This window comes from Amphibalanus amphitrite, unplaced genomic scaffold (genome assembly GCF_019059575.1).
Source record: "Amphibalanus amphitrite isolate SeventyFive unplaced genomic scaffold, NRLGWU_Aamphi_draft 000050F_arrow, whole genome shotgun sequence".
Lineage (NCBI taxonomy): Eukaryota > Metazoa > Arthropoda > Thecostraca > Balanomorpha > Balanidae > Amphibalanus > Amphibalanus amphitrite.
The window spans coordinates 89,088-233,266 of record NW_024881546.1 but is presented as its reverse complement, the minus strand read 5'-3'; the positions used below and the strand labels follow the sequence as shown (position 1 = coordinate 233,266).

General features: G+C 47.5%; 3 protein-coding genes across 3 annotated transcripts; all 3 read left to right on the top strand.

Annotated features, from left to right (window-relative positions):
* The first annotated feature begins 51,382 nt into the window (after positions 1-51,382).
* Positions 51,383-56,285, top strand: LOC122377755 (homeobox protein Hox-B4a-like). The gene is made up of 2 exons (XM_043358144.1): positions 51,383-52,413; positions 54,147-56,285. Exons 1-2 carry the CDS (start codon positions 51,960-51,962, stop codon positions 54,623-54,625), a joined length of 933 nt encoding a protein of 310 aa, XP_043214079.1. The 5' UTR covers positions 51,383-51,959; the 3' UTR covers positions 54,626-56,285.
* Positions 56,286-96,310: 40,025 nt separating this feature from the next.
* LOC122377784 lies at positions 96,311-123,151 on the top strand. The gene is made up of 3 exons (XM_043358201.1): positions 96,311-96,547; positions 96,861-97,130; positions 123,126-123,151. The coding sequence occupies exons 1-3, from the start codon at positions 96,343-96,345 to the stop codon at positions 123,149-123,151; spliced, it is 501 nt and encodes a 166-aa protein (XP_043214136.1). The 5' UTR covers positions 96,311-96,342.
* A 10,119-nt stretch (positions 123,152-133,270) lies between these two features.
* Positions 133,271-140,959, top strand: LOC122377752. Its single transcript, XM_043358142.1, has 4 exons — positions 133,271-133,971; positions 134,570-134,784; positions 138,041-139,464; positions 139,873-140,959. The coding sequence occupies exons 1-3, from the start codon at positions 133,791-133,793 to the stop codon at positions 139,445-139,447; spliced, it is 1,803 nt and encodes a 600-aa protein (XP_043214077.1). The 5' UTR covers positions 133,271-133,790; the 3' UTR covers positions 139,448-139,464; positions 139,873-140,959.
* Positions 140,960-144,179: the final 3,220 nt, after the last annotated feature.

The window sequence follows — 144,179 nt, the reverse complement described above, 5'->3', positions numbered from 1 at the left end:
GATTTCGATTCCTTGCGCACTGCTGTGCAGTGTGATTAACCAACATTTCCTCAGAAAAGTTGTGAAGTTTTCTTTGATTCTCGAAAAGCGATTTCGGGCGCTGCCAATGTGGGGGAAGACATTTGCCCCAAATGCCTTCCCCTGGATCCGCCAGTGGGTTGCCCCACTCCGAGCTTGACTAAAACCATTTTCAAACCCCACCAGAAACCGATGGTAAGGTGAATTTAAATCCAATAACTCATCTCTGTCTGCCCGCCTAAATATGTATACAACACATGGTACGGCACCCGGCCCTGTCTGAGCTATGAGCCGATCGCGATATTTTCGGCTTTCCCCAACCCAAGCTCGATTAGGAACGTTCTCCTTCCCCACCCGATTGCTGATGTCAATTCAAGTTCAATACCTCATCTCTGTCGGCCCGACCATAACCCATTCATTGCACACCGTTCAGCGCCCCGCCCCGCCAGAAGTATCCTAGCGCGCTGAGCAGTTGCCTCCAGCCGCGTCATCGCGAGGCCCCGCGCGGCCCATAAATTAATACATTGCGCGAATAGCCGTGTCGCCCCCCTGCACTGCACAGCAAATGATGGCTATTACAGCCTCTTGCCAGATCTTACAAACATGTAAAAGGGAATGTCATACATAGACATATCCAAGCACAAATTCGAGTGACCACACACACACACACACATATACGCACACACTTGCATCAATACATGCCCGGACACGTTCATCAGTCTGGAGGTTATAAATGGATAAGATGACGCTTCAGGCGGCGACCGAGCAGCGGCACGAACATCTTATTTTTAATAGGTCACGCGGCAGCTTGTAGTAGGGAGACCGAGGAAAAGCGGCCACCCTAACGCTTCTTACGATGCCGACGCTTGATTTTTAAGCTTAGAAAGATTATTTCTATACTAATGTGATTCCTATCAAATTGCCTATTTCAAGTTCGTTTCAATTCTAAAGGCGTTCACACAAAGGATATATTTGCAAAACTTTTAACCTATGTATTTTGCCACAGACCCCATGGGGCAAAGCGGACAACGGTGACTTCCGCTCCCCAATATGAGAAACAGGATAGTTGTCACATGTACGAATTAGTCGAGCAGATAATGATGTTACCGAAAGTCTCATCAACTCAACTATGTAGATCAAAAAGAGCAAATATGTAAATATGTAATAGACGATGTGACGCTGTCTTTTACCAAAGGCGATCTGTAAAAAAAAATACAATATGGAGCAACGAATCATAAAATGACTCTTTTACTCCTGCCGCAAAACAATAAGCTGAAATACAGGCAACTTGTCCATAAATAACAAAATTATGACGCCATTTCACGAAAGATCTTGAAGTGCCACGTTCTGGTATTCACTTTGTGCAGATACACAGGCCCCTGCAATGTGAGTACATCATTGACCATTCCAAGCATGTGTTAAGAAATTCACGAGATATCACCCATTGGCAAATAAGCCGGTCAAGTCCGGCTATAGTTATCATGTTTGAGAAATTCATGAAACGCTGAATAAGCAATCAACAAATACGCTTCGCTTCATATTCACTAAGCAGCACTTCTATGGCTAACACAAGCGCATATCGCGTGTTTCAATGCATACTTTTGTAGCAACCGATTCTGAAGCTCATACGGTAAGAAAACATTGGCAGACTGTAGGATGCCGTATGCCTACAAGGTGTAGACTGCAGGCAATGCAGCGCATTACTCGATACCAAGCGACTCGGTAAATATGTCCAGGTCATTGCAAAACCAGTGAGGTACCACGTTGTTTTACATTCCAGCCGCCTGTGACAAGGTGTCTCGCAACGTTTAAGAAAGAACTCTTCACACGCGTCTGGGCTGAGGCTGTCAGGCATTTTCGCCACGATAGAGGGGGGAGGAAGTATGCTGTATACTGTATAGGTCACCCTATATGCACCCACCATGAAAAAAAAAACATATAATGGGACTGAAAAAAATGTTGAAATATAGTATTTTCTGTGTTTTTATCAGGTAAATATTGAGTTAAACTGGAACTTGGAAAGAATCACAGAACAACTACAGAGAAAGAAAATATTTGCTTTGGAAGGATTTGTCGTTAACTGAAAAAAATACGTTAGGCGGCACGGGCGGACATCGATAGCAGCGCCTCTATCGGTCACTAGGGAAAGCTGGGCTGTAGGCGACGATATACCGGCTGAGTTGTCACACGTTGAATAGGTTAATAGCCATCCGTCTTGTGAAAAAGTTGAACTTTTGCCTTTAATATTTCTACAGGCAATTTCAGAAGTGTCTTCACATGGATTACAAAACCGCTTAGATTATTGTATTCGCTTCAAGCCTTCCCTATTGTTCTTGATGATGCGGGAACTATTTCTAATTAGTGTTTCTAGCTTATTAAAAGAACATACTGTGCAAACAATTAAAAAAGCATAAATGGAAGATTTTAAATGCAATTTTCTCTAACAATTAATGGTAAATTCTCTACATATCAAGGAAAAGGTGCATGCTATTTGATAATTTAAAGTTCTTGGGGCCAGTTGTTTTCTTCTTTTCTTACGTCGCCCCAATGGCCGCGAATACACTTGTGATAACCCCTATCGATAGCTGTAGGCACGGCTAAAAAGTAGCCGTAACTTGATGGCTCATTGATATTCCGTATTTTATACCAGCTTTGGACTAGGATACGTTTTTTTTTGCACATGTTCATCGCTCGTCAATTTAACTCACTATGCGACTGGCCGGGCCTATTGGTTTTCTGCATACGCCTCGGTTGATGGAGGAGGGCGAACACGACTCCTCTCGTCGCTTCGATGCTATATGAGCTGGTCGCTTCGATGCTATATGAGCTGGTCGCTTCGATGCTATATGAGCTGGAACTTAGGGAGAAAAGAGCGTGTGGACTGTGGGCTGTTGCGAGTCTCAGAGAATAGCTTATGAAATTGTGTCAGTTTATGAAATATTACAACAAAAAAAAAACATGACGGTCTGCGGACGCCAGGTCGTCAACCTACCTGGTAAAGAACGACGTTTTTAGGTTTCCGCCATGAACTGCAGGATTTTTATGAAAAAAAAATCACCGACATGTTACAAATCTGATCATGTCATCGCTCCGTGATTTGGAATAGCCCAATCTGCAATCATCTTCACGCACGATGCGAAACGGAAGCCCCGAAGTCCTGGAAGGTTAAATTTAAAGGGACCCTCCCACCTTCGAAAAAGTTTATGAATTGGCGTGAAAGTGATGTCGCTCGGTTCAGAAAGAGCGAAAACGAATATCTACCAAATTTCACCGAAAAATATTCACCGGTTTTCAAGATATTAGACTTTTACTTTTGTTTACTTTTTTGGGATCTCCGCTGTTTCTAGCGACTTTATTTTAGAAGTGCGGCGTTTGCGGCAGATGTTGCGCGCAAATAGCATATACCACCGCGTGCTACAAAACGTTTTAGTCAAACATTAAAAAATCGTTAGATATTTGCGCTGACGTCACACATTCAGAGGGGTATTCCTAAGCATTCCTAAGCATTCCTAAGCCCCTCTGAATCAAAATGCTGCAATTTTGAAATTCAATATTTCCGATTTAAGGCATTTCTCGATGTTGTGAGTGCCGAAACCGGTAATTGTGAGCCAGGGACCCCATTTTGGCTATCTCAACTCAAATCTAATGTTAAGGTGGGAGGGTCCCTTTAATGCGACGCATGTCTCGTCATTCATCATAAGAACTTCCAGAGAGCACTGCATTGCCCCCATGACAGCGCGATGCTGTAAACATGGTCCTTCCTCAACGGTATGATAGATCATAAAGCCGGTAGAACAGTTTGCTTCAGCCACATAAATAAACCTCTTTTTCATGTTATTTTGATTTAGTTGCACACGGAAAACATGAGTCACGACTCACGAATAAGATGGGGCAAAGGGAAGCTGATTTTAGCCGATACACATGCACATTTAAAATAATGTTTTCGTTAAAAGCCAAAACGGGTGGCGTTGATTTATAGCCTATCAAACGAGTTCCAGCGTTTATAAAATGCCGCTGAGCCCCATGTGTCTCTGTCGCTGTCACATAGTTTGACCAAAGAGGTATCTTCAGCTCAACCTGCAACGATTCCCGTCGAAACTCGAAAATGGCCGAAGCTCTGACCTTTTCCGTTGACATTATTAACCGATGACGTCGGCACGATCAAAGACTCACTCCTATCAACACCTGCATTCCTCGCACCGACAAGTTAATCCCGCCAGCCGGTCACTCCTTTGTTTTGATCGACGGGCAGAGATGGCGAGCGGAGCGGACTTTTTATTGCCGGCCGCCCCTCCCATTGGCGGCTCGGACCGGCGGAGGTGCGTCAACACACAGAGGAGCCGCCGCTGGTCCTCTATCACCTAAGTGCCACACCGCCCCTCTGACCCACCCTCAACCCTTCGTCGGTCCGTCCCTCCCTGCCTCCGCGGAGACTGGCACCTGCCCTCGGGTCGGAGCAGTGGCGGGGTAACCCTCTGAAGTGACCGACGCGACGGAAGGCAGAGAAAACGACGGTCAACGTTGATGCTGGATGTATTTCATCGCCTTTATTTTCATTCATCATCGCCTAATAACACTAGCAAAGGATTGTGAAATTTAATTCATTTCTTGAACTGACGTAACGATTCTAACTAGCGATCACAAACCACTGATAGTTCAAAGAAAAAAAAAACACCATCCTTGACATCAACTCTTTTGTCTTATTTGAAACATGATGAAACGTCCTACACCCTGACGACGCTCTTACTGGCATCATCAATATCTGTTGCGTCTCATGGCTGAACACATGCTCATCCTAGACAAACAATGTAGCCAGGTGTTCAACCCCACCCATTACCGCTCGGTGGACCCGAATTCGGACCATTCCAAACAGTATATCGTTTACGGTGCAGACACTACCGCGGGGGCGGTGCGGGGGCCGGGGACGGGGGACGGGGGAGGGGCGGGGGGACGGCCCAGATTCGACAGTTTACCTCCGCCGTCGACATGGCTCGGCTACCGGCGAATTAAAGCCTATCAAATGGACGAGCTCCCGAGGCGTGAGAACATTCATCAGAGTGTCATCCATCAAGAACAGGCTAATTGATTTCCGACGATAATTAATAATGGCCCGAGGTGAGAAACAGCGACAGGCTGAGGCCGAGCCCAGCGAGTGAGCGGACAGGACAGCGGACAGCGGACAGCGGACTGGAACAATGGTGGCAACAGGGTGGTGGTGTCAGGGAGCTGGTTTTTGATGAGGTGATCACGGTCAGGGAGGTGTTTAAAAGGATATCAAATGTGGATTCGTTGCAGCTTAGACTAAATCACTCACATTACAATGCGTTGGGGATGTCACCATTTCCCTACCAAAAACTTTCTATATACACTGCCATCGATATCACTTTTGCCAAACGGCTAGCTGTCATTTCCTGTGACCTAGCGTGCTTCTCTGTCCTTATCTAAAGAATCGCATGTTTTTTTCCGGCTAGATTAACATCACAAATAATCGACCATGTAGTGGATAAACCTTTATTTTCTTACAAGAACACGGCGTTTACATAAGCAGTGAAGAAGATAAGTGAAGCTTCTTCAGCAATCTCCTGGCTCCTAGCGCAGCATCGAGTGATTTACTCACAACAGTCATTTGGCTGCTGAGATGAATAATTAATTTATATGATGAATGCTACGTTTGACCTTTACGATCAACGAAAGCTCTTGACGCTGAAGTATGGATAGCAATTATGTTCCAAAGCGTGGCTCCACTTTGAGAAGACATGGCGTTTCTGGAACTCTGTTATCCCTCCTAACGATATGCAACTGAAGTGCTGCTGATGTTCGGATTGTTGGGGTTGGAAGGTTATGAAGCACCTTCGGCGACTGTTGAAAGAGGGTAGTTATGGATACTGAATCTAGGATTTAGCAAACATTTTGGAAAGATAAAATTGACTAATTCACGACATAACGTAACCTTTGAAGCAATGGTAGTCTTGTCGGTAAGGATAATTTCGCTTGTGAATCAAAACCACATGGACATAGCCATGTTTATGAGTTTTAACTATGCTCATTAGCTGTGTTCCTTATCGCCATCGTTTTAAAATGTGACACGGCGCCGGAAAATCTAAACATAGTTCTTACTTCTTATTCTTGTTTACTTTGTGATAAAGCACATTTTACCTGCGCATAAAGGCAGTGGCAGTGACCGTGACTGTAACGCTGGCGTTGGCCGTGACAGTGGCAGTGACGGGTAGGTAGGGGAGAGTGGGGTAAGATGCCCAGGGTGGGAAAGACGCCCCACCCCCTCTAGCGGGGAAACAAAGAATCGAACCTGGAAATTAATGTTCTTAGCGTAAAGCGGAAGCCTGCCTTGTTAACTGCACAAAAATTTGCGAAGCTCAGTTGGGCAACGGCTGGCTGGTGATTGCATGTTTTTTATTTGCTGCTTTCAAAAAATATTTTGGCGTCAAAACATTGTAAATATCAAAGAAGGTAGATAATTTTTGCATCCCTTGCTATAGTCGTGATACATTAACATACGTGTACTGTGTCCCAAACAGTTTGTTTCAGGGTGTAGTTGTATGGCTAACAAATTGTGCTGATTTAATGTTACTTCGGTACCTTGGGGTAAGATGCCCCCTGTCCTGATGGGGAAAGACGCCCCTCTAAATCCGTAGGCTGTCCTTCAAGCAGCCCGTCAAATCATTTATTACATACTTGTGATGAGAGGCAAAAGCCGATCTGGGACTATTGAGAGTCCGGTACGGTCGGTAGGGTGGCACTTAAAAATCAATTTTTGATTTTAAATGCGTGCGGGTGGTTTTACAGTTCCTTTCCCGTAAAAAATAAGGGAGGCAAATTTTTATGGGAAAATATTGATGTTTAGAGGTCGCGAATCAAGGTCAAAGTTCGGATTTTGGTGGCAGATTTCAATATCATTAAAATCGTTTCGGACTTTCCTATTACGCTGTAATCGGATGATAATGAAGCATTTCTTAGTCATTTTCATATTGTTTTTTGATATTTCATGCAGCGCAGCTTCGGTCACACCAGAACGCTGGTCTATGTACTCCACTACTCAAGTGCCTCCTCTTTAGTAGATTATTGGCGCCTCATTGGAGGGAGGGGTATCATGGGCAACGGGCACCCAGATCACTTTGTTTATAGCCTGGTTAGCAATTGCAGTCGATCTTCGGGTGTCAGGTTAGCGTTTTCTGTGATCTTTTCAACGGCATGGAGGAAGAACTGGCGCTAATCTTTGTCTTTCATGAGTGCCAGTCCTACGCGCCTGGTGAAGTCATTCACCAACCGCAGCTCCCGGACTACACGAGCTGCGGTTTGGTAGCTGCTGTCCTCCCAGTGGCCTTGGTCATTGGTGATGAGCCCCGCGTCCAGGTCGTGGATCCTTGAGAGCTTTTTGAACGACGATGTGAGGAAGCTCACCAAGGTCTCGGTCGCGAGAGCGGCGTTCATAGTGTCCACTAAGGACTTATGGGGAGGGTCCTCCCTCTCCTACAAGTCTATTGCCCGCACCCAAGGCCCTAAAACATAAGGTTGGACGAAGTTTTCTACCAAAAATGTACTAGAATAGCGCACGAGTCAAAGCTATTTCCGCTGTTTCTTTACAAATATGTCGCAAACAAGCTTTTTCTGTAATAAATCATTATTTCGAAGCTAAGCGACCAGTTGCTATAAATTCAATAAGCAAATACTTATTTTTTATATAAAAGCCTAGCTTATATAGTCCAACTCTAGTTGAATAATCAAGTAGCTACTAAATTTTCCAGATGTGACACATATTGCGCACTTCAGACAAATGCGTTGCTAGGGCGTTGCTAAGGACTCTTTCGCATGTTTTGCTGGGTTTTTGTTATGAAGTGAGCGAAGTGAGATGGACCAAGCTTTTTGATTTTTTTTTCTGGTGTTCTAGGACCGTCTTAATCATTTAACTTGACATACTTTTCTTGCTTTTTATCCAAGGCCTTTTTAATAATTGGTAGATTCTAGCGTGGAAATAAAAGGGCGAGCAGGCCACAGGGGTAAATGCAAGTCGACTGATAGTGAAATAAAAGGTAAAAGTGTCTGTTCCATTAGATCAGAAATGTAATGTGATGTGATGGAACATGAAGCAACAGGATCAGACGCAAGAATTCCACCAATAAAGAACCCAGAACCAGCAAGCGCCATGCAATCAAGAGCAGCCATGGTAACGTTTGATTAACTTTCAGAAAACCCTGGAAGACGCCAGACGGTGAGCAATCAAGAGATCTTACAAGACCAGTAGTTACTTGAAAATGAGAACCGCCAGGAAAATCAGTAGATTCTTCAATTGCAACACATTTCAACATCTATCTAGCAATGATTTGCAGTATGCACCAGCGAGGTGCTATCATTGTGTTTTGTGTCTGTATCCCTAAAAACTGCTCAAAAATATTTGTCAATAAATAAACAAACAAACAATAATGCGTCTATTTCTACTGAAAGTAAGTCCTCCAAGTGGCAGGGGATGAATAATAGAAGGTACCTACCTAATTTATTGTCCTCTATTCATTCAATTCATAGGCAATTCAGGGCATCGATCGGCAGCGCCCTTACTGCATGGTACTGCGGATCGTCAATGGGTTTCTTGATGACTCCGACCCTGACTCAGACTTTCAAAAATCAACTGACTTTGATTTCAAATATCGGCTCTGACTGACTCCGACTCCACACTTCACAGCCCTAGCAGGTCTGCGGAGGCAATGGATTTTTGGTGACTCAGACCCCGACTCTGGCTTTCAAAATCGACTCTGACTCTGACTCTGGTCAGAACTGTCGACTCCGATCGACTACAACTCCGACTACGGAACCCTGAAAGGTCTGCGGAGGAGATCGAATTTCGGTGACTGACTCAGACTCCAGCTTTTAAAATCGACTCTGACTCTGACTCGACGACTCAGGTCAGAACTATCGACTCCGACAGACTACAACTCCGACTACGGAACCCTGAAAGGTCTGCGGAGGGGATCGAATTTCGGTGACTGACTCAGATTCCAGCTTTTAAAATCGACTCTGACTCTGACTCGACGACTCAGGTCAGAACTGTCAATTCCGACCGACTTCATGACTCCGACTCCGGAGCCCTACTGGCAGCTATCACGCCAGGAAGCTGCAAATCGTATGTTCCGTGGCGGTTTATGGCATTAAAGTCGATAATGCGGATGAATCGCACTATGAAACACCCTTATTGGCTGCAAGAACCACGAATGATAGCGCATCACCACTGGAAAACGTGACAAGTTATCCATTAATTGGCCCTGGATTTGGATTAATAACATGTTGATGATCATATTAGCACACATTTACATTATCATCTATCTCAGGGTTGCCCTTCAGGCGGCTCTAAACTTTGGCATTTTCCCTATCTTCAACATGTAAATTAGAGATGCCACTTTTGAACCCGCGAACCCGCTTTCTGCGGGTTTTCAAAACCCGCAGGGTTTTTGGCGGGTTTGAGAAGCAAAACTTGTCGTGTGGCGGGTATTTGGCGGTCAGACTTAAGAACCTATATTTTTTTTTTTTTTAGATGCAAAACACAATGCCAAGTGCATTTGCTCAGGTTAGCAATACAATATTCATCAAAACAGCTTTTAAAACAGAACCAAATATAGAAATATATCAAGGAAGCACATTTCAAATGCAAAACTGAAAACAACCAGCAATAGCATCCACAGTCTAGCAATGACCAAACCAAGGTATAAGCAACAAACTACAAAGCATAAATAATTGCTGATGAAAGCATTCCATAAAACATAAAAGAACCTGAAAGCAAACTTATAGGAAGCTGAACTGAAGTCTATGTGCAGTGTGCACTAGATATACATTATGGAAGAACCCAGAATCAGAGCAAATGCCACATGCTACTTTATTTGCGTCTGGTCGGCATAAAAGAGAGCTATCAACTAAACAAAATTTGATGCAAATTCATTGATTACCTATCCTATGTTCTGTTCCACCCTATATTACGAAAATAACTCACCAATTACCCTTACAAAAAATCAAAATATTGACTGGGCGGCCCAAATATAACGCAATACAATACTGGCGCACTTCCGACATTCTGACAAGGATTGGCATTTGACTGCGTCAATTTTGGTCTCTGAGGCAAAGGAAAGCTGTCATTGATGACGCAATAATTTTACAATCAATTTTTCTGTCTTGGTTTTTGAATACCTCAAAATAGCAGTTATACATGTTACATACAAAACCACGTAGCTGGTCGCATTTATTTCTTTTGTCTTTTTACGTGCTTATCATTTGTATGACGAGAGAGCCGGAGAACATTACCAAGACCATGTATGAAATTATTACATTTAATTTAGTATTTACTGTCTCTTTATTTCTTAACCGGTTATTAACCTCTAAATGGTAAAACTTTAGCTGTTGTGTAAAATAACTTTATCAGAATGGCACATGAATATGCATTATACATCGGTGTTTTCGCAACAAGTTCGCACTAACTACGGCCGCAATAATTTAGTCGCTGTTACATTCTTTGCAATCAGCTGTTGGTGACGCTTCTGACGCATGTTTCCAGAAACGCGTGGTTCATTGGTGGTTAGTTGGTTTTTGCTGGGATTTTGCATGATTTGTTTTATGTGTAGATCGACTGGATACTTATTATTCACCGTGTCACTATTTATTTTTAACTGGAAATCGCATATCTTTTATATCAACATTCATTTTGATAACAATATCATTGCAGAAGCCTAACATTGAGAGGGAGCCAGAGTAAAATTTTGATCCTCAGCCAATGCTGAAGGGTAAGGTGAGAGAAAGATTTTACTGAACTCTTTTCAGAAAGGAATTTCAAATGTATTGATGCATTATTCGTTTTCCACTATCCAGTGTGCACTTCCTGAGGACTTAGCATAGCAATTTCAAGTCCTTACTATTTGTTTGGCTGTCTTTTTCTGCACAGCAATGAAGCAAGTAAGGTTTATATAGCTCTAGCATTGACCCAGCTGTATTTTTTTCTTGCAAAAGCAGGTTTTCAAAATTGCGGGTTTTTTGCGGGTTCGGCTCAGCCAAAATCAGCTTGCGGGTAGTTGTGGTTGGGCAAGGGGTAGCTGCGGGGCGGGGCGGGTAATGAAATTGCAAATTTGTGGCATCTCTAATGTAAATGCCCTCGGGCGTCCTCGTGGTGACGTAGGCATGGGAGTGCCAGGTTGGTAGGAACTAGACTTCGACGCCCCCTGCCCGCACCATGTCTTGATTGAGCCCGAGGGTCGGGGTCTAAAAGCTCCAGAGTCACCAGGCAGCCGATCACTCAAGTACTACAGGTGACGGCCGAAGACCAGGACTGTCGCCTTCGACAGCTCCTTGTCGGGGTAGGTGCAGAACGAGTTCACGAAGGTCAGGTCCAGAGCCGGCGCAGTGGCAATAGAGTCCCAAACCAGGCGGCGGCGGCGGCGGCAAACTTGCAGGCAACGGACAGCGCACAGCGTTTGATGACCTGGGCCTCGGCCGCCGTCAGCCGGAGCCGCTCCCTGAAGAGGAAGGCATCCACAGTGCAGATGGTCTTTGCCATCCACCTAACTCAATGGAGTACTCTGAGGCGGAGAAACGGATGCCGTGCTTGGAACTCCGCCGAGAGCAATTACGCAGAGCTTCAGAAGTTTTTGGTAGTCTTCCCGGAGCTAGGCATAGTCCAGCGATGGAAGCGACGGAAGCTGACCAGCAGCTCGTCCCACTCCAGAACGTCGTCGACGGCGAACGCCACCGGTGTGATCCTGTCAATGAAGTATGAACTCCCACCCGCCTTTGAAACTCTTAAACAGCCGGATGTAGAGGCCGCTCGAGATTCTAGGGCAGGTGGAGAAGGCCTTCTCTAGGCCCAGCTCTTACACGTGGTGCCGGCAGGCCAGCTGAAGGACGGGCCGATCTAGCTTCTGCTCGATAAGGGCTAAAGTACCGTTCACCACCATGCTGTTCGCCGTCGTGGCGTCGAAGCAAAAGGCCACAGTTCCGCTTCTCCAGTTCTTAGTCCCCCAGAGCTGTGAGCATGGCCTCCTGTGCTTGGATGGAAGGGAGGTTGGGAACGGCGAGGAGCTTGGCCACCCCAATCCCTCCCCCCCCCCCCATCACCAGGACCTAGAATCGGTCGACGCTCCTTCTCTCGCGGTTCAGGATTCGCGGTTCAGCCGGAGTCGTATCCTAAGTTCCATGCCGCAGTTGATAACAGGCTCACGTGTTCTTCACACATTACGGTTGGGCAGTTTGGCCCGGTCGAGGCCAGTTCACTGTTAGAGACGTCCGCTCGCCCGCATGCGCTTGGGAGTGTGCGTCGACGTTTCTCTCTCATGGTAGCCATAGTCAAAGACGTTCCCTCCGTGTGTGCGCCGCAACGGCCGGCTAAGTCTGTTGCTGGCACTGACACTAGAGTCGGAAGAAGCGCCCACGGAAGAACATCCCGAAAGCACAATAAACCAGTGCAGCTCAATGCACACTCTCGCCTCTGCTTTCGCCCGCCGACGATAGGCTGACTCCAACTTCTTCACATTCTCTTCGACAGAAAAGGAGCATGTCTCAAGAACCGATAGAACCGTGGGGCTCGTCCTCCCTTTGGAACAAGGGAGACCGGTCACTCCTCACACTAATCAGAGGAGTGACCTTCTGAACACGACACCGTATTCAGAAGGCGATAAACCACTGTGCACAGGTCGTCATGGGGGTCCGACGCTCGGCTCATGTGACGCCTCTGTTGGCAGAGCTATGCTGGCCCCATATAGACAGGCTGGTGGCGGAGAATGACTGCAGTACTGTGCATTACTTGTTGAATAATGTTCATGCACCGAAGTGCCTCTCTGAGCGGTTTGTACAACGCAGCGACGTGTCGAGCAGACAGACTCGAGCCACTGAGAATATGCAGCTCGAACTGCCGAGGGTCCGCACCGAACATGCTCGCAAGTTCTTGTATTACCGCGCCTGTGACGTTTGGAACTCGCTGCCAGCAGACATTCGGTCGTCACGCACGTCGGCCACTTGTCGCAGGCGTTGTCGACGATTACTCAATGGTGACTAGTCACTGTGCGCGTAGCTTTCGGTCATTTGTACCGATATGCATTTTACTTTTTAAGTCCCATGCTTTTCATGGTGTTTACTTTTAGCTTTAGTGTTTATTTTAGCTTTATATATGTGCCTACCTATTTACTGTATGACACTTGGACTGAAAAGCCGTGAGTGCATGGAGCTTCCAAACGAAATAAATGATGATGATGATGATGATATGACCATCAGATATGATATGACTAATCAGAGGATGGATAATCAGAGGATATATGGAGGATATGACCTCCACTGTGAGAAGGCACCGGTCGCAGGCCAAAACAGGCCTGACATGGGTAAAGCAGCCCAGATCAGACCTGTCTTGGCCTGACCTAGACTGGCTACGATCGGCCGGAAGTGATGGGATAAACAATTGTTATACAAATAAAGGTCAAAATACGTCGGAAATGACGCTTAATGACCACATATGTCATTCCAAATAGGTTTAAAGCAGTTTCCAAAAAGTTGATTTTTCCCGAAAAAATGTCAACTTTGACCTCAATTCGCGACCCCTAAATATCAATATTTTTCAAAATCATTTTGCACACATTATTTTTTACGGGAATGGAACCAGAAAACTACCCGCACGCCTAAAAATCGGAAAACATAAAATTCACCCCATTGCTAAGTGCCACCCGACCGTCGGGTGCTCCCCATGCCGGTCTCTCGGCCCACACAGCGACTTTTTGGGCGGCATCTGACTCTGAGAGCCCTCACGACGGCCTCTGTGGGCCCCATTATTGGTTCCAGGGCCCCTCACGACATCCTTTGAGGGCTCCCACGTTGGCTCCACGGGCCGCGCTGGCATCTGAGGTCCCCACGATGGGCTCGAGGGCCCTCAAGCATCATGAAGACCTATAAGGGCCCCACAGTGGTCTCCGAACGCCACCACGGAGGCTTGTTTGGCCACGCTGGACTATGATGGCCCTAACGATGACCTCTTAAGCCCCTTACGACTACTTTTGAGGGCCCTTACAATGATGTTTGGTGTCTACTGCAGGCTCGAAGGGACTACTGATTCGTTCAGGCGATTCACGTGCCTATTTATGTCACTTATAGTGCAGGGGGCATCTTACCCAACGCCAGGGGGCGTCTTTCCCACCCTGTGGGGTAAGATGCCCCTTTTCACTTCTTCAGGAAAATGCTTAATAGCAAAAAAAGTTGTCATATTTCAGGCACGAAAGTGATATTTTTGGAGAAAAATGATGTTGGCTTCCGTTGAAACACCAAGTTTTGGCTTTCCGATCGTCATTTTCGAATAATATATGACATAGTCAAACCCTGGGCATCTTTCCCCACTCTCCCCTACTAGGTAGGCAGGAAGCCGGGATACCAGAGGAAGCACAGACACAGAGGAAGCTGAAGTAGCGGAGGCAACAGATGCAGCGGAGGCGGCGGAGGCATCAGAGGCAGCGGAGGCGGCGGAGGCAGCCCCATATCCCGGCCACCTAATGACTAATGATCCGACGTCACCAATGAAAAGAGAGCCACCAAATAAATGGCACCCCGGAAAAGAAATGAAAGAATTAATGGTTTTGTATGTGAAAGATGGGTGTCAAAGGGAAATCGACAGAAATACTATCGAACCTTTTACATAAAGCAGGCCATTGTTGGTTTTTCGTTTTGGGCGACTTGAACAGAATGTGCAACGCGCAAATCGAAATAAAGGAAACCATTTGGTAGAACTGTAACTTCAGAGAGGAAGCACTGGCCTTAGATTAATGATCGTAGAAGATTGAATGATCGTCACTAGGCTACGTTAGGGGGCGTTGTAAGATTAAATGATTGTGGAAGTTGTGCTTAATGCTGTTTTAATTGTCCATGATGAGCGAAGCCGGTTCATCGGTTGCTTTATGCACATCAGTATGACATACGCGTGGGTGTGATTTGCATCTAACCAATTTTAATGATATACTCCATATATAGACCAATGACTTCTCTTCGTTCTTACTTTGCCAGTGCTAAATAAACAGTTTTTTATATGATAATCGAAATTATTATATAAACGGTGTTCCGTAGTCCCGCATAGAAACTGCCAGTAGGTGCCCAAAAATGCCGATTCAAATGGCTGATCAATGATTATGTGTGTTCGACTACTTCTCTACGCGTCAGTTCAGCTCCTTAATGTCTCTTTTCTTACTTTTTTTTCTCTCTCTCGCTCTTCCCTCTCTCCCATCTGCTTTACTTCATTGCTTTTACTCTTATCCCTTCCACAATACATTCCAGACATTTAGACTTCAGAGCCAGACATGAGACCATGAGATCAGTCTTTAAATTTTCATCAACCGCCTGTTCCAGTTGTCCGAAGCCAAGTCGTACCACCGTCCCCAACACCACCCGGGGTCACGACCCTCAGACCACGTGACCTGACGTCACCAGCTCGCCGACTCGGTGTCGCCGGCCTAATTTACATGGCACCTTTCCCACGGACATCGTAAACAAATTTCGGTCCCGGCACGCCGCGCCCGGCAGTCCCGTGCCGCATGGTTTATGGCCGTCCCTGTGTGGACCTCCGGGTGGGGCGGTCACATGGACAGTCACATGGAGAAGCACATGGTGACCACCTGGCCATATGACTAGTCACGTGACCATTCGACCACCCCCGGAGCGGCGATCATCACGGCTTGATCGTTGGCAAGAATAACGGTCGCGCGAGCGTGAATAGCCTTTATGGGGCGTCACCGAATTGCTCGTGTTGTATTTATGCCACAATGTGTTTGGGGTCGTTTGTGGTGCGACGATGGTTAACCTGGCGTGTCGCCGCGGACGTGATAAAAATCACCCCATCAGACCGGGCGTTTTTTGGCAGAATGGAAACGTGACCACCCCGGCCGATTCGTGTTGAACGGTAGCCCGTGGCGAATGCTCTCTCTTGTCGTTGTGATAGTGGCGACAACCCAAAGCATCGTTGGCTGGCAATGGGCCGCGATTGTGGCCGAAAACGATTCTCCACTTCAACAACAAAGGGGCGCCGCTGGCGTCCGATCTCGAGTAGAAAGTCGGCGGTTCTGCACCGCTGTCACTGTCCAGGTCAGGTGAGCCCCGAATCCAGCAGCGCTCTCAAATATGGCGGCGGTGGCCGTGCCGCGGATCAGCATTCCCCCAGTGAGTCCCACTCCCCCTAATCCGACTGTCCAGCGGTCGGTAGTCGGCCGGCCGCCACCGGGCTCCTCCTACCCGGCCATATTCATAAACGGCGCATCGGTAATCCATCATCATCCATCCACGTCACGGCAGAATGTGACCAATCAGAGGGCGCGGGTGGCGGGTCGGTCCGGGCCACGGCGGTCCGCCGCCCGGCAGCGGGACCCTCCTCCCCCCCTGCCCTCCCCGCCGGCCGGCCACGGGACCCTCCTCCCCCACTGCCATCCCCGCCGCCCCCGCGTCAGATAGGGTGCTGTGTGTGCCAGGTGTCCTGCGCTACCCCTGCCTTCGGTACGCTTCTTGATCTTTTGATAGATCAATCGAATTCTCCACTTTTTCCTGGTGTTTTGGTATCATCGTTGCGCATAGAGGAAAGCTTGGCCGGTGGGATAAATTCGCCACCCCCCAACGCCGGGCGACAGCTGACAAATGATCATGAAATGACTCCAGTCTGTAATCATCTGTCTAAAGCATGGTCACAATGAGGTACAAACCTACAAACCTCTCACCTTGTAATTTCCTAAAAACCAATAAAACATGAGCTTGCACAAAATGGGAATTTTTGCTTTCAATTGAAAACTTATAAAGCAGGAACTGAGGTGGCTGTGAACAAAATTTGACGTGGTTCCATGCGCTGCTGGGTTTGGCATCCACAATAAAAAAATTGTCCTTGACCCGCGAGTTGCTGGGGGGCGGTTAAACGCCCCCACTTTTTTCATCACTATTCATTCTATAGCGCCAAATTTTGGTTACCTATAGGGAATTGAGCAAAGTTCGTTGTGACAAAATTAAAAAAAAACAATAGGATTTTTTTTAGATATCGATGGTTTAGTGACGTCATGACTTCTGAGTTTTCGACCAAACACGGCATATGTTCGAAAAAAATCATATAAAATCACAAAACAGATGTAAAGACATGCCATAAACGCCAATGCTATAGACTGCTTATACCATGAATACCTAATCAAATGACTATCTTCGATTTTTGATCATCGTTACACATTTTTCAAAATCTTTGACTGAATCTTGGCAATTTCGCGTGACTACTTCACGACCATGATGCAAGTATTTCTTAAATTGATCTTTTTCGACCAAACACGTACTCGCATGATTAAATGAATGTCACCATCGTGTTCTACGCCTAAAAGTACCCAGAAAACATGTGCCATATTCCGCGACTGCCAATTTTAATTCTCGGGGATATGTTCTTATCGGATTGACCTGACCTCGACCTCGACCAACGCTTGACTGACCCCTACATGAATCGGACACTCGTGTAGCACTTATATGAAGGATTGTGCACAGTCTTGACGGAGTTTACGACGAGAGACTTCCCAGTACGAGATTCTAAAAAGCATGGTAATGGAAGCCCAATTTCAGTTGTTTGACCTGATCTTGCCCCGAGCTGTGACGGCCAAATTCCACTTTGAAGTACTCATTCGAAGCGTCTCGTCACGCTCTTTTGTTCGCCGTCTTGAGTGTTGCGCTGCAACTATTGGTTCTCGAGTTATGAGCTGGGGCATTTAACGCCCCTCCCCAGGGGGCATTCCACGATAGATCGTACCAGGCCCGTCACCCTCATCTCTCAGATTTGAATGAAAATTGGTACAAGGGGTAATCATAGGCTCCAGAAACACCTGTCAAAATATCAGACTTCTCAGATCAAAACTTTTTGAGTTACATTGCATAATATTTTCTAAACTTCAGATTGTAAGGGTGAGTTTGATGCGCTATAACTCAAAAACGAGCTAAGCAAGCAACAAACGGTAAACAGCTTTGAACTAACGATGAATCAAAGATTAATACAGGATTTTTAAAATTGGAAAGAAAAGCTTAACATATTGAAAAAGTCGTAGTATTTTTTTAAATTGTCTATAATGGCCCTTGGGACCAAAATTTTTGCCATTTTTATTTTTTCAAAATAAAGCTTAGGTCCTTTAAAATCGACATGCAAAAAATTAGAAAGGTGTTCTTTCTCGAAGTTCTGCATTTAAATGTATACAAAATGAGTTTCCGGGGGTCGGTACGACCCCAGCTCGCCGTTTCGCCTCTAATGGAGCTAGAAACTTGCGGAAAAAACGAGCGTGTGCGCCGTTACAAGATGCATCGAATGATACCACATTTTAAGGTCTCGGGTTCATTGGTGACCCCTGAGGTCATTTCAAGTGACCCAAATTACGGGTCCGGTTTTTGATAGATAACTTCGCAACAAATGGTCGCAGAGCCGCGATTTTAGCATCTTTGTGTTTGCCTAGCTCCGGCGCGTCGAATGGTATACTGTTTGTTCTGGTGAAGTCAGCTTAAGTCGCTGACCTCGGGTCAGCACACTGCCGTGTATTTGGCTCCGCGCCTCGACCGCGCGGCCCAGCCGGCAGCCAGCCCCCGGGCATCACGTGACCGCTCGAGTCCGCGGCAAAGCCAACCAGCGCGGCGCTGAGGGCTGTTCACGGGCCCTGTGTGCGGTCGGACCGCACACAGCCTCCAAGCTCCGCCTACTGCGTCCCTACGTCAGCATTCCGTCACCGCACACAGCGATCGCTGTGGCCGGTCGGGACTGGCCACAGCGGACCGTCCACCGCACGCAGCCGTGACGTCAGAGCCGCCTACCCATCCCCTACCCCCACGCCTGCTGGACGCTCCGCACACACCGCACGCAGCAGTGTGCGGTGCCCGTGAACACCCCTCTGGACAAACAGCGCCGCCACAGAGATGGTTAACAGTCGGGTCAGGCCACGAAGCTGGGTGAATGAGATCATATTGCACATCATTCGATTCGCAATGTCTTTCCGAGTCCATTGGTAGCTTTCCCGTCTCTCTAGCTCAATTCGATCGAGAGTTATTGACGAAAAACTCTTATGACCCTAGTGACGTACGAATGACGTCACGAAAGATCAACAATGCAAAAGTGAGGCGAAAATGACTTCAACTGAACTTTCAGTAACCAGTGATGTCACTAGGCAGCTTTACCACACCATTTGTAGGCTCTTTTCCGAAATCACAATTCGAGACCATTACGGTGACGCAAAATAAGTACATTTATAGAAAGAACACCTTCCTAATTTTTTGCATACTACTTAAAAATGATCCAAAAATGTTTTTAAGAAAATAAAAATTCAAAAAAATTTGGTCCCAAAGCTTTGTCTTTGGCATAAAAATGCAAATTAAAGGAAACTCGAGGTGTTATATATCAAAAATAGTATATATTTCAAAATTTTGAAAATGTATATTTTTCTTTGTTTCAATGCACGTTTGATGCCGTATAGCATTTGGCATTTGGATTATCCGTCTTAGAGTTACAGCCCCCCAAACTTGGGGCTGCAACGCAAGATCCAAAACATGTTATACACTATAACTCAAAAACCACTCATCTGATAAGCTTGAAATTGTTACAGGAGGATTCAGAGCCCCTGATTACCCCTTAGACCAATTATCGTTAAAATCCGAGAGATGAGGGTGTCAAATTCGAAAAAAGTGGTACGATCTATCGTGGAATGCCCCCCTAGCAACTAGCGGGTGGTGAAATACCCCAGCAACTACCGAGCTAAAAAGAGGTGTATACTTTATCCAGAATTGGAGGACCAATTTATAGACATCACCTTTGAGGAAGGAAGGTCCCATTCGTCCCTTAAGTCCCATTCAAACATATATCTGATGTATTAAACGTCTAGCAAAATATGATCCGACAAACGCTCCATTGATAATACAGCCAACATATTGGAAGCATTTACGGATTTACATTATGGATGACTTATTGTGTGTTACCTACCTTGCACTAAAGACAAAGCTGCCTTCCTGCGTTTGCTGTATTCGATAACTCCAGACCACACTAGTTTGCTGTGTTTAATAGACACTCATGCTCCTCCTTCCAGCTTTGAATCGCTTTTCAGCGCGCTGGCTGGCACATAATGTGCTGCTCCACGGCTCGAATCTTCCCATTTTACTAACACATGAAGGACGCCTCCAAGGTATCTTGGTATCTCCGTTTGCTATATCATTTTTGTTAGGCTTGCGTTTGCGCATATTCAAGCACGCTTAAGGGAACAACGCACCTGTCACAACTTGAGCACGAACGTTACGCGGAAGTGGTTAGTTTACATTAAGCTGAGACACAAACCAGCTCGTGCTAAGCACTAAGCGCCGTATGTTCCTCCTCTCAGGAAAACTGCAAACCAAGAAAGCCGTATGTGCACACATACGGCTCTCCTGCATGGCTTTGAACGGTCCATTGCTTCATGCGTCCCGGCTCGCAAATCCTGGCGCACATACGGCTGTTTTTGTTTGCTCTTCGTTGATTCCACGCATGTACTAGCGTCTTTAAAAAAGATAAATGGATATATTTTGTAAACCGATCTATATTTTCAAATACCCTTTTCCCAGTTTACGTAGTTCATTGCTCTCTATCCAATGACACCAAAATATCAAAATCGAAAATTTGAGACTTACTGCTTTCTTACTTTGTACGGCAGATCTAAAGCTATTGTAAAAAAAAAACTGTTGGACAAGTCCCATGACCTTACGTTACCTCAGCGGCATACACACAGGTGTAATTTCCCGACTCAGTGTGTCATGGTTACCCGTATCTCAATGTTTAACCCTATTCCTGGCGGGCTCCGCCGGGACAAGAAACTGGCGGGGGGCCGATTCGGCCCCCCTTCAGATCTCAAAAACTACACATCGCAGCGACAAACGGCGAACGGCGTTTGATAGGTCGTTTAAAGATCTACAACTATTACATAAAACATTTTCAGGTCAGGTCAATATTGAGGTCACCAGAGGTCATCAACGATATAATGTTTTGGAATTAGTTACCTATATAACTTTTAAACTAAGAAACAAAGACACATAAAACCAATACATTTTTTGTTGCTCTCGCCGAGGCGATGCGAAATAAGTATGTGATCACCTTCACAGGTCAATTTGAAATTTGACCTGAGGTCGAGGTCAGGTCATTCATCAATGAGGTTGTGGGGTATGGTCATGCTGCATACCAAACGACGCGCCTTGACCAGGCGAGCAGTTTGGTACATCACCGATGAGATAATCTTCCATAATACTGAAAGAATTGGGTGGTTTTGACTTGTTTACACGAAGCAGGAGGCGTTTCAATATTTTCCCATAGGCTTGTAATGTAAAGGTAACGAGTCTGGCCTGACCTCAGGTCACAGATATGAAAATTCTGAGATATGCAAATTGCACATACTGGTATCCTAACTAAAGCCTGAAGAGAAGAAATTGATCGGTCAAAAACTCTAGCTCTGGCGTGATTGCAAACTTTTCTGAGGTAGGGTCACCAAACCGCCTCTGGTGACCTGACCTGAGGTCAGATCAACTCAAAATTTTCAGAAATGTTGCGTAAAAGCCTTTAGGAAAAGTCAGAAAATTTTAGCTTCCTAGCTCAAAGCGTTTGGGAGAAATAACAAAAAACCTCAGGGCCAAAAAACCTCAGGGCGGGGGCTCCTGAGGCCCCCCCCCCCGCCAGGAATAGGGTTAAGGATGTTTCCGTTCAAAAGAAAAGCATCTTAATTTTCCCCCACCGACTTAACCTTCCAGGCGGTGGGGGGGGGGGGTATTTCCCCCTTTAGTTTTTTCGATATATCTCGAGAACCGCTGCGCCGATCGTCACCGAACTTTCAGTACCCTCCCGGGAGTAGCTAGCGCCCATGGTGACCAAAAATTTTTTTTCCAAAGGCTATGATAGATTAGCCGCTAATGACGTCACGTCAGAGTGACGTCATTTCTGCCATTTTCGACCCAAAAAAAGGCTTTGCGGGAAGAGCTGTCAGGCCTACAGCTTTAGAGATACAGAAAAAAAATTGGACATAAAAGGTGCGGAATCAAAAGGGCTACAAAACTGCTGTTTCGGTTTTTCGATTTTTTTTTATTTTGACCCCTTAAAATCAAAAAATATATTTTTTTGAATATAATAGCCGAAAAATCCAAAAAGTTTTTTGAACCTGACCTGTGACGTCATCGGTGACCCCGAGGTCAATGAAATTTGGTTTCCCCCGACAAATTTGACAGGGCTATCGAACACCGTTTGAATTTTCCGGATCCGTCCAGTAGTTTCGGAGATACGGGGGGGGGCAAAAAAATGCCCCCCTCCCCACCACGCGGAAGGTGGCCGGGAGGCCCACCGCCTGCCGGGTTTAGGGAGACCAGGGCAAAGCGGCCATCATAACGGCTTTTTCGATGCCAACGCTTTATTTTCAAACTTTGAAAGATTCTTTCAATGTCAAATTGATCCTTATTAAATTGCCTTTCAGTTCAACTTTGTTTCATTTCTTAAGACGTTCACATATAGGAGATATTGGCAAAACTTTCAGTCTATGCAATTCGACCACTTTTCCTCAGGCCAAACCACGAGGCAAAGCGGACACCGGCGACTACTGTGCCCCTACATGAGAAGCAAGGTAGTTGTCTCATATATGACTAGTTTTATGGTAACGAGGTTTGGCACGATAAAAACTATAAAAATAAAACAATAAAACTATTCATTAAAACTACATTAACAACAGCTTATACACCTCTTGATACAATATGAATGATAGGAGCATATATCGTCAATATGGGCGAAAAGTTCGACACGGGTCACCAAATAATGATGGTGATTGGTAATAACGCCTAAGGCTTTCAAGGGAGCTTAATCTTCACACGGTGCGTAGTGCATGCCTTGACTCATTCACTATTCATTACATTTAAAGGGACTGTCCCACCTTTGCATTAGTTCTGAGTTGAGATAGCCAAGTTGGCGGCCAGGTTCAGAAACCACTATACTCGTATATCCTGGTCGCAATATCCTCAGTTTCGTGGTGTTAAAGAAATTCGTTCCCTTCATTTGAAAAGTGGGCCTTAGCAGGCCCTATCTCTTAACTATTAACGGCCATTTGATGACGTCATTACTCATTTGCCTTTTGAACGCCTGTCACACATTCAAGTGAAGTATCACTTGATTTACGAATAAGCCAATCAGAGACACTCTTGTTATTGCATGAGCCGCGTCATATTTGAGGGCAAATATATTTGCTGCCAAATTTCCCCTCACATTGACATGAAGCAAATCCTTCATTACGTCACAGATTCGATATAAATGACGTCACGATGAAATATGAAAGTCGCAATATCTCAAAAAGTATACGATGAAAACGCGTAAAAACTTGCAGAATTCGCCAAAATATCATGAGTAACATTTCAGTCCCACGCACAAGGGGGAAAAGCTCAAAAAATTGAGCGCTCAAAAAATTGAGCGGGCCCCATTATGAAGGAATAGGCGAAACGATGGTATTTTACAATGCCCTTAGCGTCACACTACGGCAAATATCGTATCCAAATAAGGTATCAATGGCAAGAGAGAGCAACAAGGTTTCTTCTCGAACACTCGCCGTGATAATTTATATCGGTGTTTTTGGAAAGAAAATGCCCTAAAGACGCTCAACTTTTTGAGCGCCACTTGTCGTTCGGGACCGCGATACTCAATAAATTGAGCGCCACGACAGACGACAGTCAGCTGGCGCTCAAAAAATTGAGTGCCGGCCAGCATCTACACTCAATTTTTTGAGCGTTCTCCGTGACAGGTGAAGCCGGTACTGGCTGCCATTTTTGATGTTATGTTCGTTGAAATACGTTAAACTGAGTTGAAACAGAAATGCAGGAAGTTGAATGCTACGTGGTACCTAAACTTTTCACAAACCCATGGCATCATGTCACATTTTCCGCTAGTAGTTTTATCGGTCTTTCGGATTCGGCACACCTCAAATAATTATACAAGGCTTGAATAATCCGTATGAATACTGTAATTGATATTCTCTGACTGTACTGGGAGAAGGGAATACGTGAATACAAAGATATCCACCCACCCTTGAATATTGGAGAATTATAGCAGGAAAAACTGTATTGCCACGGTTACAACTTACAAGGCCATCGGCCGCAAACAAACAAAAATACTATACAATGTGGGTTAGATTCACAAACATCATCAAGTGTGGAACACAGAGACGAGCAAAACAACATCACATTATCGCATGCCAGCCCGACCACATTGGAACCGGGTCCGGGTGACCTGCGACCGGAACCTGCTTCTTGCCAGCATACATCACAAAAGCAGGAGGCAGTGTCGTACTGCTTTGATCCAAAATATGCCATATAACAAATGATATAAACGACCTAAGCTCGGACTAAGCTTATCATTATCAAATCCTTAACATGTAAAAGACGAATGGAAACATCGAGTCTCAGACCAGCAGTAGCAACGATCACAGTAGCAACATCACAAAGAACACGCGGCATTATCATACAGCCGTTTTGTTATCGGGCTACAGGCGGCGACGGCGTGGTTGCAGACCAGCTGCGAGGTAGCGGCGTGCGGGCAAAAGGCGCGGGCACACCTCCATGTGGCCGTGCGGACAGTGCGCGGTCGGCGTCGCATAGTGGGCGGCATCGGGCTGTCCCGGGCCGTCGAAGCCGCACAGGTTGTCGGCGCATGTGGGCGCGCGCGGTCACCACGGCCAGCTGCTCACCGCGAGCACAGACTGCGCAGCGTCGCCGCTCCGCCGGCCAGAACACGCAGACAACCCTTCTTGCAGTCGCACAACACGTCGCCAAACTCATTCACCTGCTCCACCATGTTGTTGATGTCACCGAGTCGTTCGAGTTGTGGCTCGTGCCGTCGAGCATGACCTGCCCGATCGGACACGGGTCAGCGGCTTCTGCTCCAGCGAAGTCTTCATCTTAGTGACGTCTTGCTGATCTCCACAAAGGCTGAGCAGATGACCTTACCCACAGAGACGGCCGACGTCCTCGCCAGCGACCGCTTGGTTGTGCAGACCTGCCAGAAAAAGAAAAGCTGTTTGGTGATCTCAAACGATTTTTTATTCATGCAGTGGAACAAAACGGAAAATATGTCATACAACAGGAACTAAAAAAAGATGCAGCCTAGGTTGGCTAAGAAATGGGTGCAACATTGATAAAATTCTTCATTGAATGAATTCTGCAAATGCTTTTGATAAAATGTGTGGTGATTATAAGGAGACCACTTTACTATAAAATTGCTCAGGATTCCCTATCTGGACCTGTCAAAAAATACTGACTGCACACCAACAATGAGCATTAAATCCAAAACCTCTACCAGGTACCTAGGGATAATTAAATTCTGATTCAGGAAAATATTTCACATCATACAAATAAAAACCTTTACTATATTGAAACTGAAAATGTGATACAGTGACCTAAGGGTCTCAAAGTATAATAATGAATTAATCGATTATAAATTTGGTGGTGACTGCCGACTGGCGTCTGGCGGCCTAGACCTTGAGGCTTGAAAGTGGCCTTCCTTTTCCGTGGACTCTGATCCTCCAGATGGAAATGATATAAAGGATCATTTTTATCTTATTTCATATGAGCGAGCCAGTCAGCAAAGTGGCTATCCTGTTTCAGCATTCACCCACACAATAGTTGACTGTCAGTCTGTCATGCTGTCAGTGTTGTGAAGTAATGAAGGAGTTGAGTTTTGTTGATTATAAATTGTGATGTTATGTAAAGGACTGGAAAATGAATGTGAAAACTATGGAAACATATTGGCAGAGTATTGTCACTCACTATCAGGACATATGGATAGAGAATACATTCAAATTAATAAGAAATGCCAAATATCAAGGTACTCAATCACTGATAGCAGTGGACTATCATATGTTTTAATGTCAATTATATGAAAGTTAAGACTGAAACTACCTTTTACCTCATCATAACTAATGAAAAATTGTGTGAAGAAAACATTCACAGCCTCTTTGAAGCACTTAGACCACTAAAAAACAAAAATTTTCACGTAAATATGTTGTGTCTCCTTCCTTCAAAACATCATATCGGATGGCGCCACTTTCGTCGACAGTTACTTATCTGCACGCAAATCGAGGAAAACGTGAATTGATTGACGTTTACGTGTTTCCAAATTTAAAATCACAGCATATTCAAACTTTTCAGTGTACCTTTTAACATCTAAGTACAACTAAAACGATAAAAACTTACCCTCAACATGACGACGACGACAACCACGCGACCGGAGACGTCGCGACGAAATAAACAAACGGCGCCGCCAAGTGAAAAATATTCTCCGATATGGGTAATGTGAAATTGAATCGCAATCATTTTGGGTAGTATGAAAAATGCTCTTTCCAACAGGACCCTAGTAAAAAACGTGAATGGACAAAAAATAACTTTTATTTCGACATAAATATTGGCCTGTTTTTAAGTCATCCTGGTATGCCGTAAGATTTCGACCTATAAATTGGTGTTCCCCCAATCATTGAAGCTTGAGCAGTGAAAAATATGAAAGCCTAATCTGTTTTGCATCATTAGTGATTCTCCTAGGGTGTTGCCATTTCTCCCTAGGTGTTGCGAGTTGCTTTTGCAAAACGTGTTCCTGAAACGGCTCAATTTTTTGAGCCCTCAGCATTACGCCTATGGGAGCCTCTGACGTCACACGCTCAATATTTTGAGCGCTCAATAATTTGAGCTTTTCCCCCTTGTGCGTGGGACTGATTTCCGAATCATAAACGGTACTTTTTTAAAGGTGGGATAGTCCCTTTAATTTCAATTAGACGTTCTCAAATTGCCGGCAAGTCCCCAATGACAGGCAAAGTAAAGAAAATGCTTGTGAAATGCTTGTGAAACCACCACAAAAGCGTTCACGACGTCACCGACGTCACCATTCCTTGTTGTTTGCTGGTGGAGCTCTAGGTGAGGAATTCCGAGCGTCTGTCACCTCCTCGAAATAGCGCACACACATGGGGATGGCTCTCCCCTTCTCCGACTTCAATGCGGTAGCCAGCGCTCAGTTAACATTGGCTTACCGACTAACGACGCATAAAGCCTCACAGACGGGACCGCGACCTACGCAACTCGAGGTCCGCTCAGCGCCCCAAACTGTCGACCATTAGCCTAATCACAGGGCTTACGACCATTCTCCGTCCCGGGCTGGCTTGTCTCGGCACCCTTTACAGGTGTAAGGCACGTGCACGGCCGCTCAGCGCCCGTTTATAGGCCCGGTCAGTGATTTACTGTCGGTGTCTCTGCGCTTCTGCCCGAACTCAGACCGAACCCGACCCGGCCTGACCCGGGCCGACCCACTGCAAAAAGAGCAAACGCATGACAGGGGCCGCGGGTCAGTCAGGTGAGCCGCGGAGCACGCCTTTCGGCAGTTATCTCCGCACAGTTGGATAACATTGCGACCCCGCGTCGGCTATCAAAGAGACCGCGCCGCCGCTCCGAACTGGAAGACGCCTCCTGAGGTTTGGAGGCGGAGCCGCGCAGAGCTAGGTCCAGGTGCTAATCAGAGGGATTAACGGGGATTCAGAGTAATGATATTGGCGGAAAACTGAATCCAAAGACGTGTGCCGTCAATGACATGACTCGACAGAGTTAACTGTACTTTCAAGACAAAAATAAAACAAGATAGGTGATCGCTTTTAATCTAACAAAATACGACACAACAGGACAATACTTCTGTTTTATGACGTCGTACGACTGCTTGGTTTGTGTCCATCGGAGTTATTTACACAAAGCATGCTACCTTCTCATAAAATTTGCTTCAAAAAGGTGCTGGCAATTTTTGTATTGTACATCTATTGCGACTTATTTGAAAATGGTAGTGCGTAGCCAGTCGATGTTTTCAACCGATTGCAGACGGCCGTTTTTCCGTTTATCGTAAAAACGGCCGCAGCTTTCAACCGTCCGTTATTTTGCAATGCCCTGCAATGATCAGAAACAGATAGTCACTGTTGTCACTATTGTTACCGCTTTCACAGGCTGGCTGACCATGAGTCGGCCTTTCCTCTCCTCCCCTCTCTCTCTCCCCTCCGCACTCTGCCGGGACATCCCGCCGTTTCGCGCGGGGCGTGGGGCGCGTTGGGGCAGGGACGTCAGACATTACCGCCCGTCCCGAGGCCCGGCCCGGCATCAAAAACAGCTAATTGAAAAGCGGGGGTGTTACAGGCCGTTAAACCGTACCCCGACAGTCAGAGAGCGGCTGCAGCTCGCTGTGGACGGTTTCCGCGGCCTTGCGGCTGTGCAGCAGAGCAGGACATGAGCTGCGGGAAGCGCCGTGCCGCCAGCGACGGCGGCGCTCAATGATGGATGCGAGTGTAGCGTTTGGCGGCCGTCGGGAGGCGTCGCGGTCGCGCCCGGGCCCAGGTGCTGTTGTTACTGGCTGCCCGCGGTGCGCCGGATAGACGAGTCATTAATCCTGCCCTATAGATAGGGTTAGATTGTGTAGTGACAGGCTAAAGGTTAAATTGCGCCAAGGGGACAAATATTTGGAGCCTAGGTGAAAAGAGTACAATAAACATGCATTCCGGCAGTTACCCGTGATGTGAGGGTGAGATTAGCCGCTCGGGCGGACCGGGGAGGGAGGATTTTCGACCGTCCTGGCGGCTCCTTTGATCGTGTTTCGAATCACGAGGGATCAGCCGCGCATTCCTGGATAAGCACCATCTGGGCAACAGACGTCCTGGATATTCGTCATAGCATACCAACATGGGGTCGGCAATATTGCAGTGCATAATGAAGACGTCAACTAAACCTAAGACAGCAGTTAAATGAATTGCTTTAGATTTTCCGCGTATCCTTCTTACGATATCGGTGAACGTTTTTGAAGTCTCCGCATGCCCCAGCGCTGATTTTTATTGGTCTTTGGACCACCGGGTCCGTTTTAAGCGCCAATATTTCAATAGCTTACATAAGATTCTATGCATGCATGCCTCGTACTCATTAAATGGCTCATTTCGACATCCAACGGGCTGTGGCAGAGAGAAAAACTCTAAGCCTCATAAAGACATGTCTGCGTCATTGATGTCATAATTTAGGAGATGCATGACTGGCTTGCTGCAATACTGCATTCATGCCCAACTTTCAATAGAAATTTATTCACCAAACTGCGCATCACTCTCGAACCTTCATCATTTTCCGTCATCAAATCCCCGCTACACCGCCACCCAACGTCATCCGCCGCCGTCATCCGCCGCAACGATCAAATTACATCAGTAGCCGACAGACTAGCCGTCACAAGTCGTCTCCCGAAGGCACCCACCGTCATTTAACACCGCCATCCACCAGCTAGCGTCATCTGCTGTCATCAGCTCCCGTCATTCGCGCTACCCCCCCCCCCCCCCCACACCCTTTCTGTCCAAATCCCCAACCGCCATCCCCCCCCCCCCCGCCGTCATCCTCCTCCAAACCCAGCCGGCGGCAGCGGCATCCGTGTCACCAAGGTCCGTCTCGCCGCGCCATCATTTTTACCCGCCACCGGACCGGACCGGGTCGTGCCGCCGCTCCGTGCACGTGCAGAGGTGCACGGGCGGCCGCGGCGGCGGCGAGGAGGGGCCAGCCGGCGGTCGTGTCACCCTCTGATCGATCACCGACAGACCATTGGACGGGCGGCCGGCGAGCGGCGAGCGGCCGGCCCCCGAACCGCCGACAATGGTCCCGGGCTCCCGGCCGGCCGGCCGGCCCGGCGCGGGGAGTGGCCGCCGCCTGTTGGGAGGCCGAAGGAGCGCGCAGCGCGCGGCGCCGTATGGCAGGCCGGCTGGCCGCGCGGGCCGTGGCGCGGGAGGATGGGACGAGAGGGAGTGGGAGGGATAGGAAAGGATATGGGAGGGTGGGATGGGTATAAAGGAGCTTTGGAAGGGCATGCGAGGCTTCAAGGATGAAGGACGGAATAGGTAGGGGCAAGACATGATGGAAAATGAGTCGTGGCAATATGCGAAGGAATCTATGGAACAGGGAAAGAAAGAGGGCTGACGCAAAGAATGAGAAACGATTACTCACTATAAAAAAATTCACTTTCGTGCTTATCCGGCAGCTTCATTCAATTAATTTAAAATAATGCAAAAAATGAACAAAGAAGAAGCATTCTATTGATATTTAAAAATATTACAATTCATAAATGATTTCTACTTAATGCATACATTTGCACTAAAAAAAATCGTTAGGTACTAATAAAATGTCAAGAAATAGCTCAGCCCACCGATTCAGTGTGTAAGATAAACAAAACTTGACACCACCGTGATATCTCCTGTTCCGGTCCCAGCAAACATTGCATCTCCTCGTCATCCCAAGCAATAAATCAGCCGCTGACCATTTTTCCTCTTCGCAGCCCCTCTGTCGGCTGAGGACCGCTGTTCATCCGTCGAACACGACGCCGGGCCGGGCCGGGTCGGCAGCGGCTGTGGCCGGCGACCCACCGCAGTCGACCCCGCCTCGTTCATCACCCGCTGACGGATCTGAAGTGACTGTAGGCCGCGCCGCTGTCCTCCCGTGTCGGGACAAAGATAAACCGACCGGATAAATGACGGACCACCGCCAGCACAGGCGATTAATGTTTCATTAATGTTTCATGCAGATAGTAATTGTAGACATGCGGCAAAAATGGTTCTGCAATCAAACAGTGATTTATTTTTGATTAATTGCTCTGTTCGGCTTGTTTTGTTTGAGTGATTGCATTGTTGTGTTCGTGGCAGTTTAAACCGTTGCACGTCAAAAATGTGATTTTCGTGATTTTCTTTCAATCCTAGTCAGGTTCTTGGTTTCGAGCGCTATTATTTGATTTTCTTTCATAACTTATTTGCCAAACTAGTTTTCATAAATGTTGTGTGCCCCCCAAAAAAGATAATACTTACTTCAGTCAACCCTAAAAATTAGCATTTCAATATATTGCTTAATTGCTTTGTGTTTCACGAAAATAGGCATGTTTCTCCCGGGTATCAATCGAATGCAATGGATTCAATGCATCCTTCTCTCTCCCTCACCTCTCCTCTCTCTCCTCTCCCTCTCTCTCTCTCTCTCTCTCTCTCTCTCTCTCTCTCTCTCTCTCTCTCTCTCTCCTTTCCCTTTCCACCTCCCCTCCCCACTGAACTACTCCCCATCACCCGCCATTATTAATGGCCCGGCGGCCCAACGCTCTGATGCCGATCAACCCCGGTGGCGGCTGGTCCGCAATGCCTCCGCGTCGCCGCGGCCACTCCGAGGCCAGCTTTTTGCTGTGGACACCTGGATGACCAGCTGGATGGAGCGACAGCTGGACGCTGACCACCCACGTCAGTAGCAAGCTCGAGTTGTTGGTAACGGTCTCCGGTGGCCGCAGGTGGAGCTGGGGAGGTGCATTGTTGCACGCTTGCGTTCACTTTCTATGAGGATGGCATGGGTGTAGTTGCATGTGAGGTAGTGACAATAACATTGAGGTAACACAGGTAAGACACCAGTAGCAAGTTCTCCACCCATGACCCCGGTGAGTAAGGGTGAGGACGGATGAAGTCGGCCGAAGTTAGAAATGTTCAGACGGAGTTAGTGAGTTAGGCAAGGTCAGATAAAGATCATGTGAGGACAGTTAATGTAGTATGATCCCAGACATGCTCTCACCCTCGCTTACTGCTTACTAACTACTTACTTACTTAGCAGAGGCGGCCTCTACCCCAACCCCACCCTTTCCCGGTGTTTTGACGTGTTTTGGCATCAGCCGCCGATGGTCCGGTGACCGGCAGCTCAGCGTAATGGCAGTTTGGTGTTTTTACTCTAACAGAGCTCTGCATCTGGCGCAGGTGACGAATGGTGACGCGCCAGCGACGAATGATGGCGCGGCGGCGACGATCACGAGCTGAAGGAACGCGCCACTTATCGCCGAAGCCGATGGAACGCTGACCCCATCGCGTGCGGGAGGAACGCAGCACCCTTCTGGAAGGGTCAGTATAGATAGCGGAGGCCGAAGCATGAGCTCGGCTCGGCGGGTGAGCTGGGCGGTTATGATTGTGAACTATACGTAATTATCAATGCGCTGGGTGTAACATGCACCTAAGCCTTCGCTCTTCATCATGTCATATTTTCAGTATAATAAAAAGCATAAGAAGTGTTTTGTCATAAGTTATGTTATAAGTTTGTCATAAGTTAAGTTGCATAAATTATGAAAAGAAAAATACATGGTGCGCTATCATTTGTAAGTTAACCCTCGCCGGCCGAGGGGGGGGGGGGGCGGGTGCCGCCCCCCCCATAGGGTTTTTTCGCGATAGCTCCGAACACGCTGGCGATAGAGAGCTGAAACTTGGCATACCTGACCTTTGATCCAAGCCGCATCTTTTGACACCAACCGCATTTTTGGGTCAGGTCAGGTCACTGACCTATGACGTCATAAGTGAACCTCTGCACGGTCTTCAGATGTCGCAACTTCGCAACGCCCTCACTGCCAGAGGAGATGTCACAGGGAAATGAAACTTGCAGGATCTAGTATCCATTATGAGTCCCACAACTTGTATATCTCGGATTTTTCCTAAAGGTCATATGAGGTCAGGTCATTTTCGTGACCTCACCATTATAAGTCAATGGGGAAAAATGAAAACTGCTATTCTGGCGCCGGGAACGATCTCCAACTATCTCAAGCACACAGAATCGTGATTTTATGCACTCCTTGCAAGGTTAGATGCGTCACTTTTGCAATGTTGACCTTGCGTGACGTCATTTATGACGTCATCAAAGTCATATTCGTTTTTCGTCAATAACTCTTGATCAAATTGAGCTAGCGAGTCGGGAAAGCCACCAATGGACTCAGGAAGACCTGCCGAATCGAATGATATGCGACATGACCTCTTTTGACCAACTTCGTGACCTGGGGGTGCTGACCTGACCTTGACCTGAGGTCAACACCCCAAGTTGACCTGACCCGGACAAAAAGTATATCATTCGACGCGCCTGAGCGAGACGAACACGATGCTGCCAAAATCGGCGCTCTGCGGCCGTTTTTTGCGAAGTTATTCACCAAAAACTGAACCGTACCTTGGGGCACTTGACCTGACCTCAGAGGTCACCGGTTGACCTAGGACTTTAAAATCGGGTACCAATCTCTGCGTCTCGTAACGGCGCACACGCTCGTTTTTTCCGCGACGCGCTAGCTCCACTAGGGGCGAAACGGCGAGGGGGGGTCGTACCCGCCCCCCCCCCCTCGGCCGGCGCGTATGTAGAAAACCAATAGGTCCGGCGAGGGTTAAGGCAGGGCAATGCAAGGAAATGATTTGCTTTTATGGTTCCAAGCTGCTTGAACAAAAAAAAAGTAATGGAAAAGCCGCCATTCGTAGTATGATAAGTAAAAAAATTATTCAAAAATATTACTGAAGTGCCTTTTACCACATTAACGTTATTCTCTAATTAGTTTTTTCGCTCATCACAACACGAAAATAATGAAACACATGCTTGATTTAATTCATATTTGTTTTACAACCGCAAACATCATGCATTTCTACACTGTTTGGATGATTCGTCAAGTTCATAACGCGTTGTCGCTACATTACTCATCATAACAATAAAACTTAATGAGTGCCATGAAGAACAAGCTCATTTTCATATCTACAGCTCGTATAACAATTCGTCAGCACTTAAGTACGATTATCCGAAACGCAAACAAGACAAATTACATGCAACCTTGCAATGTCATTAACCGCGCATAGGTTTGCATCTCATAATATAATGCATCCTCAAACCGAATGAACTGATCATATTTAACTGCGCACATAAATGCCCTAAGTAATATGTTCTGCATCCAGATATCTCGTTGTACCGTGTGTGGTAACCAATGTAAAAAACAACCGTTTTCTTGTATTCAATATGCACACTAAGCGGGACCACCTTGTTAGACCGAGGAATTTGCATCGCAGCTTAAGACTAAGCCTCCCAAAACAGAAATACGATATCGAGCGTTTACCTAATTCGCGATTATGCTATGCCCCGGCCCATCCTTATGGGGCCGTCTGGTCTAGCCGTTAAGCATGCTAAGTGAGTCAGCGATACTATCGCACTGCAGCATAACTTAGCCAATTCAGGAGCGCTGTTCGGCTTCTGTTCGCCTGTCGGACGGACAGAGTTCCCGCGAACTGCGATGTTAACATGATTTACTGGGATGATGACAATATCACCCTCCGCCAGCATGCATGCTAAGCCGGCCCCGCTGCATCGAACAAGTCGGCCGTGCCAGGTTCACGTTGCCCCTTGTTCGTGGTGCAGGAGTACGTGCCCATAACACGAACACATGCAAATCTATCACACCGTGCCTGATTATGCTGCCGTTTGTCGCGAGAGCTACGTCACTTTCTCTCCTCCTTGTTCCTGTTCTCTCCTGTTCTGCTCTCGTTCTCTCCCTGCCGGCCTTGCTGAATTATCGAGCCGTCCTGGAAACTTCATTACGCCCCCTCCCACGTCCCCCTGTGTCCCCCTGGGGTCCCTGAGGACCTCCCCCTGTCAGCTGCCCCGCTGTGCACGCTCAATGCGCGCCGCACAGCAGCCGTCCATCCGGCCGGCCGCCTGTTCCAGCGGCCAGCGCCGCCGAGCCATCATTAATATTCGCCGCATTGAAGCACTGACGGAGGCCCGCGATCTCCCGCCACGAACGGTAATTTGGCGCCATTTTACGGCGCATTGCTCGGCTGCGAGCTGCTACCAGGGGTGGATTTTTATATTAAGTTGGGGTTGCACGTGCAACCCCAACTTTGAATTGTGCAACCCCAAAGTCGGTTTGTGCAACCCCAACTTTACAACTGAAATAAATCGGCGGGCGACTCGAATGGTGCCGCCCCCATAACCCTGAGCCATCCCAAAACTCTATGCCACCCGTTGACTTGGCACCATCTTTCAAAAGAGTCCTACCCACCCCTCAACTATCTAGTGTAGTTGCCGCCTCCTCAGACCTCAAATATAGGTGCCACTCCCTCGAATGTAGGTGCCGCCCCCTCGAATGTAAGTGCCGCCCCTCGAATGTAGGTGCCGCCCCCTCGAATGTAGGTGCCGCCCCCTCAAATGTAAGTGCCGCCCCCTCGAATGTAGGTGCCGCCCCCTCGAATGTAGGCGCCGCCCATTAAATGTAGGCGCCATCCCCTCGAATGTAGGTGCCACCCCCTCGAATGTTGGTGCCGCCCCTCAAATGTACCTAATTGCCGCCCCTCGAATGTAGGTGCCGCCCCTCGAATGTAAGTGCCGCCCCCTCAAATGTTAGTGCCGCCCCCTCCCTCAAATGTAGATGCCGGCCCTCCTCGAATGTAGATGCCGGCCCTCCTCGAATATAAGTGCGCCCCCTCGAATGTAGGTGCCACCCCCTCAAATGTTAGTGCCGCCCCTCGAATGTAGGTGCCGGCCCTCCTCGAATGCAGGTGCCGCCCCCTCAAATGTTAGTGCCGCCCCCTCAAATGTTAGTGCCGCCCCCTCGAATGTAGATGCCGGCCCTCCTCAAATGTTGGTGCCGCCCCCTCAAATGTACCTAAATGCCGCCCCTCGAATGTAGGTGCCGCCCCCTCGAATGTAGATGCCGGCCCTCCTCGAATGTAGATGCCGGCCCTCCTCGAATGTAAGTGCGCCCCCTCGAATGTAGGTGCCACCCCCTCAAATGTTAGTGCCGCCCCTCGAATGTAGGTGCCGGCCCTCCTCGAATGCAGGTGCCGCCCCCTCAAATGTTAGTGCCGCCCCCTCGAATGTAGATGCCGGCCCTCCTCAAATGTTGGTGCCGCCCCCTCAAATGTACCTAAATGCCGCCCCTCGAATGTAGGTGCCGCCCCCTCGAATGTAGATGCCGGCCCTCCTCGAATGTAGGTGCCGCCCCCTCAAATGTTAGTGCCGCCCCCTCGAATGTAGATGCCGGCCCTCCTCGAATGTAGGTGCCGCCCCCTCAAATGTTAGTGCCGCCCCCTCGAATGTAGATGCCGGCCCTCCTCGAATGTAGGTGCCGCCCCCTCAAATGTTAGTGCCGCCCCCTCGAATGTAGGTGCCGACCCTCCTCGAATGCAGGTGCCGCCCCCTCAAATTTTAGTGCCACCCCCTCGAATGTAGGTGCCGGCCATCCTCGAATGCAGGTGCCGCCCCCTCGAATGAAAGTGCCGCGCCGCCCCCTCAAATGTTGGCCCCGGCCACTTATGCATAGGTGTCATCGGTCATCCCATAAAATGTAGGTGCCGTCCCCTCGAATGTAGATGGCACCCCCTAGGGTGTAGTTGCCGCCCCCTAAGGCCTAGTTGCAGTGCAGCCCCCTCAAATGTAGGTGCCACCCCCTAAGTGTAGGTGCCACCCCTTGAAATGAAGGTGCCTTTCCCTCACATGTAGATAGATGCCGCCCCCCCCCCCATGCGTGGGTGCCGCCCCTCAAGTTAGGGTGCTGCCCATGAAATGTAGGTGCCACCCCCTCTAAGTGTAGGCGCTGCCGCCTCAAGTGCAAATGCCATCGCCGCCCCCTCTAATGTAGGTACTACCCTCCTCTCAGGAGCTTGAGCTGTCACAAGGCCGTACAGAGCTGTCGGACATGCAAAAATGACCAGTTAAAAAAATCGTGGATTTCGATTCCTGGTGCGCCGCTCACCGCTCAGTGGGGGGTGGGGGTGGTGCCCAGTGGAGGTCGCAGGGGGGCATCAGGGCCATGGCCCCCCAAAGACAAATCAGGGGCCATCATATAATTTGCCCCCTTAAGCAACCGATGGGCCCCGATGGGCGTAGGGGCCCTGGCTCTTACCCGATTGTCACGAGGCTCAAGAAACCAACGCCAGGTATTATGTAACAGCCCTCATACCTGTCTTTGAGTATCCTGACTTCTGAGGGCGCTTCAGTGGCCTTCAAGGGCCCACCTTGACCGATGAGGGCCCACATCGATCTCTCAGGGCCCTCCACTGGCCCTTGAGGGCCCTAAAGCGGCATCAGGAGTCCCCCAACCGGCCTTTGAGGGCCCCACACTGATCTCTTGATGGCCTCATTTCTATCTCTGGGGTTCAGGACTGACCTTTGGGTGCCGGTCACTAAGAGCCCGCATCGACCTCTGAGGGCCTCAAACTGGCCTTTGAGGGCCCTGTACTGGTCTCGAGGGCTCCCAAACTGGTCTCTGGGGGTCCACGCCTCTAATGGCCTCATTTCTTTTTCTGGGGGCCCAAGACTGGCCTTTGGGTGTCCCCGAGGGCCCGTACTGACTTCTGAAGGTCCGATGCCGGTCTCTAAGGGTCCACATCGGCCTCTGAGGGCCCTATACTGACCTCTGGGGTCCAACACCGACCCATGCTGGTCTTTTAGGGCCCCACACTGAACTCTGAGGGTTCCACGCTGGCCTGTAAAATACCACAACGGCATGTGAGGGCCCACGTCGGCCTCTGATGGTTCCAAACTGCCCTTTGAAGCAGGGATGCGGAGCCGGAGCCGGAGCCGGAGCCGGAGCGGCCGGAGCCGGCATATTTTGCCCGGAGCCGGAGCCGGAGCCGGAGTCGTGAAACAATATAGCCCGGAGCCGGAGCCGGAGCCGGAGCCGTCAAAAAAGGGGGCGACTCCGGCTCCTTTTCTTAACCCGCGAGTTGCTGGGGGGGGGGGGCGTTAAACGCCCCCACTTTTTTCGCCGGGCCATAGCATGAAAACGGCGCGCCGCAGGCGCGCCAAATTTTGGGTACCTGTAGGGAATTGATTGAAGTTTATTGTGACGAAGTTTCAAAAAAATCGGTCGGAAAAATTTTGAGATATCGAGGTTTTAGTGACGTCATGATTTCTGAGTTTTCGACCAAAAACGGCATATGTTCAAAAAATCATATAAAATCACAGAATAGACATACAGACATGCCGTAAACACCATTAGACTGCCAATACCATGAACAATCAAATGGCTATCTTCGATTATTGATTATCGTTCCGCATTTCCCAAATTCTTGAACTGAAACTTGGCAATTTCTCGTGACTAGTTACTTGACGACCATGATACATGCATTTCTTAAATTGAACTTTTTGAGCCAAACACGTACACATATTATAAAATGAATGTCACCACCGTGTTCTACGCCCCGAATTACCCATAAAACATGTGTCACGGGCTGCCAATATCAGTTTTGATTTTCGGGGATATGTGCCTACCCGGTTGACCTGACCTTGACCCTGACCTATGCTTGACTGACCCCTACATGGAGCTGACACTCTTGTAGGCCTTATATGATGGATTGTGCACCGTTTTGACAGAGTTTATGACGAGAGGCTCCCATTGCGAAGTCCTGAAGTCCATGCTACTGAAAGCCCGATTTCAGGTGTTTGACCTAACCTTGACCCGACCTGTGACCTCAAAATTCAACTTTAAAGTACTCATCTGAAGCGTCTCGTCGCGTTCTTTCGTTTGCCGCCTCGTGCGTTTCGCTGCGCCTATTGGTTCTCGAGTTATCGGCTGGGGGCGTTTAACGCCCCCCCCCCCCCCAGCAAACGGTGGGTGGCGAAATACCCCAGCAACTGCCGGGTTAAGAGGAAACAATTATTTACCTAGTTCGGTTTGACAGTACAAGGCGTAAAACAATGTGGTATTCAAACTAGCCTTGTTATACAAATACAGTACAAATACAAATGCATTGGTACACGTTGCTTCTAAGCAACGTGTACCAATCCCATCGCCTTTTTTCTTCCACCCGTATTTAATTGATCGCATAGGGGATGTACTGCGTAGAAGCCGGAGCCGGAGCCGCCGGAGCCGGAGCCGCCGGAGCCGGATCATTTTACTCGGAGCCGGAGCCGGAGCCGGAGCCGCCATGACATTTCACCCGGAGCCGGAGCCGGAGCCGGAGCCGATTTTTTTCTCCGGAGCCGGAGCCGGAGCCGGAGCCGTCTGAAATTTCCACGGCTCCGCATCCCTGCTTTGAAGGCTCTGTACTGGTCTCTGAGGGCCTCACACTGCCGGTACGGACCCACGCTGGTCTTTTGAGGGTCCAAACTGGTCTCTGACGGCCCAAAATGGCCTCCTAGGGCCCAACACCGTGGCTTCGGATGGCCCAATTTCTGTCTCTGGCGGACAAAGACTAACCCTTGGGCACTTCTGAGGGCCCGTACTGGCTTCTGAAGGCCCGATGCCGGTCTCTTAGGACCAACATTGGCCTCTGAGGGCCCATCCTGGCCTTTGAGGACGCTATGTTCGGTCTTTTAGGGCCCCATACTGACACCTCTGAGGGCTCCACGTTGGCCTGTAGAAATCACACTGGCCTCTGAGGACCCACGTCGGCCTCTAATGGTTCCAAACTGACCTTTGAAGGCCCTGTACTGGTCTCAGAGCCCAGAGGGCCCTAAACTGGCTTTTAAGGCCCTGTACTGGTCTCAGAGCCCAGAGGGCCCTAAACTGGCTTTTAAGGGTCCCAAACTGGCCTCTGAGGGCCCAAACCGGCCTCTACCTAAATGTCTCACACCGGCTGCTGATAACCCCATTTCTGTCACTGACACCCAAGGCTGGCCCTTGTCCCTTGGGTGCCTCTGAGGGCCCCGTACTGGCTTCTGAGTTCTGAAGGCTCTATGCCGGCCTCTGAGGACCCATGACGGTGTTTAGGGGCCCTGTGGTAGTGTGCTCCTCGATTGTCTCCCTGGAGCCGCCTCTGCGAAGACTTGCCCGCCGGCGCATGGGCCGACGGCTGGGGTCGGCGGGCGCGGTTGGAATGTGGACCAGTCTTGTTCGAGACAATGCAAGCGGGAGCCCTACTGTCGCTTATAACAGGCCCCACACTGGACTCTGAGGGCCCCAAACTGGCATCAATGGGCCCCAGCCGGTCTATGGGGTCTCTACATCGCCACTGATGGCCCTATTATGATCTCTGGGGTGCCAGGTTAGTCTGGTCCCTGAGGGCCCACATCGGCCTCTGAGCCTGGGGGCCCCATACAGGCCTTTGAGGGCCAATACTGGCCTTTGAGGGCCCTACACCGACCTCTGACGGCCCCGAATCGGGCTCCTCTGAGGGACCCACACTAGCCTCTGATGAACCCACTCCGGTCGCTGGGGGCTCAAGATTGAACTTTGGGTGCCTCGCACTGGGCTCTGAGGGCCCACATTGACCTCCGAGAGCTCCACACTGGCCTGTAAGGGATCATATTGGGCTGGCCTCTGATGACCAACTGGTTTTGGAGGGCCAGTACTGGCCAGTGGCCACTCAGGGTCCCAAACCGGCTTTTGAGGGCCATAACCGGCATCTGATTGACCGAACCGGACCCTGGTGGCCCAAAACAGGCCTCAGAGGGCCTCGCACCAGACTCTGAGAGTCCCATCTTTAGTCTCTGGGGTCCAAGGAAGAACTTTTGGCGTTTCATGCCGTCCTCCAAGGTTCCCTGTCAGTCTCTGTTGGTCCCCATGTCGGAATTTCGGAATTTGAGGGCCGTTATCTCGTCGCAGCGGGCCGGCATTAATCTATTACCATATAGTTATTACCATATAGTTATTACCATATCGGGGTCGCATCGGTTTCTGAGGGCCCATGTCTGCTGCCAAGGGTCCCTGGTCTCTGATAGTTCCATTTAGGTCTTTGAGAGCCCGGGCCTGCCCATCATAGGCGTCTCATGCTATCTTCTTATTCTCTGCCGATCTCGGAGGGCCCCTGTCGAGCTGTTTGGCCCGTGCAGGTTTATAACGGCCGCTGCTAGTCTCTGAGAGCCCCATGTCGTTAGTTGTGTCTATTTTGGGTCGCATATGCACCACACATGTCTCTTGGGGTCCCACATTGACCTCTCAAGGACCAACGCTGGCCTCAAGGGCTCACACCACCTCAGAGGTTTCGAACTGGCCTTTGACGACCCCGCACTGGCCTTTGATGACCCCGGGCCCGCACTGGCCTCTGATGGCTCAGGCAGGTCTCGTAAGACCCACGTTGGAGTTCAAAGACCCATACTGCTGTGCGAGGTCTCGCCCGGTTTATGAGGGTCAATCTCAATACTGGCCTTAAATGATCTTACGCCGGGCTTATATAAAGGTCTCATACTGGTTTCAGAAGTTTTCCGCTACTTACGAAAAACTTCAGGGGGAGGGGGGCGGATATTCGCCCCCCCTCCGCGGTACGCGGGTTAAGCTAACACACCGCCCCCCAGCGAGGGTCTACAGGGGCCCCTTTGCCAATTCGCCCCCCCCCCACGCCAAGTTTACGACCGTACCTGGTGGCGCTCACTTCCGGACTATTGCGCCCCTCGGAACCGCTTTGGGCGCCCTTTCAGGGCTGTGCAACCCCAATAAAAAACAAATAAATCCACCCCTGGCTGCTACCGGGAGGAGCAGTTCAGATACCGAGTGGTAGCGACATAAGTCCGCAGAGAAGCCATCGTGTGTCCAAGAAAATAACCCTGAAAATTGTTGTAGCTCACAGGAATGTACAAAAGTCGAAGTTAGTAATCAATGTAAACAAGGATGCGTTTGAAGCCTTTACAATATGTCACTGGCGGATCCAGGGAGGGGGATCCATTTGAGGCGAATGTCTTACCCCCCCCCCCCCCCCGCAGCGCCAGAAATCAACCAGAATTTGCGATTTTTCGAAAATAAAACAAAAGCTAAACAAGTTGTATGAAGAAGTTATTTTAAACTGCGCAGCAGTACGTAAGGAATCAAAATCCGACGAGTTTTTGGAATTTGGAGAAATTTGTTTGGGGGTGTAGAATCTTGTGGGCTTGTGGGTTTGAACACGCACTGGATAACACTGTCCTGATTTATTTTCACACTGTCTGGACACCAATAACCAGAGTAACTCAGTCCACACTTAAATAATCAAGACTATCCAAATGGTTTCAAAGAGTTTGACGCCTTACCCAGCTCAAGATTCTAATATATGCACAATTTTGCTAATTTACTCAAACTTGAACTAAACACTGGTAACTGAAAAATATAGATTCACCATTTCCAATTGTACCCTTTCTAGAAAGCAGGACAAATAAAAATGTCAAATAAAACATGATCAGAACGCAGGGGGCGCTTCGCATTTCGTGACACAACACTCCCCCCAGTGTGACGTCAGGAACACTCAGCCGTGAAGTGTGACGTCAGGAACACTCGGTCGTGGCACCAGGAACACTCAGATGTCCGAACGACCCCGCTCTAGTCATTACTCGGAGCTTCCAGCAGGCAGAGCTTGTTTACGGGGCGCCTGTAGACGCCGTTGGCGGTCTTCACGTCAGCAGAGCGAACTCTGCCGTCAGTACTTGGGTAGACCTTTACCACCCTGGCGAGGGGCCACAGTCCCCTGGGTGTATTCTCGTCTACAATTAAGACGACAGCACCCAGTTGTAAGTTATCAGTTTCACTCTGCCATTTTTGTCGGGAGAGCAGTGTTGGTAAGTATTCCTTTCGCCATCTTTTCCATACGTGGTCTGTGAGAAGTTGGGCTTGTCGCCATCGTCGTGTTCCGATGAGATCGCGCTCACTGAAGACGCCAGGGGGCAAGCCCGCACCGGTGTCGGAGGATCCCAGCAGGAAATGGTTCGGGGTCAATGCTTCAGGGTCACGCTCATCGGAACTGACATAAGTCAGCGGCCTTCCATTCAGCATATATTCCACTTCCACGAGCGTCGTGTGGAGTACGTCTTCTGCAACACATTGGCTTCCAAGCACGACCCTAAGTGCTCTTTTGACGGACGCCACCAGTCGTTCCCATACTCCCCCCATGTGGGGTGATGCTGGGGGGTTCCATTTCCACTCGATGTGCCTCTGACTCAGGTAATCCGTAATTTGACCCTCATTCCATGTCTCGATTTCGTTGCGGATTTCCTTTTCACCGCCAACGAAGTTGGTTCCCCTGTCAGAGCAAATGATTTTAGGCTTTCCTCTTCTGGCGATGAACCGGCGCAGTGCTAGCAGAAATGAATCGGTGTCTAACCCAGCAGCTAATTCCAGGTGCAGTGCGCGTGTCGCCAAGCAAGTTACGAGGAGTACAAATCGTTTCTCCGTCTTCCTGAATTTGCGCACCAGAAGGGGACCAAAGTAGTCAATCCCTACAGAACTAAACGGACAGCTCTGATCAAACCGGACGTCAGGAAGAGCGGACATCAGCGGGGCCGTAGGGCGTGACCGGCGATTTCTGCAGTAGCTGCACCCGTAGATTATCTTCTTAATTGCTCCTCTTGCTTTTGGCATCCAGAACCGCAATCTGAATTCGTTCAGGGTGTGCTGGAGGCCAGAGTGCATGAGCCGCTCATGAATATCGCGCACTATGAGTCGCGTCAGATCACTCCTTGGCGACATAATGATCGGGTGTTTGGCAAGATGTGGCACCGGGGCGCGACCGAGACGACCGCCAACCCGCAGAATACCTTGCGGGTCCACGTAAGGTGACATGTGGGTCACACCAGGAACGTGGCATATCTGATCTTCGCGAATTATATGAAATTCTGCCTTCTCCATCTCGGCACTTGATAGGAAGCTGGAGTTGGGTATTTCGGTTTGTTTCTTCTTTGCTTTTAGCTTTTCCACAAACCGTATTACCCAAGCAAAAATTCTTCTGTATTTGGTGTAGGATGAAAATCGTTCCGTGTCTAGCAGTTTGCGTTGGGTATTGGTGGTGAGCACAGCGACCACCACCGGCGGTGCCTTCACCTCTACGTCAGCAGGGTCAAGATCAGGAGTCACCGAAGACCGTACCGGCCACTTGTCCCTATCGACCTCCAAAAATTCTGGCCCTCTCCACCACACCTTCAGGTCTTTCAGTTTTGACAGAGATGTTCCACGGGAACCGACGTCTGCGGGATTATCCTTTCCTGAGATGTGACGCCATTCTTCTACCTTTGACGACCCATGTATCTCGGAAACTCTATTGGCAACAAACGTGTGGAAACGACGGCTTTCGTTTTGAATATAATGCAGCACTATCTTACTGTCACTCCAGAAGACAGTTTCATCAAATGTGTAGGTCATTTCTCGCTTTATCGTGTCAGCCAGTCTCACAGCCAGGACGGCGGCCTGCAATTCCAGTCTCACTATCGTGAGCTGTTTGAGGGGTGCGAGTCGAGCGCGTGACATTGCAAAGGAACTTGTCTGTTTTCCTTGCGCTGAAATGATGCGAATGTATGCGACAGCAGCAAAGCCGTTCTCACTTGCGTCGCAAAATTCATGCAACTCGCTGCGATAGAGCTCGCACTCGAGTCCTTTAAAACATCTTGGTATCAGAACTTCGCGCAAGTGCTTTGCTTGCGACAGCCAATGCTCGCATTCTTCTAATTCATCACCCGTCAACTGATCATCCCATGCATACTTCAAGGCCCAGAGCCTCTGAATCAGCAACTTGGCCTTCAACGTGAACGGTGAGACGATGCCAAGAGGATCAAAAATTGATGCGACTCCCTGCAGAAGGCCTCGCTTCGTCAGAGATGTCACACAAATTTGGGACGGGATTCCAAGAACGTCTCTTAACGGAAACCAAACGCAGCCAAGCGCCCGTTCTTGGTGCATGTCGTCCTTGTATGCCTCAGGATCTGGGTGAGCGCGCTCTACAACATCTATTTGCCTCAAAACTTCAGCGCTATTACTAACCCATTTTGTGAGACGAAATCCTCCCCGTGCCACTAGCCTGGTAACTTCCCTTTGCAATTTTACCGCTGTTTCCATGTCTGACTCAGATCTCAAAAAGTCATCCATGTAAAAGTTTTGTTTCACTGCCAGAACAGCAGCTGCTGAGAGGAGCGTTCCGTCATAATGGTCTTCTGCTGTTTTGCGCAGGACGTAACTCGCAATAGCCGGACTGCATTTCATCCCGAAAACACTCACGGTCAGGGGGTGTCGAAGTCTAGTAGGAAAATCTGGCAAATTCCCTGCGTGACGTCACGTCGGGACTGACCGACGGCACCTTGCACTGAAAGATACGGCAGAACGGCTATTTTTGAAAAATGATTAAAAATACTTTTGTGCTGTTTTGACACATAAAACGCTTATCAGCATGTTCCTCATCATGTGATAAAGCCATATCCGTGGTCGAAAATAGCTGAGCCCCTCCCAATTTCCAACCACCGACCTCATAAGCAAAGGATGTAAGCGTAATCCTTAAGGGTGACTTTCCAATACATAATCGTACATATGCGTCCTTATGGAAATCGGAAGTGTGGCGATTGGCGACGCGCGCGACATCTGTGTGGCGACCAAGTGGCGACTGTGGCGACACCTGGTGGCTGCATTTCTGCTGTATGTAGGCATAGGGGTTTTGCCAGTTATGGTTCCTACTGCTACACAACTATGTTGACCCAATACTAGAAAGTTATTTTGCCAGTAAAAGGCAAGCAAATTGAAAGTCAATTTATAAAATTGCTTATTCATGATAACGAGAAAATAATAAAGAAGTTTTGATTGAATATTTATTAAAATATTCAACCGTGAAACTATATTCTGGTAGGTTTAGTAGAAATTAGTCCGTGCAACCTTGTATTTAGGGCCTTGCTCACGGTCATTTGATATACTTCAGGCTCCCTGAAAGTGTCTAAATTTCGCCAGAGAAAGCTCATTGCAGGTTGGTCATCTTTAATGATGCGAATCTGGTGAAACATTTGCTCTATGTCGGCCACCAAGGCTATCTTCTCCTGGCGAAACCTGAGTAATATCCCAGTCAGATTTTGCAAGAGATCTGGTCCCTTTAAGAGCTCGCTGTTCAATGACTTCCCATGATAAACTGCAGCTGCATCAAAGACGACTCGAATTTTCTTCTTATTCGGGTTTGTCACCGCGTGATGCGGGAGGAACCAACGTTTCCGACTGGAATTACCATTCAGCTCTTCCTTAGGTACCTTGCGGGCATGGCCCTTTTCAATGTAGCTTTGTACGGCTTCCTGATAGGCCTTTGCCTTTTCAGGATGGCGCAGTAGGTTTTTCTCGAGCGACTGTAGCCTTCGGACCGCCATGATTTTGTTTTGGGGCATAGTAACCTCTGGGTTTCGCCACAAAATACCAACTTCATACCGATCTCCGCATTTCTTAGCGGTACTTTCCAACAGCGCTTGAGCTATGGTGTCCTCCCGGCTTGAATTGTCACCCCCGGAGAGCGTCCCAAATGATTCTGTCGCCCACCATTGTCGTATAATTTCTACAAGCTGTTCATCTCCGTCCGTATGCTCAATGCACATTACTTCTCTGGTCGTTTCCGGGATAAAGTCAGTAACTGAACCTGTGATTGTCCAGCCAAACGCTGTACGTATAGCAACTGGCTGACCAACATCCCCAACTCGTACTTCTTTCTGCAATACGGCTTCCAAGACGTTTGCACCGAGAAGTACTTCAATTTTTCCCTGTGTACAATCCGGGATGGGCAAATCTTGTAAATGTTTCCACCGGGACATATCTCTTGCCGAAATCGTTGGTGTTCTAATATTTACACCAGGAACGGAGAATGCTTCAGAGACCAAAATTTCTTCATCGTCCTCCCCAGTCAATGGGCGTAAACGCAGCTGAAATTTCTTCGAACGCCGAGATGGCCCGATGCCTCCAATGTGTTTCAGAGTAAGGTGAGTTTCGGTACCCGAAAGACGTAAATCCTTTACCAAAGTATTGGCACAAAGAGACGTTTGTGACCCGGGATCCAGCAACGCTAACGTCTTTTGTGACCGTCCTTCTGGGCCAAGTACTCTAACAGGTACAATTTGAAGCAGTGTTCGCTGATTTTTCTGCAGACACGCTACCGCTCTCTGTTCTTGATTTTCTTCCTCGGTTTCGCGCGACTCGTCGTGCAGTAATTTGTGATGATTTTGATCGCAGCCATTGATTCCACATTCTTCTTTGTGCCTACAGTATCTTGCCAGATGACCTTTCTTTAGGCAGGAAAAACATCGTCGGTTTGCAAACACAAACTGAGCTCTTGCCCGAACATTCATCTGGATGAACGATGAACATTCATCTAGCTGGTGTATACCAATCTTGCAGCATGGGCAGTCCCTCGGGACCGCCGCTGAAGCTTCTGTTGTCAGAGTAGTCCTATTATTTTTAAGCACACGGTGTGTATCGGCCAGCATTGTCATTCGCCTTGCACTTACATTTGAAACCGCAGCGTAATTTAAGGCGATACGCACTTGTCTTTGCAACCATTTGTCGAGATGAATTAAATTTGGTTTGTGTATATCAATGGCATATTCTCCCCAATCTCTCTTCATTTCGGACGGTAACTTCTGAACTGCGCGGCGTAGATTTTCTGTTGAACACAGGTCACCCTCATATCCCATATTTTGTAAAACCGTTACTGCGCAGTGGAGAGCCCCATGGAACTGCTCGAGACTGCGCGGGTCAAGATAAGTAGGCGAAGGAGCGGCAAAAACTCGGGTTAAATTCGCGTGAATAATGTCCTCATCTCTACCGAAACGATCCTTTAGCGCAGCTAGTGCGTCATGATACAATCCTCCGTCATACAACATACCTCCAATGGTGTGGCGTGCCAAACTGGTCACAGAATTTTGCAGGTGAGCCATTTTCTCATCAGTAGATAACGGTTGCTCGTCGACAAGGGATTTGAATAGAGAATACCACCTCGGCCAGTCTGAAACGTCGCCACTAAAAGTCTCTAATTCCAATCGGGGTAGACACTGGCGGAACATTGGCGTGGAATGCCGGTGATTTTCGTTCGTTCGTATGTGCCGTCGCTTCTCGTTGTCTATTCGGCTTTGAGCTTCGTCTTCGTTGAATCGGGGCTCGTTTATATCGCTATATCGTTCGTGGGTTGATTCGTAATTTCGTTTCGTGTTTTGTCGCAGTCGCCTTTGTTCGTCTTCGCTACTATCGCTTCTTACGTTTTCGTCTTCGTTTCCTTTTCGCTGTCGAGTCACGTCTGATGAAGATTCAACGGATCCATATGCAGTACCTAACTCTGATTTTGCAGCCATCGTCTTGCGGTCATGGATGCTTGCATCGTTTTGTTCGTCGCGTAGCCGGGCGAGAATCATATCTTGTAACTCTGTACATTTATCTGTAGCGTCTCCCTCGTATCGCTCGGCTCGCTCTCTTTCGAATTCGTCGTCGGAAATCCGGTCGAAGTAATTCCAGTTCGAGTCTTGTAATTTTCTTAGTGCATCATCTAACTCCTTAAGGATGGACCAGAGTTCGGCACGTGTTCCATTGATTTCTAAAAGCACTAATCCTCTTCGCCGAACCCGATTTAATGCTGCCAGGTCCTGTCCGCGTTTCCGTCTCAAATCAGACAGGGAACGGCTTGACGTGGCCATGGCACTCTTTGAAACTGTAGAATCTTGTGGGCTTGTGGGTTTGAACACGCACTGGATAACACTGTCCTGATTTATTTTCACACTGTCTGGACACCAATAACCAGAGTAACTCAGTCCACACTTAAATAATCAAGACTATCCAAATGGTTTCAAAGAGTTTGACGCCTTACCCAGCTCAAGATTCTAATATATGCACAATTTTGCTAATTTACTCAAACTTGAACTAAACACTGGTAACTGAAAAATATAGATTCACCATTTCCAATTGTACCCTTTCTAGAAAGCAGGACAAATAAAAATGTCAAATAAAACATGATCAGAACGCAGGGGGCGCTTCGCATTTCGTGACACAACAGGGGGTATCCTCCGCAGCGCCCAAGACCGCCTTTCTGGATCCGCCAATGCAGTATAGGTATGTATGTGTTCGATACTAGTCAAGGCAACTTGATATCTTAATATTTCACGTAAGAAACAAAATAAAAGCCGTCTGTAGCATACATTATTGAAACTGTGACCCTTAAAACATTCCCACGATTCCATATCATTGCCAGAACATTTCCATATTGCTGCTCTGCGCCATATTCGGCAGCCGTATAAATATGACAGCCCACTCGAACTCTGCGGACCAGCGCCGAACACGGTCCAGCCATGCTCATGTAAAGCGTAGCCGTCTGCCGCATATCGGGACAACACATCAATAGCTTGTATGTGTCACAAGTGCGCTGGTCTGTGTTGCATCACCCCTGGTCAGGGGACGTTAACGCAGTGGTTCGCCAAGTGGAAGTGATGGCTACACAGCCTGCTGACAGCCCGCAGCTCATGCGTAACTCAGGAGCGGCGCGTGGCGACAGACGCGGCGCTCGATGACATACGTGGCGCACGTCAGCCGACCGGCTCAGCGTCCGTCGATGGTGGTCCGACGGCAGCTGCATGAGGTTTGCCTTGACGGTGATCACCGTGCTTGTTAAGCCCTTTATGTCTCTATTAGGTCTCGAGCAATGTATTGTCATCTATCTATTTTAATAGAAGTAATATCCTGTAATGCTCAGTACCGCGTTCTCGTCGTTCAAGTAGTGCCGCAACCGCCGCAATCCACTCTAGTGGGATCACCGCACAATCGTCCTGGCACTGCACTCATGTCGCCGCAACGCTGAAGCATGTCAGACTCGCATCTCGCGGCGAATTATCCGATGACAAAAAAGCCGCAGGCATCTCGGCGACTTCTTTTTCAGCCGTTCCGACATCTGATTGTATCGGGGCCCCGTTCGTCGAATGAAGACCACACACAAGTGCATACTTGAGTGGTTTAGACGCCAGGGCAATTGCGGTGGCCAGGCACTGCACGTCTTGGGTATGTCGCGAGCCGGTGACTCCGCCGATATCATCTACCAGCGCCCGGCGCAGCAGTTTTTCGGAATGCATCGGTAATTTGAGGACGAAACTGCGGACCCGTGCGTACCAGCTGCTGAATAATTATTGATTGGTTGAACTCTGTGTTATGCAAGGCTTCCAGACCTGTACATAATCGTGCTGTGTGTTTATTTCATTTCATTTATTTTGTTTTACTGGAATCTTGTTGATTAATATACTTGAGCCAGGTTACGTATTTTGAATAACATTTTACCCACAACATTTCAATTGGACGTCACATTCCGCGGCATACAAAAGCACTAACCGGCATCATCATCAACTTCCTGAGGACCCACGTCAGCCGTCCAGCCAGACGGCATCTTCAGAAGGTATAGGGCGCGGTTCGAGAGACAACCCGACAGCCACCGGCGGCTCCGATTAATTGTGCGCGCGCCGCCGACCGCGCACGAGAAACAACAGGTCACGGGTTATTAATTAGCACGGCGGGGTCCGTACGGTGCGCCCAACACGCCATCACCGGGGCCACTGCCCGGCAGAAAAGTGCGACATTGATAGGAAGGGTGTTTGATGACTGCGTACAACAGTTCTGCGATGGCGACAAAACTGGTGGGTTGTGTTCATATTCCAATGGCGGCTAGCTTTATGAATGTCGCTTGCTTTACCGACAGTATGCGCCTCTTGTGCTTAGGTTTAGACACCATGTTTTCTCATTTCCAACCACGAGTGCAGCGGATCAAGAAGGCTTTACCCAAATCCACACACCACACACAGTACTCCCGCAGTATCACAGATGAGTCATATGCAGTATGCACGCTGATCTTCCCTTCCTCCCAACGAATCATTCTTCAATTACCGCCGGCTGCGTTTCCAATAACCGGTATATATTCCGATCCAGCTGCCCCGGGAGATTTCCATTTCCATCCTCCCCGCGCCCATTCGTTCAGCGATGACGTCATCTAGGGCTGGGGCCGCCGGGAGGGGCGACGGGTTCCTCTCCGTCCGTCGGGCCGGTTCAGCTCTTCCGGTGACAGACTGGGCGCGTTTAAAGCGCGCTTCACACTCGGCCACAGGGTCAAGGTTGGTCCAATCAATCGACTAGCGTAGCAGCCATACAGTTTACGACGTTTTAATAGAATGAGGAGCGCGGCGGTCGTAAAGGCTATCATTTTCACCTCTTTATGGCACCAATTTGTTACCGGTCGGGCCCCCAGTGGCCGGTCGAGTGGCATTCAGAGCAATAAAAACGGGATTCACAGAGAGGGGAGCGCGTAAGAGGTGTCGGGAGTTTTTACCGGGATGCGCAGAGTACGCGTGACCTATTGAAGGGGTCGTTGGTGAAGCCGGGAAGTTCTGGAAGAGCATAAATTACAATTGAGTTGTTTGACTTTAAACAGCCAAAATAAGGAAGCTTGAAGCTCAAGTGGCTTCATATGCAACTCCCAGGAACTGCTGCAACTAATACCAGTGATAAAGGAAGGCTGAAAGAGTGAGGTTTTACTTGTTCATCTAAGCCTACCGGAGCATTTGTTCTTTTCTTTGAACGCTGCTTCGCGGTGCCGGGACGAATTACAACGAACAACCAAGCATTCGTCAACCAGGCCAGGAACCAGAGATTCATTGGACCAAGGACCACCGGTTCATCGGACCAGGACCACCGGACCATCGACCACCAATCCACCTTGGACCACCGGGTATCCGGATACCAATCCGTCAACCACCGGAGACAGTCAGTGAGTTTTGATGAGCCGTATCTCTATGGTGGATTGGTTTATGGCCTGTTTCGGGCCCATGACCGCGTGTGAGACAGAGCGGGGAGTGCGGAGAGAGGGAGAGAGGAGTCTGCGGACTGAGAGCGACCACCGGCGCAGTGCGCATTCTGGCTGCCAGTGCGCAGGTCACCGGTGAGAGCGGTCCGTGTTGGGTGACTTTGCGCTTTGGGTCTTTTCTGAAGCATTTCGTGCGTTTTCGCCCCGTGTGTTTTGGAGCCTCCTTCGTTCTTCCCCAGCGGTTGTTGGCTGCGTGGGTGCGTGCGTCTCCCGCGGAGCGGCGATTGGCGCAGGAAAGGGGAGCCGGCGGCGGGGGCGACATTTTTGATCGGCGCCCATTGATTTGGCGAGGGTCCGGGGACGGCCGGAGGGTCCGCCAGCGGGCATCCCGCACCGCCGCCGGCGGCGGCCTCATGTTTATTCCCGACAATAGGCTGAATAGGTCAATGTGATTGGTCGGCCGGCCGGCTGCGGCGCGCGCTGACGTCACGGCGCGTATTGAATGGTCTCCTCTGCCGGGGGACGGGCGCAAATCACTCTGGCCGGCCGGCGGCGCGGCGCCCGACCCTGGGAATCGGCCGGCAGGAGGCGCCCCGGACAGTGCGTGAACGCTGCGTGATCGGCCGCCGCACCGGTCGGGCCCGAGAGGCAGAGTGCACCGCGAGCGTCACCATGAGCTGGAACTTGAGCAACGCGGCCGGCGGCTGGCCGGCCGGCGGCCACAACGTGCAGGCCGCCGACCAGTACTACAACAACGGCAAGTACGGCGGGGTGAACTATGAGAACTTCCAGCAGTACGCCGCCCAGGCGCACCAGCACTTTCAGCGGTACAGCGCGCCGTACCCCAACCTGGGCAACCTCAGCGCCAAGGCCGTATACGAACAGTGCGCCTCGTACTCGCCGACCCCCGGCTACCCGGGCACCCCGGCCAGAACGGAGTCGGCCGAGGGACGCGACTTCACCGCCTGCAAGATGCCGGCCGGCTTCGGCGGCGGAGTGCACGACAGCATGCAGGGCCTGCACATGCAGAACTTTGCCGGCATGGAGGACATGCACTATGCGGCAGCGGCGGCCGCCGCCAAAAACCCCGGAGGAATCTTCCCCTGGATGAAGGCTCCGTATACAAGTAAGTAATTAAAATATTTTAATTATTGCGCATGCTTGCATACTGCACAGTCACCAACACCCATGATTTGATCAACCCCAGGACTCTTGCTAGCTTGGCTGCTCTCCGAGAGCCTCGATTCAACCCAGCAGTTTTTTTTTTTTGTCTCCCGGTCGCAGCGGGGTTCCCGCGAGGGTCCGCGGACCCCGTATCCGGTTTTGACGGCTCCCTCGGCTCCCCCGGCTCCCGTCGGATCCCGCGTTGAAACCGGTCGGCTCCCGTCGACTCCCTCCCACTTCCTCCCGAAAAGACCGACTCCTGTCAGATCTGGAGCGCCTCAGATCCGGTAACACGAGTCATCCACGCAGACCACCACAGCCGCGCCCCACGGACAGTTTTTACGTCACCCTCCGGTGCGGTCCCATTTGTTTTAATCAATTCCGGGGGATAAAAAGGGTCACGTGACAGCCACGTCACAGTGGAGAGGTTTTTGTGGATCAGCCATTTTCTGAGCGAGGGATGGCTCAGTCGATGGCTGTGGGGCAGTGGGGTGAGCGAAATCGCTTCATTTCGTGAATTTAATTGGTGACGGTGACGTAAAGGGTGTTGCTCGGGTGACGTGGTAAAGTGTGACGTCACTCGTGGGTGAAGGAGGGTCAGTGAGGTGTACGGATGTCGTCATGTGGAAAGGTTTCTCAGTAGGAAATTGGGTGCGTCGAGGATCATAGATTTATGCTCACAAGCTTATTGCTTTCAATATTATCAGGCCACACAGTAAAATGTGGTTTTATATTGCATACTTTCGTATCATAATACCTCACAATGGTACTCGGAAAGAAGTGTATCCGACCTATCTCCCTTCTATTCATCCACGGAGGCTTGATATCCCCCTGCTGTGCAGTTGCCGGCCATGTCGCATGTTGCATTGTTGAATGTTTACATGTGTTGTGTCTGACGCTGAGGTAGTGAAGGGGCTGCCGGGCAGATAATGGGGAATGTGTTCTGTTGTTCACTGTGTGCAGGTGCAGATAAATGTGAAACATAACGGGTAATCACTTGAAACGTGCCAGGGATTATTTCAGTGGCACAAGAACACGGATTTCAGCTTCCGGAGTAGATAATGAGTCCAACTGTGTCCATCCTTGTAGCATTAACTACGGGTCTTTTTTGGGTTCGTAGCGCGGCAGCTGCATTTGTTTCTAATTTATTAGCTTGTGATAGAAAGCAAGTTGAACAAGGCGATACACAGTTTTAATTATCACACTTTTGTCTGTTAGCTGAGTACAACATTTCAAACATATTGCGTTCTGGAAAGCTACAAAACCCTTATTTCTGCTGTTAGATAAGGAGATGTTATTTTGTATCACAACTCTTGCAAGCGCGTCCCTGGAGCAACGTAGTTATGTTACAAAGCTTTGTGCCATCCACTGTTTCAGTAATGATTTTCATAGCCACGCATACCTAACTACCATTTTTTCTATTTCAACCATACTCAAAATCGGTTGATATAATATGCATATGCAAACATAACATATGAGTTAGCAATTAAACACGGTAATTAAATTGTGTTTAAACATTGTGGTCAACAAATTTAGTACCTACTGCAAAATTATGAAATAAATTTCATATTGGGTCGATAGATAAGAGATAAATTATCGATGGGAAGATATAAGTGATGCTTTAAAAATTTAAGTCTGTGTCGACTGGTCCTCGGAATTGCCATCATTACAAGCCCCTCTTCTTCTCTGTTTCAGTTGACCCGGGTCACACGCCGAAGCGGACGCGGCAGTCCTACACCCGGTTCCAAACTCTGGAGCTGGAGAAGGAGTTCCGGACGAACCGCTACCTGACGCGGCGGCGGCGGATAGAGATCGCCCACGCCGTCTCGCTCTCCGAGCGACAGATCAAGATCTGGTTCCAGAACCGGCGCATGAAGGCCAAGAAGGAGACAAAACAAGTAGACTCCACAGAACGTGACGACGCTGACGACGACGCCTCCGGAGACAAATCTGTCGGCTCGTCGCCGCCGGCGCCGCGCCCGGCTCCCGTCGCTTTCGACGCGACGCCCTCGTGCTCCTCGAGCCTGGTGACGGGAAACTCTCTGGATGACATGCTGCCCACGATGCCGGCCATGCAGACCTCGCTGTCGGCGGTGCAGCACGTCCAGCACGGTCACCAGCCCCAGCACCAGCACCACTACTCAGGTATCAAGTCCGAGGCGCACTCGGCGTAACCTCCTCCAGGGGTCTCATAAATCTCACGACGGAGCTGGCGTAGCCTCGTCGAACGGGTTGGTGATTTGACGCAGCAATGCGCATCTGTATATGAAAGTGGGCGCTATTTGAAGTGTAATTACCTTTTGCTGTGACAGTTGTTCAGGGATTTTTGCATTTGTTTTGCCATCTATTCTGTGAGTAGATGATCGAGTGGAACGCACGGTACGGGTATATTGCTTTCAGTTTGAATAGTTTGTATTATTTTGTCACTCACTTTGCGGGTTTTTCGCGGGTTGCTTATTGCTTCGCTTTTATATTTGTTTATATAAATGAAATGTTTGCTCATCGGCATCATTTTAACTTTGCTCTAAGAGTCTTGATTCATGATTTGATGACTTTCTCAGGTCATTAGAAGCATCGATGTACAGTTCGCTGTTATTAAGATTACCTACTATTTTATGTTATATCTTAGCCTTTACCTCCAGCAGCTTTGTTCCGAAATATTTCCTCAGATAAATCTTGCTAATGTAAATTCAACGCACTATCATCCACGCAGGCCTCGAGTTTTTCTATCTTTTGAATTCTGAAATACGCCCTCGCGTGCTAAACCAACTCCGTGTCATATTTCCACCTTATCCCAGCTTCTTGAGCCTTCTCCTGTCGCTCCTCACATATCCCTTACCTGTTCGCGCATCTATCGTTAACCAAACCCCCTATTAGCACATATCCACGAGCGCGGCACCTGATCCTTGGATCCGCGAGTTTGCGCGGTCCCGTTACACCTTGAGCTACCTGATCGTCCACCGCTCCTCCCACCTCACCATCCTATCCTGCCGTCTGCCAGCGCTGGCCCGTGGTCATCGTAATCCCCGGTACGATTAGGCCGGGCGCGCGCCAGCCGCTCCCTGCGGACCCCTAATTACCAGTGTCGCACTCGGACTCGCTAATTGAAAGAGGCGGCAGTAATAACACCCGAGCGGCACAGGGAAAGCGCCGGCCGGCCTCCAGAGAGTGAGGGTTCGAGACGCACGAGCGGAGCAGAAGGCCTAGTCGCTCCCCTTTGCCGGACGGCGGTGCTAGCTTCTTGTGCGTGTGCCTGGACGGGACTGCAACGCTCGGAGGTGCGTAGGATGTGCGTGTGCGTAAGAAAGTGCGTGTATTGTAGTATGCGTGTGTATTGTGTCGATATTTGTTGTTGAGATTCTTTGACGGTCACTTACGTGTGTGGTTAGGAATGGTGCGATCCAAACCAAAGATATCGGCACCTCGCCTTCACTGTGTCTGTCGCGATACTGTAGAAACACATTGTCCCTGCCTGTTGTTGTGTCTTGATAAATGCAAGCTCGACCTCACTACCTCATCGTGACCTTAGGTATCCCGTGTTGCTGCACACGTGGTGTATCACGTGTTTCGTGTTCTTGTGCACGTGGAGAATCACGTGTTCTGTGTTCCTGTGTTCGTAGAGTGCAACGTGTGTGATGAACTCAGGTCAACTCAGGGTATATACAATTAAGTGTAAATGCGACCCGATGTTGTATATATGTGCGACGCAATCCTAGGGTTGGCACCGTTCGTTGTTGTGATTTGGTGGTCATTTGCACCCACCGCCCGGCTGACCAAGCCCTCTATCGTTTGGCTTGCTCTGGACAGCTCATCTAATAAATCTCGATGTAGCTATCACAGTGTTCGCTGGCGTCTCAGTGCCGATATCTCCCCGGCGAGGGCGGCATTCTCGGTTTACGACCGGGCACGTCCGCTGTCTGCCGGCCAGCGCACACTGGTCGGAAACGCTCCAGCGAGAGGCCAGCGGCCTTTCCGCAAAAGTTTTTTGCTTGTTATTCCACAACCAGTGAAGCAAACTTCATAAAACTTTGCATACTTTCTCTGTCATATGTAAGCTATCATTTGGATGTCAAACACTAAATATATGACGTGAATCTGTTAAGTTATGACGTCATAATTGAGTATAATACAGGATCTAGCACCACTTTAAGTCAACAAGGGAAATTGGGAGCTGCTATTCGGGCACCGGGAATGGTTTCATGCACTCCTTGCAAGGTCCAGTGCTTGACTTTAGCATTGTTGACTTTGTGTGACGTCATTTATGACGTCACTAAGGCCATGTAAGTTTTTCGTCAATAACTCCTGATCAGATGGAGCTAGAGAGTCGAGAAAGCCACCATTGGACTCAGGAAGACCTGCCGAATCGAATGATATGCGATATGACCTCCTTCAGCCATTTTCGTGACCTGAGGGGCTCCGACTGACCTTGACCCGAGGTTAACACCTTAACCCTCGCCGGCACAGGGGGGGGGGGTGATGCAACCCCCCCTAAGGTTTTTCGCGAATAACTCGCGTAAAAAGCGGCCGATTGCGACGAAACTTTCAGTACCCTCGCATTGATCAATTTTACACCTACCCTCAAAATTTCATGACCCTGACCCCAATGACCTTTGACCTGTGACCTCTTTTCCGTGACCATGTTTGGCCGAAATCGCGATTCGGCGTATGTCGGCTCGCATTAGCCGCGCGTTTGCAAGCTTTTCGTGGTTTCAAACGTTCAAACATGTGATTTGATGCTGCTCCCATACATTAGGATGGGTGTCAAGGTCACCTGAAGGTCAGGTCAGGTCATTGACCTTTGGTGACCTCGGGTGACCTCGGTTCACTTTTTCGAGTTTTACATGTTTCTAGGCTAGTTTTTGGAGCTGAATTCTAATTTAGCAACCATTTGAACATTTACGAAGTAGTTTTGGCGCCTTCGTAACATGTTACGAAGCTGTCAGAGGCGGTTGACACGTATTACGAATACCCGTCACAACCTCTACCGGTTGACCTGACCTGACCTGACCCGACCTGGTCTAAATGCTTAAAGACGTCATCTCTGATCAAAACTAATGCGATATTCGTGATCAGCACCCCGGAAAACCACACAGCAGCCACAATTTACGACTTTCTAACAGGTCCCGATTTTCCCGGTTTTCGGGTCATTTACCTGACCTAAAAGGTCACCCGATGACCTAGGACCTTAAAATTGGGTATCATCGGCTTCCTCTCGTGACGGGCAACACGCTCGTTTTTTTCCGCGAGGCTCTAGCTCGATCAGGGGCCAAACGCGAGGGGGGGTCGTACCACCCCCCCCCCCCTTGTGCCGTCGAAGGACGCAAAATGGCTTGTGCCGGCGAGGGTTAAGTTGACTTCACCCGAACACCAAGTATAGCATTCAACGCGCCTGAGCTAGACAAACACGATTATGCCAAAATCGCGGCAGTGCGACCATTTTTGGCAAAGTAATTAACCTAAAACCGAGCCCGTGCCTTGTGGCACTTACCTGACCTAAGAGGTCACTGGCTGACCTAAGACCTTAAAATCGGGTAGTACCTAATTTTTGCGTCTTATAACGGCACACAAGCTTTTTTCCGCGAGGCTCTAGCTCAATTAGAGGCGAAACGGCGAGGGAGTTGTACCAACCCTCCCCGGTCAATGTAGAAAACCAATCGGTCCGGCCAGGGTTAAATGCCGGAATTGTGATCTAATGCAAAAAGACGGCCCAAGGTAACCCGACGTCAGTGACAGGTGTCCTATATTTGCAGCGTCTTATATTCACGAAGGTTTCAATTTCCACTTTCTTCAGCCGAGTGATGGTTGTCAATAGCAAGGCTCTCTAAATGCAAGCCGTAATCGCCACGCAATATGTGGAAGGCTTTTGATGTCAATACATACATAAATGCAAACATAAAACGCGCTTTTCACAAAATTCATAAACTCAAGCGCATCTGTTTTTAATGACCAGTCAACTACGCATGGATGCGTGCAGGCCACACAGGTCAGCGTAAGCCGGGCGCGGCGGCCGAGCCGAAACTGGGGCGGGGCGGGCGGTAGTTGGGTAGGAAGAGCGGCTCCTGCAAATTTTGCGCAAATATGCGCAGTTAGCTTTTATGTTGCCCTGGTGTAAATCTAAATCCTACTTCATCTCACAAAAAATCAGAGTGGAACTAGATGGGACTACCTGTTGTTTCCTTACCTAAACTTTGCAGTTATATTCCAGAATCACTGTAGGAGAGCCTTCATAAAAAAGCTATAGTACATCTTAGTTAGGGAAAAAGTATACCAAAAAATTTGCACTGACCAGTCGGCAACTTCATAACGAACATTTTGATGCATAATATGTGGGATTTCAATTTAGTGTCTATCAGCAATAAGACTCTGAATATCCGGCTCAAGAAACCTCTTGCTCCGCGTCAGTTTCCGAGTTCTGGGATACCCCATCTTCGGGGGCTGATTAAAGCTATTTTTGGTAACCCGGATTAGTTTTTTTGGCCTAAGTATAATAATTTAATCAATTTCAAATCGATCTATATAAAAAATAATCCGGAACTCCGGAATCGCCCGTGGCCTCTCGTGAGGGCGTTTCCGACCAGTGTGCAGCGGCTGGCTTCCAGGGACACCGGCAGTCGCGCCCAACTGACAGGCCCACACGGCCGGCCGGCAGCGCTCCCATTCCCGTCGAGTTTTCGCACGGCCCCGCGTCAGATGTTCACAACACACGCCGGTGGCGGCGGCGGCGGGCGGCCATGCTGGCGGCGGGCGCGGCCGGTCGGGCGCCGCCGCGCCGCTCCCCACGGGCGCCCATCCAAAATGGCCGCCGCCCGCGTGCCGGGTCGTTTGTCATGGACCGGACGCGGCCGTCAGAGACGAGCGACCATGTGCGGCCGGCAGACGGTCGGCGGTACGGTCAGCCGTGACGTGACGCCCCGTGACGCGACGTGACGCGCGTGACGCGAGGAGAGCCGGGCTGTGACGGACGCCGCCGCCGACCGGTGACGTCATCCCAGGGTGAACGGCCCGTGCGACGGATGGACGGACGGACGGCAGCTTTTTGTGAGGCGGTGAGAAAAAAAAACAGTCGGGAAGCGCAGGGTGGGGCGCTGGAGGTGCAAATTCTCTAATATTCAGTGTCAAGCTTACGTCAATCTATACGAGTAGTCCCGAAATTTTAAAAGTTAAATAGGACATTGTTGCTGCTTGATACAAGTTGGCGTGAAAGTGCTAGAATAAAACGATTTACTTCAACTTGGCTAATAGCTTAACAGCATCTTCATGATTAAATGTCTTTTATTTAACACATAAGAGGCGGTTTCAGGCTAAACGGAAACCAACGTTTAAAAGTACTGCACTCAGCTAGCCTTCAGCGAATAAAAAGCGTTATCTGAGAGCTCTGGCGCCACCTTCAATTACCACATTCTGGCCACAAACGCACGGCCTATTAACGACATTCCAAGGGCATTCCTCTCACTGTCAAAGCACTTCTCCTAGCTGGTCGGCCCCCGTCAGCTTCCGAAGATACAAACTCCGATCAGGCCTCTATCTTCGTGTACCGTGCTTAATGGAATCTGGTCCTAATTTGTGAACAAACTGGTGCGCCGTCGAGCGCAGTCCGACTGCGCTTCCCTCCGCACCTACAGTCGACTCCAGATACAGTCGACGCCCGGGAGCCGGCGGCGGGGGAAGCTTGTAGGCCAGGAGTTGACCTTGGAGTTCAGAGGGGCAGTCAGGCGCGGCCTTGTGTGTGCCGAGGCGGGTCGGCGCGGCGGTGGGCTGTACCGGACGCCATAACCAGAGGGCAATTAGCGAGAACCGTTACGGAGGAGCCAGCGACGGACACGAGACTCCAGAGACCTACACCGGGAGTAGGGTCGGGGAATTTTTCAGACGGTGCTAACCATATAATCAGTGTCGCTTGTTTGGGTTGGCTAATTGTGATCATTGTTCAAAGACGCTTGTAGCCTGGGTATACTGTATGGCTCTACAGCAAAGTACGGCGTGGAATAGTGGCATGGATCCCCAGAAAATAGCTTGCATAATGTCAGTGAAACTCGCCATCAGATCTGTTAGAAGATCGGGCTATAAAGGTAACTGAAGAAGCTCTACGTCTAATCTAATCTTTCAACAACACGGCCAACTAAACAGCAGTTTTGTGGTACGCCGCACCTTCGTCGGCTGCGGTCTTCCCCGACTGTCCTTGTAACAACCCCGTCACCTAAGCGGACTTTTTGCGGCCGGGCTCCGTCCGCGAGGGCCGTCTTTCTGAGTGGATCGGTGATCCATCAGCGTTCATTACGGCCGCTCCACTGCCCGACTCGGTCTGACCGAAACCGACACACGGCCGCTGATCCAGGCGTGATGAATGGCCACACCGCAGCCCTGTGCACTGGATGCCTGCCGACTGAGCCTTTCACGTTTTTTTCTGCAATCAAGCTGCCCGAAATGGACGCCGATTCTTGCACGAGCATTCGTAAACAACAAACAAACATTCTCTTCAAGCATGACTATCCTAGGATACTCTCTAGACAGTTGTTTTAGGGCTTTGAGTAATCCCACCAGCAGCCAAGGTGTCTGTCCTTCCTTGGCCCGCCCAGGCCAGAGAAAGCGGCGGACCGGCGCGAGTCTATCCGTCTGTCGCTCCTCACCAATAATATGCGCGTCTCCCGTCGGGCCGCGCGGCGTGCCGGGCAGATGCTCCGGCGATACAGCTCGGCCGACCTGTCGCGTTCCGTCCCGAACCATAAATCAGAGCCCCAGTGGCGTTTGACACCTAAAAAGAAAGGACAAGTTTTGCATGCCTAATGAGAAACGCACAGAGGACGAGACGGGCCAGACGACGGGTGGGTGGTCGGAGGACGGAGACGAGAGATGAGAGGACACAAGGGAAGACGAGAGGAGATGGGAAGAGACGGGAGGGGACGAGAGAAGACGGGAGGAGAGGGCAGAGGGCCAGGCGGAGACACGTGGAGACGAGAGTAGACGGGAGGAAAAGAAGGTGAGGAAGAGGGTGAGCGAGCGGCGGGTAGACACGGAAAGAGACAAGGGAGCGAGTGAAGCTGTGATGGAAATTTCCATTCAGAGGCAAATTATTTAAAAAAAAAAAACGGGACGGAACGAGATCGGCCAGGTCTATCTCTCAGAGTGAAACTTCTCAACTATATGCAGTCCGTCTACCTATCTTGATCATCCTTGACTGTCTTTCGACAAACCATTTCCCTGGTCCTTTGAGCAATTCCACACAAATCCTAATATACCATCACTCTCCTCCCCCTCCCCTCGGCACCCAATCAAAGTTCCTGTTCACACGCGTCGGCACAGCTGCTCGGCGTCGACGGCCAAAAAGCGACGCCCGTCGTCGTCGGCGGCGGTGGCACGCAGCTCATAACCGGGCATCGGACGTCATCGAGCCGACGATTGGCGACGTGACGCGACTCGGCGAGAGTGTCGGCCGCGACGGGCGTCGACGCCGACGGACGATGGACCCCGAGTAGGTCAGACACGTGCAGATACAGCGGGTGGAGGGAGGGGGAGCAGCGGGAAACGGATGCGGGATTGGGGGCAGGAGAGGGAATATGAGGGTAGAGGATATGCCGAGTGAGAGAGAGAGAGAGAGAGAGAGAGAGAGAGAGAGAGAGAGAGAGAGAGAGAGAGAGAGAGAGAGAGAGAGAGAGAGAGAGAGAGAGAGAGGAGAAGGCTGTTTGAAGCTGAAGCAACGGTACAAAGAAAGTGTTTCAAGAATTCAAGGTTATCCGTGGCAAAAGAAAGGTGGGGGATAGGCATAGGCATACCAATACAATAATATGAATATGCATAAAAGACAAAAACTGAACAGAGGCCCGGGAGACGTTGTTCGTGAAACAGACCAGGCCTGTCGGAGGAAGGAGCCGAACAATCGGGCCGTGTGAGGCCGGGCGCAGGCGGGACGCTTTTGTGCGCGACGTCGCTGCCGCCCGGAAAGCGGCGCTTTGTCCGCCGGCCGGCGGCCCATTTTTGGGAGTCGCGCACAACATCTGTCGGCCTCGCCGGCTCGCCATGGGTCGCCCTCGCCCTCGCCCGCTCCTCGCCGAGCTGTTCATGAGCTATGCAGCCCACGCGGCGGCCGATCGGCCGTCCAAAGACCATTGGTCAGAGGCGCGACGGCCGGCCTGAGCGGCTCTGTCGGCCGGATGACAGGCTGCCACAGCGTGTCAATTCGAGCAGCACGCCCAGCCGCCAAGCCGCCGCCATCTTCGACACCATATTTTTCACAGCACGCTGTCGAATCTCCGTTTTCGGATGAAAATTGAACAGTCGCCGCTCGGGGAATGCGCCGTCCGTCAGCAGACCCGGGAGCGTGACAGGTCACCGCGCTGCATATCGGTCAGATTAAAACGTCACCGATCATACAGCGACCGGCGCCTGGTCCGGACGACGGTATGAATTCAAAGCGACGGAAATCGGACGCGTTGACATTAATTGCAGATGTGAGCGATGACAGGCAAAAGGGTGCGCGGTAAAAATTCCGCGTCCGCGGTTTCCATCGATGTCGCCGGCTCTGCACTGACCGTCAGACTGTGTTGGTCGTAAGTTTACAGCACTGAGGCAGACTGGTGTCCAGTTTCGCTGAATAATAACGGCCTAATCAGCCACGAGGCGGCGGTTGTTGCCGGCAAAGGAAAAACGCCGCCGCCCGCCGTCCGTGAAAAATGAGCCGGCCGATGATCGAACAAGAAAAACCGTTGAAATGAGATAGAAAAAGTTTTTCCGTGCCGATGCCACGCCGTGCCGGGAGTGACGTTTCCTTATTCCAAGCTGACGTCGGCCAAGATTGATGATAAAAGTATTTCATGGGTTTAAATTGTCGAAAGACTGCGAGTGATCGGGCCCGAGAGCTGTTCCAATTGCCGAGCATATTATTCAAACGTAGAAAACTTCTTCTCCTGCCTGAATCCCGTCATGTTGGCGTTGTCTAATTTTTAAGCAATTGCCCGGACTTCCAGGGAGCTGAGGGCCTTAGGAAAGCTGCATTGAAATGCCTACCTATATTTAGTTCAAGCATGTTAATCGATGTTACTCAGAAGATGTTAATAATAAAAAGTGAACACAAAAACAATGAGATAAAAATAGCAAATATATATTCGCAATAAGTGCTGACTGTATATCTAAATCCATATTCAATTTATATTTATGAAAAAACGCAAACAAATGACCAAACGTCAGAAACTAATAACGATTAGCGTCCCGTGCCACACACATGACATATTGGCAAACACACCGCCATTTCCCGTCACCTAATTTCTCCATTCCCAGCATTTTCCATCTGTTCCTTCTCCGTGCGTAGCACCAATCTCTCTCCCATTCATAATGCACGGTATTCACATGGACAGCCGTTCCATGTGATTATATATCGACCGAGTAATGGAATGGGGGGGGGGGGGGCGTGCTGCTGCCGACACGACCTCCGTGCCCGCGGCGATGTTTTCCGGTCGCGCCACGCTCGCCGCGTCGTGTTTCCCGGTGCGCCACGATGGTCGCGTCCGGCATTAATGGCGCGCCGGTAATGTCTGTATTTTGCGCGATCGCCGCCGGCCGAGAATACGATTATCGGCAATGACAAATGGCTGCCGCCGGCCCAGGCGCGTGATGTGGGGACTCGCAGGGGCGGATATAGGACATGGGGTGACGGGGACTCCACGGTACCGGCAGAGGCGGATGAAGGACACATGTCAGGGAGTCTCCGAGGAAGGGGGATGTGCGTGATGAAAGAGATGGATACAGGACATAGGGCCTTGGGACACAGGGGGCACGTTCTATAGGCAGAGACGCATAGACGGATACAGGACAGAGGCAGAGGGAGCCGCCACGACAGGGGCGGAGAAGGGGGCGGAGGACGTGGAGGCGCGTGTAATGGGACACACAGGGGCGGATATAGGACACATGATCCGATAGAGACCGATAGAGACATGATAGAGACCGATCACACTGGTGCGTGATCACAGAGGCGGATGTAAGACACGAAAAGAGGGATGTGATGACCAGCCTAACCCCAAATGAATAACACTGAGTTTAACTTCATCTAGAACCACCAAATTACAATAATGATGACAAATTTTAGCTTAAATGAATATCGACATCATGTTCAAACTTAGTAAACAGCATCACATTCTTCCCTATCAGACAACACGAGTGATATTTCACGCCATCGTCACTCGTAATTGGGACAATCATCGATGTGGGTTAACAGCGGATCTATCAAAGACATCCTAATTACCCTCGCCGACCCAAGAGATATGCACACCGCCCATCGGTGACATTCAAACAACGTTAGGCCATTAGCATGTTGTGAGTTTTAATTAGGTGGCTTCAGCTTGTTTATGCTAATTCTGGGCTGGTGGCATGGGACAGGTCATTTAGACTGATTTTGTAGGAATCGAAATTAAAATAACATTGTGTGGAAGTGTTCTGTATTGTGATAACCCAGTTTGTTGGGAAATAATGGTTGAGTAATTAAATCAACACTATCGGGTCAGTATATCGTTCCCAAAGATATTGTTGGAATGCGTAGCAAATTAACGAGCCGAATGCATTCCATGCATAGTTAATCATTTTACACTTTCTGTAACACAACACTTTTTTACGCATCAAGATTCAACCGTATATTTTTCTGCAAACTGAGATCACATTCACAACTTCCATAGCACAATCATTGTTTACATTCACCTGAATAAATGTACACTGTAAAAAATATTGACGAGCTATGTGTCAAAACAAGGGTCTCGAAACAGTCACCAGGTTGTCAATGCTTCCGGTACCTACCACTTGACTAGTTACCGCTTAGTTAGCTTACAGGCTGAGAACTATCCAGCTCGTTGTGATCCGGTATTGTAATGATACCCTAGGTGTACCTTTGTTTTGAAGTGCTGAATTAACTATCAAGGTTGTTTGACGTTTGTTTTCGCCTCAATCCGAAACGAGGAAGACCCTCATCAAATTATTAGGTGAAAGCCAGCCTCAGGATGATCAAAATACTAGGGGTAGTTTTGTCATAGTAATCTGTGAAGGTTGAGGAACAAGCCGTAGCAATGCACTCGTCACTAAACCAGCCTGAGATTATTCGCCAGGTAGCGGCTGCGTTTCCCTACTTGCTGAATCATGTTAGCAACTTTCCATTTCCAGACACTTTTTACGGCAAATAAATTGTTGGGTCATTTGGAAGGTGAATGACAATTTTATTTCTATAAGTCAATACATTTGTATTTCCGATTGCCCTAAAACTTTTTTTTTAATCGTTTGCGGTAGGTTTTTATTGTTCGCAATAAAGTTGCGCACCTGTGAATCCTTCACTTAATGCGTTCCCGGCTTCCCGGCGCCAGCTGTTGCGCTGTGCCGTGCCGCGTTCGGTCGGGGGTGCGCGAGTCTGTGCAGTGCGAGTGTTTATCACTGGGCAAACCTGTATCGTTTCCATTTGTGCAGTGTCTAGTTATGAAGAATTGCTTGCCGATATATGACCTGCAGTGATCGACGTTCTGATTCAATAACTTGCCATAAGCCATTATTCTCAACCAAATCGCGCAGAGACGTTTACAAAGTTGTCGAGGGGGGGGGGGAACAAGAGCGATTTTAAATGAATTGCTCTCCATGCAGTGCAATAGGACTTAGGTTAAATTTTTCGAAAGTTGTGGAGCCGCCCCCGGTGTCCGGCCTGGCCAACTCTCTCAAGAACCGACAGCTAACGGAACACTGAAGTTTCACTACGACGATTTCCGCAAAAGTTATGAAGAAAGGGCAAGTGCAAGAAGTACAAAACTTCTCTTGGTAATCAAAACTTAGGTTTGGCAAATTCCAAACCCTAAGTCACTACAACTGTGGATATAAATAAGCTGGTTATTGACGGCCAAGCTCTGGCCAATCTGAGGTTCAGACCTATCATCAAGTTCATGAGGCAGCTGTGGTTGGGCGGCTCACGGGCTCCACTGCATAGGCTCAGACAGGTACTCTACAAAATGTCTTCTGTGTTCTTAGGTTCAGATCTATCGATAGGTATGTGCATGCTTCTGATTCGATTGATAACTGTAAACGGGCGCTGGAAGTGAAAGATTCGCTTGATATACGAAAGGTGCATTGCAAGAAAGCACATTATTTCAGAAATACACTTTCATTTTATCTTGAGCGTTTTTGGAATGGGCCGGATGAATTCGTCATCAAACTGGTAAGGGATTTCGTTTGAAGACCACCGATATTTAATAATATGATGGTCTTTAAACGAATTCGCTGGCAAATTCGATGACTGGATTGGGCGGCGTAGGATCTGCTGGTCATCTGACTATGGGTTGAGCAATACGTTAGTTTTGACCTAGTTTGAGCTTCATTCGTTAAGTAGGAACAAGACGATGCTTCTTTTGAGCATCGTCACTAAACAAGCCGCCCTCGTTTTGACATTGTTTTTCGTTCTTATTGCTACTAGGTACTTTGTTATCATACACAGCATTAACGAGGACCTGCTTCCAAAACAAGGCAGAAACGCTCCAGCTATTTTTGGGACGTGGTAAAAACTAACCGACACCTGGTAACTGTCATCTGACGAACACAAAACAAGCCAGGGGCTCGCAGCGTGTGTCAAAAGTAGGATGCAAAACTAGTCTGTACCCCCGACATTTAGCGTTGAGAATCATTTGACGAGGGGCTAGTCAATATTTTTTACAGTGTACGCCCATGACTGCAACTGCATTGAAGTTTGACCAAATTTACGGATTCCTCGATGTTATGTTATGGTTATTGGCTTTTCAGGTAAACCACCTTGTTTGCCACCCTTGGCTGAGCGGTGGTCCAACATCTCACTGCAATCCGTGGCGTCTCGGCTGTTGACTTACTTCATACCAGCCGCCATGTTTCTGCCCAATCCGGGTCCGATGAGACACTCAAATCGTGACTGAGACGCGCTATCAGCCCACGGGTGTTTTCAACTCGGCTCTCATTCATATGTATACCAGCGTGGCGACCGAACTGGACGGCGGTCAACATCAAACGAGTGCCGTTTTAATCTGCCGACGCCACGAGGGGGATGTGCCTCTGCGTCAGGATTGTCTCACGGGCAGCGTCCCTGCAGAATCTCCGCGTCACAGTGTTCGGTGAAGTACAGACAGCAGTGGACGGAAAAGAGGGACACGTTGTGTGCCCGACTGTCCAGTGGCCGGCTAGCAGAGGACAGAAATGAAGACCCGTCATGGTGTCCAGTCGGCGGACAGAAAGGATCCGTCATGGTGTCCAGTCGGCAGTGGACAGAAAGGATCCGTCACGGTATCCAGCTAGCAGTGGACAGAAAGGAGGGCCCGTTATGGTGTCCAGTCGGTGGACAGAAAGAAGGACCTGTGATGTGTCCAGCTAGCAGTGGACAGAAAGGAGACCCGTCGTGGTGTCCAGATAACAATGGGCAGGACGGAGGGACCGTCATGACGGCCCGTCAGCGCCTCCGTCATGGGAGTCAGTCAGGTAACGACTGACAGGAGAGACCAGTCAAGGTGAGCCGTCAGAAAGTCCGTCATGTGGCAGCCCGTCACGAGTTGTCTATAAATGCGGAGGCGTAATGACAGTCAACTCATAGAGATGGTTAACTAGGTTAAAAGCTTTAGTGTTGGTGACTTTGCAATCATTGAGCTGTTTAACATGCTGACAAATATGTGTTCAGTCGACTGAAGCTGAATTGAAGCAGATGGATGAAGGATAATGCATAGAAAAATTCACGTCAAAGTCGGTATTGGTCTAGGAGTTCTCGCAAAAAAAAAATGCACAATAGGATAGGTACAATCTGTCATCGTCCACTCAAGACCGACAAAAGGAGAGGGGCTATATCAATAACTGACTGCATGATTGGCCATTGATATTTTGCTATCAGAAAACTTTCTGATAAATCAGTCTGTTAAATCAAAGCTTGGACCTCTGTATAGTGCAAGCAGGACAGCGAGGGACCAATACTTCAGCCACTGAATTGGCAGGGACACTCCAACCCCACATGTGGGTGAGGAGTAACAGCAGATGGCTTCATTACTTCAAAGACATCGAGTGTGGTGCAAAATGAGTACATCAAACATAATGCCGACAATGCATGCCATACATATGCATGGACCTCACAATCCAAAGGAAGACATTACTCCAGACATCACCCGCCTTTAGTGATGAATATGTTTTCATTAACTAATAACCAAGCCGGTCCACCAGCTTCCTCTACAGCCCATTTGCCTCTCATGAGCAGACGATAGGACGGCACGAAATAAGCAATTCATCCCATGATCGGTTCACAGTTTCCCACCGGCTGAATATCCTCTGTGACACGCTGAATCATGCATGGGAGGCCGTAAAAATGTCACCAGTATTTTGGCAGCCATGAATGTCACATGCGGCGATCGGCCGATGCTATCCTGCGGCTCTCCAGTCAGCTGTTTATGCAGCAGGCCGGTGCCGAGCGTTGTGTTTCGTGCCGCTGCCGCCTGTTGTGCGAGGTTATAATGGCTGGTCGCGCCTGTCCCCGGGCCCGGCGCATCCTGTTCGGCGTGCCAGCGTCGAGTGAGACGTTGATAAAATGGTGATGGAGGTGTGTGATGAAATCTGAGCTATCTGCAGACACGTCTGCAGCGTGACCGCCAGCGGTCTAAGTGCGAATTGATGGCGGATTTTCAGTTGCAAGATATTTGGCCTGACTAGGCATAACATGTTTCACAATTGCAAATGAGCGAAAAAGGGAAAAATACAGCACATATTTTCGCTTTGCTTATTTACGATGTTTTGATCAAAGATCAAGGACGAATATAGAAGCGAATGAAAATTCTGAAAGCCCACTCTCATGCTACCAGTCACTATACCAGTACCATCACTACCATACTACCAGCAACTGTGAAAGCTAGCTAAGAAAGTCATTCAACACTCAGTTTCACTGAAAACGTGACAAATGGTTGCAAGCTCAATAATGAGAATCGAGCCACGTTCCGGGCCTACGCTCTCTTTTAGACCAACTCATCTATCTATGTATATGAACGAAAATTAGCAATGTCGTGCACGTATAGCTGTGCGCGCGCGCTGACTCCACTCAACAAGCAGCAGTCGGTCGCATTACTCGGGCCTCATCGTAAATGTCAGTGGCCGGTTAGCGTTTGATGAGCGACCTCTATCAGCGACGTCCTCGGATTCAGTCTGGCCTCTGTGGCGATCAGCTACAGTCGGGACATCTCGGCGGCGTCTTCGTGCACTGTCTCCGTGCCGTCTCTGAGCCGTCCCTGCACACCGTCTCTAGGCCGTCTCTGCACGACGTCTCCCTCCGTCTAACCATCTCCACCCGTCCCGTCTCCGCCCCGTCTCCGTCCGTCCCGTCTCCGTCAGTCTAACCATCTCCGTCCGTCCCGTGTCCGTCTCCCAGTAGCCTCGGCCGTCTCCGGAGCTGTATTTGGTTATTAATGTGCTGTAACCGCCATCAGGCAGTGGTGGTGGCATTGTGCGGCACCACTTCTCGACCGCCCTGGTCATCCATCATGACGGCCGGAGGCGCTGCGCGAGCGCCAGCGCGCGCGAATTTCACAATCAAAAGTGGATTTCGACTAGCGGTAAAAACGCCGACTTGGCTGTGGCGCACAAAAACCGAACAAATGATGGCCGGAGGTGGTCGCTGGCGTCCGGCCGGCTTTCGCGCTGCTGGGGACACCCGCCGAGACGGCTTTCAGCAGCATATGGCTTCATTAGGGGCTTTGGGAGGAGGGGAGGGGGTAATTGTCCCACCTGCAAGGCGACATCTGCCCGATGGTGGTGGAGAGGCGTGCTGGATGCCGCCACAAGCCATCGAAACTTTCCGGCGCCCGAAGTCGGCGGAGGGGTGCCTCGGCTTCCATGACAGGTAAATTGTGATTAACTGCCCAAGTTGGAGAGCTGAAATTAAAAAGCAGTGGGCGGTCATTGGGGCCAAATACGGTGAAGAACCCAGTTCACACCCAGCTGTTTCTGTGTTTTCAAATATAGCTGGATTCACATTGGATGATATCGCCTTGTGGGTAATGTTACGATTGTTCTTTGCCCACACAGGCTAGTATGAAAAAACATTCAACGGAGTGTTGGCTACATTGTGAAATTCGCTCTTGTTTTGATTTACGAGTAGGATCCAATGCATCAACAAACACAAAACGTTTAGGTTTGGATCAGTACCGCCACTGATCCAAGGCCTCACTGATATCGTTAAACGGTGGGTATTGTCATTGCGACTACGCGACTTTCCCATGCAATACACAAATTTTCATTCCCACCCTACGCATTTTTATTTGCATAGAATACGCTGAGATTCAGCATTGTCGTATCTTTCGCACATTGTCCATTTCCATATCCATGTTCAGATTAATTCATATAAATTTGAGCAAAAGGACATGTGCAATGCAGCATGCAACATGCATACTTCAACTAGAGGGCTAAACTTCGCCTAAAACTACTCATATGACACGTATATATGCATAGACCTCTGTATACATGGACTGGACACAGAAAATCCGGCCATGACCACAACGGCCCTAAAAGTAAATGCTTATAACTCGAGAGTCAGTTCACCTACGACATTCATTTTTTCACCGCCGCATAGCCCCATTCATTGAAAATGAAGGGGATCATCCGCCGAACCGATGCGGTGTAACGGGGGAGCACCAGCACGTGGCGCGTGAGAGATGTTTATGAAAATGGCGTGACAGTATCTCGGGAACGGCTGGACCGAATGAGTTCAGATTTGGCACACAGCTAGGTATAACACACCTGCCAATAACGCATGTCCCAATTTTGAGGTGCCGATGCACGTGCGCACGTGCACACCCCTTTTTTGTATCTCAGAAACTACTCGTCCGATTTCGCTCAAATTTTGTATACAGGCAACAGCCTAACAACCATTGCTGGTTCACACCTCAAGCAAGGGGTGCGGCTGCACGTGTGCACGTGCACACCCCTTGTTCTTATCTTGGAAACTAGCCACCCGATTTAGCTGAAACTTTGTATCTGCCTCCCTAAGAGCCAAGCTAAACGTTCCTGATACTCATCGCAAGCTTGAATTGCCGCTGCACGTGCGCACGCGCCACGCGCGCACCCCAATTCGTGGCTCGGAAACTAGCGGTTCCGTTTTGTTTTGCTGAGATCTTCTACGCAGCAATGTACTCCATAACCACTGGCGACTTATACATTTGCGTATCTTAGAAACTTATTTCCCAACGGGACTGAACTTCTGCATTATCAGGTGCGGCTGCACGTGCGCACGTGCACACCCCTTGTTTATATCCTGGAAAGTATCCGCCCGATTAAGCTGGAATTTTGTCTATATCTCCCCAAGAGCAAAGCTAACTGTTTCTGATTCTCGTCACAAGCTCGAAGTGCCGCTGCACGTGCGCACGCGCCACGCGCGCACCCCTAATTGATAGCTCGGAAACTAGCAGTTCCGTTTTGCTGAGATCTTCTACGCAGCAATGTACTCCATAGCTTAACCACTAGCGACTCATACACCTGGTATCCTAGAAATTTGCTTTCGAACGGGACTGAACTTCTGTATAAAGATGAAGTTAATTGGCAGTAAAAGCACATGCATTGTTAAACATATGTATGGCAGATCAGACTGAGCACACTTATACATAGCTGATAGTTCTTCAGCATCGAAAAAACATCCAGCTCATAAACCAGTGGGTACCCACTCATCGGTCAGCTGCACGATGTAGCATTTTTACATGACAAACAGCAAAGCAAACAGAACTAACAACAATGCAGGATTCACTTGCGGACGCTTTATCAGTTAGCTGTGATTTTTTTTTTTGAGAAAACTGGCTCACTGTTGAACCGCCCAATCCCGGGAAGAGCTGTTGGGTACTTGTTCGGGTGGAAGAGGTGCCGTTTTCCCCCAATCAGTCACCCATGAAGACAGGGCACTCGAAAAAGATGTGCTAGAGAGTATATGCTTTCCCGCGTCACACGCCTCACCGACCCGCCAATGGTCGAGCACTTATTGCACTTCTCGAAAAGGTTCCTTGAAATCCGCTGTAATAATATAGCAAGAGCCCAACAGTGGCTATGCACAACAATGTAATGGCTTACACAGAGCTGTTGGATGTCCGCGGATAAGTGCTGGTGCATGTCATAGTCTTCCACCACCGGTGGCGGTAGGATGAAAATGGGAAGAAGGATGGAGTGGGATGGCATTCCATTCATATGGCGCTGACGGCTACTGAGCTCTTGGTTGCTAAACTGGATCATCATGCAGTGACCCTTGTGCGGTCTGGGTGTTCGTCAAAATGATGACAGAAAAGTACACGCGGTAGCGTTTAGCCGATACACGGCCCTTGTGGGCCATGTATAGCCGGTGGCCAAGGCCGCCACCACATCGTCGCATTGGATGTCGTGGGTCGCGCCGATTATGTTTCCCAGCGTACGGAGCCGGGGACGTATGTACAAGCACGGACACTCCAGCAGCACGTGCGCCGGGGTGTCCGCTGGTTCACCGCAGACCAGGCAGCGGCCCGCTGGACACTCTTTGTCTTCGCATTGGGCGCACTCGGTCGTTGATCTTCGTCCAATCCGTTGGAGTTACTGTTCTGATCGTCTCCAGTGACCCGAACGGAGCTGGCGGATATCAACAGCCTCCTACCTGGTGGCGGCTCGTCTCGGGGCGGGGGCGCGGTCCCCCATGATGACGGTGCGATGCCAGCCAGCTGGCCAGTCAAGATCGGCACTGCGGCCGATCTTGTCGCTCCTTTTCTATCAGTCTCCCAAATGGGCCACTCTTTTAGAGAGCGTGCGCCGTACAACTCGGTGAGGACCTTGGCCGGCAGGATAGTTTGCTGGGCGGCGGCCGGAGCCGGCTCGATCCCTGCTACTACGGCCTGTGCGGGGCTATGCAGCGGTCAGCTGACAGTCGCACACAGCTGCCGCTGGAGCAGCCAGATGGCGGAGAGCGGGATCGTTAGGACAGCGGCTGCGTGCTCCAGTGTTCCGTCCACGCATCCCGATGAACGACGCTGTAGGCAATGATTCTCCACATCCGGTCAGCCTGTGGAGCTGCATCGTGGGCTACACCCGGGAGCAAAGGCTGTATCAGCCTCACTGTGCCAAATAGTGCTTAAGGTCACTGTACTCTTCAGCAAGCACCGAACACTGCTGATCAATTTTCCCTCCTACATCATGTCGGCGACTGCTGCTGCTCCTGGAGTTGGCATTTCGATGATGTGCTATCCCTGGGGCATTGTTCGTTGGCGGCTCGTTGACTATCTCTGTAAGTGGCGTCACTGAAAGAAATAGAGAAAAAAGTATGTCGGTCACACTTTATAGGTCGGATAATGTGTGCTTGACGGTAATCTTTTACTTTTAAGAACAAGCGGCCCTCGCCAAGCATGGTCCACAAAGTCATTACTATAGCATGACAAGAACAAGTAAATGTGTTTGTCAAAGTAAGGTTTCTGATAGATTTATGTATTGCAAAACTGCCTTTACACAGTGATACTTGATATTAACCTACGTCCTACAAGCACACCTGCATTGAGAGGCAAACGACTTAAAAGTAATAATGAATGTAAATGCGTCAAGATTGCTATTTTACAGTTTGATCAATGACACTCACAAATAGATTGATTCGAATTCGATGACATTAATTATCTTGTCTGCGAGCATGCCTTCCAACCATGGCAGGCAGTGCAGTAACTAATCTGGTTTATTGAACACCGACTTTGGCGAGCAAACATACCAAAGAAAAAGCAGCAAAGACAAATAACAATGAAGCAAGTTATAAAGCATTACTCACGCTTGGAGGGATCTGGCTAAGGGTGGATGAAACCACAGTGTATAGATGGTAACGATGCGTCAATCAGAAACGTTTGCTTGCTCTTCCCGTGGGATCTTGTGAGTTGTAGGTAAATGGTCTTCTTCGAAATGCAGCTAAAAAACGAACAATTGTTCAACAAATAACCTTCTACTTGTGACATCTCATAACGTATCAGTTTGTATGCACACCGACACCAATTATTCAACCGAAACTAATGATAAGTCCTCAATATGAAACACTTAAAAGTGAAACTTAAATATACAATTCCAGTTGTATGCCTATTTTATGACAAAACACGTAGGTCTGGGAATAATGCTAATGATAGGTACTTTACAGAAAGTCACGTGCTCTTTTCCGTCGCCGTCATTAAGACGAATTCATTTAAGACGGTCCGTCATGAGCGTTGCACTTTTATCCCCTTTCAGAGCAATAAAACCGATTTAACGTTTCTTCTCTTAATACTGTTTTTAGAACAAGTATCCTAGAATACAACAGTATAGGAAATTAGCTCAAATGCTCACCAACTACCGGATATTTATCCGCATACAATTACAACGATCAGAATCTGCTGGATTACACGATCAACAGTTTTAAGTTGTTTGTTGTTATTTTTAGTTATGATATCAACTATTCAGGTGTGAATAAGCGGTAGTTGTGGGGACCATGATTGTATTCAAAGTTTCAACGAAATGGGACTGTTTATTTCCGAGATATAATGGAGGGGTGCGCACGTGCGCACGTGCAGCGGCACCTCAACATTGAGACGAACACCAGCAATGGTTATAAGACACTTGGGTATATGCAAAATTTCAGCTAAATCGGGCGGCTAGTTTCCAAGATAAGAACAAGGGGTGTGCACGTGCGCACGTGCAGCCGCACCCCTTGCTTGAGGTGTGAACCAGCAATGGTTGTTAGGCTGTTGCCTGTATACAAAATTTGAGCGAGATCGGACGAGTAGTTTCTGAGATACAAAAAAGGGGTGTGCACGTGCGCACGTGCATCGGCACCTCAAAATTGGGACATGCGTTATTGGCAGGTGTGTTATACCTAGCTGTGTGCCAAATCTGAACTCATTCGGTCCAGCCGTTCCCGAGATACTGTCACGCCATTTTCATAAACATCTCTCACGCGCCACGTGCTGGTGCTCCCCCGTTACACCGCATCGGTTCGGCGGATGATCCCCTTCATTTTCAATGAATGGGGCTATGCGGCGGTGAAAAAATGAATGTCGTAGGTGAACTGACTCTCGAGTTATAAGCATTTACTTTTAGGGCCGTTGTGGTCATGGCCGGATTTTCTGTGTCCAGTCCATGTATACAGAGGTCTATGATATATGTCATACCACCGAAACGGAGCTAAGAGTTAATTCCGTTGCCAGGAGAAAAATTCTTAGCCCGCTTCCCGTCAGATCGTCATTCGTTTTTATTGATATGCGCAGAAAGTAATAAATGGCCATGCCTGTCAATAATGCTAGGTAGCTTGAAAAATGGCGACGGGACGAAATGAACGATGGGTTCCGCGCGAGAAATAGTCCCCGAATGATGGATTAAGAGGAAAATGTGGGGAAAAGGCGGACGATCGTGACCGTTCCCGGCCTCACCGCCACCGCCACCGCGGCGGCGGCAGTGGCGGCCCGCCGGGGCGCAGCTGGCGGCGAGAAAAAGAAGAAAAATGGAGGTGTGAAATATTCAGCGCTGGAGTGGCTCTGGTGTCACGGAGTTTGGTTATAGTTTTACTTGTATTGATAAGCCGGTTAGCTACATGTTGGCTTGATGGTTACTGATAATTTAACAACTAATTGTGCAAGACAATCTACATCGCATTTTAATTGGCACCTCTAAGATAAGTCGAAGTTACAATGTCAGCAACTTGAACTGTTCTGTAATTGAGTTAAGCAGAACAGAAAAGGAGACGGAACGTGGAAAGACACACGACCAGCGATAAATACTGCGACGCTGGCAATGATGATATTAACTTTGAAACTCAACATCTTCTTATAAACTCTTGCAATAACTAATTGTAAGGCATTTGGTGCTCTATCCACGTTTTTCTGGCATAAAACCAAGCCATGAATACCACTTTCTAAAAGAGACTTAGTGCCTCAATGCCCTTGACATTACTATGCTGCCCCAAGAGACAGCCTTCATCATCAAAGCCCGGCGATAGGCACATCAGTCTGTTTTCATTTCGAAGGCCCACACTTATGAATCAATCTGCAGGGGAACATGATTTAACGACCGGCGGCTGATGCTGCGATACCCCGCACAGTCCCGACATTGAATCGTGCGGGAAGACGGGTCGCTCATAATCGTGGAATACATTGACGTTCGGGCGTTGGGATGGGACTGATATGAGCACTGTAGGCGCCTTAAACTTCGATCATTGGGCATGCATTATGCCGGGGACCAGGTGCCGCTTACTGAGGGCGAGGTGCGAATATCTATCTCAATCCGCACACTAATTTGCCAAGACAGCCCGGACGTGTAAGCGTTATGGCTACAGGTGAGCGGCCGGCGCTGTGCGTTGGCCGCTCCACGAGGCGTGACCGTTTTTTTCGCCGGAGCCCTACACTGCCCGCCATCTATGAGCGCTGGCGTGAACTACGGCCGCCGACGGCCGGAGAATCGCCCCGGGCGGTGGACGAGAGACGCCGAGCTAAATTACTGCTAACGGGAGCGGTAAAATAGACCGCACACACAATTCCGCCGGCACCAAAGGTCTTTGTTGGGGTTTGTCGTCGTTGAGCATGCACTGCAGGAAAGTGATCGGATCGGATTTGCAACGGGACAATCGTCATAAATCAATCGATAGATTGGATAAGCGGTTTGCATTTCAAATTTCAACTGGACAAGTCTGGCTGCTACCGTGTCGTGTTTATAGCAGCGAAATTATGTAAATCAGATTGTGATTAGGGTTCGAACTATACGATACAGATCTGGCCGTGCGTAGCAGCAGTTTGGACCTAACCACGGCTTGTCCGAGGTTCTCTATACACCGGCATAGAATAGATGCATTGTCATTGGTCCTAAAGTGACGAGGCAAAAGCTTGAGTTACTGTAAGCCGTCGCGGATGGGTAATTGCCCTGGTTAATTGTAGATCCCTTGGTCACTCTAGCTCCCGAAGACCGCATGCCTATTTCCATATAATGTCTCGTTTATGCATGATAAAACGAAGTAGTAGGGGAGACCCGGGAGGTATGGGCCGGTTTTGTGAAAAGGTAATTTTCTTCCAGTGGGAAGTGGCTAGACCCGGGTTTTCACTCTGAGTATACGTGAAATTGCCTTTCGCCTGCAAAGTGTGCCTGATATTAGGCATTCGGGATCAACCATTTTGCCTCGAGATAACTTTCAATAAATCATGCGCTTTTTCGATCCATCAAAATACACCGGGAGGTATGGGCCATGGCCCGGGAGGTATGGGCCGGTGCCATGTTTCATATTCTTTTCTCGATAATGAGAACAATACTCGTAGCTGGAATCTACCTTGATCTTTCTTAGAGCCCAGGAACCGCATAAGCGGCCAACAGCTTACTTCATGGGGGGTCACGTGGGCACACATGTCTTTTGGTAAACTCAATCATGCTCCATTAAATAAGATAAATAATATTTTTTTTTCTGTTCGAATGAAATTTGTAGTTAAATTTTCGACCTTGCGCGACAAAAATAAAAGTTATTGAAGAGGACACTCAATGAAAGCATCATTTTATTGATTTAGGATCAGTGGGGGTGGGTGGCCCGAACCTCCCGGTTAGGACGCCAGAATGTGCGTAGCATCTCAGCTCATAAACTTGCAAGAAAGCTTCAAATTTTTTATCCAGTCTTAATTGGTATGTTTTAAACTTTATATTACCGATGGTGTGACTTTATAAAACGAGCCTGGTTCAAATTTATCACGAATTTTCTGTATGTACCGTATCTTACTCGAAGAGGGCAAAAAACGTTTTATTACCGCTGATTGCCAAAGAAGACCGAGGAAAATTTTGGAAATCACATGGGTTGTATAACGGAATAGCTGCTACCAGTTTACGCGGTCAAATGTGTAAAAATACGCAACACTTCTTCAAAGCTGCGATGGCCCATACCTCCAGGGGGCCCATACCTCCCGGGTCTCCCCTACCAAATGCATTACAGCAAAACTCTTGGTCAAGATAATTAGGTAATAGGTACCACTCAGCTTGCCTCTGTCATAGGTATAACAACAAGGGAGAAAGTTAAGTGAGCATCAAGCATTCATATCAAAACACGAATATTGTGGTTCACCGTTCATGAATATCCATACACAAAGAGGCAAGCGATTTCAGCCGTCATCTTCACGAGTTTAGTTCAATACATGGTGAATAAATTTGTGTTCCAAAAAAGCATTGATTGCTCCTGGGAATACGAACGAAAAGCTGCTATTCATTAAGTTGGAACTAAGTTAAGAACATACTGGTAAATTAAGAAACAATGCAAATGCTGATCAACTCTAAATGCTTGCTTATAGTGAAAAGAGAAGATTGCGACAAAAAAAAAATCGATTCACAAGTGTCCATATGATTTCGTTCAATGACTTCGTTGGCTTTAAAATACTTTGTGAATGACCTCTCCTTGAAATTGTATGTAGGATATATTTTACAAAAAGTCAAATACAGAAATGATAAATTTTCGAAAAATATATCCTACATACAATTTCAAGGAGAGGTCATTCACAAAGTATTTTAAAGTACAAATGCTCCTTGCACAAGCACTAAGAAGACTTCGTTGGCTTGGCTATCTGATGTAGGTATGCAAAACGGGGCTGTTACATTGTCCTTCAGCACTAAAAAGTCCGGTAATTTTATTGTCGTTACGAGCTCTTCCCTGCACACTCTGCACATCTCACCATTACGCATCCACTTACGACACATGATAAAGAATGATCGCCATAACTATAAGCATTCCGACCGGGCGAACACGACAAAGTTGATTTACTGCCCATGCATTTAACGAGTAAGATTCGTCGACACTTGCGCCTTGTAATAAGGCTCCAGCGAGGCCAGAGCGGCCTCTGGCCAGCCGACAGCCACGATCACTCCTAACTAAGCCGTTCAATCCGTGATATAACTGTCCGCCGTCAATTCACACGGCGGGTATTTATTTTTTCCCGTGAAAAGCTGCACACCGGGCTTTTTGCACACACCGGGTGATGGTAACGGGCTGATACCATCACCGCGATGGCCGCGTTTGTCGGGTCTGAGGGGCCGGCGGTGCCGATTGAACTTGTGCACGTGATCAGAACAGCTGGACACCTCTGATAGAGGGCACTCTGTAATCAGCGGCTCGCTCAGGTGCAAAGCTGCGAACAGTAGACTTCATTAGGGGCGGGCCGACCGCACTGTGTCACCGCACGCTGGTGTTTGTCGCTGCCGCCGCCAGCCCCGGCGTTCCTGTGGCGGTAATGGCCTGCAGAAGCTGAACGATTGATGAGAACGTGTTCATTGGCGCGCGCACCTTTCCTGTGGATTTCTGGAAGGCCATGCTGATTGATCTTAATAAATAATTGATATCAGCACCAGATATGTGCATTGTGCATTGAGCAATGTGCATGGATCCGAGAAAGTGGATCTGGGACCTGATCCCACGGGTCCTGATCTTCAATCTGATGTGATCACAGATCCAGAACTTAGTTATCGAGGGTTACATTGGAATCGTAGGTCCGAGTGTTATTTTTACTTAGGATCTAGCCAGATCATAGATCACCAAACTTTTTTTTGTCAATACAGAAATCCTAAAGATTCACTATAGTTCGTCTTTTTTTCTCAAACGGACTCTGGCTCCAAGCAAAGCCCTAAAACATAAGGTTAGACGAAGTTTTCTACCAAAAATGTACTAGAATAGCGCACGAGTCAAGCTATTTTTGTTGTTTCTTTATAAATAAGTCGCAAACAAGCTGTTTCTGTAATTAATTGATGTTTCGAAGTTAAACAACCAGTTGCTATAAATTAAATAAACACTTATTTTTCATGTAAAAGCCTAGCTTATATCGTCCACGTCTAGTTGAATAATCAAGTAGCTACTAAATTTTCCAGATGTGACACATATTGCGCACTTAAAGGGACCCTCCCACCTTCAAAAAAGTTAATGAATTGGCATAAAAGTGATGTAGCGTGAATCACAAACAGCGGAAATGAACATCTACCAAATTTTACCGGAAAATATTCACCCGTTTTCGAGACATAAGACTTTTATTTTTGTTTACTTTTTGGGAACTCCGCTGCTTCTATGACGTCACATAAAGGTTTTCTTTACGTCGGCATTTGGAAGCAATAGTTTGGTATCAAAGTGCGACAAATATGTATTGCGCGAATGATACGTTTATCTTATCAAGGTCAATATATGATGGCCAGTAAAGGATTCCAGTATAATTCTTCTTATGGCATTTCTTCGTATCGCAATTCTTCGTCTGCAAATCTTCGTCAGGGCATTTATTCGTATCGCATTACTCTGTCTCGCATCAGGGTATATGAAAATCGGCTCGCATTTCTTCTTCAACGCAAATATATGCAAGAGTAAGAGGGACAAATAATTGCACCGACGAAGATTTGTAGACGAAGAAATGCGGACGAAAAATTGTGCTACGAAGAAATGTCATGCGAGGATTCGTTCGGGTACCATGACATTTATGTGATTTCAAAGTCAAGGTTCACAGCTGATCTGCTAAATCAAGCCAAGAATCCAAACTATCAAAAAACTATAAATATTTGTTTGTCACAGAGGTCTCGAGCAATATAAGGTTGACATTGTTGAATCAAAGATCTACTGCCACAACTCACATCTCCTGCCTTAGTTTATCATTGTTGTTTTAACTTGCTTTCAAGAGAAACAGAAGCCAGTATCTGATATCACTTCAGATGATTGTTTCAAGATCTGAGTTCAAATGGAAATAAAAGCAAGATCAAGATGAAACAAGGATTATTGCTGTTAAAGTAGTTTGGCCATGATACAACAAGCACGTAAATCATTAGCCAAATCAAATACTGGTTGGTTTGTCAAGATGTTTGTTGTCTGTCGTCTGTCGAGCTGCTATGAACACTGAACGCTCTCACTCTTACTTTAAAGAGAGTAGTTTAAGTTGAATGGTAGTGAGCTGTAATTAGACGAAGCAGCTATTCAGTGCTCACATCAAGGCAGGCTAGGAAATGGCATCAACTGTGGTGGGAGGAAGCAGGTTCGGCAGCCCTATGTTGTAAACTTCTGTTGTGTCTTGTGTTGGATCAACTGATGTTTTCTGCTCTGTTTTGTGCAGTGATAGTAGCAGGTAACTGCATGTCACTTGTCAAATTATGTGAATAAACGAATTCATAGCATTGCATTTTTCTCTCCATGCAAGGAACAAGTAAGATGTAGAAAATGTAATAGAGGGCTGAATTGCTGATTTTGCACCTTATCAGAGCTTTATTTAGAATTGCTTTCCTGAAAGCTACACACAGGCCACAGCACTGAAATTCACAATGTCATAGCTTTTGGCAGAAAAAAAGAAAAGACTTACCTAGGTAAAATTGGCTGAAAGTATGGCAGAGCAGGTCTTGATGCGTATGCCCATCCATGTGCTTGCTGAAGCCGAACTGACTGCAACACATTAACTCTGACCCACCATGGTGGCTGGCATATCCTGAACTTTCACCACTCTAAACAAGACAACTTTCAGCCCTCAGCATTGTATTAAAACACTGTACATGACACTCAAAATTTGTTTCAGTGCCATCCACAGACATCAGTCGCCATTCACCAGGCCCGTAAAAACAGAATAGGTAATAGCTTCAAACCCATGTAGTCAGAGTTACTAGGTCTGCACCTCAAAACAAAATCCAGGTGACATTCACCACGCCAGTAAAAAACAGGTACTTAGGTAACTAACAGCTTCAAATCTGGTAACATGTTGGTCGGACTTTACACTACCATATTTACATGGAATAATATGATACCAAACAATAGTGCAACCATTCTGGACAACAAAAGCGTATGATTAAATTAATTTAGAATACTTTGGCAGCATGATTTACGAGCACGGGCAGGTGTTACCTACCAGCCTTCTCAATGCTCATAAAACCAACATTGTAGTTTTGATTTTACCTTACATGATAACACACTTGGCTGCAATGGCACATTTAATTTAATACTGTGAAAAGACCAGTTATAACCACTTCACAAGCACAATTGCACCTCATGCCGACATTCTTTTCCAAAGACAGCAGCGTCTTTCGTCAAAACCAGAAGATCAATCCCCTTTCAACTGTTAACATCAAAAATATTTCTTCATGGTGTGATCTCCATATGGAAACCTTGCAGGAAAAGAATTAATGTCAATTGTCAGCTCTTCAAATTTCTTTGGACTTTAACTTGCACTACCATATCCAGTTTGCTTTGATATTTTGTTTTTTATTCCATGTTGAAGTTGAACACCAAGCTCCAGATATAGCAGGCAGCTTGATCATCTTCGGCCTTGGTATAATATCAGTCCAAGTTCCAGTGGTGGGTATCTTCTAATATTCAAATTAAAATGAAAATCAATAGGCTTTCTCAGCGCCGACGACGGACACGTTGATAAAAAAGGGAGCTCAAGGTCAGTAAAATTCGGGTTCAAGGAATGGCGGGCGTTGAAATGACTGCTGACGTCATCAAAGAAACCGCTAATGGTTAAGAGATAGGGACTAAGCTGGTCCCACCCTGCAAGTAAAGGGAAGAAATTTCTTGAACACCATAAAGCTGCGGGGGTTGCGACCAGGATAAATGGTGATTTCTGAGCCTGGCCGCAAACTTGGCTATCTCAACTCAAAACTAATGTTAAGGTGGGATGGTCCCTTTAAGACAAATACATTGCTAGGGCGTCGCTAAGGACTCTTTCGCATGTTTTGCTGCTTGGTTTTTGTTATGAAGTGAGGGAAGTAAGATGGACAGGCTTTTTCAATAATTGGTGGATTCTAGAGTGAAAATAAAAGGGCGAACAGGCCACAGGGCTACATGCAAGTCGACTGATGGTGAAATAAAAGGTAGGAGTGACTGTTCCATTAGAAATTTAATTTGATACAATGGAACATGAAGCAACAGAGGATCGTCGATGGGTTTCTTGATGACTCCGACTCTGGCTCAGACTTCCAAAAATCAACTCTGACTTCTATTTCAAATGTCGGCTCTGAACGACTCCGACTCCACAGTCCTAGCAGGTCCGCGGAGGCAATGGATTTTCGGTGACTCCGACTCTAACTCTGGCTTTTAAAATCGACCCTGACTCTGACTGGTCAGAAGTGTCGTCTCCAACCGACTACAGACTACGGAGCCCTGGCAGGTCTGTGGAGGGGATAGAACTTCGGTGAATGACTCAGACTCCAGCTTTCAAAATCGACTCCGACTCCGACTCGACGACTCAGGCCAGAACTGTTCACTCCAACCGACTTCATGACTCCGACTCCGGAGCCCTACTGCCACTTGCCAGCTATCACGCCAAGGAGCTGCAAATCGTATGTTCCGTGGCGGTTTATGGCAGTAAAGTCGACAATGCGGCTGAACCGCACTACGCAACACCCTTATTGGCTGCAAGAACCGCGAAAGTTAGCGCATCACCACTGGAAAGCGAAACAAGTTATCGATTAATTGGCCCTGGATTTGGATAAATAACATGTTGATGATCTTATTAGCACACATTTGCATTATCAATTATCTCAAAGTTGTCCTTCAGGCCGCTCGCCATGGCAACTTTCCCTATCTTCAACATGTAAATGCCCTCGGGCGTCCTCGTGGTGACGTAGGCACTTGAGTGCCAGGTTGGTAGGAAATCGACTTCGACACCCCCTGGCTCCAAGTACGTTTTTTTAATAAGCACGTGTTTTAGCGAGCAAAACGGTCAAAACTGAAGCTGAGAATATCGAACGTCGACTAATTTTAACATGTGATATCTTCCCGACAATTTCCATACGTGCGTTTTATGACTAGATAATAGAACAGCAGTGACGTCATGCTGTCGAACTTGTATTACAATGTAACGTATAACTACCATGGGCGGGACCGCTTACTCGATTATAACCTCGGCAACAGTGAAAAACAAAGTTTCCCCCAAATTCGTCGAAACTTTGTTACATCGTACGGACATTGGGTGCCTGCCGCTACCAGTGACGTCATCATAGTATGTTAATTTTTCAAGACACAATTTTCGGGTACTTACCGTGCACAATTTGAAATCAGATTTTTTTTAAAGAAATTCTTGGCCAGACGCTGAAGCTGTCAAGACTCACGTGAGAGGTTCGATAATACACTTGGAGCCAGCGTCCTCGAAAAAAAAGATCTGTATACACCTTTTTACTCTCAAATTAAAACAAGTCGCACTCAAATTAAAAAAGGTCACATTCAAAATAAAAAGGTCACAATCAAATTAAAAAAGGTCACATACAAATTAAAAAAGGTCACATGCAAATAAAAAAAGTCAATTTCAAAGTAAAATAAGTCAAATTCAAATAAAAATAAGTCACATTCAAAATCACTTTCATAAGTCATCATATCCGTAGGTCATCAATACAGCGGGTGCAAAATTTATTCAGGTAAGACTGGAATTCATTTTTTGCAATCTGCCAACTATTCGTTTTTGATCCATATAAGCCTAATTTATGGCCGGGCCGCTCCCGGCTCGCCTGTAACGCTTTTGAGAGGCCGCCTGTCTTTGAATCGTCGTGACTTTCATCCATTTAAGAATAGGTGATCTTAAATTGTGTACAATATTAATATATTTTCACCTTTTCTACCCCTTATTCGATTATTTATGATGGATCCGGATGGCCATCGCGGCGCGTGGTGATGCCAACCCAGAGGGTGTACGGTGTAGACTGTAGAGGATGCAGACTGCAGATATTCCTCAGCTACAACATTCGAACGACATATTTGTATTTTACAAACATACGCCAGGATGTCATGCCGAATACCTGAAAATAAGCTTTGTACTCACATCATAACGATGATTAAATGATTCACATGCAACTGAACAAACTTTTGAGAATATCCACTGCACGAGAAAATCAGTAGCTCATTTCAGAGTCAGAAACTACGCCTACATGTACAGCATGAAACGCGTCGCTTCCCCTTCACCAACGCATCTTTCAAATACTCTCCTCGGTCTCACAAGGTAAACCCAGATTCAGGCAGTCTGAAGTCTGAACCACCTAGGCCTGGTTGTCGCCCATGGCCAAGTCTCGCATTGCGAGGCAGGCAGCGCAGGTGCAGCGAATTGACGCTGGACGTGGTTGCACATGCGCAGGCACAGCATGGGCGTGATGCGTTGAACGGCAGCATCAATGACGGACTCCAGGTAACGCAGACGGTGCTCGGACTGCGTTAGATCAGGCGCCGTCGAGGAGGTGACTCATGCTGGCAGCCAGCTGCCTCTTCATGTTGGCCTTCATCATGCTCCAGCAGTCTTCTATGGGGTAGTGGAGCGCTGTATGGACCCGCCCTCAGAAGCCTCGCTCCTCGAAACTCTTCCTCGTCAAAGGCAGACTCCTGTAAAACAGCGTGATTTTTGTTTACATCTCTAATATGCACATAAATTTAACAATGGATGTGGCGGGGCAAATGCACAGGAGGACCCACCGCTCTCGCAAAATGGTCTCTGAGTTTACTGTGAGTTTACAAAGCAGTAAACTTAGCGGTGTCCCTCTTGATCATGTTTCCCCATCTTGTCTGCACCCAAAAACATAAAACATATCGAAAATTACGTCCTAAACTCACCAGATCCACATGAACAGGAGCATTGTCGCAGATCACGACAACTTGTTCCATGGACTCGTCAACCCGGCGCAGCATAGACCGGAGCCACTCCTTACAGTCATCTTTTCTGTTTGAGCCTCGACGGCGCTACCAGTATACGAGGCCCGTCTGACTTATCGCCCCGATGATGTGGACGTTCTGTCCTTGGGACGCGAGCGTCTTGACACTGGAACGCGTGCCTTTTCTGTCGACATACATACATGCGTAAGTTGGTCCGTATAAAAAATGACACCTACATCATATTTGTGTATAAATAGAAAAAGGGACATACATAATACATTTCACAAACCTATTTCATTTTAATGCGTTACCGGTCATTTTCGTCTATATTATTGCAAAACAACAACAACAACCACAACAAACCTTGAGCGTGCGTTTGAGCGACGCAAAAAGAGATTGCAGTTGGTCACATCAATGTAAATGAGCTTCTTGCCAGCGCCAGCCGCGTCCATAACAGCGGCCACGTATGCCACCCGTTTCTCCAAGTTCTCCAAGCTTGTTCACCCGCTTTTTCATCACGGCTGGCTGCGGACGCACGCAGAGGACTCAGAATAGACTGCGGTATCAAATTGCTAGGGGAGACCCGGGAGGTATGAGCCGGTTTTGTGAAATGACAATTTTCTTCCTGTGGATAGTGGCTAGACCTGGTTTTGCACTCTTGGTACGGGAAATTGCCTTTTGCCTGTAAGTGTGCCCCATAGGTATCAGGCATCTGGAATCAACTATTTTGTCTGGAGATGCGAACATCATGCGAACATCATGCGAATCCCGCCATGATGTTTACCATGGAGAAGACGCGGGTGAAGGCCTTGTTGACCGGGGCGGCGAGATCGTGGATTGAAATCGTCCGGCCTGGGTTGCGGTGGTGCCAGGCGTTTATTTCCTCAGAGTAGAATGTCTTGAACGGCGCCATCACCGACACATCGAGAGGTTGCATTCGGTGGCTGCAAGGTGCCGGCAGCGTCACAATCACAACCCCGTGCCCCCGGGCGATGTTGATGACCTGGAGGGTGACATAGGAGCAGTGATTGTCGAATACGAGGAGTCGCGGGTTCTGCTCCGTGGCGCCCATGTGACTGATGTTAAATGCTTGAGACCGAGCAATGCTCGTGTTTTCTGGAGTCCGGAGGGAGAGTCCGCTTGTTCTCCGGAAAGCGAAGCACCACTCCTCGCCAGCAGCCTTGTTATCCTCCCAGCCGCTGGGAAACTTCCTTCCCAGCTTCTTAGCGTAGTCGTAGGCGAGCTCGGCCAAGGCCTTACTGCACAATGGGCGGGCGGCCGCATTTAGCGCGACAAAAATACAGTTTCGCCTGTGGGAGCCTCTGGGTGCTTGAGAGCGAATAATGCTAAGGTGAAATGTCTTTGGATGTTGTTTAAGATATTTCTAGGACACATGAAATACATTTATTTTATGCTTACCATAGCAGCCCCGTGGTGCAATATTCAATGAAAATACTATGAGGTCGCCAAAACACATCGTATACATTATCAACCGTGCAGGAATGAGATGCGAACTATTTCAAATGTTATTGCTTTAACCCTCGCCCGTATTGGTTTTGACAGCCGCGAACGTATAGGGGGGGGGGGGGGGGAGACCGTCCGGAACCGTCTACTGTTAACGCCAGACCCCTTGAGACCCTAATTTTTCGCGATTATTTTTAAATGCGTGGAATAATTTCAACCATATTTAGGAAGGAGCTGTTTCAAGACCTGCCGAAACTTTTTCTTCAAATACATTTTGTTGTCACTTAAATATTTGTGGCACTTGTCATTGACTCGTAATGTTAACTGTTTTTCCATCCTGGATAGAGGCTTTCATACGTCATATGACATTAGGCTCCGCCCACGACTGCGGCATTGACCCGTGCCCATCAGCGACCTCTGTACAAACGACACCCCTGCCATCTGTAAAGGACTATGAATTTCGCTGACGCTTCACGTGCTATGAATCAATTGCAGCAGACGGTCAAGCAAATGTCAGGCTCTTGTTGACTTTTGTATAGGCTATAGGACCAAGAGGACCATCACTCCTCAACCTACTACTCACACGTGCTTCGAACAAACGTTAACGATTCCTAACAAATACGATTTTCGATGTAGGATATCTGTTTGAAATACGAGCGAGCCTGATGATGTGAAGCGAAGGCAATTAACTTAATATTGCATTGTTCGATGGTTGCGCGATGTAGAGATCGGCAGCTACTTGGTGACATCCGACATCCCAGTATCGCATTATCTGCAACGCCATAGGCTTTAAATACAGGCGAATATTTAATCTTATGTCAGTTATATGCCATCTGCCCGTCATTTGCAGCTTGTAAAAAATAACACAAATATCAGCGAACATATCAGCATTGTACAAGCAATGCGCATTTAGCATTTATGGCTCCTCAGTCATCATGTCGCTCTTTGGGCACTGTCAGCCAACACGTTACGCACAACACACCGAGCCCAGTATGTGCTTGCGGTTATCACGATGAGAACACAACTCACTTCATACTCTGGTGCCCACTTTACCATACACAAAGAGTAAAACTTATAAATGCAGTTCGAATCATCACTCCAAATTTTGACAATTTCTCAGCAAAATTAAAACTTGATACCCTTCTCTTTGCAAAAGACTTAAACAAGCATCAAGGCACACAAATCACCCATCACCTTCAGACATTTATTGTAGAGACAAATCGGTTTACCAATACAACATAACTGTTTAGTTAGTGCATTTAAGTACCATTGATATTAATGCAACACACTGCTTACATAACACTACACTACATTACAAAACACAAAACATGACACTATGACGCAAGCTGGCCCGATTGGAGTCGTCCGTCGCCTGGGACCGGGTACTGTCTGCTTTTTTGGCTCGGCGGGTTTCGGGCGGGGTCGACGCTTTCTGATACTTTGGTTTGGTCATGTGTTCTTTGTTTAACTTAATTGGAGAGGCGCCTTTGATTTAAGCTTTTTGCTTTTGCGCCAATCCTCTATTGTTTTGTTCGTTGTTCTTGTTTACATATGGAAAAAATACAATGAACTGAACTGAACTGAACTGAACTCCGCCGGCTTTCGGCGCCGCTCGACCGTCCCCGCTCCCCGCCACAGCGAGAGTGACTGCGCGCCGGCCCGAAACCGCCGCAGGCCAAGACCACAGAGGCGGGGCTTAGCTGTGACGTCATAACGTATCACAGACTGACTGGTGATAGCCTCTACACACCGGGTGAAAATCTTGCTCGAAATTTAACATTACGAGTCAATGAGAAGTGCCTGAAATATTGAAATAGCGATAAAATATCTAAATTGTAAAAGTTTCGGCAGGTCTTGAAACGGCCATGTCCTGAGCTTGGTTGAAATTCTTCCACGCATTTAAAAATAATCGCGAAAAATTAGTCTCAAGGGGTCTGGCGTTAACAGTAGGTCGTTGGACGTTGCCCTTGCCGTTTCGCCCCTGATCGAGCTAGAGCCTCGCGGAAAATAACGAGCGTGCTGTCCGTGACGAGAGGAAGTCGATGATACCCAATTTTAACCCGGCCGGGCCCGGGGGGTAATCCCAACCACCGCAGCCCGGGGGGGGGGCGTTTTTCGCCCCCCCCCCTGTCTAACTCCGTAAATAAGGGAGCTACGGAAACAAAAGCGATACCAAACGAAAGGTCCTTACGAGACGATTCTAAAGCACCTAAAATTGTTGACCTCAGGTCAATTATCAAGGTCAGAGGTCAAGGTCAAAGGCAAAAACCGGCACATGTGTCAGGGGCGGATCCAGCATTTTGCCAAGGGAGGGGCTATTCCGAATCGGGGGCCCCCCATCGATGGGGGCCCTACCTACCCCCAAAAGTTTAAGCCTGGATTTCGTCCACTTTATTTTTGGGGGCCCCCTATCATGCTTTTTTTTGCAAAAAAAAAAGAAAATAAGAAAGTCGCCCGGGGGGGCGCTATAGTCCCTATCGCCCCCCTGGATCCGCCCCTGCTAGGAGGCCTTGTATGTGAACTAGGAAGCCCTCTGTGATAGCTAGGAGGCCCTCTGTGCAGATGCGAGCGCAGGCCCTCAGTACAGACTTGGAGACCCTTTGTGTGGATGCGAGTGGAGGCCCTCTGTGGAGATTAAGAGGTCCTGTGTTGGCGAAGAGGATATCTGTGCAGGCTTGGAGTCCCTCTGTGCAGGATAGGAGACCTTCTGTGTGAGTTAGGAGGCCCTCTGTGTTGGCTAGGAGGCCCTTTGTTCGGATGCGAGTGGAGGCCTCTGTGTAGGCTAAGAGATTTTGTGTTTGTTAGGACATCTGTGCAGGCTTGGAGGCCCTCTGTGCAGGTTAGGAGGCCCTGTAAAAGTGGTCATCTCTGTGAGTATAAGAGACCTCCAAGTTATGAAAAGCTTTACCAATCTTCTAACAAAGAAGTCTTCTCAGCTAGTCTTCTAAGAAATAACTAAGTGGGTAGGTTAAAAAAAAACTCATCGGATTTCGGCCACTTTATTTTCAGGAGGCCCCCTTTTCAGCTTTTTAACTTTTTATTTTATTTTTGAAAAAAATCGGCCAAGGGGGGGGGCCATGGCCCCCATGGCCCCCCCCTTGTATCCGCGCCTGACATGTGTAGTGATCTCAAAGTAAGCCTTCTAAAGGACGGCAGGCGGCATCAAACCGGCAAAATTGGGTGTCAAACGAAAGAAGAGAATCTGAGGATTCCGAGGATTCCGAAAATGTGCTCAAAATCAAAGGTCAAGGTCAAGGTCACGCTCAAAATAGTTTGAGCAAACTTGGCACTTTTCGCACATCTTGCGTGCTAACTTTGAAGATGTTTTGAAACGTTTTGAGGCATATCAGTTCCCTATTTGTGGTTCCTCTTACGATACAAGGCTGCTCAAAGGTCAAGGTCACTGAAGAATATCCCTGCTAGAGGCTATTTCACTAATTCAAATTAGTAATAATGAATAAAACAAATTTGCCATCCAGAAGCTCTAAATGAAGGCTTCGAGGAAAATAGATGCCATATTCGTGATCAGCGGGTACAAATCCATCATAAACGACCTTTCATGTGTCAAGGTCAACCAGAGGTCATTCGAGGTCACATGAGGTCAACATAAAACTTGACCTTTTCCGAACAAAATATATATCATTCGACGCGGCTTGACAAGGCGAATGCGATGGTACCACTGCTGTAGCTCTAGGACCATTTTTGTCGAAGTTATTTGCGAAAAACTAAACCCACATTTCGGGGTCGTTGACCTGACCTCTGACATCAGGTCACCAAAACTATTTTTCTATTTTTCTCTAGGTCAAACACTACAAAATCGTGCTCGTAATTTGTATTTATCTCTAAAAATCTATTTTTAGCAGCTATTTGAAGTTTGCGTCTGTGACGCTAAGTAGTAAGTTTGCCGTGCAGGGGTCTAGAAAAATGGACCTTGTGATGACATGAAGGGGGCTAGGTCCAAATTTTTTACTTCAGAAGATGTCAAATTGATGGGAGAAAAGGTACTGAAAGTTTCGCTTTCCTATCCCTAAGCGTTCGGGAGCTATCGCAAATATTCGCCAAAAGGGGGGCGAAAAACGCCTCCCGGGCCCGCGCGGGTTAACCCTCGCCGGCACAGGCCATTTTGCGTCCTTCGACGGCACAAGGGGGGGGGGGTACGACCCCCCTCGCGTTTGGCCCCTGATCGAGCTAGAGCTTCGCGGAAAAAAACGAGCGTGTTGCCCGTCACGAGAGGAAGCCGATGATACCCAATTTTAAGGTCCTAGATCATCGGGTGACCTTCCAGGTCAGGTCAATGACCCGAAAACCGGGAAAATCGGGACCCACCGTGTCCTTCAGGCAGACAGCACTGCCACGCATGTCAAGCTGGGCTGCGGGGAAAGTGTCACACGAAAAACGTAGTGTACGAATTGAAATGTAGTCTGTGCAACAAAACTTACGTAGGAGAAAGCGGTAGGCCAATACGACTGCGATATAACGAACACTTACGAGATGGCACCAACAAGAAACTAGGCACACCAATGGGTGAACATTTCGCGCACGAGCACCCAGACCTGACCCCAACGGACACGACTCTGATAGCACGCATCGTACGCAAATGTAAGGATGAAGCTGACAGGAGGATTGCTGAATCCATCACCATCCGCGATAGGATGCCAGCTATTAACGATAACAGCACCTCCTGGCAGCTACTTCCAAAGTAGGTTAGCATTTTTCAAGAGCTCACCACGTTAAAAAGTGATTGTGTAGATCGTTTTCATAGATGCTGTATGCGCCCTAACTTTGTCCAGGGTATGAGTAGTCATAGTATGATAATACGCTCATGTATGCGCATTTACGTATATAATGTTCATTTATGTATAATATGCTCATTTAATTGTTTCGCACAGTGTAAATGTTATATGTGCCCTAACTTTGTCCAGGGTAAGAGTGTAACTTGCTGCCCATTTAATTGTTCCGCAAGTATTGTTTCATCTTAAATTCGTATATGCTTAGGCACACACACACTTTAATCTTGTGTATAGGTTTTTCCCTGTACATATTATGTTTGACTGCTGCGACTTTTAGAATTACCAACCATAAATCTTTTCCCTGAGGACATATCTACTGTTGTGCATGTGTACTGAACAAAAAGTATTTTGACTTCTACAATTGTGGCGCCTGCTGGTATCGGTTGACAAAGATCTGTGATCGAATATACCCGAATTTTTGCTATTTGTCATTTTATTCAGATTACATTGAGGATTCGGTCAATTAAAAATATGCTCATAATCATCATGATGATTTTCCTCACTACGCTAAACTCTCTTAAAAATCGGGACCTGTTAGAAAGTCGTAAAGTGTGGTTGTCATGTGGTTTTCGGGGATGCTGATCACGAATATCGTGTTAGTTTTGATCAGAGATGATGTCTTTAAGCATTTAGACCAGGTCGGGTCAGGTCAGGTCAGGTCAACCGGTAGGGGTTGTGACGGGTATTTGTAATACGTGTCAACCGCCTCTGACAGCTTCGTAACATGTTACGAAGGCGCCAAAACTACTTCGTAAATGTTCAAATGGTTGCTAAATTCGAATTCAGCTCCAAAAACTAGCCTAGAAACATGTTAAACTCGAAAAAGTGAACCGAGGTCACCCGAGGTCACCAAAGGTCAATGACCTGACCTGACCTTCAGGTGACCTTGACAACCACCCTTATGTATGGAAGCAACATCAAATCACATGTTTGAACGTTTGAAACCACGAAAAGCTTGCAAACGCGCGGCTAATGCGAGCCGACATACGCCGAATCGCGATTCCGGCCAAACATGGTCTCGGAAAAGAGGTCACAGGTCAAAGGTCATTTGGGTCAGGGTCATGAAATTTTGAGGGTAGGTGTAAAATTGATCAATGCTAGGGTACTGAAAGTTTCGTCGCGATCGGCCGCTTTTTACGCGAGTTATTCGCGAAAAACCGAGGCGAGGGGGGTCCGTTTGACCCCGCCTCTATACGGGCGAGGGTTGAGGGACAACTTAAGTCAGTCCGTACCAATCTAGCTGAAGAAAAATCGATTTTATTGTAACCGGTAACAACACTGTCAGCTGTGTCACATGACATGTCAACCAACGAGCCAATCAGCGACCCGGAATAAGCCCACGTGTGGGGTCAGCGACATGCCTCATATGGCCCAGGCGCCCGGCCGCCCTCGTGCCTCGGTGTGCACGGGCATAAACGTGTCGTACAAAAATGGTTATAATTATGAAGATCGCGGCTATTAGCGGCTACATTTTATCGCAACTTGTAGATAAACACTCATTTTAACTAAACCAAAGAATTACGTCGCGGAAATCGGCGGAAATGATAACTTTAAGGTTCTTTGAAAATAAAAATTTGATTTTCTAAAGCCTTGTTCGTAGCGTCTCACAAAAATGCATGTAGATATTGTGCAGGGGAGTTGCGGGAAGTGAAATGCCTGTCTCTGCGTTGACTATGTCCTTGTTCATCGTAAAACTTCAGAAAATAGGCTTACCGCCGGGCAGTTTCTGTTTGATAAAGCAACGAACACAGCGCATTGAGCATAGCATATTGACCACCATGTGATGGATGGTAAACATTGTCGAATGTTTCGCTCATTTTAGCGTTGATGGCATTATGCCAGCAAGCTTATTTGGGTATTTTTGAATGCCCCAGGTATTTCTTAGTTTAAACGCATCGTTGTTGTATGCTGTTGTCGGAGGTCACCAAAATGATTTTTGTCGCGCTAAATGCGGCCGCCCGCCTATCGTGTACTGGTGAGGCCGAAGTGCATGGCCGCACTCTTTTCCGCGTAGTCGAACAGGCTCTTTTCTTCATGTTGGCTGAATACCGTGTTAGAGAAGGTCTTCGACACCTTCTAAGCCTTTTCTCCCTCCGGTGTGGCCTGGAGGTACCGGTCGAGAGTCTGCCATCCGATGTTGTACGTTCGGGAAGCTTCCCGAATGCTGATCTCCTTGCTCCGGATGCGCTCGATCGCCGTCTGGAGATCCGAGTCTGAAAACGACCCCTTCATCGTCGTTCGCTGCCATGTCTGCGGCATGACACTGACAGTCTGACACCCACTGTGAAGGTAAATTATTGGGGAATGCCGATACAATACAATCTCCGCTAAGCTCACATCACCCTTACTCAGAAACTAACGGGAGACTAGCGCAGGTCACCGACAAAACTATCTGTCCATCCCGGCCGGCGCTGCACGGAGCCGGACGGCCCCTCGCAGGTAGGCAACCCGCACAGCATCGGCAGCCGCGGGCGGTCAGCTGACTGACCGGCCGGCTGCAGGCCAGCGGCGGGCCGCGAACGGCCGACCCGCCGGGCGGCGAGGGAGGGGAGAGGTAGGCAGCAGCTCGAACACCCGGCTACACAAACATGTTCTTGTGCATCAATCATGCTGCATCATTGATGCAAAGGTGCAAAATTCCTGCACATTCTGTCTTCACTGAGGAATTCAATCAAATTGTTACACGTTTAGATATTCATTTGATAACCCTTGTCCATGGCAGAGCTGAACCGGGAAGTATGAGCCGGCCCGAACCTTCCGGGGATGGGTGGCCCGAACCTCCCGGTTAGGACGCCAAACTAATGTGCGCAGCATCTCAGCTTATAATCTTGCAAGAAAGTTTCATATCGTCTACCCAGTTTTAATTTGCATGTTTTAAGCTTTATGATAACGATGGTGTGACATTATAAAACAAGCCTGGTTCACATAAATCACGAATTTTCTGTATCTACCGGATTTTACTTGAAGAGGGCAAAAACACATTATCACCGCTCACTGCGAAAGTAGACGCCTGTCAAAATATCAGACTTCTCAGATAAGAACGTTTTGAGTTATGCTGCAGAACATTTTTTCAACATCGGGTTGTAATGGTGAGTTTGACGGGCTATAACTCAAGAACGGGTTAAGCAAGCGACAGACGGTTAACAGTGCTAAACTTGCGATGAACCAGTAATTAATACAACCTTTGAAAACAATAGAAATAAAAATTTTATTTGTTAGAAAAAATTGAAATACTTTTTCATTTGCCTCTAACTGCCCTTGGGACCAAAATTTTTGACATTTTTATTGTTTCAAAATAAATTTCAGGTCTTTGCAAAAATACATGCAAAATATTAGAAAGGTGTTCTTTCTATAAGTACTTTATTTTAACACCAACAAAATAGGTTTCAGCCGCGCGGTGTCGGTACTCTGAGCGTTGCGGGGATGCGGGCGGTCGGGCACTGGCTGAGAACTGCCTCGGGCGGTAAGGTCACGTGCCACCCAATAAGAACGGGGCAACGGAGCTCTGCATCTGCCAATGCGTGAGGATATGTTAGTACCGGTGTGACTGCCATCGGATGTACCAGATTCGGCGCAACGTGTTTTATTGGGTGGTTGTTGTGGTTGTATAACGCACAATGCCGAAACAATTCTGTTGTGATCCGTTTAAGCGGCACAAAAAAACGCATAAGCACCGGGTTAACTCTTGCATCGGAACTTTTAATTGATCGAGTTAATGACTCTCGCGTAGAACGCGGCGACTATCTTTGTATAACGTGCAAGATTAAGTTGACTGATGATCCAAACAGCCTTCCGGCTGAAGAAGTTGCAGTCCCAAGTTCCGGCAGTGGGGTCAGCGAGGATGAAAGCCCGTCAGCAGAGCACACCGTTGCTGTGGTGGACTCCTCTGAGTCTGATCCAGAACACAATCGTCTCGATGCGAACGCCTTGATGCCGATGCTCGGTTTATCGCCTCTGGCAGGAACCAGTGAGTAAATGTGTGTTATCTGTTTGAAATAATAGCATCTTGGGTTCATGAACATGGGTGACAGACACCATCGATGTGGTGACGGCCGTGAACAAACGGTACCTTGTTGGAAAGGGCTGGGAAGAGCTGATGCGGTGCGGCGCGGAGGTGGGCGGGAAGGTTCTTCGACCCAAGCTGTGGTCGGAGACGCGCTTCGCTCCTCACGCTGGAGAGGTTTTCACCGTATTCTGGCGCAACCTGGAGCTGCTCTGCAGCCTGCTGGAGAAGAAGCTGGCCGAGGAAACCCGTCCCACGCAGCTCGCCGAACTGCGAAAGGAGCTCGTCATCCTGAAAGGTTAGTGACAATGACAATTAAAGTCGTAGAAGACGCTTGTTCGCTCATAGCTGGACTTACTATCCAAATCATAAGCGATTTTTGGTTAAGAATTTGAAGAATTTCTGTAGTGCAATGTCATCAAATTCATAATTAACTACAATTCAACACTGTTGCATCGTAATGGCAATTGGTAATTGAAATAGCTGTAGGGATATTTTAACTACGGAAAGAATTTAATATGAATTCAGTTGTTCGCAATGCTACGCGAACTCGTATTTCCTGATATTTTAAGCTCCCTTGCTAATATATCGCCCTTTTGTTCTTCTCACAGATGAAGGATTTCGGGTTCGTCTTCGAGCGCTGGAGGACATGTATAGAGTACTCGGGAGCGCCAGCAAGACGCCAGACCGTGCAGGGCACACAGGCTCTGCCGTGGGAGCGGCAGGCGAGCCAAGAGCTGGTGGTGGAAACCATCAACAACATGAGGACGACGCTCATCGCGTTATACCCAGCACATCCGAGTTGCTTCTCTTGAAAGAAAAGACAAAGCTGTGGCCCGTGCTTCTGAAAGGACAATATCGACCGCCAGCTGCAGAGATCAGTAGTCTTAGTGCTCATTGTTGGCATATTGCACTGTGCTGTGTGCGTGCCTGATTCCAAGAGCAGCACTAAACACCACAGCGTTTTTTGTTGTTTTTAGTGTGGTGCCCCATTAGCTCATCCTTCGAAGAAAGACAAAGCCTCTTGAAAGCTTCTATTCACGTAAAAGAAACTGGTGTGATAAAATCGTTAACGAACGGGTATTGGTGCTCCGTAATTACGAACAATGCCTTTCAATAAATGTAATGGGAAAAACGCCCCAAACGTGTTGCTTGTTCAATTGACAATGCATTAAGCTTTCACATTTTCAGGTCTCATTTTCAGCTTAATCTACAATTCATAGATAACGCCGCGTACACATTGAGACAAACCAATTTCTGGGAAGAAATGAGCGTATACACATTTAAAATAAATCTTTTTGTCAAAGAAAAATTGCGTGACAGGGTCAGCGTGTCATTCGAGGCATGTGACAGCGTACGAGATTTTTGCACCTCTGACCCCAGGTCACGAAATTAGTCGAAGGAGGTCATGACGCATATCATTCGATTCGGCAGGTCTTCCCGAGTCCATAGGTGGCTTTCCCGACTCGCTAGCTCAATTTGATCGGGAGTTATTGACGAAAAACTAATATGACCCTAATGACGTCATAAATGACGACACGCAAGGTCAACATTGCAAAAGTGATGCATCAAACCTTGCAAGGAGTGCATCAAATCACGATTCTGTGTGCTTGAGGTAGTTGGAGATCGTTCCCGGCGCCAGATTAGTCAATGGGGAAAAATGAAAACTGCTAATTGACTTATAATTGTGAGGTCACGAGAATGACCTGACCTCATATGACCTTTAGGAAAAATCCGAGATATACAAGTTGTGAGACTCGTAATGGATACTGGATCCTGCAAGTTCAATTTCCCTGTGAAAGCTCCTCTGGCAGTGAGGGCGTTGCGAAGTTGCGACATTTAAGACCGTGCAGAGGTTTACTTATGACGTCATAGGTCACCTGACCTGACCCGAAAATGCGGTTGGTGTCAAAAGATCCCGCTTGAATCAAAGGTCAGGTATACCAAGTTTCAGCTCTCTATCGCCAGCGTGTTTGGAGCTATCGTGAAAAAAAAAAAACCTATGGGGGGCGGCAACCCCTCCCCCGACGGCGAGGGTTGAGTTTTTTCTGTATCTTAAGGACTAATTGTCAGAATGCAATGTAGCTTACATAGCCGTCATCCTTGCAGCTGCAAGCTCATCTTCTGCCAGCTACCTCTAGATCACTCCGTATTTAAAAATCGTCGGTCAGAGCCAAACTCGCTTCCACACTTTTCACAGCGGTTCTGGCGAAGCTGCATCGATTACGACTCACCTTGCTAGTAGGTTATGGCGTCAAATGATTTATTATTATGACAAAGTGTCTTAGATACAGAGTGTCCCAGAATTACCTAATCATTCATTTTCTGGCTAGAAGAACGATTGCGCTCGATTCTAATGATATACGAGAATCATAGTTTCATAAGACATTCCTTAGCCATCGAACTTGGAAGACTGTGTGCTTTTGGTGACCGGTCACGACTCGAGCCAAGGCCCTAAAACATAAGGTTGGACGAAGTTTTCTACCAAAAATGTACTAGAATAGCGCACGAGTCAAAGCTATTTCCGTTGTTTCTTTACAAATATGTCGCAAACAAGCTTTTTCTGTAATAATTCATTATTTCGAAGTTAAGCAACCAGTTGCTGTAAATTCGATAAGCAAACACTTATTTTTATATAAAAGCCTAGCTAATATAGTCCAACTCTAGTTGAATAATCAAGTAGCTACTAAATTTTCCAGATGTGACACATATTGCGCACTTCAGACACATGCGTTGCTAGGGCGTTGCTAAGGACTCTTTCGCATGTTTTGCTGCCTGGTTTTTGTTATGAAGTGAGGGAAGTGAAGGCTTTTTGATTTTTTTTCTGGTTTTATAGGACCGTCTCAATTATTTAACTTGACATACTTTTCTTGCTTTTTTATCCGAGGCTTTTTCAATAATTGATAGATTCCAGCGTGGAAATAAAAGGGCGAGCAGGCCACAGAGGTAAAAGCAAGTCAACTGATAGTGAAATAAAAGGTAGAAGTGTATGTTCCATTAGAAATTTTATGTGATGTGATGGAACATGAAGCAACAGGTTCAGACGCAAAACCACCAATTAAGCAGAACCAGCAAGCGCCATGCAATAAAAAAGCAGTCATGGTTACGTTTGATTAGCTTTCAGAAAACCTTGGAACTTGGAAGACGCCAGACGGTGAGCAATCAAGAGATCTTACAAGACCAGTAGTTACTTGAAAACGAGAGCCGCTAGGAAAATCAGTAGATTCTTCAATGGCAACACATCTCAACATCTATCTAGCAATTATTTGCACCAGCGAGGTGCTATCATTGTGTTTTGTGTCAATAAATAAACAAACAAAATAATGCGTCTTTTTCTACTGAAAGTAATTCCTCCAAGTGGCAGGGGATGAATGAGAGAAGGTGAAAATGAGGTTTTGAGGCGTCCCTGTCCATTGGACATTCGGCCGCCTGTAAAGAATCTGTTTGCTAGAAAAATATCGAATTGCTAGAATTTTGATATTGCAAGTGCTCATTTACTTTAATTAAGTGTGTGAGTTCTAAAATTTTGACCTTTAAAGTGCTCGGTAACGCGTTGTGGCTTTCTTGGGAGGTGAGTGGGATCCTGGGACCTACTTTACCTACTGTTAGAATAAGTTTTACGTTATAGTTACTTTAAAGGGTTGTTAAGATACCACTTTGTCCTCCATCAAGACAATAAATTCGATTTGGGATTAATTTTGCCATGGTGCCGGCACATGGCCTACTCTTCACGAACTACACCATGGGTTCTTTATCGTGCGGGTTAGGAGGCAATCCCCACACCCCCTCTCACGCCGGGTGTCGCGTTCACCCTACAAAGCCGGGTGGTGCATGGGCCTAAATAATTATTGTCTGAAGGACAAGACTGCATGGCCATTTAACAACTTTGAAGAGGTGAAGACCAGTTGGCCTCTCTTAATTTTGAATCTCTCCTGTCTGCGCGTGACTGGCACCAAGCTTGGACCAGCGCACGGCTGAGTGGTGTGGTGAATGTCGGCCGGCGTAACTGGCACCAAGCTTGGACTAGCGCCCGGCTGAATGGTGTAGTGAATATCAGCCGGCGTATCTAGCACATGAGGGATGAATGATAGAAGGTGCCTACCTAATTAATTGTCATCATATTCATTCAATAGGGTTGGTACCTATCTGCATGCTCTGTATGTTTTGGTAAAATAAAAAAGCTCAGAATTTTTAATGATTTAATTTAAAATCACTTTGTTAAAAAAATGCCCAGTTAGTTCAGAAATTAATTATTTGTGGCTGAAAACAACTTGCTTCTGATTGGTCGGGCTAATCATGACGTCACATGTAGGTATATAACTGTCTGTATATTTGGCGCAGTTGAGACATACATTTTCTATGTATTTTCCTATGGTAAATCGGAGTGATTGGTCGTGTTTTCAGTGTCTCTTTATTTTGCGCTGGTATTGCGTAGCTAAGAAGTTTTATCAAGAATGGCATATACTAAAATGTTCCTTTAATAATGGAGCTTCAATATCTGTGAGTTTTATTGGCAAGCGAAAACTGATTTCGCTGTTATTTTATCTGGAAATTACTCATTTTTTTAGGTCAATATTCAAAATATTTTACGGGAACAAGTTGGCACTTTTCTTGATTTTTGCACTTAAATCGCGTGCGATTCAACTGTATTGGAACTTGCAAAGAAGCTTGGTGATTAATTAACTGTGTTGTTATGGCACTGTTTGCAAAGCATGGATAATGAAACTCTGTGCCAAAGACTTAGCTACATAGCAATGCCTCAAGTAATACGCAGGAGGGTCGAGGGACAGAATTCAGAGTCCGATCGAGAAGAATCGGTGCAAATGCTACGAAGACCAGGTAGCTCTGATACAATAGCTAGTCGTCTCACTACTCTCACTCCATTAGACCAGCTGATTCCTGACAGCACCGACTCGGATGCAAAGATGGCGCTCATCTTCCAAGCCAGAAACCAGTTCTTTGATGGAAGATGTGATGCTGCCTCTGTCTCTGCTTTGTTGGCCACTTTGGACGGGGCGGAGCTCCGCTCCTTGCGTGAGCGGTTATTCGCCTGTCATCCAGAAATAGTTCCTTCGTTTGCTGGCCGTTCCCTGATTAGGTGCAATACGGGGAGCTGTAATCAGGGAAGTAACTTTCCATATGAAAGGGGTGCAGGTGCACCCTCGTCCCCCATCCACTAGAAGTGCACCCCCATAGGCTAAGCGGCGCCCCACACGCCGCCCCACACGATTAGCTCTAGAGCAGATGGCGAGGGTGATTTCTCGGCTACATTCCATCTCGGCGTCGTGATGCTTGTGGGCTTGGAAAGCGTCCAGTCGTGTGTAGGGTAGTGTAGGGGTAGAGTTGAGTTCAATAAGGTCCTTACATTTGAAAGGTTTGAACAACCCGCAATCAGCACAACATACCACAAGTTAAATAAAAAACTACCAAACTCCGCCCAACTAATATTAATAAACATTACAGCCAAACTAATGGCCTAAATAAAAATATATCTCAAATCCTAACAGTTATCGCGGGTGATGGCGCCATGAGTCGCTATTATCCAAAACAGATGCAAATAAACATGTTTGCATGTCCTATGTATGTTTGTTTTAAAAACGTTGCAGCGGCACTGGGAACTGCAGTCTTAGATCTGGGTATGTTTGGCATCTGCAACTCTTCATATACACATTAACCCTATTTCGGACGGGGAGACCTTTCAGGATTTTCTTGTACAATTGCCAAACGCCGCGAGACATTCAGCTCATATTTGGTGACTTTTCCTAAATGCTCATTGCGCACATCTCAGTAAAAAAAAAAAAATGCCGGGTCAGGTCAGGTGAGGTAACCAGAGCGGGTTTGTTGACCCCACCTCAGAAAAAGTTTGCAAACACGTCAGAGCTTGAGTTTTTCACAAAGTTATTTCCTCTCATCAAGTCTTCAAAACAGTACCTGCAGTATGTGTCGTTTGTATATCTCAGAATTTTTGATCTGTGACCTGAGGTTAGGTCAGAGTCGTGACCTTTACATTGCAAGCCTATGGAAAAGTATTGAAATGCGACCTGCACCTCGAGTAAACGAGTCAAAACCACCCAATTCTTTAAGAATTATGACAAATTATATTATCTGTAATGATCCAGGTGCCGTTTACTGACAGGGACACCGGCAGGGGTTATCTGAGCCGAGATCATGTGAGGTGATATCTACCATACATCAATGCTCACAATACTTACAATATTGACAATGCTTTTGCTTACAACACTTACAATACTTACGATGAGACCAGCAAGCACTCTGCCGTTACAGTTCTAACTTCTGTTTCGAAAAACGACGTTACACACATTCGCTGCCAGCATAACATGTATTGTTTGACAGTAACAAAATACAGTTGACATCTGAACCCCAAACGGACCGCCATGCACTCAAATTTTATAACCCTGACCGGTCAGGGGGCGAATGGAGGTCATTTCCTGGGCATTACACTCAGCCCTTGCACAAAATATCTCACCTCACAGTGATCATTACAACAATAGCACCGACTTGATAGTGGATTTCAAAGTACTTGCATCAGCTCTTCCTGCTATTGCAGACGATCATCTCCTCAGGGTAATGTTGTTCGGGACAAGATCGAAGATCGTTTTCGGAGTTTCATAAGTGCTACTGCAACAGCCTGGCACAAAACAGGACTTGTACGCTCTTCTCTGCACTTTGCCCTTCAGTATATCACAAAAGAATTGTTTAGAATCCATCTCACGCTTCTTTCACAGTCTCCCTTGCCACCGTAGGGAGTAGATAGATTGCTGTTGCTGGTAAGTTAAGGCACGGTAGATAGAAATTACCTCGGTTCTCAACGCCTTAAGTTATTTTCATAAAAAAGAACAAATAAATGATCAATAAGATGACAGGAATGTAAACATTTTAATCGTAAAGTAGTCCAAATATTGGAATGAGCTTTTGCTTTTCAGCATCCTCCCATTCATCATCTTTATCATTTGAAAATTCGAGGTACATAAAATGTTTATCACGCGCTCATGTTAAGTGGGAATATAGTACACGGCAGACACATCAATTTTTGACACTGAACATTTCATCCGTAAATGTTTTAGCATAATTTAAAGTTAAAAACGGCGCGAATGGCAGAGTGAAGCAAACAACATCTTTCACCCATTGATATAACATGTAATCTGTGGTGCGCCAGATGCGCCATTATTTGTCAACCGCAGAAGGTGACATGTGACGTAACAGCATCAAGAGCATATTTTTCAAGAACTTTTCAAAACAAGTTTCCTATCTTTCTTCCCCCATTTCTCTCAGCTTATTGATTTTATGAGGCAATGGTATGCACCATAAATTCTGTGAAAATAGTTTGATCATTTTCATGCATTCTTAAAAAATCGAGTTCCCAACCCCATTGATAGGCAATTCAGGGGCATCGATCGGCAGCGCCCTTACTGCATGGTACTGCGGATCGTCGATGGGTTTCTTGATGACTCCGACTCTGACTCAGACTTTCAAAAATCAACTCTGACTTTGATTTCAAATGTCTGCTCTGACTGACTCCGACTCCACAGCCCTACACTGTAAAAAATATTGACTAGCCCCTCGTCAAATGATTCTCAACGCTAAATGTCGGGGGTACAGACTAGTTTTGCATCCTACTTTTGACACACGCTGCGAGCCCCTGGCTTGTTTTGTGTTCGTCAGATGACAGTTACCAGGTGTCGGTTAGTTTTTACCACGTCCCAAAAATAGCTGGAGCGTTTCTGCCTTGTTTTGGAAGCAGGTCCTCGTTAATGCTGTGTATGATAACAAAGTACCTAGTAACAATAATAACGAAAAACAATGTCAAAACGAGGGCGGCTTGTTTAGTGACGATGCTCAAAAGAAGCATCGTCTTGTTCCTACTTAACGAATGAAGCTCAAACTAGGTCAAAACTAACGTATTGCTCAACTCATAGTCAGATGACCAGCAGATCCTTCGCCGCCCAATCCAGTCATCGAATTTGCCAGCGAATTCGTTTGAAGACCATCATATTATTAAATATCGGTGGTCTTCAAACGAAATCCCTTACCAGTTTGATGACGAATTCATCCGGCCCATTCCAAAAACGCTCAAGATAAAATGAAAGTGTATTTCTGAAATAATGTGCTTTCTTGCAATGCACCTTTCGTATATCAAGCGAACCTTTCACTTCCAGCGCCCGTTTACAGTTATCAATCGAATCAGAAGCATGCACATACCTATCGATAGATCTGAACCTAAGAACACAGAAGACATTTTGTAGAGTAGGTACCTGTCTGAGCCTATGCAGTGGAGCCCGTGAGCCGCCCAACCGCAGCTGCCTCATGAACTTGATGATAGGTCTGAACCTCAGATTGGCCAGAGCTTGGCCGTCAATAACCAGCTTATTTATATCCACAGTTGTAGTGACTTAGGGTTTGGAATTTGCCAAACCTAAGTTTTGATTACCAAGAGAAGTTTTGTACTTCTTGCACTTGCCTTTTCTTCATAACTTTGGCGGAAATCGTCGTAGTGAAACTTCAGTGTTCCGTTAGCTGTCGGTTCTTGAGAGAGTTGGCCAGGCCGGACACCGGGGGCGGCTCCACAATTTTCGAAAAATTAAACCTAAGTCCTATTGCACTGCATGGAGAGCAATTCATTTAAAATCGCTCTTGTTCCCCCCCCCCCCTCGACAACTTTGCAAACGTCTCTGCGCGATTTGGTTGAGAATAATGGCTTATGGCAAGTTATTGAATCAGAACGTCGATCACTGCAGGTCATATATCGGCAAGCAATTCTTCATAACTAGACACTGCACAAATGGAAACGATACAGGTTTGCCCAGTGATAAACACTCGCACTTCACAGACGCGTGCACCCCCGACCGTTAACGCGGCACGGCACAGCGCAACTGGCGCCGGGAAGCCGGGAACGCATTAAGTGAAGGATTCACAAGTGCGCAACTTTATTGCGAACAATAAAAACCTACCGCAAACGATTAAAAAAAAAAGTTTTAGGGCAATCGGAAATACAAATGTATTGACTTATAGAAATAAAATTGTCATTCACCTTCCAAATAACCCAACAATTTATTTGCCGTAAAAAGTGTCTGGAAATGGAAAGTTGCAAACATGATTCAGCAAGTAGGGAAACGCAGCAGCTACCTGGCGAATAATCTCAGGCTGGTTTGGTGACGAGTGCATTGCTACGGCTTGTTCCTCACCCTTCACAGATTACTATGACAAAACTACCCCTAGTATTTTGATCATCCTGAGGCTGGCTTTCACCTAATAATTTGATGAGGGTCTTCCTCGTTTCGGATTAAGGCGAAAACAAACGTCAAACAACCTTGATAGTTAATTCAGCACTTCAAAACAAAGGTACACCTAGGGTATCATTACAATACCGGATCATAACGATCTGGATAGTTCTCAGCCTGTAAGCTAACTAAGCGGTAACTAGTCAAGTGGTAGGTACCAAAAGCATTGACAACCTGGTGACTGTTTCGAGACCCTTGTTTTGACACATAGCTCGTCAATATTTTTTACAGTGTAGCAGGTCTGCGGAGGCAATGGTTTTTGGTGACTCCGATTCCGACTCTGGCTTTCAAAATCGACTCTGACACTGACTCTGGTCAGAACTGTCGACTCCGACCGACTGCAACTCCGACTACGGAACCCTGAAAGGTCTGCGGAGGGGATCGAATTTCGGTGACTGACTCAGACTCCAGGCTTTTAAAAATTACTCTGACTCCGACTCGACGACTCAGGTCAGAACTGTCAACTCCGACCGACTTCATGACTCCGACTCCGGAGCCCTACTGGCAGCTATCACGCCAGGGAGCTGCAAATCGTATGTTCCGTGGCGGTTTATGGCATTAAAGTCGATAATGCGGCTGAATCGCACTATGAAACACACTTATTGGCTGCAAGAACCACGAACGTTAGCGCATCACCACTGGAAAACGTGACAGGTTATCGATTAATTGGCCCTGGATTTGGATAAATAACATGTTGATGATCATATTACTGTTACAGTTAGTATGCGAAATCCGTTAGTTTGCAACGCAACTAGTTTCGTTGCAAACTACCTGACCGGCCAGGTAGTTTGCAACGAAACTAGTTCCGTTGCAAACTAACTGACCGTCCAGTTAGTTTGCAAACTAACTAGTTAGGATGCAAACTACCTAGGTACGTTGCAAACTACCTAGTTACTTTGCAACGGAACTAGGTGTGTTGCAACGAAACTAGTTGTAATGCGAAATCTACGAGGCAGTGGCTCTATTTGTCGGTTATATTCAACTTCTATGTAAATCTTAACAACGGTTGTTAAAACAAAGCTGTGTTTTTCTAACGGGTGACACTAGACATAAGACGGGTGGTCACATTTAGGATAGAAACAGTGAATTAATCGGATTCGACTACATAACGTTACGATCACTGGCGGATCCAGAGGTGGGGGGCGCCCGAAATCGCTCCGCCATCCACGCAGCGCCCGAAAGCGACCAATATTTACTTATTATAAGAATGAAACGAAAACTGAACAACTTTTATAATCAAATACTTGTTTTAGACTGCACAGCCGTGTGTAAGGATTGGAATCAAAATCCGAAAGGTTTTTGGAATTAGGTGAAACTTTTTTAGGATTATGTCTCCCGCAACGTTTAAGACCATCTTTCTGGAACCGCTAGTGATCATCATAAATGCGTAGACATGTAAGCGGAAAGAAAGGTTCTGCTGCCGATTTCGGAATAGAGGAGACCCGGGAGGTATGGGCCCCCCGAAGGTATGGACTAGTGATGTCAATTACGGAAAATCGTGATACCGATACCAAACCAAATACCAACAATACCCATGGAAAAATACCGAAACCGAACCGACTTGGTAATTATGAGGGAAATGCCAACTTTTTACCAAATTCTCAGCCTCTTTTACATTAGAGAGGATTCATAAAACCAATAAAATACCAAATGCGTTCGCCTTGAAATACCAAATACCAAGTTGGTATCGGTTTGGTATTGGTATTCCAAAAAGTTGGTATCCGATTGACATCTCTGGTATGGACCATCGCAGTTTTGAAGAAGTGTTGCGTATTTTTACACCTTTGACCGCGTAAACTGGTAGCAGCCATTCCGTTATTCAACCCACTTACCCACGTGATTTCCGAAATCTTCCTCATAGTCATAGTCATAGTCATAGTCATAGTCATAGTCAGGTTTATTAAGAGCTCCATAAAACATGGCTTTTCTGCCCTCCCGTCAATACAAGTTGTAAAAAAGACGAACACATAAACTATCTAAAAATATGTCCTAAAATAGCGCTCATCAAACGTGTACACGAGTCACAGACGATTCATGCACCCAGCATTCCAAACAGACACGGCTCTGTACGGAAAAGTACGTTTTCCACGCTCGGTCCTTACTCTAGGGAGCTCCAATTGACCAGCGCACACACCGCGAGCGGACCTGACTGACACCTCAGAGCGACTGCGCACTAGATCGGCCAACGCCGGAGGCGCCCCGGACGACATCAGCCTGCGCAGCATGGCCGCGTCCCTCTCCTCTAACATACCGTCAAAACGCCGCCACCCCAACGACTCCAGGGCGGGAGTGACGTGCTCACGCCGGGACAAGCCAGTAACTATACGGGCTCCAAAATTTATAGCCTTTTGCACTCGCTGGCGGAGAGTAACAGAACAGTCTTCCTTGGCAATGAGCGGTGATAAAGCGTTTTTGCCCTCTTCGAGTAAAATACGGTACATACAAAAACAAATCGTGATAAATTTGAACCAGGCTCGTTTTGTGATGTCAGACCAGCTCTAACATAAAGTTTAAAGCATGCAAATTAGGACTGGATAGACAATTTGAAGCGCAAGATTATGAGCTGAGATGCTACGCACATTCTGGCGTCCTAACCGAGAGGTTCGGTGTTCGGGCCACCCACCCCCGTTGATCCTAAATCAATGAAATGATGCTTTCATTGAATGTCCTCTTCAATAAATTTTATTTTTGCCGCGCAAGGTCGAACATTTAACTAAAGATTTCATTCGAACAGAAAAAAATATTATTGATCTTATTTCGTGGAGCATGATTGAGTTTACCAAAATAATTATGTGCCCAAGTGATATCCATGAAGTAAGCTGTTGGCCGCTTATGCGGTGGCTCTAAGAGAGATCTAGGTAGATACCAGCTAGCTACGAGTATTGTTCTCATTGTCGAGAAAAGAATATGAAACATAGCACCGGCCCATACCTCCCGGTGTATTTTGATGGATCGAAAAAGCGCGTGATTTATTGAAAGTTATCTCGAGACAAAATAATTGGTCCCAGATGCCTAATATCAGGCACACTGCAGGCGAAAAGCAATTTCACGTACACAGAGTGAAAAACCGGGTCTAGCCACTGCCCACTGGAAGAAAATTGTCTTTACACAAAACCGGCCCATACCTCCCCTATTCCAGAACCGCGCCGCTGACGAGCTCCTCCTCCACAACCAATCAGTCTGTGACGCAGTCGCAGCCTGCCCTTTGATCATTGGCTGTTACCGAATGGCCCGGCACCGCTAGGTCACCTGGCATAGGCAAGTCGCAGTAGGAGTCGGCCGTTGAGACAGATTCTTGATCGCACGCACAACGGGCCATGGGACAATACAGTTCAGTTCTGTTCTGAAAAAAAAAATCAAAATCGCAAAATTCCCCCCGGAACTGCCCCTCCTCTGGATCCGCTAGTGATCGTCACATTATGTAGTCGAATCTGGTTAATTCACTGTTTCATCCATGAATGTGACCACCCGTCCTATACTCTTATGTCTAGTGTCACCCGTTAGAAAAGCACAGCTTTGTTTTAACCACCGTTGTTAAAATTTACATAAAAGTTGAATATATCTAACCGACAAATAGAGCCACTGCCTCGTCGATTTCGCATTACAACTAGTTCCGATGCAGCACACCTAGTTCCGTTGCAAAGTAACTAGGTAGTTTGCAACGTACCTAGGTAGTTTGCATCCTAACTAGTTAGTTTGCAAACTAACTGGACGGTCAGTTAGTTTGCAACGGAACTAGTTTCGTTGCAAACTACCTGGCCGGTCAGGTAGTTTGCAACGAAACTAGTTGCGTTACAAACTAACGGATTTCGCATACTAACTGTAACATTACCACACATTTACATTACCATTTATCTCAAGGTTGCCCTTCAGGCGGCTCTAAACTACGGCAATTTCCCTATCTTCAACATGTAAATGCCCTCGGGCGTCCTCGTGGTGACGTAGGCATGGGAGTGCCAGGTTGGTAGGAACTAGACTTCGACGCCCCCTGACTCGAGCCAATTATTATCCAGAGTCAGCAAAGAGTAGTTAGCCTAGGCCACCAGAAGGCAATTATGGTGAATCAAGTGCCGTTTAACTTCATAAACGGACTTTCGGAGATTTGGGGTATCTGACCTAAAACATATGGCAAATTAAACGGAAAAGCAGCGCAAGTCACTGCAATTCAGCAAAAAAAAAAAGTAAATTGAAACACACTTTGCGGTCTAAAGAAGGTATTCTCTCCTGTGAACCGCCCGAAAAAAGGTCCACGCATAGTCGTGTTTCAGCGTTCTTTTTTCTTTTATTTCAATGAGTCTCAGTGAACGGTGAAAAAAATGTTATGCTGCTCTTCCACAGCCATTTGATTTCAGGAACCTAACTGGATGCCAAATCCCCCCCCCCCCCGTCGACTGGTAACGTCTTGTCCAGAAGGGCTCTTCTCCAAGCATGGGGTTATGGCGGTATCGCGCTCCGTTGTGATTTCACACGCGGCACGCACACTGAAACTGGGAGCTGACTGGGATTGGCGCTCACTCAACATGCATGGCAATTGTAGGCTGTGCCCGTAGGACCTACGGGGTAGGTGGCCGCTATAAAGCTCAATGTAATGCCTAGTTTTCCGCTCCTTTTGCTAATTTTTGGTCTGAATTTTCAACTCGACGACCTAGCTCAAAACCAATTGTCGGACCCTGAAAATAAGAGAATAACGACTGAAGAAAGGCAGGATTTAATATATATATATATATATATATATATATATATATATATATATATATATATATATATATATATATATATATATATATATATATATATATATATATATATATATATATATATATTGCATATTTTGATATATATATATGCATATTTTGATTTCGCAGTCTGGGTCATCAACGTTACCAACAGACTTCAACTTATTCAACACCCCGCGCCTCTGTCGGTTTGCCTCAAGCTACCCGCACTGGTAGTCGTGATGGATGTTCTCTCTGGCGCCCTGGGGAATCACCGGCCAAGGAGGAGAAACGGATGAAAAGTGTCAATTGCCGTCATTATCATCAAAAGATGCCTTCTCAACACATAAACCAAGGGCCAGAGACTTACCGATAGCCGTTATCCACGTTCCGTCGGCCACCTTTGCTGGATCCCGCAATTCACAACACCAAAGACGCGCACAATCCACCACCCATCACTCCCTGGCGACAACTGAACAGCTGATCAGCATCAATCAAATGCGTGGCGCGTAGGTGGCGCGCGCTTTTTGACCGTTGCGTTGCCATGACAACCGTCGCTGTCTGCTTGCGACGACGCCTGGCTGACTCGAGTTTCAAGTGGAAGTCGGCTACAGCCGCGGTGCTGTGACGGACCATGCGGTTCGCGTTGGATGTGGGGGGGGGGGGGGCGGGGACGGGGGGATGGATGTGGGCGGATGTGTTGGGACATGACATGTAAGGACCTGTTTAAACCAAGGGCGGATCCAGGAAAACTCCAAGGGGAGGGTCATGAATCGAAGTGCTGAATCGCAGCTGAACGTGCTGAATCGCAGCTTCAGTGGACTGAATGTGTCCGAGAGTGATATAGACAGAGCTCACCGACTGCAAGGGGCGAACAATCGCGTAATAGTGCGTTTTGTCCGTTCGGGCAGAGGGAGTGTTCGCGACCAGGTAATGTGGCGCCGGCTAGAGTTGGCCGGTAAGAATCTGTATGTGAACGAGAGTCTGACTCCTCTTCGCAACAAGATTTATCGCAGTCTGCTAGACGCGAAAAAGGAGAAGAGGATACATACAGTGTTCTCGCGCGGCGGCCATGTTTTCTTTAAGCGGGAGAAGTTCGCAGTGAGTGAGAGGGTCGAGTCTCTGGACAAGGTGCGTCAGCTCGGCTTCTCAGTGCAGGACGACCCGCCACCGCGGAGCGAGTCACGTGACGCTTGGCGCCCTGCACGTGATCGGCGAGGGGCGTCGACCCGCTGAGAACTGATGTAGCGGTAAGCGGCGGCCGGGGCTGGTGGACTTATTTGGCGCGCTGCCAAGACTGTCGATCTGTTGAGTTTTCGAGTGTTTTGCTTTCTTGAAGTGTAGTATCATGATCTAAGCTACTCTGTGGCATGGGAGGCAGAACTTCGTGACCCCCGGACCCCCCCCCCCCACCTCATGTTCTCCCCGCCCCTTCCCGCCGGCCCCACACGCGGAACATTTTTTGCCGTTTGAAGGGAGATTCATTCTAGTGAGTTGAATGTTTTTCCTTTTATTGGCCAGATATCCCGTTAGACTTTGTGTGTTGCGTTGTGTATATCCATCTGGGGATATTGTGTGAGGGGAATGGTGGGGTGTGTGTGTGTGGGGGGGGGGGGCTGCTAAACGGAGCGGCGGACATTTAAAGTATTCGTGTGGTAAGAAGATGTGTTTAGTTGGTATGAGGCCATTTCATTGCTGGCAGTAACTGGCTTTTTCTGGTGGCTTTCTTTTCTGAGCTCGTGAAATGACTCTGAAGCCGAAGCCAGCAGTCGTGCTCATGAGTTGGGATGTTATGATTATGTTGAGGTTTTTGGAACATTATTACTGCTCACGTGAGTTAAGATATAGAGACATTGTGCATGTATTGAGAGTATTGATCTCGTACATTTTAAGATTCGAGGGTCGTTTAGCTTGCGATGAGTAAGATCAACAGAAGGTGCATTAGTATTGGGAGCTTGAACGTCCGGGGCATTCGGCAAACAGAAAAGAGACGGGACGTAATTGACTTTTTAAGAAAAAGTAACTATTCGGTAACGTGCTTAATTGATACTCATGTCACAGAAGATTTAATAGATGTTGTGCGTTCCGAATGGGGTAGCGAACTAGTAGCCAGTTACGGAACAAACAACTCTAGAGGCATCATAATATTAATAAATCGCAATGCTGGGGTAAATATTTGCAGTACTCTAGTAGACCCGGGGGGAAATTACGTGATAATAAGTGCTGACTGTGAAAATTTTGGAAAAATTAACTTGATAGTGTTGTATGGTCCTAATGAAGATAATCCCAATTTTTATAGGGAACTTTTCACAAAAATCGAATGTTTGCCAGAGGATCCCTCCGTCTTTGTTGGCGATTGGAACATGGCATTAGATCCGGCAAACGACACTAAACATTACAGGCGAGTGGGAAATCCAACTGCTAGGAAAGTGGTACTAGATTTCATTGAATCTGAACAAATGTGTGACGTATGGCGCCAGCTGCACCCTACGACGAGGAGGTACACATGGCGTAAGCCAACACCGCTGAGACTAGCTAGGTTAGACTTTTTCCTGGTTTCCCCGGAACTGATGAGCATGGTGGGAACCGCGGATATCGAAGTTGGATACAGAACTGATCATAATTTGGTCTCACTAACACTTTTGTCCCGCGCAGCTAGGCAGAGAGGAGGTTTTTGGAAGTTCAACAATTCTCTCTTGGATGACAACGATTTTGTGGAAATGATTCGCAAAAGTATAAGAGAATTCAGGCGTCAGTATTTGCTGCCAATATATAACCCCGTCACAATGGATAGCGACGAAGACGCAGTCCTTATTGTGAATGATCAATTATTTTTTGAAACTTTGTTGTGCCATTTAAGAGGATTGAGTATTCAGTATAGTGCGAGAAAGAAACGGTTATCAACGGAAAGAGAAAATAAATTAATTAGTGAAATTGTAACACTGGAACATAGAGTACAGAACGAGGGGGACAATGTTAGTTTGAACGAGCTTTATAATGCCTCTGCTGAGTTACAAGAACTTCGTAAGAGCAGGATGAAAGGCGTTCTGCTAAGAGCAAAGGCGCGATGGATCGAGTATGGGGAAACTCCATCTCGTTACTTCTGCAGCCTAGAAAAGCGGCAGTATACGCAAAAATATATATCTTGTTTAGAGGTAGGTGGGACTTTGATTTCAGATCAGGAGGAGATAATGACGGCTCTAGTCAGACACTTCTCGGAAATTTACAAACGTAAAGAGAGGTCGAAAAAATTACAAGATATAGAACATTTGTTGGGAAATAATACGATTCGATTGAGTCACGAAGAGAAGAATAGCATTGAGGGAAAAATATCCATCTCGGAAGCATCGCAGGCGGTGAAAAGTTTACATAATGATAAATCCCCTGGCCCTGATGGGTTTACTGCGAATTTCTTTAAGACCTTTTGGCCGGAAATTGGGTACCTGGTTGTGAGATCCTTTAATTATGCGTTTGAAAACGGCCATTTATCGGTCACTCAAAGGCAAGGACTATTAACTCTCATTCCTAAACCAGGCAAACCAAAGACATGTATGGACAGTTGGAGGCCAATTTCATTACTGAACACGTCTCAGAAGATATTGTCGACAGTTATTGCTGGCAGATTAAAAAAAGTCATGGGAAGATTAATTAACATGGCTCAGCTGAGCCAGCCATCCCAAATGGGGCCCACATGGGCTGGAAGTGGGGCATCTGGGCGAATGTGGGCTGGGCTACATCTGGGTATGTCATGGGCGTCCAACTGGGTCCCAGATGGGCTAGATGTGCTAACTTTACGTGCTGGACTTGGCCAGCGCCTCCACTGTGCCGCTACCCTGCCTGATCTGTGCCGCTACCCTGCCAGACTCCTGATCTGACAGCCGCCTGGGCACACCCCTGCCCGCGTCCCTGCGAGGTCGGTCGCTGATACTGTGTCGCCGGCGTTCGTTGCAGTTGGTGACTATAAATAGACGCAATACGGCGCTGACGGACCGCCAAACTCTTCCCCTTTGTCACAATAGGTACGCATCCACGCTTCCGTTCTCTACCAGCCGCCTGCCGCCTTCCTGCAGTGGTAGCGTAGTGTAGTGGTTAGGGTCCCCGCATCATGTTCCATAGGTCTTAAGTTCGAATCTCTGGGGATCTAGTGAGAGGCAAAGGGTACGCGGTTCTCCCACGTGTAAACACATTGCTTTTTGGGATTCACGCGGAAATAGTGGACGACATAAGCTAGGTACCAAATCCCAATTAAATTCCATGTGCGCTTTTTGCATGTGTCCGTCTGAGTCCCAACTGGGAAAGCCCGTGTGGGACCCATATATATGCATATATCCCAGCTGGGTCCCATATGGGCCCCACTTGGGCTGCCCATGTGGGTCCCAACTGGGAAAGCCCATATGCGGGCTCAATACGGGCCCCAGATGGGTCCCACATGGGCCCCGTCTGGGGTGCCCAGATGGGACCCAGTTGGACGCCCATGACATTCCCATCTGGGTCCAAGGTGGGCAGCCCAGATGGGTCCCAGTTTGGAGCCCACTTGGGGCCCATGTGGGCCCCACTTGAGAAGGCTGGCTGGGAGAAGGGTTTCATGAAAAATAGATATATTGGAGATTGTATCAGAACTGTATATGATATTCTGTGGGAAACAAAGAGAAAGGAAAACAACAAAAACGTTCTCTTTTTATTTGCTGATTATCGAAAGGCTTTTGATTCTCTGAGCCACGAATTTATCATGGAGACTTTGCAGTTCTTTAATTTCGGGGCGGATATGCAGCGGTGGATTGCCACAATGCTCCGGGATGCTTCATCGTGCATATCACAGAATCAGATATCTACCGGCTTCTTTGAAATTGCGAGGGGCTGCAGACAAGGGGACTGCTGCTCGCCCTTGTTATTCATTCTCTGTGCAGAGATTTTGGGTATATTGGTACGAAATAATCGTCTCATAAAAGGATATATCTTTAATCATCAAGAGATTAAACTGGAACAGTATGCTGATGACAGCACATTCATACTTGATGGGAGCCAGAGTAGTTTCAGGGCTTGCTTGAAAACAATTGCTGAATTTGGAGCGGTTTCAGGGCTGTCCCTAAATCCACAGAAGTCGGAGCTTTTATATTCAGGTCCGGGTGAGCCGCCATCCTTTATCACACAGTCAGAGTTCTCATGTGTGCAGGACAGTTTTCGTTACTTGGGAATCATTTTCACCAAGGACATGCATGAAATGGTAGCAGTCAACTTCAAAAGAAAAGTCGAGTCAATAACAAACATGCTCAAGGGCTGGCTCCGACGGCGATTAACTTTATACGGGAAGCGGACGGTTTTAAAGTCACTTGCTTTGTCCAAGCTGACGTACGTCTTGACGGTACTGCCTAATCCTCCAACTGCGATGACTGATGCACTGCAGAAGCAGTTTTTCCGATTTTTGTGGGACAACAAGCCAGACAAAATACGTCGGTCCCATTTGATAACGCATTATGGCATACCCTGCGTGGGAACGTATGGTAAAGCTATGAAACTTGCTTGGGTGCGACGCTTTTTGACCGTAAAAAATATTGTGGGACCGCAAGTGGAATTGGATAGGCTACTAAGTAGCGGTGACCGTTATATGAACAAGTTTGGCTCGAATATGAATCCTTTTTGGAGTGATGTATTTTCTGCATATGATGAATTCAAGCACGAGCTCGTAGTTGAAGCAAGCGATGTTTGGCAGATTCCCATCTTTTTATCTTCCAAAATAGTGATAGGACGGAAGCCCTTTTGGAAACGTAAACTTTTCGACGCTGGATGTAGGTCAATAAATGATATTTACAGTTCTCAAGGAGAACTTATGTCCTTTGAAGAATTTAGGAGAACTTATCCTGGGTGTTTGAACGCTTTGACTTTTGAGACATTGCGATGCTTGGTACAGAGAATTTCCATACCAAGTGAATTCGGAGGCAAAAAGCCAATAGGACCGTTCATCCACCCGGCTCTACTGCAAATATTGAACGGCGATTGCAGACAATATTATGATGCCTTACTGAATGTGAGATATAAGAAAACAGATTCACCATTACCTAGTCAAATTAAATGGAACTCTATTTTGAGTTCTAACATATTTTGGGGGCATATATATTATCGATACAAAAGGTGTTCAAAGAATACAACTTTGATATGGTTCCAGGACAGAATTGTTCACCGAATTTTGACAACAAATACCTTTGCATCGAAATTCATGGACGTCAGCGACTTATGCACCTTTTGTGGTAGGGAAAGAGAGACGATACAACACCTAATGGTAGCTTGCGAAGAAGTGGGTGCGATGTGGCAATCGGTGAAAGATATGATACGTGACCGATTGAAGATTACGCTGGAATTGAACCCTCAGGAAATCATATTGGGATTTGATCCAGCTTTGTACGAATGCCCTAGGGAAACCGCAACAGCGATCCAGCGACTCATTTTGATAGGAAAATGGTACATATATAGTTGTAAGGTTAGAAAAGAAAAGCCAAGGTTTGTGAACTTGTTACAAAAAATGAAAATTCTGACACAAGCTGAATTTATGTACGACCATGACAAGAATGAAAGGGAAATTAGAGTACGAGATATTAATATGGTACTGTGCTGTAACCAAACATGCTAATGTAGTGAGCATCATGTATGAGCGTTGGAAAATGTGGTAGTTGTGTTGTAAAGAAATTGTGTAATAAAGAGTGATGAAAAAAAAAAATAAAAAAATAAAAATAAAAAATGAATCGAAGTGGTGCCCCTACCTATACCCAAAATTAAAAACTCAACGGATTTCGTCCACTTCATTTTGGTGGTGCCCCCATTTTCAGTTTTTTTTTTTTTTTAGTCAGTATCTTAACTCTTAGCCACAACCACATTTACCAATTGTAAGCAAGTATATATGAATGTGCTATGTGTATATATGTTGTGGACGCTGAGTAGAGAGTACTTACCAGTAACGTTATCAGGTAAGCAAATCGTTGTCAGTCCGACGAACTTGACCCTGGCGTCTAAAGGGTCTGTCCTTGACACTTCAGGCTTGTCAGCAGGGGTGGAGAAATATGCCGAGTTGGGGTTGCACGGGCGCAGCAAATCCGCCGCCGCCTTAGCGGTGACCTTGACCTCCACCGCACGGTGCGGCTCCAAAGCCAAGCCGGCGCAGCCGGCATGGAATTGGAAAGGCTCGTGCTACCCCAACTCGGCACAATTGTCCACCGCTGCTTGTCAGGGGCACCAAAGTCCTTCCAGGGACACCACAAACCTGTCAGGGGTACCTACGGCCTTGTAGGGGCGCCACAGGCCCGCCAGGGGCACCACAGGCCTGTCAGGAAGCAGGGGCACCACAGGTCTAGCAAGTATACACGACAGGCCTGTCAGGGGCACAACGGGCCTGTTGGGCCCATGAGTACCCCTAGGGGCAGGGGCACCACAGTCCTTCCAGGGGCACCGCAGGCCTGTGAGGGGCACCAGCGGCCTAGCAGGGGCACCAGTCAACACAGGCCTGCCAGGGGCACCACAGACCTGCCAGGGGCACCAGAGGCCTGCCAGGAGCACCACCGACCTCGCAGGGGTAACTTAGGCCTGTCAGGGCCCAGGGGCACCACGGGCCTGTCGAGAGGCACTTCAGGCTTTTCAGGGGCACCATAGTCCTCTCCGGACGCAGGGGTAGCAGGGGCACCAGAGGCCTGCCAGGGGCACTACAGGCCTAGCAAGGGCACCACTGGTCTATCAGGGGCACCACGAGCCTGTCATAGCCAGGCATCTCAGGCTTGTCAAGGCCCAGGGGCACCACAGGTCTGTGAGGGGCACCAGCGACCTAGCAGGGGCACCAGTCAACACAGGTCTGCCAGGGGCGCCACAGACCTGCCAGGGGCACCACAGACCTGCCAGGGGCACCACAGACCTGCCAGGGGCACCAGAGGTCTGCCAGGGGCACCACCGGCCTCGCAGGGGCACCTTGAGCCTGTCAGGGGCACCACGGGCCTGCCGAGGGGCACTTCAGACTTTTCAGGGGCACCAGTCCTCTCCGGGCGCAGGGGTACCAGCAGCCTAGCAAGGGCACCAGAGGCCTGCCAGGGGCACCAGCGGCCTAGCAAGGGCACCAGAGGCCTGCCAGGGGCACCACAGGCCTAACAAGGGCACCACGGACCTGTCAGGGGCACCTCAGGCTTGTCAGGGCCCAGGGACACCACAGTCCTTCCAAGGGCACCGCAAGCCTGTCAGGGGCACCAGAGGCCTGCCAGGGGCACCACAGGCCTAGCAAGGGCACCACAGTCCTTCCAGGGGCATAACAAGCCTGTCAGGGGCACCAGAGGCCTAGCAAGGGCACCACAGGCCTGCCATGGACACCACAGGCCTGCCAGGGGCACTACCGGCTTTGCAGGGGCGCCTCAGGCCTGTCAGGGGCACCACGTGCCTGCCGGGGACACTTCAGGCTTGTCAGGGGCGTTACAGTCCTGTTAGGGCCCAGGGGCACCAGGCCCGTGGTGTCCCTGCTAGGCCTGTGGTGCCCCTGGCGGTCCTGTGGTGCCCCTGTCAGGACTGTGATACCCCTGATAGGCCGGTGGTGCCCCTGGCAGGTCTTTGGGCCCCCGGGCCTCAAGGGGGGGCCATGACCCATGTGACCCCCCCCTTGGATCCGCATCTGGTTTAAACTCATTTTGGTTTTGCTGCTTGGCTGACCTGCTGTCTGTTGTTGCGCTGTTGATAGAGCATTGAGCATAAAATTATGTTACCCATCCCTCACTAGTTGTTAAATATATAGCGAGCTATCTGCTCTTTGGAGTCATATTAATATATTATTTCCACAAGTAACAACACAATGAATTTTTTTAGGGAAGGGGCCCAAGGGGACGGTCAATCCTCCCGGCTGACTGGGAGTTAATGGCTAATCCCATCGCCACCCCAGGTATTTTCCTCGCGATCGTTCAAAAACCCTGCACGATTGAGGACTGGCGGTTGGTAGGCATACTTGACCGTGAATTTAATCCGCATCTTGTGGCGCCAACCGCATTTTCGTTCGGGTAAGGTCAGGTCACCGACCTACGCTGGCGGATCCAGAGGGCGGCAGGGGCTAAAGCCCCCCCCATTCGAAACCCGACAGAGACGGCAATATGAATTAGCCCCCCCTCCCCAAAATGTGCTGGTATTGGTAATTAAAATGATTGATTGCTCGTAAGTTCCAACCTTCGATAGTGATTGAAGTCTCTTTAGAAATTCCTTTTCGCTATTAAGTTGGTAGTGATTTGGTAGCTATTCAAGGATGGAAAAGTGGCGCCCAGCTCACTTTTAGCGTCGGAGTTTTTGATCACGTGACTTTCATGGTTAACTTTACGTTTTTCAATGTTGTAAATTAAACGGAAGTGTTATACATCAAACTTGTTACATTTACGATGTTTTTAGCAGCAATCGTGTTATTATATTTGAAAATTATATTCTGCAAAAAAGAAGTCACGTGATGTTACCAGATTCTGTGTTAGGACAGCCTACTCGAGCTTCGATTTTGAGTACTTTTTAGCTTCTCTGAAGCAAAGTAATGGACGTTTTCAGATAGGGAAAGAAACACTGAATCTAATGAGGGCAAGATTTAATCATTTTTTGCACTTCTTAAGTGAGATATCCTGGAATGAACTTTGGACACTGATAATTTCGGTCCAGTGATCTTAGTATATTTAGAGAGAATCATTTAACATTTTGTAAATTGTGAAGCACCATTGGCACCTTTTGCAACATAACGGGCGGGGCTATAAAGCTTGCAACAATCCCTATGTAAATGGGGCTGGTGTAACGTGTTCGCTACCATATTCTAGTTTGAACTAAAATATCTAGTTTATTATAAATGAAGAGTTTTAGTAGTAAAAATTAGAATAATTCCACAGGCGATGGCTAATTCTTCCTTACATTAAATGTCCAATATGACCCTCCGGTCGCCTTAACCCTCGCCCGCACATGCCATTTTCCCATCCTAGAACGCACATGGGGGGGGGGGGTGGTTGCCACCCCCCCCCCCCCGCGCCATTTCGTTCCTGTTGGAGATAGAGCTTAGCGGTAAAGACCAAAAAGATTCTTTGGGAAGAGACGAATCCAATGATACCCAGTTTTACCTTCTCAGGTCAGTCATTGACCTTCCAGGTCAGGTCAAACTAAAAAATGTTGCTGTTTTGGGTCACCGTTGGATATCAAGTGCGCTGCTTATCAAATACCGATGACGATGCTGTTTTCTGGTGCCAAGCCAGCTAGAACCTCTTTGTCACACTACCCGACCAGATTTTTGCTGCTGAGGTCATTTCAGGTCAAGGTAGGTCAAGGTCAATTATATGTGTTTGTATGTCTGTGTGTGTCTTTGTGTATACTGATGTGTGCACCGATTGTTTTTGGGTCCATATTACATGAAATCATGATCTGAGAAGCTTTTACCAAAAATGCAGTCAAAAAACTTCACAAAAAGTAAATTCAGCTTGCCTAAAACGCAATTATCTTAGATGACCTAGGTTGACCTTGACCCTGACCTTGACCCCTGTACATCGTCGAACAACATGTTCCATGATAGGTGGGAGGTAAGACTGGCAAAAAAGGCCGAAATCAGGGTGTCAAAAGCTCACAAGGCCCATGGCAAACGCAAGATGTTGAGAACTGGCCATTTGGGTCATGACATGACCTGAAAAACAAGGTCATATCTCCGAAACAAAAAATCACAGAAACTTGAAATTTTCAGTGGACATCCAAAAAAGATAGAGGAGCAGCTATACGAAAAATCAGCCTTCTAGCTTCAAAAATGTTCAGTGCAGAGCAGAAAGACTACCTGGGGGGTGGTGGCAACCACCCCCCCCCCCCATGTGCGGGCGAGGGTTAAACCCCCTGCTGTGGGCTGGGTAGTCACCATCCGACTAGAATAGCTTAGCTTCCATTTAGAGCATATGCCCCTGTGCGTTGGGGTTTACGACTTACGTTTCAGAGCTCGAATAGCTTGTCCCTCGAGACGGGCACATCCAGGGGGTGTCGAAGTCTAGTAGGAAAATCTGGCAAATTCCCTGCGTGACGTCACGTCGGGGATGACCGACGGCACCTTGCACTGAAAGATACGGCAGAACGGCTATTTTTGAAAAATGATTAAAAATACTTTTGTGCTGTTATGACGCATAAAACGCTTATCAGCATGTTCCTCATCATGTGATAAAGGCATATCCGTGGTCGAAAATAGCTGAGCCCCTCCCAATTTCCAACCACCGACCTCATAAGCAAAGGATGTAAGCGTAATCCTTAAGGGCGACTTTCCTATACATATCCGTACATATGCGTCCTTATGGAAATCGGTAGTGTGGCGATTGGCGACGCGCGCGACATCTGTGTGGCGACCAAGTGGCGACTGTGGCGACACCTGGTGGCTGCTTTTCTGCTGTACGAAGGCATTGGGGTTTTGCCAGATGTGGTTCCTACTGCTACACCACTATGTTGACCCAATACTAGAAAAGTTATTTTGCTAGTAAAAGGCAAGCAAATTGAAAGTTGATTTATAAAATTGCTTATAAATGATTACGAGATAATAATAAAGAAATTTTGATTGAATAATTATTTAAATAATCAACCGTGAAACTATATTCTGGTAGGTTTAGTAGAAATAAGTCCGTGCAACCTTGTATTTAGGGCCTTGGGCACATCCTTGTCACTCCACTTTTGATGACATCCTAAGGGGACCTCAAGACAATAATGGCGTGGTGCGCCACAATCGCTCCCAAGCTACTTGCCAACAGCAGCCATTTTTCAAAATATTATTTTGAAATTAAGTTTTAAATAATGAAAATATTGTAATGAAGTTGTAAATTAAATCTAAACCTTATCTAAAATCTTACTGAAAAATGATTTATTCATGGTTAAAATATAAGCTCGATGCGTTTTCACGTTGCTTCCCTGCACTGCTGCAGATGGTTTTTAAATAGTCTATCTTCAAAACTGGCAATTACTTAGCATATTGCTACTCCTAATTGTCGCTAGAAAATTAGTTGGGCTTTCCACTGACATCAACGGTTGAGCAGTGTGTCGAGAGCGCCATAAATAATCTTCAAATGAAGTTAGTCATTTCTACGTTGCAGAGGGATGGAGTATTTATATACACTGTGGGATGGAGTACCCCTTGCGAGCATCAGGGGTGACGTCACTCAGGATCTGTTTCTGATTGGTCGGCGGGCGAGTGACTGTATGCACCTTCCATAGATGGCCTTGGGGGAGGGTGCCCAGACCAATCTGAAGAAGTATAGTCACTCGGCCAACCATTCAGAGGCCGATCCACAAAATAAACTTAGCTAAAATGAAAGCGTATGATCCAAGGCGTATGGTCAGAAAATTAGTTCACATAGAAGCTAGCCATACTTCTATTGCCCTCGTTGTCTTAGAGGCTAGAGCGCAGGTAGCTCTCCAAGTAGTTCAGGGCGTCGAAGGACCGGCGACTACAATCGGTCGTCACTGGGGGGAGGGTTTAGAAAAGATGCGACAGCCCTGCAATCTCTTCGAATGTTTCCTCAGCCCGAGCATCTCGCAGTGTCCACCTGTCATGCACCATAGAGATCATCGCCGGGCATCGCCGGAAGTGGGCCTCATGGCCTCACGTCTTCCATGCCACAGCCGAGGCATGATGATGCATGCTTCTGTAATCTGTATGTATAGCTTTTTGTACTCCATTCGAAAGCACGCAGAGGGCGACATGGAGCTGAAGAGACCTTATGTGACTTGCTGAATACTCGCCCACGAGCTCCGTGGGAATTGAACCGCTGCTTCCGTTGAGAGACCTGCCTGGTTTAATATAAGGCAGGAGCACAGCGAGACCTGTCACGCAGCGTCGCCGCTTTTAGGTTTAATCTGCGTCGCCGTTTTCCAGTCGGACGCAGCGTGGGCACGGAGTAGCCAAGCTTCACTTCCACCCTACCGAAGGGCTCAAGGTGCGACCCAGGTAGAACCTATAGAGCCTTGGGTAGAACGTGCTCAAGCAAACCAGGCAAACGCTGAGCTGCTCCTTTCCGCTCATGTCTGTGGTCTCGTCTGCCAACAGTGCCAACAGTGAGAAAAGATCAGGAGGGAGAACGTCTGTCCCAATAGCATGTCGGAGTACGATGTTATGACTGGAATCCATTGAATGGACTCGCAGGATAAATGTGGTGCATGTAGCCCTCGTAGTAGTATCGATGACATTTCAGCTCATGAACCCCACATTCTGCCATGATCTGCAAGTTGGAAAAACCCTCGTCGTAGCCCACTTTCTCGTTCATATGTTCATTCCGTTGCCTATATGGCCCCTGATAGGCTGTCCGAGCCTCCTCCAATGTTCAATGCCTCGCAGGGCCCGCTCCAGTGCATGTCATGTTTCGAGATCGCTGGTCAGACACAGCTTTGTTCTGCATGTCGAGGACACTGATGCCCCGAATTGCTAACTATGAGCCAGCTGAGCACGGGCACCTTGCTAATCTTGTGATAATGACCACAGTGTATAATGACAATTGATGTGTGTCGTCAGTCAGTGGTCCTGATTTTAAGGTGCGGCTGCTTAAGTAGTGTTTTCGGGAGCAAGGATAGCGAAAGCCCATCCGCTTCCGAGGCCCAGCCCCCAAACAGAACGCAGGCTTACAGAAAAAAACACTAAAATCGCTGGCCTGGTACATCCCCGAAAGTGTCCGAGTTCCAATATACTTGCGCCGCGTTGATTCAGCTTCCCGACGTTCAGTGTGTTACCAAGCAACCAGGTAGCGCCCGTCCCACGGTTTTAAGGGTTCGGGCCAGTTAGCGACATGTTCACGACTCACGAGCCTGCCAATAGCGTTTCTGACATCGTTGATCTAAGCTGACGTGATAAGCAAGAAACCCACCAGCTAAGTCGATCCATTTTCAGAACGATCTTTCTGTTTCAGGCGATTCTGACGAAATGCGAGCAGTTCAGTGACAAGAGGGGATTGAAATAGGCATCAAATTAGTCCCAAAATAGTGGCGAGACAGAAATTATGCACGGTTCCATGGTTAACCCTAAGCAGGGCGGCGGAGTCGGTGGATTTTAGGGTGACTCTGACTCCGACTCCGGCTTAAAAAATCGACTCCGACTCCGACTCCATTTTTCGACTCCGACTCCGAAAATTGCGAAAATTCGCCAGACTCCGACTGGCTGCCCCTGGCAGGGGTAGCCAGTAACAGTTCGTAGCATTAGGCCAAATGGGCGCTCAAAAACTACTACCCCATAGGGTTTCCATGTTAAATCGACCTTTTTCAAGCGAGTCTCACGCGTAAGCTAGAAGATAAAGTGCCAATATTATTGTGGGGAAAGGTAGCGTCAAGCTTCCCCTACAACCTTTTTATCTAGCGTTTTTCGATGCGCAGGCCATAACAGGTCCAAAAAAGCATTGGGCGCTGCCCGAGGTACCAAAAGCCCCTCCATGAGAGCACAAGTTCCTGTGCATGCGCACATTGCCTCAACCCTGTACTGGCGTAAATTAGTGATACTGCTTACGGACTCGATCAGCTAATCAGCGTCCCCGATTACATTGATAGATGTCGCTAGCATCACGTAAATCATGCTTGCGAACACATTTTAAGAATGAAACAGCTGCACCCTTTCTGCCTTCCATTGATTTCTTCCATCTTAGTATCAACTATACGCTTTTCAACTAACTGTTAAGACTAAGTTTTAAACTATGGTTAGTATGTTATTTCTGGTACATATGATTTAAAAATAATTGCTTTATGAATTTGGCTTTACTCGTCAGAATGGAATACTTTTTCCATATTCAAAAATACATCTTCTGCCATGTAACTCATCCAGGTAAAATGGGCGCTTTCCGCGTCGTTGGTGTACCCGTTGTTCTAAATACCCTGGGCGTGACGGTTGCCAGTTGCCACCCTACGATTACAGTTCGCCGCTGAGCATTAAAGCCTAGTTCACTGCAGACGCCCCAAAACTCCTCAATGCGACGGTTAGGACTTTAGCATGAGGTGGAGCTGGGATAAGCCCCTGCTTACGACAAAATACAGTGACATACTCATCTGACCCGCCTATAGCTCCCATAGTCTGAAATAAATAAAAAATAAAAACCGTCTGATGTAAGCGCGCGGCCATCGTGAATCACTAGAAACGCAATGAAAATTTTTTGGCTTTCCCGAAGTTTTGTTTGGTTGAAGCAGAAACATGTGTCGCGTATTTTTTAAAAACCTAGTATGTGCCAGCGAGCTCAAACAGAGAAAAACGCGAAAAACCAAAATCATGCTGACGTAAGGAAACAGTGGCCAACACCGAACAACTAATGTTTTATGGGTATGTTACAGGGAGTTTAAGAAATCCGTGAGTTTGCAAACCCTGACCCATCAGTGAGTTTGCAAATTCACTAGGGAGTTTGCAAACTCACTGACCGGTCAGGGAGTTTGAGAAATTCTAGAGCGATTAGGACAAATAAATAGGAAGTGTGTGGCATATGGGTGGCATACGTGCCGTCCGTGATATTAAAACAAAGGCGGCTAGTTGTATGGCCTATTTAACAGTCACACGCTGACAAAAAGCTTACAGATCATATGCACACCATACTTTTGATTTTAAACTGTTCAGTGATCTAGTCAAAACATGTAGCGCCGCTTTATTCAGTCATACATTTATTTAGTTCACGGCCCAATTGTATCCGCTCCACACAAGAGTGGCTATTCCAGAGTCAGACTCAATATATCAAAGTAAAAACAGCTAAGTTGGTCATTTATGCTAAAACATATAAGGCATAAGTGTGCAACTCTTGTGTGGAACTGATCTATAATTGGGACGTGAACTAAATAAGTGTATGACTAAATGAAGCGGCGGTACATGTTTGGGCCAGATCACTGAACAGTTTAAAATCTTAAGTAGGCATTTATGGTGTGCATATGATCTGCAGGCTTTTTGTCAGCGTGCGACTGTAAAATAGACCGTACAGCTAGCCGCCTTTGTTTTAACATCACGGACGGCACGTATGACACCCACATGCTGCACGCTTGTTTTTATTCGTCCCAATCGCTCTGGAATTTCTCAAAATCCCTGACCGGTCAGTGAGTTTGCAAACTCCCTAGTGAATTTACAAACTCACTGATGGGTCAGGGAGTTTGCAAACTCCCTAGGGAGTTTGCAAACTCACGGATTTCTCAAACTCCCTGTAACAGGTATATAATACTCGGTTTGGAATATGAAACTAGTGTCAACTGCTCACATTTGTGGCTAAATTGTCTAATACGGTCTTTACTATTATTTGTTTATCCCATCTTCGCACAGGAAAACCTAGTAAAATGCTTTACTATATTCTTCCTTGACTTTTCTTTGTTGTTTTTGAAACGATTGTTGTACTATACGGATCTAATTGTGCATTGATATTAGGTACCTGCACATGATCAGGTAGTATTTATTCAGCGATAACCTGCAGTGATGTGCTTTATACACCTCAGGTAGTAACATCCGTGTGTATGTAGCTATGAAATGAATGAGTGCGGTCAAAACTGGAAGGATGAAACAAATACATTTTGTTATACAAAAACACATGTATTGACAATGACAATGCCAGCTGCTATCACTGTTGCGGTCCTGAACTACCTTCATGACACCCTTCAGAGTTACCTAATCGCCTGCAGCTGCACCCATCGCGACTAACTAGTACGTGTCCACCAGGTCGGACGCAGATCTGTTGACCTCCAGGCTGTGCCAGAACCTTGTTTTCACAGGTGTGATTCCAGCAGAGGCAAGCAGACGCAGAATGCCTTCCTTTTTCTCGGGCTGCAGCCCACGTGGCTTGGCCCTGGGGTTCGCTTGAAGATCCAGCAGCTGGAACTTGGGTAGCAGAAAGTCCACTTCTTTCAATTCCGAGTCATAGTCTCCCTCTCGGTGCTCCATCATCCTTGATCCCTTGTTGAAGGTCACCTCACAGATGTTCTGCAGCTTTGGGAGGCTGAAACGACCTGCTGCTGGTGCCCTTCGAGACCGGACGCCGGACGCACACTTCTTGAAATCAGCTGGGCTCATCTTGACTACCTTGATATTGTGGCCAGACTTGTCAATAGCATCGCACAACTCTTCAAATGTTCTCTCCAATCCTTTTCATCTTCCTGCCGATCTGACCATGGGTGCTGTCTGCCTTCATGAAGGTGTGGCCCTTCTCCAGATATCTCATCTTGATGCGGTCTGGTCCCCATGCACTGTTTATGCAGGATGTCAGCACTGTGAAGAGTACCCAGTTCTTGTTCTGCCCACAGCAGTTGTCGGTCCAGGACACAAGTTTGCTGGCACCACTGAGTTCTACGCACTTGAGGTACGATGATGCCACTTATGCAGCTCCTCTGCCTGCCAGTTCCTCGTGCCAGAGAATGCAGAAGTCAGGTTGATTGCCATTCATACAAGCAAACGTCTCGTTGAAAATCACAAGTCTACTTACAAAGAAGTGATTTTTGATAGTCATTTTTGGTAGCAGGAGCACCTTCTGCATGTCCGCCGTGAAGGCCATCTCGCCTGGCTCCAGTTTATCGACCGTCTCCCTGTACGCGTCACGTGCCATTTTAGCTCTTTTTAGGTGTTGTCGCCCAGTTTCACACAGCTCACAGTTCTCACAGTCGCGTTCTGAAGCCAGGTTCCCAGCTGCTGAGGGACGGGAGGATCCCTGACTTGGCTCAGATGGCTCGCCGACGGTAGGACGAGGAGGACCGGTGCCAGGATCAGGGTCGCCGTGGGTATCGTCCGCCGAGCACGTCACCTGGACAAGGCAGAAAAGGTACCATCAGTCATCATACAGTATGGGTGTTGCTGCAATATGCATCGCATGGCAAAAGTAAGAATGTTTGATCTAACCTGTTGTCCGAGGGCTGGGACGGATGGCTCGCCGACGGTAGGACCAAGGCCCTATCGGTAGGACGAGGAGGACCGGTGGCAGGATCACTGCTGTCGCGTGTGAGCGATGACTGGCCAGTTTTAGGGCCCAAGACGTCCAGAGACAAACCAACTTGTTGCAGGTGATTGGTCAGGTATTTGCAGGCATCGCAGTCGTCCTGAGAGGGCTGCCCAAACGTGATTTTTTCACATTCAAACACCTTACGGTACGTCTGGTAGGATATCTTCCGGTGTGATTCGTTATAACCACGCCACATGTCTGTGATGGTCAAGTGTGATTCCATATCTTCGATGTGGAGCGTGCTCCTGCTTGTAATGGCTTAATTGTGGATGGTACGAGTTTATACGTGCACTGATAGGTTCTGTGCAGATCTGGTTCGGCGCAGGAGCTCTCCCACGCCCGTCAGTCAGCAGACACACAGGCTCGTCTGCTGTAGTGGCTGTTGGATGTTTTCTGCTGGATGAAGGTCGTCACCAAACCATCGGTCTTCATTCCTAGCGTGTGCAAGAACATCGTCTTGGAAACTTGGTGGCTGTTCCATCACAACATGGTAGTGAGTACTCCAGTGTTCTCAACTCCTTTACTTTCTTTTCGGTCACTTCCTCTGACTCTTCAGACGTCTCATCGGTCTTTGTTCGGCGCCTCTTCACTGGCTTGATGGTGATATGGGAACTGAAGATTTGAAGAAGCCCCGTCTTTCATGGAACGGAGACTTCCAGAAGCGCTTTCTGATGTGTTCTCTGTCGGCTTCATTGAAGGCATCACCACAAGCCTTCTTGCAAGAACAAGGCGCAAGGAGTGCATGTTTTTTTTTAGCTGGCTGTCGTTGCTGTCCTCCACCTCCGAGTCGGATCCTTCGCGTTCCTCGTAATCTGATGCTGCAGCTGCCGAAGTACCCTGCTCAGGTTCACCTCCTGGGGGCGCGTCACATGGGACAGGTGCCAGACAGAATATGTCGGGGAAAAGATCCCCGGGCACAGCATTTTCGCCTTCGATTATTATTTCCTGGCAGTCCAGTGCGTCTCAAAGGCATGCCTGGTCTTCAATATCTTCCATGATAAAAACGTCTATTTCCAGGTGATTAGGATGCTGTAATAAAAAGATGGGATATTAAAATAATATTTTATTGTTATTATCAACTGATTAAGATGTGTCACAGTTTACGTCAGTGCGCATTGTTAATTGCCCCCCCCCCCAAAGTTATGCGCAGTGTGTGCTGCATCAGAAGTATGTATATATTACGGCCACTTAAAGAAGTTTGTAGGTACAACAAACTCAGTTATCATTAATAAGTTCACTATCAGATAGCTGGGGTGATTATTCAGGTAGGTATTGCAGTTATTCCCCTAAATAATGAAGAACACTTGGTCCAATCACCTTTGCATGGTCATGCTGATGTTAGAGTGAGTTTGCGAAATCGGTGGATCCGCGGATTTCCTAGGGAATCCGCGAAGTCCCTAGTGGCTCCGCGGATAAACGGGCGGGGATCCGCGGATGAACAAGACTCTTCAGGATAACCGCGAACTCCCTGAAGAGTTGACGAGATCCGCGAACCACCCGGGGAATCCGCGGAGTAACGATTCATTCTAGTGAGTTTGCGAAAGTCCTATGCGTTTCATGCAGCTATCTTATGACAAGAATCAAGAATGCAAGGGCATATTGTGACATATAAGTGCATGTATGGCCTAAACTTTTGAATTCATTTTAAAAGAGATCAAACGCAAAAATTACCCAACGTTTCGCATTTATTGCTTAGTCATGGGTGTTAGAGTGCGATTGTGACACTTTGAATGATAATCCTCATTCCTCAAGGGCATATTGGTTAGATCGTCTGCGACTTAACCCTCGCCCGTATTGTTGTTTTCCCAGTTGCTGTTGGAATTCGCGGAGTAGGTACCGATTCATTCTAGTGAGTTCGCGAATCATTCTTTCAGCTCGCTAGACGTCGCTCGCAATATCAATAGGTATGCAATTAAATAATAGACGGTAAGCCATTTTTGGCGTGGTTGAACTTTTGCGACTGCAGTCTGCTCACTTTTCTCCCAACCATGAATGGAAAGCTGGAAAGGCATCTGAGCGATCATGTGAATGTATGCAAGTGTGCATGAATAACAGTAATGCTCACTCTTCCTCAGGGGCGGAGCTTCCTGTACAGTTGGTGGGGCAGTTGCCCCCTCCCCCCAACTTGCCCTTTTGCCACAGCCGACCTGACCCGACCGGTCAGCACCGCGCCTACAGCCGCTCCAGCCCGGTGCCACAGTATATCTATTCTGGGGAACATTTGGACCGGAGGGGCAATGCTGAACTCCGATACGAGAACCCAACACGTACCTATCAACCCGCTCAAAAATATCAACTTTGAAATTTGAGCTGATTTGACCTGACCTTGACCTGACCTTCACCAGAGCATAACCTAAACTGGCCCCAAAGGCTGCCTTACCCACATAATCGCATTTGTCACGTAAAATGGACCATAAAACATGCATCACATGATATTTTCATATTGTTACCCTCTGTGACCTGACCTGGCATCAGTGACCTCAACTAGCAAAATATGTGTTTGAAGAACAATTTCCCATCATTGATTTTCAGTGACATGCATTTTACTCGATTTTACAAGCACAACACATTTCTTGAATGCCTGTAAACGGTGAAAGTTCGACATTTGACCTGACCTGTGACGTTATCGCTTTGACCTAGGTCAATGAAATTGGGTCACAAGGTAGTTCCCCGCTGGGGCTATCCAACACCGTTTGCGGCTTGTCGCTTTGTTACGTGGTTCTCGAGATCTTAGGGGGGAATGCCCCCTCCCCCCAACAGGGCGCGTTGCTCGGCAGACCCCAACGGGGCGCGGGTTAAGTCGCAGATGATCTACCCAATATCCCATGCATTCTAGTCTAGATAGCTGTATGAAACGCTTAGGAACCTCGCAAACTCACTAGAATGAATCGTTACTCCGCGGATTCCCCGGGTGGTTCGCGGATCTCGTCAACTCTTCAGGGAGTTCGCGGTTATCCTGAAGAGTCTTGTTCATCCGCGGATCCCCGCCCGTTTATCCGCGGATATACTAGACTTGATGTTCATCCGCGGAGCCACTAGGGACTTCGCGGATTCCCTAGGAAATCCGCGGATCCACAAATTTCGCAAACTCACTCTAACACTGACACTGTCCACAGGCCACATTAATGTTACGCTGGAAAGAAATAACCTAGTATGTCATAGACACCAAGTGTTAACCCTCGCCCGCACATGGAGGGGGGGGGGGGGTTACCACCCCCTCCCAGGTAGTCTTTCTGCTCTGCACTCAACATTTTTAGAGCTAGAAGGCTGATTTTTCGTATAGCTGCTCCTCTATTCTTTCTTGATGTCCACTGAAAATTTCAAGTTTCTGTGATTTTTGGTTTCGGAGATATGACCTTGTTTTTCAGGTCATGTCATGACCCAAATGGCCAATTATCAACATCTTGCGTTTGCCATGGGCCTTGTGAGCTTTTGACAACTTGATTTCGGCCTTTTTTGCCAGTCTTACCTCCCACCTGTCATGGAACATGTTGTTCGACGATGTACAGGTGCCAAGGTCAGGGTCAAGGTCAACCTAGGTCATCTAAAATAATCGCGTTTTAGGCAAGCTGAATTTACTTTTTGTGAAGTTTTTTAACTGCATTTTTGGTAAAAGCTTCTTAGATCATGATTTCATGTAATATGGACACAAAAACAATCGGCGCGCACACATCAGTATACACACAGACACACACAAACATATATAATTGACCTAACTTGACCTGAAATGACCTCAGCAGCAAAAATCTGGTCGGGTAGTGTGACAAAGAGGTTCTAGCTGGCTTGGCACCAGAAAACAGCTTCGTCATCGGTATATGATAAGCAGCGCACTTGATATCCAACGGTGACCCAAAACAGCAACATTTTTTAGTTTGACCTGACCTGGAAGGTCATTGACTGACCTGAGAAGGTAAAACTGGGTATCATTGGATTTGTCTCTTCCCAAAAAATCTTTTTGGTCTTTACCGCTAAGCTCTATCTCCAACAGGAACGAAATGGTGCGGGGGGAGGTGGCAACCCTCCCCCATGTGCGTTCTAGGATGGAAAAATGGCATGTGCGGGCGAGGGTTAATGTATATAAATGTGTATAATGATGATGGGATTTGGCAAGCTAAAACCTAGTAAGCAGCATATTTTCGCATAGTATGTTCTTCAGTGACAAAAAAATCAAAGTCGATGGAGTTACTAGCTTTTCACTAGCGAATATCTCCGTTTTAAGCCAAGGGACGTCAATTCTGATAGCACCGATCGATGCGGCGTACTAGAAAACCATAGGCTCAATGTCTAACTCAATTTTGTTTATTTTGGCGCTTACTAGGTTTTTGGAAAACACGGGAGACGTTTTTCCAAGACAATAAAGAAATGTTTTATTTAAAGGTAGACTGTCACCTTTTTTTCACTTGCCGGTTTTCGTAAGAGGTGCCCGCCCTCACCACAGATTTCCAGTCCATTTTCCCATATCCTCACCCTGTAACGCGGAATCGCCTCCCAAAGTCCCATTTGATGCCATCTTTTTCGCCGGTGAAAATGCTCATCACTAGGTTAATATCGCTAGCATGTATGACGCTTTTCATTACATTTTTGCATGGTAGAGATTCATTGTTATTTTTCTTGAATGTTGTGACGAATTTCGTAATACCAATATTAATTTCATCAGCAAAGACGTACATTTAGCAAATTAATGTCGAAGGTTTCCTAGTATACTAGCATGAAGGTGGGCCTATCTCTTAACATTGTGAAGGATTTCATGGAAAGGAAAAACTTTGTCGATTTTCATTTTGAGCATTTAATATAATTTTCAAGAAAAAACTCGTTAAAAGGGTTTTATTTACCTTTTCTTATTCAAACATATTCAAATCAAAGGCGATAAATTGTTAATCAGCAAATTTGTGGTACAAGACAATGCTTTTTTTACTTCAAGGGAAGTGGTAAAGGGAAGGCCTGCGGGCCAATCTCTTCCAACACTAGTGAAGGTGGGAAGGTGAAGGAAAATGGTATTTCGTGAGGGGTTTTGATTTTCTACCACATTCTGAATGCTTCCAGTTCTGTGTCAAACACGACGCGATAAAGTAGAAGACTTCTTTTTTTGGGACGCTATTTATCGGCTCACGTAATTTTACTGAAGTCTCACTTTTTTGCTCTTTGGATCACTGTTTGGATGTATTCTAACGAAAATGCTCTAAAGCTCACTGTATGACATTTCTCACCGAATGTTCCTCTCCAGCTCACTGTTTTGTTGAGTTTAGTTACTTCTTTTTACTAGCTTCTCACTTTTTCCTTTTATATTTCACTAAAAATATCCATGTGGTATATTTTTTAGTATACTTCTGGGATAACTGAGCAGCTGTGTAAAATATACTATAATGAGAGCTAAAAATCTGGCAGCAATTCGCGGGTTTTTCATTTTTCGCCGCAATTTGCGGCGGGTTTGTAGCGCGAGATTCTTCTGCACGCCGTGTAATGCGAGCAATGCGAGATGCGAGAGAGGAGAACCGCGGTCAAAGCAAGGTCAAGGTCAAAGTTAGAGTGGAGCAAGTTGAAGTGTACGGGTGCGAAGTTTAGATGAACTGTGGTCAGGAAGAGCTTTGTTGATTCGGTGCCCAGACAGCTGCAACATGAACCAGGACAGTGATTCTGGTGAAGATTTTGCTGACGAGGCCTCCTTTCGTGCGCCTACTCAACATGCGACGCCTTCGACTGTCTCAGCCTCGAGAAAACGCGGGAGGGGTCAAGTTTGGACCCAAGTGTGCTCACATGACAGTCGAGAGCACTTTCTTGACTGGTTCCAGACATATGGTAAGTAAATTGCCTTCCGAGGCCAGTTTTACCAACAGAAAAATAGCCACCTGCCAGAATTTTTTACTTAAAATCGCTTCACATCAGAGCATGAACGGTTAAGCCCTATCCGCTTACATGCACATGATGCACATCACGTTTACGCTCCGTATGTTAAGCGGGCTTAAGTAAAAAAAATTCTGGCAGGCGGCTATTTTTATGTTGTTTAAACTGGCCTCTGAACAATTTGATATCTTTTCAGTTTTTACCATCACTTTTGTGTGCATATTGTGTAAATGTCCGTCTGTCGGCAATAGCTAGAAGGGGGAGGGTATTAGTTGTCACACTAAGGTTTTCCAACCAAGGAAAAACATACCTAACTGAACCCTACCTAACCTTACCTACAACCTACAAACCTACAACTTACCCTACAAACCTACAATTTACCCTACAAAGTACAAAACAACCTTGGCTGGATCCAGCCACTCAGCCCCTGTCAGTTATCACTTTTCCTTGGTCTCCCTCCATTTCTTCAGGTTTGACTGCCAGTTGGAGCCAGCTGGCTCTACTTTTCATAAATTTCAGTGCATGGCTCATTTCAGTCTCTGATTTGTTTCAGGTGACAGTGCTGGAGCAAGGTGGTCAAAGAGAAGAAGTGACAATACTCAGAGTGGGCCAAAAGACTACTACTTCTGCAGCATGGCTGGGTGCAAGGCACAACTGCAAGTCTTGTACATGAACACCTCCTTCGACATCATTGTATCTCACAATGGTGAAGACCATGTGCATCATCAGCAAACACCAGCAAGAGGCCTTTCAAAGGAAGCAAAAAAGGTGAGTTATTGCTTGTTTTATATGAGTGTAAGCATTCACATGACTCACATGCTTCAGCTTGTTTTGCAACCGTGATGGGGAGTGAACTATATGCATGGCTTGCATGATATGTATGAGTGTGGATTTCATTTTCATAGCTATATGGGAGACTTGCTAAGAAAGACCAATTTGTTAATTAACCCATCATAGCAAAGTACACCCAGCAACTATTTCTATTCCTAGGACACCATATTATGTACAATAATTTGAGCTACTTTGCACCATTGCCCATATTGTGTGTGGTTGTTCATATAGGGAGTTGTAGTTAATTAGGTTAATGTTGGGTCAGATAAGTGGTGGTGGTGGGTCAGGTCAGGTGGTTGTGGACCAGCCCAAGCCACATATGTTGGTAGCTCAAGTCAGGTCAGGTGGTGGTTAGTTAGCTCAGCTGTTGGGTCATGTCAGGTGGTGAGTCAGGTCAGTTGGTAGTGGTAGGTCAATTCAAGTAGTGGTGGAGTCAGGCAGTGGTGGGTTAGAGCAGGTGCTCCTTGCTGCGAGCTGATCAGGTGTGGTGGGTCAAGTCAGGCAGTAGTGGTGCGTCGGTGAGATGGGGGTGGGTCGGGTCAGGTGTTGGTGGGTCATGTCAGGTGGTGGTCGGTCAGAACAGTAGGCGGTGTGGTGGGTCAGTTCGGGACTCGGGTGGTGGTGGGCCATGCCAGGTGGTGATAGGTCATGTTAGCTGGTGCTGGTTCAGGTCAGGTGGTGGTGGTAGGTCAAGTAAGGCAGGTAGTGATGTGTCAGCCATCAGGTCAGGTGGTGGTCGATTAGGTCAGGTCAGGTCAAGGCCAGGTTTTGGTGGGTCAGGGCAGGTGATGACTGATGGTGTTACAGATCAGGTGGTGAGGCAGGTCAGGTTGTGGTGGGTCAAGTCGGGCCTTGTCTTGTCCTAGCACCGCTGGCTGGAACAAAAAACGCCCCCCCCCCCCACACACACACACTAAGATCTCGGAAAGTTACCGACCTTTTTAATTCGAACCGCGTTTGTTAGCCCCACCGGCCACCGGGGGATACCCTCAGGCCCAATTTTATCAAGCTAGTTGCAACCGCTGATGCCACAGGTCAGGTCAAAGGTCGCATTTTTCACCGTCCGCGCACCGACGGGGGGGGGATATCCGCCCCCTGAGGTTTTTCGCAGATAGCGGGAAAAGCGCCGCGAAATTTGGTACGACTATTCTCTTATCAATTTTACACATGGTGTGCAAGTTTGAACCTCCTAACTTTTAAGGTCAGGTCACCAGGTCACTTTGAATGACCCAACCTCAAATCACTTTTTTGCAACTTTGTCACCGTGCCAGAGCTACAGTAGATGTCGGAGGCCTTTGAAAGTCGCAGAGTGTTTTAAGGTCATTAGTAGCTACAATTTGTATATCTCGGAATTTTGACAGCGATGACCTAAGGTCAGGTCATTTTCCCGACCTCCCCATTATAAGCCAATGGGGGAAAAATCAACTCCCTGTTTTTACCACTAAAACGGGTCGGAATGGTCCCATAAACCATACATGACTTCATATACGATCAACCTTCACTACCTTGAGGTCTGTTTTGCTGTTGGGCAGCTGTAAGGTCATGTGACGTCATCAAAGGTCACCAAATGTTTTTTACCAATAACTCCGTACAGGAACAAGATACAACCGCGCGGATGGTCTCATTGTGTTCAGCTTGTCAAGGCGCATCGAATGATATACATGATGACCTCGAGGTCACGTGACTTGAGATCAACCTTTGACCTTGACCTTTCGAGGTCAGCATATATATCATTCGATGCGGATTGACGAGAGGATCACGATGATGCCCTTAGTTTGTTCCCATCTTGACTAGTTCGAAAGTTATTCGAGAAAAATTATCTCCATATCTAGCGCCGCCATTTTTACTTTTGACCTCTGTGACGTCATCTTTGACCTAACATGAAAATGACCTAAGTAAAAATTGTAGACCTTTTCCGTGCGTATCCCATGCCGTTTACCGCTTGTCGCTATCTTGCTTCGTTCTCGAGATCTCGGGGGGGGGGGGGGCGGTCATCCCCCGTCGGTACGAAGGTGGCGCAGACCCCCGTCGGTGCGCGGGATAGGCCTTCTAAAGAATGCGCTATAACATCGAATAAAAGGCATGTTATCGAAACCCATGTATGGAGCGTTCTCGTCTAATACATGCGTTGCTAAATGAGGTCATAGATAGCAGGTCAGGTCACTAAGGGTCACAGTATAAACCCAACCATACTAGGGTTGTGTGATGTTTACGGTCAATTTTACAAGTCAAATTCAATGGTGTGGGCTGGGCGACCATTGGGGCCAGTTTGGGTTTGGGTTACGGACTGTGGAGGTCAGGTCATAAAGGTATAATTTCACACCTGCCAGCCACATCTGCCAGTACTTTGGGTTTGTAAAGAAAACGGCGGCGCGCTGTGCGACCTCTTAAAAATACTGAATGGTTCTGTCATTCATACTGTTTCCTGGACGTTCGGAACTCGAGTTATTGCATGAGGGAAACACTACTAAAAAAATTGTATATTTCGGAATTTTGATGTCGGTGACCTAAGGTCAGTTCAATGCTGCGACCTCCCAATGAGGATTATCAAACGGCCATTATATGTATGTCACATTACGACGGCCATTATATGTCACACCTCCCAATAAACCCAAGTCAATAGGAGAAATAACCCCATGACCCCTTGTGTGCCCCTGACGTCATCTCAGGTCATAAAACGTCCCCAACAGTTTTTTGACAATAGCTTTAGGTAGACCCTATCATTGTGATGGGTCGCGGGCCCGGCCGGCGGCCTGGGGCATCGCCCCAGCGAGAACGGGTACATGTGGGTTTCGCGGGGTGATGCGGGGCGGGGCGAGGTTTGTGAACGAACGGCGCTCTAGCTGTATTTGGTTCCCTAGTAATGCGCCGATTTATGAAAAGTTGTCAAAGTCGAAAGTCGGAAACCAAATTCGTCATAATTTTACTTTTGGTGACCTCCAATCTCCAACCAGTGCCCTAAATGATGACCTGATTGAAAAATGACTTGTATGATTCTGAAAGGTATTAGCTATCTATTGTTTTTCCCGCGTCTTTCTAGCCTTTTTACTTTCGGAGATAACCTGGTGTGGCCAAATACCACGCCCGCCTCCACACCCTCCCCATCCCCCCCCCCCCCCAACAAACCACCACCATTGCGAAGTTGGCTGAGAGACCCACCAGGGCACGAGTTAACTGACTGTTAATGTTTCAGGTTGTGGAAGAGCTGTACGAGGCTGGCGTCAAAAAACCACTGCAGCTCAACAGTGCTCTCCTCAACCGAGGCATCAGCGGCCACTCAATGAAACAGCTGAACAACTTCCTCACCAGACTGAAGACAAAAGTCCAAGGCCCAGCCACAATATCTTATTTGGAGCTTGAGGAATGGTGCAGTCAGCACTCTATCCAGCCAGAAGAAGATGATTGTGCCTACGTAGTGCACCATGACGTGTCTCCGACCTCGGGAGTGCATGTCATCATGTCAACGAAACGGCTGCTGGCGAATGCTGCGCAATCGGAGGTCGTGCACCTCGACGCCACCTACAAGTTGACGTGGAATGGGTTTCCCGTCATCATCGCTGGTGTATCGGACCAGGCTCGCCAGTTCTTCCCGGTGGTGTTTGGCGTCATGCAGGCCGAAACGTCGGAGGAGTACGGACTCCTACTGAACAAAATGAAAACTGCAGTGGAGGAAGTGAGCGGAAAGACCTTCGAGCCTCGCATCGTGGTCGCTGATTGCGCAGACGCCATCACGACGGCCATAAGCCAGGTCTTTCCAGAAGCAAAACGTGGCCACTGCTGGTTTCACGTAAAGAAGGCGGCGGAAACCCATCTGAGGAGGGAGTCGAAGGATATGCAGGCTATCTGCAAGGCAGATATAGCAAACTTACAGCTGTGCTGTCAAGACCAGTTTGACATGGCGGCCCAGCTCGCGCTGAACAAGTGGCGCCAGCTGTGGCCGGACTCGGGATTCCCGGCCTACTTCGAGGACCAGTATGTCGCTCGCTATGGCGGCTGGTTCGAGGGCTTCGACCTGAGAGCGCCCAGCACCAACAACGGCTTGGAGTCGTTGAACGGATCAATCAAGACCAACCACACCCTCCGAGAGCGCCTGCCGGTGGGACGCTTCGTCGTGGCCGCCCAGTCAATGATTCGTGACTGGTCCCGCGATCTGACCGGGCGCCGTCAGTTTCAAGACACTCCGATCGCTGATCTGGCAGTGATGACGAAGGCGCATCAGTATCTGCAACAAGAGAAGGTTGTGGTGCAAGTGGGCGAAGATTCATTCTTCGTTCGCTCTGGCGAGGAACTCACCCTGTCCAACGAGCAGGTGGACGCATACGTGCAGATGGTGGAGGGAAATCCCCAGTCATTTGACGAGTTCGTCGACCACCGGTTCAGCATGTGGCGCGTGCAGGACACGGGCAACAGAACAGAGGCAATGGCTATGTGGTGCACGTGCCCTGAAGGGCTAAAGAAGTTTGTGTGCAAGCACAGCCTTGCTATCGGGTCGCTGTTCGGGCTCATCGACTTCTCCGATGTGGCGCGCGCCATGCCAGTTGGCCGGAAGCGCAAACGAGGGCGGCCGACCTTGGCCCGTCCAGCCCTCGAGCATCAGTGACATCATAGCACAGATAGGTCAGTCAGATGCATGTTTTTGTTGGGATTGGAGAAATGTAGTTAGAAATGGGCTTTACGTTTTTGTTTCAAGTCGGGACTAGTAATATTTACATTATTGGCGTCTTAATGCGTCGATAAATGATTGCAGTTCGGTGTGTCTATTTATTCTTTCAGATACAGTGCACTGTTGATAAGCGTACATAATCAAACTCTTTTACTTTGTGGAGTTTCTGGCTGCCTAATTTCTGCCTCACTAGTCACTGGATTTCAGCTACAACTGAAATTGTTGCCGCACGCAGATCCGCAGCTGCTGTCTGGCTCGGCTAACACGCTCTAGAAGCGAAATACTCATTACATTTACGGTTACCTGACTTCGGCTGACATTGCATATGTGTTGTGACAACCGGTTGCGCGTGTTGTTTGCAGGACGAGCCGGAGTTATCTCCTGCCCGGGTCTGGTGCGGCACATGGCCGCCCAGGTGGCGCATGGGCGCTGCATCCCGATGGAGGTCAGAATCACAGCGCCCAACGCGTAGCTAGACCATGCACCGACTGCCTCTACAGGAGGCGGTGTACGAAGCTACAGCGCCGACTGATGGACATGTCGTCAGTCGTGGGATTTATTTTCATCCGTGATGGGTGAAACCTGTCATAGGCAAGTCAACTCATGCAAGGCTGCTGGGAAAGGCGTACGCGCAGTTGGTTGCTCTGCCTGGGGCCAATTTCACTGAATTGTCAGGGATCAAATTGCGGCTGTTGCGCGAGTTGTCTTGAAACCGCTCACAATCGATTACGATTGCATTCAATATGGACGTACCTGGGATTGTATGTATATAGACCTGCTGCTATGCTCTGTACTAGTTAAGAACGCCACGTCCGAGCTGTTTTTTGTTTTTGTTTTCTTAAGCAACGCCATGCCTGACGCTGCGTCGCTGATTGTCGAGCTTTTGTCGAGCTTACTGAACCAATGGGCGCTCTGAACGTGCGGATCTCAGCCACTCGCTTGCCATCTCAGCACTTTATTCCGCGTTGGTTAGATCGCAGTTTGGCTTAGTGAAAGCTGATTGCACTACCACTGTGTGAGTATTTGGTAGGTTATACGCTTTGTGAAAGTTGTGCCATATCTCGACTGTTTTAGCCGCCGTGGCAGGCTCTGCAGCGAGGGAAGCGCCACGCCGTATCGCGCTGTAACCACTGCTGCCGCCCGGCCTGCATCTGGGTTTCGGGGGTCGCCGCCCCTCCCTGCGTCCGATGTCTTGTTTGTGCTAATAAGTGAGTGCGACAGGGAGAGGCGGAAGTGTGCCCCCCCTCCATCCCCTAACTGGATGCGGCGGTCGTCCCGCGTAGGATATCGGGATGATGATCAGGGGATCGGTCCGTTAGATTTGCGACCCAGTCTTATCTCACTCAGGAACGTATGTGCTGTGTTGAAGCCAAGAGGTGTTACAAAACACTGGTGCATTATTATAGCCAAGAGGATACAAACAGTGTTTGAATACATTTGTTTATTGGTTGTACTGTTTGTGCATGATTAGGTACACTTACAGCATGCAGATTGAGCATGCCCTCCGCACTATTTTTCCTTCATTTGAGTCGGGAGTGAGATTGCTTTTGATAAGCATGCAGTAGTGAGACGGCAGACGAATATTTCATACGCTGCGGCTGCATAGTCGATTGATTTTTCGGTGACTCCGATTCAGACTCTGGCTTTCAAAAACCAACTCCGATTCCAACTCCGAACAGAACTATCGACTCCGACGGACTAACTCCGACTCTCGATTCCGCAGTCCGCAGCCCTGCCAGGTCTGCGGAGTCGATGGATTTTTTTCGGTGTCTCCGGCTCGGGTTTCCATAATCGACTCCGACTCCGCTGTCCTGCTTGAAACTACTGAAGAACTCTTCACAGTTTCGGTGATAAGTGAGTAAATTCGCCAGGGAAACGATGTATTCGGTGAGAAATAAGTAAATTCAGTGAACTAGTGAGCAACTAGATCTGGCAGCACTACCAGATTAATATTAGGTGAGGTTGTAGCAAAAACAGTGAGATAGTGAGGAAATCCGGTGAAGCACTTATTCCAGTGAGGTAAAAAGATAAATCAGTGAGGCCGTGAGCAATTTCGGTGAGCTGAAGAAATATACCCCCTTTTTTGTGTATGAAATTGTTGTATCTGACAAGATTCTTATAGATAGTATCTCAATCTGACACGTAAATGTGATGTTACTGGATTGGCGGTACTGAGATTAAACTAGTTCTCATTTGCTCGGTCCGTGTGGACTATTATTTATTGGTTTTCATGGTGGTGAATTGATATTTAACAGTGCTTGAACCTATTAAGTACCAAAGTAAGGGTACTCGCTGGTATTTGGCTTTAAATATTTTATTATATTTATTTATTATAAATATAAAATAATAAATATATTATATTATAAATATAAATATATTTATAAATAAATTATAAATATATTAAATTATATTTATTTATTATATTTTAAGATATAGATAACATAACTCATTAAAACAGGCAATTCCAAAAGCGTAAACACGACATACATTACCAAACATTGTATATTTCAATTGTAACATGCGCGCCGTTTATGGCGACAAAACCCGCTTCCATATCTTATGACCTTGAAGTCTAGTGATGTGTCAACATTGTCGCTAGACATTATCCGATTGAAAATTTATGATAATCGATAATTTTTTACGCGATTCACGTGATGATAGCCTGCCAGGTGAATTCTAAAATTTCGTTTTATCCAGGGAAAAAAATGATGGGCCGATCTGAGAAAACTTTTTGAAGGTGGCAGTCTTCCTTTAATGATCGTAAAAACATCTCTTTGCTTTCTTTTCAAACGGTAATAAAGCATCGAAAAATAATCATTCACGTAAACAATTTAAATATTAACATTGCAATTTAGGGAAATAACAATTATTGATATGAAATAGTACCAAAAACTACGAAGCATCAATCCTTTATGTCATCAGTGACGTCATCATCGTTCCAAGGGCCACCATTGACGTCGTCATTGTTCAGAACTGGGCTGCCATATGCAATATGCATGGTTATATTTCACCAACCTTGATTGTTTACCTCCGCGAGCTGCATATTTACGTCTGGACAGCGAGTTGCGTTGGAGAGGCCGGAAATAGTGGCGATTTTTGGACCGCAAGAATGGACCGTCATTGGAATGATTCTTTTTGAAATTGTGCACTGTTTTTAGCCGGAATTTAATGGTTACTACAAAATATTTTTGTGATTACATTTTGGCCAAGGATGAATGCAATCAGGGAAGTTTTAACTACCATTGCATTTTGTCCAGAAACATATAGTGCTGTTATATTGCAGTTTTTGCGCTTTTGTTACAAAACATGAAGCGAACATGCAGAAACGATAATTGCTCTTGTCCATTCACTAAGAAGTTATTAGATATTATGCTCTGTGTATTCCAAGAGGAGAGGGAACTATTTTCTTTGTGCCTTCATGTCAGAATTGAAGATCGATCATTCAATTTTCAAGGCAGTTAATCAACCAAACCAATCATCTAGTCTTTCTTATATATCAGCAGTGGCTAAGAAGAAAAGGTTGATAAATACTGAAGTTCAGTCATCTTACTTCAACTTGGCAGCAAGATCCCCAAGAACAGAGGATATATAGTATACCTATCCTGTACATTAAAGCATTTTGGTGCCTACAAAGGCTTGAGTTATTTGTTGTGTGCTCGGAGTGAGGCTATGGGTGTTTGTGTTGTGTTTATGCGTAGATTGAATATAACTTTGACCCTGTGTTTGTTTGTGTATTTACTACAGTCAAACAGCACATTCACATAAAATACTCACCTAGCTCACAGCTGTACCCCACAGAATTTGTACTTGTTGATGTCTCGAGCATGAACAAAGCACTGAAGTAGCTTAATTATCATTTCCCACATTTTCTGAGCATCTAACATGGCAGTACAGCAGTGCAGAGCAGCTTCAGAGAACAAACACTTTCAATGCACAGACTCACACCAGCCACCCAATGAGCCAGTTCCTCATTTGGCTGTTTCCCTGGATGCGGCTCGGCCAGGCTCAGCAAAGGTGAGCTAACTTGGCAACGGCTCAAGGTGAGCTAACTGTTATTAAGTTGAAGGTTAGCAGGTAAGATTGGGTTAGGGTGAGTATCTACCTACAACTGGATGCTACTGCTATGCAGTATGCAGGTCTTGGGTAGGTAGGTTGCAAATATGTGTGATGATTGAGGTTAGTCGGGTATGGTCAGGTGACTTTTTTATGGACACTTCGCAAATTAAAAAAAAACTAGCATAACATAATCTAAGCTAACCCAATGTAAACCTACACAACTACTAACTATAGGTACTAAGCAGTAAGCAACTACCTTGACCTACTTGTGCCTTAGTGCCTACATCTCATACCAAGTCAAAATGAAGTTCCTTGCTGGAAGATCACCCTCTGGTACATTTTATCCCAGCCCTGTGAAGAAAACTAATACCTCTAAGTCCTGAGTCACTTCTGGCCATCCACAGAAAGAAGCGCTTAGAGCTTTGCTGTTGTATATTGGACCAAAATTCACCATCACGTATGACTATGAACACATCATATGATCACATCGTTGCATGGCTTGTCACATTGACAATTTTACTTAAATCCTTTTTTTCAAGAAATGCAAGCTTCATTTGCCACACACTGAGTAATGCGCATTACCATCTGCATATTACCATCTGCATAGCAAAGT

Excerpts from the sequence above, each read along its gene's own strand:
- LOC122377784 (XM_043358201.1), top strand. The coding sequence starts at position 96,343 with ATGCGGTGCGGCGCGGAGGTGGGCGGGAAGGTTCTTCGACCCAAGCTG. Across the intron at positions 96,548-96,860 it reads GGAGCTCGTCATCCTGAAAG|ATGAAGGATTTCGGGTTCGT; the intron begins GTTAGTGACAAT and ends TTCTTCTCACAG. Across the intron at positions 97,131-123,125 it reads ACCGCCAGCTGCAGAGATCA|TCGGACGCAGCGTGGGCACG; the intron begins GTAGTCTTAGTG and ends GCCGTTTTCCAG.
- LOC122377752 (XM_043358142.1), top strand. The coding sequence starts at position 133,791 with ATGAACCAGGACAGTGATTCTGGTGAAGATTTTGCTGACGAGGCCTCC. Across the intron at positions 133,972-134,569 it reads TGACTGGTTCCAGACATATG|GTGACAGTGCTGGAGCAAGG; the intron begins GTAAGTAAATTG and ends GATTTGTTTCAG. Across the intron at positions 134,785-138,040 it reads TTTCAAAGGAAGCAAAAAAG|GTTGTGGAAGAGCTGTACGA; the intron begins GTGAGTTATTGC and ends TTAATGTTTCAG.
- LOC122377755 (XM_043358144.1), top strand. The coding sequence starts at position 51,960 with ATGAGCTGGAACTTGAGCAACGCGGCCGGCGGCTGGCCGGCCGGCGGC. Across the intron at positions 52,414-54,146 it reads GATGAAGGCTCCGTATACAA|TTGACCCGGGTCACACGCCG; the intron begins GTAAGTAATTAA and ends TCTCTGTTTCAG.